Below are 133,815 nucleotides of genomic sequence, written 5' to 3'. Positions count from 1 at the left end.
CAATGAGATAAACGATAATAGTACGCTAAAGTTAGCCATGGCGTTGTTGTTATGAATTGATGCTATGAATACAATTTAATTTAATTAAAATCAGGTTTTTTTTGTTGTTGCATATTTTGAACATTTAAAATCATGTAATAGCTGCTGAGCTATCATTAGGGTTGGGTATCGTTTGGGGGGGGGGGGGGGGGGGTGGTGGCTGGCTCTCCCTTAGATAGGGTGAGAAGCTCAGTCATCCGAGTGGAGCTCGGAGTAGAGCTGGTGTCCCTTAGTGGGAAAGGAGCCAGTTGAGGTGGTTCGGGCATCTGGTAAGGATGCCTCCTGGGCGCCTCCCTAGGGAGGCGGTCCAGGCACGTCCAGCTGGGAGGAGGCCTCGGGGAAGACCCAGGACTAGGTGGAGGGATTACATCTCCAACCTGGCCTGGGAACGCCTCGGGATCCCCCGGTTGAAGCTGGTTGATGTGGCTCGGGAAAGGGAAGTTTGGGGTCCCCTACTGGAGCTGCTGCCCCCGCGACCCGATACAGGATAAACGGCTGAAGATGGATGGATGGATGGATGGAGGGATGGAAAAAGGAGCACAAACAACATTGGCAACATTAAAGAACGGCTTGTTTATTGCTAAGGCCATGTGGTCTTAACAATAACTTAAAATGCACCACAAGGCTGGCAAGTTTAGGTGAACTATCAGGATGTGTTTCTCCAACGTCGGCAGCTGTCTGCAGACTGTTAACGTCCCGGTGTTAGAATCCTCTACAGGGAAATACAGTCACACTTTACACCACTCAAGTCATGTTAACCGGAGCTAACGGTAATGTAGCGTCCCATGCAGCGATGCCAGGCACCAAAACAAGGCACCAAAATGTCCGTTCTTATTCTGTGTCGTGACTACCATTTACGTCGGAACCGGCGCTCGATTGGCCCCGCGTTTTGGGACCCAACCCAAGCTATCTCAGTGAAACACTAGTTTCTAAGGTCCACAAACAAACAAAAACTTGCCAAATGGCCCATTACCTATCTTTTTCCAGTATTTTCTCAGAGAGATCAACTTTGGTCACATGATAATAATAATAATAATAATAATAATAATAATAATATAATAATAACAGCTGGGGTGCAGTATGGGGGAGATTTACACCAATGTCTATGTTCACAGATGTTCTTATTGTATGTGAGGACAACGGAGATGATAAGGAGCAATTGGACGTATCATCAATTGCATTGAATGCAGCAATTGAACAAGACCTTGAGATGCAGTTGAAAGCTTCAGGAAAAAAACCTAGTAATTAGACCTGAGTTAAGATTTTAACAGGTAATTACAAATCCAAAGTAGTACCTTTGACCATACCCGCGTTTCTCCACTAGATGGGGCTCTTGAACCATTTTTGCTTGGAAGCCATGGGAGACAGACAAAGACAGACAAAGACAGACAGCTCTCAGCTACAGAAAGACAGACACGCAGACAGCGAGCACATTGAGATTTTCATATAAATAGACTTGCACATTATCAACCTAATACGTACATTGAAATTGAGTCTGGAAATTAACTTTTTCATGATCGCCTTTTTCTATACAGCATAACTAAAAACATTGGCTGTGAACATTGAAGGATGGTGACCTGTGGCAGGGTTATGAATGCTCAGTGGAAGAATGACAAGTATCTGATACACCCGTCTGGATTATTCTTTTCACGAGATTATTACTCCTTTTATTCATATTCCTCAGTCAGTTCTTTTATATGGAGATGTCATGAGTCAGTCTACTGCAGAAGAGGTGCTTCATGAATTTATAGTGCAATAATTTAGGCAAGGCAAGGCAAGGCAAGGCAGCTTTATTTGTATAGCACATTTCAGCAACAGGGCAATTCAAAGTGCTTTACACAAAATCATTAAAACAGATAAAACACAAGTACAAACAGTTAAAAGTCATAAGCATTAAAAATCAATAAGACACATGAATAGACAGTTAAAAACAAAATAGAAACATTAGGACACATAAAACACAAGAATAAAAGTTACAGTGCATAATTTAGGAGCACATTTGCCACTTTCAAAAGTGGGGTGCAGGTATTACCTGGTCCCGCCAACCCCCCCCCAGCAGCTGTGGCGGGGACATTATGTAACAGAGGGCCAGGGGCCCCCCCAGATGACATGGGCATGGCTAACATCTGTTCCAGGCCAGCTCAGTGTTCAATTTCTTCAGGTCTTAGTGTCAACGGTCAAATGCATACAAACACTATAAACACTCTATAAAAGCCAACCTTTTGAAGCAAGCATGCTACTGTACCCTTAACAGTTAACAGACGAATAGAAACCCCTTCATCCACTGTCTGAAAACCTGTTTTTTGTGCAAAAATCTTAACGTGTAAAGTAACTAAAGCTGTCAGATGAATGCAGTGGAGTAAAAAGTCAAATGTTTCTCTGAAATTTAGCAGAGTAGAAAGTGGCATAGAAAGTACCTCAAAGTACAAGTACCTCAAATTTGTACTTAACCCTCATGTTGTCCTCGGGTCAAATTGACTCACTTTCCTATATCATTATCCATCAACATCCATTCCTTTAATTTTAGTTGAAATAATTCCTAATTTCTGCTTTTCTAACTGAAACATTAGGTATAATTTCCTATAAATTAGGTTCATTGACCATAAATTCCTAAATTAACTGTAAAACTAAAGTTAATAAGTTAGTATTACGCAGTGTTAAACGTCAAACAAAGCCTCAAAAGTGTTTAAAAAAGGGATAAAAACGTGACAAAAACGTTAATTAAAAGCCTCAACAAAAGTGTTAATTTTCATATTTGATTTAAGTACAGTATTTGAGTAAGTTTTACATGAGTAATTGTACTACGTTCTATTCCTCCGCTGTAGGAGTTCTACTCCTGGACAAGGAGCGATTCCGTCTGAGCGAGACAGTTAATTGTTGACCTTTGAATCAACGGTTCCAAGAAAAACGTCAATCAAGGTCCATTTACTGGCTTGTGCTGGAGCTTTCAATTGTATCACACCGTCATCGGCAGATGGAGTTTGCTTTGTTGCCATGGAGATGTAGATTTCCATTTTTAAGGACTTTTCGTTCATGGTGGCTCAATAGTTTAGCTTGGCAGATCATTACTGACCACTATGGAAACAGCAGACGACATGATCTCCACTCAAGTTCCACTTGCTCACTTGTTCTGGAGCTTTCAACCATATCTCATAAAAGCAAAGGGCGAGACGTCCTAGAAGTACTCCCAATACCTAAATACCTAAAGGTCTGACCAGCTACAGTTCCATGACAACTGAGCATCACTGAAGCAATGTGATACAAGCAAAAGCTAAAAAAAAAGAAAAAAAAGAAAAAGCGGGGCACCCTGGTATCTCACCTGGTTGAGAATGCGCCCCATGTACCAAGGCTCAGTCCTTACTGCAGTTCAATTCCAAGTCTCCCCCCCCCCCTTCCTGTCTGCCCCTATCAATCAAAGGCAAAAAAGCCAAAAATTATTTTTAAAAAAAAATAGAAAGGGACCTTGAGTGGGGATTATTAAAAAAAATAAAAAAATTTCGATCTATTTTAACTTTTAAAGACACGAGCCCCTTTTACACGCCTTATCTCATCACGCCTGGATTATTGCAATAGCCTTTTACCTGTTTAACTCAAAAACTATTGATCGGACATCCAGACTGTCCGAACTCAGCGCCAGCTTTTAACCAGAACAAAGAATTGATACATACTCCTGTTTTAGCTTCATTGCACTGGCCCCAGTATGTTTTAGAATTGACTTTAAAATTCATTGATCACTTTAAAGCTCTTCATGGCCTTTCGCTTGTTATATCTCTGCTACCTTTAGTACCATATACACCACACGACTGAGATCCGCGGCAGAGGTCTGCTATCTGTTCCAGAGTCTGAAGAAACTAAAGGGACAGAGCGTTGCTGCAGGGCCCGAGGCTACTGGAACAGCCTGCCCGAGGAAATCAGGTCAGCTGAGTCAGTGAACTCTTTAAGTCGCTTCTTAAACATACTTTTATAGGAGAGCCTTGATCTTATTGACTTTCAGTTACCCCTCTTATTTTCATTGTATTTTAAAATTTCTTTTGTAACGTATTTCAGTCTTTTAATGTTCTTATGCTTTTGTATTGTGTACTTGTTAAAGCACTTTGTAACTTGTTTTTGAAAAGTGCTTTACAAATAAAGATATTATTATTATATCAATAAGTACTTTTATTATTAATTGAGGACACTGAAAAAATATTACAACTACTACTAGAGCTGCAAAGATTGATCAATTAGATTTTATAAATCGCCGACAATCTGTTTTTATGGAAAATAAATGAAAAGAAATGTGACTCCAGCTTGTTAAATGTGAATATCTTCTAGTTTCTTCACTCCTCTGTGACAATAAACTGAATATCTTTGAGTTGCGGACAATACAAGACATCTGAGGACGTCATCTTGGGTATTTATCGACAGATGAATCAAGTACAAATGTTGAAGTACTTGTACTTTTCGAGCCACTTTCTACTGCTACTCCACTACATGTCAGAGAGAAATATTGTACTTTTTACTCCGCTACATTCATCTGACAGCTGTAGTTTCTCTGCACATTAAGATTCCTGCACACAAAACACATGTAGTTCATAAAATAGGTTTTATTATAAATCAAACTACCCAACAATATAACAGCTGATATGACTAGCAGACTAAACACACACCTTTCTAGAATGTGAGGATTCTTCTGCCTTGAGTACTCATACTTTTAATAATTGAAATACATTTCTCTAATGATACATTTTCAATGCAGGACTTGTGACGGAGTATTTTTACAGTGTGGTATTAGATTTTTACTTAAGGATCTGAATACTTCTTCCACCACTGGTATTAGTGATGTTAGCTGCACTAACCATATTTCTGTGTTATTAAGGGATCAAAGAACTGTATGTGCCTGCAGTTTTTTTCAGATCTAGCATTTTTTAGTTAACTGTTTTGGTTTTCAACTCGACTGTTTTTATTTACTCCACCCTTGTCATTATCTAACTAAAACTGTAAAATTCCCCTATAAATCTCTACAGTAGACAAAAAGAAAAAGTTACAAATTAGTAAAAAAATAAACAGCAAAAAACGATATTTTTTCTAGGGGTTGGGAGACCAAAACCTAAACAACGGACTAGCCCAAAGTGAGTATTTTCATTCCCCTTTGCACCGGGAAAACGTACAGTATCTGTGTCTTTTTTCAATGACGAAACAAAATATTTTGCTCAAAAACATCTGGAAAATTTAAAACCCAACTCCGACTACATGACCAGAGTCAAAACAAAACCCTGATTTTAAAGAAAAGAAAAAAACCCGGGTTTGAAAGTACTCTCAAACGTGTCCATCTACGAACCCAAAAGCGTTCCCCCCTGGGCTTCTACTGTTTTGGCCCCCGTTTTGCAGGTTTCCCCTGCTACAAAAATACTAAGATCAACAGAGAAATTGAGTGGATTGGCCACACAGAGGGGGGCGTCTGAGGGGGCGCCGAAAGCAAATGTTTACCAAACAAAACAGGGAAGCATCTATAAGCAGGGTGTTTTTTTAAATGGTTAAATACCCCCCCGTCAAATTTTTTTTAACGTTTTAGAGTTTGTGGTGAGGAGATCCCAGTCTCGCGGGTTACGGGACTTGTTGCATTGCCGCCTCCCCCACAGCGCTGCAAAGGAGGGGCTGGGAGTCCACACGGATTTTGGGGGGAGAAAAAGTGCTCGGTTTATTGGATTTCTTAAAAAAAAAAGGTTTCCCATTCCGATCCGTATCGGAAAGCCCCCGTAGCCGAAAAGGGGCTCGGTTCGGGGAGTAATGGAGTAAGGCCCGATCCGTACCACAAAACTTTAAAATAGGAAACTATTAGGGGGCTCCGTTGTCGGACACATTTTTTTGCCCCCTTTTAAAAAATTTTCGTGCTGTTTTTTGAGGGGAAGGAAGAAAAATTTAACCTAACGCCTCCTTAAAAAAAAGCTAGATTAGCGCACATGCGGGAGTTTGGCATACTTTTCCCTGGGTTCCCACCGTTTTGACGGCAACATGAACATTGCAAAGAAGCAATTTTAAGGGGTGGCACAGTTGCAAATTTTAAACAGCCTCAACTTTAATTAACCTTTGAAAACGGTCCGTAAAGAGCCCCAACGAATAAACGGGGGAAAAGGACAAAGCAAACAAAAATCTGGAAACTGCCTTCCAGCAACGAGATAATTCCCCAAAGACAGCCAAAAAGCAACAACGATAACCCACAAATTTTGGGGAGTTTATTGTACGGGTTACCAACCCCTGTCTGTTGTCGAAAATGTGGGATGGTCGCCGCTTTATGGAGCATTTAAACCCAAAGGGTACGGTTTTCCAGGTTGTAATATATTTCCGAACTGCGCAACCCAAATTATACGAGACAGTTAGGGAACACATTCGTGTATGCTTGGGCAAAGACGGGGCATGCAGTCAGCTTTACCACGGACATTTGGCGCTCCGACGTGTGCCCCATGTTTTTGCTAATTTTAACGCCCACTGGGTGGACAGAGAGTCAACACTTCCCCCTCGAAGTGCGGTGCTGCACCCACCGGTTCCGAGGGTCCCCATACTGGCACATTAACTGCCGAAGCAATTGAGGGGATGCTATTAAAAGTGGAAATCCAAGTCCAACGTTCATGTTGTTTTACATTTTTATACTGTTCTTTTTTAAAAATATAGGGCTTCCATTTGCTGTATTAATTCATGTTTTAAAAAGTGTTAAACCTGAGCCGGGCCTTACCACAATGTAATAATATCACAGTCGCTGTGCGCATGATTTTTTTTTTTTTTTTTTTTAAACACACTGGTATGGGTACTCGGTATGGGCCGATCCCCACAGCACAAGTATCGGAATCGGTATCGGGAGGTAAAAAATGGTATCGGAACATCTCTATTTAAAAACCCAATCACAATTGTCTTGGGGGGGCTAGGCTCCAGACGGAGCCAGGGTTGCCGCTGCTAAATAGTCTCAGGAAGGGAGTTTTTTGGTGGAAGCGGTGTACGTTTTAGTCAACAGAAACCTCCGATAGGACAGATAGTCCCCCTAGCTGTCTGGATTCACCCTGCAGAGATCTGAGGACCAGGTAACCATAGTCCTCAGATTGGACAGATAGTCTAGCTAGCTGTCTGGATTTACCCTGCAGAGATCTGAGGACCAGGTAACCATAGTCCTCAGATGGACAGATAGTCTAGCTAGCTGTCTGGATTCACCCTGCAGAGATCTGAGGACCAGGTAACCAGTCCTCAGAAATCAGCCGCAGGTTAGAGCGCCAACACAGAGACAGAGGACGGGGACATCTGGCGGAATTTCCGGCTGCACCTGAACATGCTGGAAATGTAACGTCGTTGATATAGAATAGAATTGAAAAGAATTGATTATCGTTGCTTTCGGGCGGGAACCTCGGATCTCCATATTTTTTCATAAATCAATGCTATGGGTCCCTGTTGTCTGTCTGTGGGTTTTTACAGATATTTTAACAGTGACAATGCGATTTTGTCTGACTTTATCTGATTTAAAAAGCTTAAAATGTTTTTAACCCTTGGGTTGTCTTCCCGTCAACCATGAAAAAAAATGTTTTGTACACTTTTTTCATCATTATTAATCACCTTTTCTGAAATTTTTGTCACTTTTCCAATGTTGTGGGCGCATTTTTTGATATTTTTAATGTAAAATTTTTTCACGGCAAATTTTTTGTGACAAAAAAAAAGACCATGCAGGTTAAATTAGTTCTTTTATTTTGAAAAAAAGGGGTGGGCAGTAGGTTTTTACCTGAACAAACCCTTTTAAAATTAAAAAGTTTCATTATTTGGTTTTTTATACAGATTTGGGATGCAACATGTTCAATGAGGGGAAATTGTTTTTGTGGTTTGTTGTTATAAAGTTAAAAACAAAAATAAATCGCTTTGTTAGGAAAATAGAGCTGGTTCCCGGTGAGCTGAATAGGGAGGAAAATGAACGGGTCATCAGAACATCAAGGAGCTGTGATACCCGGATGTGAAACTAAGCAAATAAAAAAATACCCTCGTTAATAAGTGCCCAAAAAGGGCCCGACCCCGTTCCCAAACAAAATTTAAAAAAATAGGAATTATTAAAGGGGTTAGCCCCTTTGCCCGGGGACACAGTTTTCCGCACTTTTAAAATAGTTGCGCTGCTTTTTTTGGGGGGGCAAAAAGGGGAAAAAGAAGTTGAACCAAACGCCCCCTTTAAAAAAACCAAAGCTAGATTAGCGCTTTCATGTGGGCATTTGGAATACTTCCCGGGTTGTTCCCCCCGGGTTTAAGACGGCAACATGAAACATATGCAAAGAAGAAATTTTCAAGGGGTGGCACGGGGGTTGCAAATTTAACCCCTTTTAAATTTAAATTTAAACCATTTGAAGCCGGCGTCACGCTAAAGAGCACAAGGGAATTTTTACAAAAATTTTTACGGGGGAAAAAAGGACGAACGCAAAGAAAAAACTCGGGGGAAACCTGCCTTCCAGCAACGAGAAAATTTCCCCCCAAAGAAAAGCCAAAAAGCCCCCCAACGGTTTAACCCCACAAAGTTTGGGGGGTTTTTGGGTACGGATTCCCAAAACCCCCTGTCTGGTCGAAAATGGGGATGTCGGGTTTAGGGGAGCATTTGAACCCAAAGGAGGGTTTTTTTCCGGGTTTGAAATATATTTCAAAAAACTGCGAAAACCCAAATATACGGGGACAGTTAGGGAAAACCAATTGCGTGTTGTTGGGCAAAGCGGGCATGCATTAGCTTTCCCCACGGACATTTGGCCCCCGAAGGGGGTCCCCCGTTTTTGGCTAATTTTAAAAGCCCCCAACTGGGTGGACAGAGAGTCAAACTTACCCCTCGAAGTCCCGGTGCTGCACGCCCCCCGATTTCCGAGGGTCCCCAAAACGGGCACATTAATTTGCCCGAAGAAAATTGGGGGATGCTTTTAAAGGGGGAAAACCCCAAGTCCAACTTTTAGGTTTTTTACTTTTTATCCTGTTCTTTTAAATATTTGGTTTCCTTTGCGGTTTTTAAAATTCATTTTTAAAAAGTTTTTTAAACCGGGGCCAGGCCTTCCAAAAATTTGAAATAAACCCCACAGTCATGCATGTGCAGCATGATCTTTTTTTTTTTTTTTTTAAAAAAACGGGAAGGGGTATGGGTTTATCGGGATACCCACAGCACAAGTATGGAATCGGATGGGAAAGGAAAAAAAGGGTTTTATGGAACATCATTTAAAACCCAACCCCCAATTGTCTTGGGGGGGGGCTGGTTCCAAGAAACCACGGGCCGCTGCTAAAAGTCTCGGGAAAGGAAAGGGTTGTTTTGGGGGAACCCCGGTGTCGTTTTAGTAAACAAAAAACTCCGATGGGAAAGATAGTCCAAAACGTCGGGATTCCCCATCCCAGAGATTGAGGCCCAGGAACCCAAATGGGCCCCCGAGGGCCCAAAATAGTCTAGCTAGGGTCGGTTTTTACCCTGCAGAGATCTGAGGACCAGGTAACCATAGCCCTCAGATTGGACAGTAGTCTAGCTAGCTGTCTGGATTCACCCTGCAGAGATCTGAGGACCAGGTAACCAGTCCTCGGGAACAGCCGCGGGGTAGAGCGCCAACACAGAGACAGAGGACGGGGACATCTGGCGGAATTTCCGGCTGCACCTGAACATGCTGGAAATGAAAGTCGTTGATATAGAATAGAATTGAAAAAAATTGATTATCGTTGCTTTGGGGGGGAAACCCTCGGATCCATATTTTTTAAATAAATCAATGCTAGGGGTCCTGTGGTCTGTCTGGGGGTTTTTACAGATATTTTACCGTGACAATGCGATTTTGTTGACTTTATCTGATTTAAAAAGCTTAAAATGTTTTTAACCCTTGGGTTGTCTTCCCGTTTAACCAGAAAAAAACGTTTTGTACACTTTTTCATCATTTTTAATCACCTTTTATTTAAATTTTTGTCCCCTTTTCAATGTTTGGGCGCAATTTTTGATATTTTTAATGTAACGTTATTTCGCGGCAATTTTTTTGACAAAAAATACCAATGCAGGTTAAATTAGCTTTTTCATTTCCTGAAAAACAAGGGTGTGGGACATGTGAGTTTTCAAACCCGACAGCAACGTTTAGAATTTTTAAATTACATTTCTTCGGTTTCTACCGATCTGGAGCAAACATGGGTTCAATGAGGGATGTGTGTGGTGTGTGTTGTTGTTATAAAGTTCGTCAAAATAATCGTCTTCGATTAGGATAGAGCTGGTTTCAGGTGAGCGAATTGTAGTGAAAATGAACGGATATCCAGTAACTAAGGAGCCGTGATATCCTGGATGCTAAAAACAAAAGTCAAAAAAAAAAAATACCCCGTTAAAAAAGTGTCCAAAAAATGGATTATTTTTTTTAAAAACCCCAAAATTGAATGCAGGTTGCAACACTCGACTTTCATTTAAAATTGCATTATTTTTTAAAAAAAAAAAAAAAAAAAAAAATCAAGATTGTTTGGGGCGGAGTGTAAAAGAAAAAATCCAGGGTTGAGTCTGGAGAGAACGCGGCCTAAACTTTACAAATAAATCAGGGTTTTAAAAAGTGACACTTACCACAGTTGCTTTCAACTAATAACGAAAAAAATACAATACAAAGGGGTATGGGCCCCTAACTGGGCTTGCACACAAGAAGATAAATTACAAAAAAGAACTCCAGAAATTCAAGGATTGTAATAAAACCCAGAGTTTATATCTTGCACCCCATACCAATGAGGTTTTGATTGTGTTCTGCAATATCTCTTATTGCTGTAAGGTACAAGACACTTTTCCCCCTTTAAAAGGAAAAAGGGTTTGGATAAACGGGAAAACGAACTCAACAAAAAAAAAACTAAAAAAAAAACCAGACAAAACATTTTTTTTCTTTGTTTTTTTCAATTCAAGCACACCGATCTCTCTAAAAATAAGTTAACATTAAAAAGTAAATTTAACACTTAAAGCTAGGTAATCGAGTGTTTGGGGAGGAGGATGTGTGAAACATACTGTCAGCATTTGCCAAAAGGGGACAGGGGTAAATCCAACGCAAGTATTGGTTTGATTATCTACAAATGAAGTACAATATCAGTTAAAAGCAAAACCAAAAACAGCCTGCAGTTAAAGTGTGTCCTGAATGCTATGGTTACTGCTGATTTGCTGTATTTAAGGGGGGACTTTTTTGGGGGGCGAAAAAGGGCCTGTTATACTGAAATTCAGGGATAGGAATCATACAAAATGTGATTTTTTTTTTTTATTCTTTTTTTTTTTTATAACCCTGCCCCTGACCTGATTTCCGTGAAAGGATCTGTACTGCTGGTGTCACGGCCTGTCACAATGTTTATCAAACATTTGAATGAACTATTGGAAATGTCATGGATTTATCTTACAAAAATAATTTTGAAATTTGTGTGCTTTTTGTCTCCTCTGAGTGAACATTTTGTGCCACACAACAGCAATTATTTGGTAATGTGTCGAGGAAGGGTTTTGGGAAAACGGCAGCAAACAGATTATGATACATCTGCATGTAACAAAAGAACCGTCTCTGGTTTAAGGCAGGAGGCTGTGCTGTATCTGTGGTGGCTTCCGATACCATAGCAACAACCCCTTTTGACGTTATGTGTTGTTATGGGAACTATTTTAGAGGACCTGTCACAGTGTATTAGGCATGGTTATAGGTAAAGTTTGGGAAACTAGTTCACATCTTCTTAAAAAAACGATTGCTGGCCCTGAGGAGAATCCAAATAACTGCTTTTTCACTTCCTGTTTCCTTTCGTATTTTTGAAGCTGCTGAGTCTGCTGGACGCAGGATTGTAGATTGTTTCAAACCGACGAATGTCTTCATCCTCTCTAACTATAACGGGGCGTTTTCTGAGAGGACAATACCGATTTCAGTGCAACATACCACATTGCAGAGCAAGCAGCTACCACAACAACATAGCTACCACCGACATTTGCAAATAGAACTACCATGAAGGTACATCAGATTATACGAGTACAAGAGTTGTTACAATCCTACTTAATATACTCAGCACCGCCTTGCATCGCTACGCACATCACTCACTGATAATTACCACGACAATTACAGAAACCCATCGCCAACTTCTCTTCTCCAATGCTCAGAAACACACAGACACAAGTTGTGACCTACTGAGATGACTACCTGTCTGAAAGTGTAAGTCAGAAACGCGCGTCGGGCTGACAGCGCATTTCAGAGAGAACCATTATCGAGACATTCAGCCCCAAAGTGACTCATCTGCTTTGCTGCAAATGGGCGACAGTCCCTACACCTTGCAACATAGCTCAACACATAAAAAGAATTTTGGAATTGTTTCAAGGTTTTCCTTCTCCCTCCAAAGTCTTCTGAGATCTCAGGAGACAGCAAACAGAACAATGTTGGAACCTTCCGCCACTCTGGAGGGAGGCTGTCACATGTAGAGATGTTCTGCCTAAACACTAGTACCGGTATCGGGAAGTACTGGAGTCTATGCACCGATCCGATACCATGTAATAAAGCCCTGAAGAAAATCTACTTTAAAGTAGTTTTATTTGATGTTCTTTTTTCTGTTATAAGTGACTGTCAAACTGGATAATAATACAATATATGACCCACTGGTATCGGATCAGTACTCCGTATCGGCCAATACGCAAGTATCCGAATCGGTATCAGGAATAACAAAAAAACGGTATCGGACCATCTCTAGTGCCAAGAGACCCTACCAGCAAAGTGGTAACCGGCTTTTGGAAAAGGTTATGCAAGTGAACCAAACAACTGTATTAAAAATACCAAATTACAAGTACCAGAGTTCATGTTCCCTGAACTTAGACATTTCTTCCCCTTGACTCTGGGACTTTTGCTATCCGTCCCCTTACGTGCTTCGATAGGTCTTGATAATGTCTTTGATTTGCCGTCTGCAGATGGGACAGCAAGCGTTGGACATCTTCTTAAGTTTGAGTCCGCAGCTGTAGCACAGACACATGTGTCCACAAGCGTAGATGACCGTGTCCACCGTGTTCTCGTAACAGATGGAGCACTCGTCGGACCAGGGCCGGCGGCCTGCTGGGAACGTGGGGGACTTGGGGAGGCTGACTGGCGAATTTGGGGTTGTTCCTGTGGCAGAGTTGAAATAAAATGTTAAATAAGGGAAGAGGAAAGTAGCCAGATACATTTAAAATTGATATGTTATACTTTTATTTTAACACAGCTAGATGCAAATGTTATGAAGAGGTGAGCGCAAGGAGAAGAAGTTCTGTTAAAAATCAGTTAGACAGTGTGTTTTCTTTTGTTTTCATTTTAAAAACAACCATATCTAACCTAGTGGAGATAAACCAACAATCAAAATCAATCGCAATACATTTTGTGCTTGTTGATGTCTGTTTTCTCTGTTTGTAGAAACAATCGACCAATCACAGCTTTGCATTAACATCCATCCTACATAGTTAGTTAGCCACCTTGTAATTTAAAAGACAGCGTTGTCATTTTGTTAATTTGTTTTGTCTTTGGACTGTTAATGCATTTCTGTTGAATAGTAAGTTTAGTAAGTAAAAAAGAACAAGAAAAAAATCATTTTAGTTAGCCACCTGACTATTCCAGTACAAAACAGCAACAAGAAATGTTTAAAAAAGGCTGCCAGGCATGGAGGATAATGACACAGCTGTCAACTTACAGAATTAACAACTTTTAACGCAAAATATGTCTTTGTTTTGCTAGTAGTAAACGGCTCCTAGCAACAGTTACTTCAGCTAACTGCAGCTTTTAGGACACGTTAGCTACGTCCCTTGCGACAAGCATTAAATCAGTCATCAGCAAGTGACATATTCATCCCGGCAACAGTACATTTAAGATACAAAATACCTCCCTTCATCCAGGGTTTCCTCCAACAAAGTTGTTAGGCCCTGTAGCAAGTGTCTTTTTTGACGACATCCCGGCTAGGGCCAGTCACAGACTCATGGCATCTGATGTAAAGCCTGCAGGTTTTTGTGGTAACAGAATCGTGGACGGAATCGCAAAATTGAGATTTAGTTTTCTAAATCTCAATGTAGAAAAAGCTATAAGACATATTCCATATGGCCCTACATTAAGTCAGTGCTAAAAGATAACTGGAGTTGTGAAAATATGACTACCTTAAAGTTCTAACTGAGCTGCCCCAATGTAACTGTAGTTTAAAAAATGTCTTGAAATACAAAATCATTACCAGTGGTTTAGACCACTTAGGCCTGGAGGCTACCAGGCTGGCAATGCACTGGGGGTAACAACAAGTAAGTAGTAGCTGGATAGAGGGAACCTAAATGGAAATTCAGTCTGAAAAATCAACCATGTGTAGAAAGTTTTGTGTCAGATTTATGTCTTGCACTAATCTAAAAGATTAATTTACATAACAGTGCTATGTGACATAATAACATGGGCCAAACATCTCCCTACATCCTGCTGCAGCAGAGGGGGGACAGGACGGTGGCCATTGTTCCTAACTACTGCAGGATGACATCTGGGCATTATCCCATAGTGGTTTAAAAGTCCCATGTGGGTGATTGATTCTCCACTTCTGTAGTAGTAGCTCCCTGTGTGGGTGAACCTACCCCTGCTGAGCTGCAGTAAGCGGCGGAGCACAGGCCTCCGTTCACCGCCGGGTCAGAGCTGCCACTGCCCAGGGCGCTCGGAGTTTGTGGAGAGGAGGAGGGCGAGCTGGGGTTGGACGTGGCCGCGGATCCCCGACATGAGTGGAACCTAATCGGAACAGATAAAGGCAGGGATTAGAGGTTTCATTTAATTAGAACTCCAATTTCTTCAGAAACCCAGTGTTTCCCATACATGGGCGCCTCACCTCCTTTTAAATGTGTGCACATATTCATCACTTAAGATCTCTTCGCTCATTCTTTTTTTTTTTTTTTTTTTAGGAAAATTTATTCCAAAGCTGAGTCCTCCGTTTGTTCCACATTCTATCTTGGCATGATGGCCAGGGAAACAATTGGGAATTCCAAGAAGAAGTTTTGGGAACACAAGTTGAAATGCCAATAATGTCTAGAGAGACCCGCCATGCTGTTACAGGCTGCCACATGATTGACATGACACACTGCATTCATTTTCATAACACAAGTTCTACTCCTCAATAATAATAATAATAATATGTGTATTTGTGAAAGGGTTCGACCAGACTGCAGCTCCAAGGACATTTGTAGCCTCTTTTCTCATTGTTTTGGTTGCAAACAAACGTATGTAAATAATTCCTAATGTTGCTCTGTCTGTCGGATGCGTACAAAGGGAACTTTTTGGTAACATATTGACCATAGCAGCTTTACATTTGCAATAATCTGTCAGTTGCTGTGTTTCCCGCCTGTTCATTTGCCAAAAAGTGGCAGAAAACGGCAGCTTTAAAATGTCAATTTTAACCCAAAGAGCACTATCAACAGAGATATGCAATATGTGGTGCTTCATAAAATATAATAAAAATACACCAGTAAGTGTTTTCCCGCAGGCGATGTCTATGTCATTTCTTTTGGTATGCTCTGTGTGATTTTAAATAACTTTAATGGTTTACCATCACAGGTAGGGCAGAGGCACAAAATACCCAACAAATTAAGATGCAAATGAGCTGTCTTGCAGAGCAAGCATGTAATCACCAACAAAGAATTCCCATCAAATGCTTTGCTGCTTCTCAGCGTAAATGCAGATTACTTTAATTACCTTCCCGGAAGCTTGCTGTCAAAAAACAGCACACTAACTGCACCAGAAATGAGCCTATAATAGGACTTTATTTCTTTCACTCCACCGTGGTGAATCTTACTGAGGAACATACCATGGGGTCTGTTCTCCTGGACAGCTGACAGGACAAACTAAAAGTGAAACCAGAGTCATCAGAGTCACCGGCAACACGGTGACATCATGATGGAAGCCACACACTAACCAATGTCCCGGCAGTCAGACGGCATCGCTGTGCTGCCATCTGCACCAGCAGTCTGATCAGTCCAACTTCTGTCTAGGGCCGAGTCAATGACGGGCCGCTGGAATTTAGAGGAAATGTCCCTAACTGCCAGCTCATAAACAGTAGTAGTGCTTTAGTTATCATGTCACTGCTGCTCATGACTACTGTATATCAGGAGCTGTTTGCATTCCGGGGTTGCCCTGGTGCTGCTGGCGCCTCAAAGTGTGTATGATTATGATTTGCATTGTATGTAAATTGTGTAACACAATGTAACAGTGGAATCACAAACTTTATCCATGCAGTATGCGTGTCATGCTCTACTCTTATCCTTGTATAGATACAAGACAGGCCACACCTATAAGCACGCTGGGTAGAAGTAAAGGAAACAACAATGATGGACTGCTACTTCATCACGAGCCAACCCACAATGTACAGTAGTCTCTAATCTGCCTGGCATTCAAAATGCGTTCCAAACTATGGTTAAATTTGATAAGCGAAGGCAAACCTGACCTATTTTTGGCCCGACTCAAAAGGTAAACAACAGTGCATTACAGTCTGAGTTGTACTTTCATTGCTCTAGCCACCAAATATATCAGTTGTATTTAAACTGTACTCGCCAAAGTAATTGCTGAGATCTTGAAAAGCGGCAACCTCACTAAAAGTAAGTTCAACGGCAGTTGACAGTTAATAGCCAGATTATCTTAACCACTTTTGTGGTAAAGACCCCATAGTGATGCTAATAATACCTTGTTGCACAGGAAAACAGTCTGCTATGAAAGCATCTTAATAGAAATTAAGAAGGGTCTTTGCAAGCCTAAAAGAAATGATCGGTTACTCTACAGAGGCTCTTTTGATAAGAAGCTGTTACCAACTTAAGTCACATCAAATACATTAGAAATACAAAGAGTTTTAAATTGCATGTGGACTTTATTTTAGTCAATGAGTATTTGTTTGTGGGCTATGCATTGACTCAGCCTTGTTTTCACTGCATGCTGCAGGCCTGGAAACTGAAGTAGTGTGGATGCGGCTGAAACGTAATCTAAGACTTAGTAGTGTAGAGGTAGCCTAACGCCAGCAACACACCATGAATAGCTGTGAAGTGCAGATTGGCTGTTCAGACCGGACTGCGGCCGGGCGCGGCCGCTCCACGCCTGATTGTTAGCTGGTGTGGCCGTACAGATTGAATAACATGGACGTTGAAATGAAAACACTGCCTCACAGCTTCGCGCCGCTTCAGTGTGCAATGCGTGCAGTCCATCCGTATTTGCGATTCTCAGAAAAGTTACAAAAAAGGTTGGACACATGCCCCCAAATTCCGCAGAGGAAATATGGTCAAATGATCTGAAAAACATTTTTTAGCACACTGAGGCCTTACACATGCACTGTAAAATGATCTCAAAGCATCCAGAAACCCCAGCACTAAGTGCCTGTGTACAAAGACTGTGGCATTATCAGTAAATCACTGTGCCACCTCCACAAGGTGTTACTAGATTCCCCATGTTTCACCTTTCATGGGATTACTCAAGCCTGATCACCCTGAAGCCCTGTAAGCATGAGTGCTTCCCCCGTAGAATTGAACGACCCCCCCGCCCCAGCTCTCCCTGTTAATCCCCCTGGCAGGCGGGCAGCTGAGGCCGGCTCTGTGGTGCCCAGCCCTGATCCCGCCTGTTCACCACTAGATTAAACCGACCTGTGTGAACAGCTGGGAGCGGCGGGCTGCCACATCTCTGCCACTCACTACTTCAGCCATCCGTCCTCTTTCTTTAAAGCATGGGAGGCATGCAGGGCATGTGGTGAGGGAGGTGGGTGGGGATGAGGAGACGGGGTTCGGGGGCTTAGTGTACAAATGTGTTTATAAGGATCACCCGTGACAGCCTTCAGGCTTGTGTGTGTCACAGGTTTTGGTCAATACAACCTGAGGGGAGGGGAAGGGGTTCAGACTTTAACATGGAATGGAAAGAAAAGAAAGAGAAGAATGAAATGAGCCTCGCAAATAGTTTAAATTGTAAATTGGTGAAACACAAAGTGTTTTAAAATGGTTGGCTGTTAAATTAATTGCAGATAAATCTCCTGTTTCAAAGTGCTATTGGGACAACTATGCACTTAGGCTCAGCTTTCTTGTGCGTGTTCAGATCAGATGAGGAAAGCAGCTCTGAGGCTAGTAGTTTAAGGTTATGGCTTGCCCTGCGGTGTAAAATGTTAAAAGTTTCTTTTTGTCTGGTGGAGATTTTATCTTCAGAGACAGAAGAGCTGTTTTGGTGGGAGGACACAGTCGTACATCCCTGAGTTGTTTACCACTTTAATAGGTGTAGTGAGGAGAGTGTGTGCTTCTATACATATGTATAAACTACGTTACACATAGGCATGCATGCAGTATGCCAAGAAAGATAGAGGCACACAGAGGAAGAGAAAGCGTTTTAGAAAAAGATAATGAGGAGCAACTAGTTTTTCATTCTAAACTTTTCATCCTGAATTTAGCCTGGAGCAGTAGACAATACCAACGCCTCCCAAACCACTGCACTGCTAAATAATAACCAGCAATATCATAAAAAAAAACATTGCCCAGGAGAGCCAAATAAAAATAACCTTTGTACAAAAATGACTGATTTAGCTGATATGCAAATAAATAATCATAGCTCACGGTTTCATCATTGCAGCTCACGTGGAAAACAAGTTTTTGAAACCAAACCTACACCCTTGCCTGGACAGAGAAAGTTATTAGCTTAGTACACAGCGCTGTATGATCCTGCCATAGTAAGTAGCCTTGAGCCAGGTGAGCCAGTTTGTGTGTATATGCAAGGGCGTAGGTTTTGTTTTGGTGGGGGGGGGGGAAGACACATTTTAACCGGAAGCTCTGGGGGTCGCTCAGTCCGTAGGGAGTTGGATCGGGAACAAGAGGGTCACTGGTTCAGGTCCCCATACGGACCAAAAGTATGGTGGTGGATTGGTGGCTGGAGAGGTGCCAGTTCACCTCCTGGGCACTGCTAAGGTGCTCTTGAGCAAGGCACCAAACCTCCAACTAACAGGGGCACCTTTCCATTGGCTGCTAATTACGTTGCATTGGCAGCTCATTACCCGTACTTTGCCTTGTAATTAAAAACATAAATTATGTGTCTAGCTAAAATAAGATACAGAACCTGTTCTGTTAGGCCTTTAGTATTCTGTCATACAAAGCTACTCCGTTAGGCAACTTCTGACAACAATAAAAAAATAAAAAAAAGTATATATGAGCATATTTTTTGAGGGGGACAAATCTACCTCTTCTAAATATCAGGGGGGGGGGGCAAATCTACACCTATATGTATATGTATATATATCGGCCTATGTGAATGCCAGTACAGGTGTGTGTGTTTGTAGCGGTACGTGTGTGATAACTGCGGGGATAGAAACAAAAGGGGGAGCACAAACAATGACCCAAATGATAATTAAATCAAAGAGATTTAACCGAGAAGAGAGGACACCAGCAGAGATGACGGAGGAGGAGGAAAGGGGAGCGTGGCAGCTGCAGTGTATGAGGATGTAGGTGGTGAGGAGCTTACTTGTGCATGAGCGCGCTGACATTTTAATGGAATCTATAATACATGCAAAGTGGGTCACTGGATGGGTGTCCTGTTTCCACGACACAAGGTCCTTTCAATATCTCTCGAGCAAAGTTCAACTGTCAGCCGCTCTGTTTTCAGTAGTCTTACTATGATCACACTAATAAGGGATATTTGGATAATAGAGAAAAATACCGTGTGGCGTGCACTCTGTGAGTTAGTGAATCCCCTGGGTTATACCCACAACCACACACCAACACACACACACAACACCACAACACACACACACACACACACACACACACACACACACACACACACACACACACCACACACACACACACACACACAACACACAACACACACACACACACACAGTATACAGTGGGTCGAAAGGTTGGGCACCCCAGGTAAAATGTGTAAAGAAGCCAAGAAAAGATGGAAAATCTCCAAAGGCATCAAATGACAGATTAGACATTCGTATAATATATCACAAAAAGTTAGATTTTATTTCCATCATTTACACTTTCAAAATAACAGAAAACAAAAAAATGGTGTCTGCAAAGTTTGGGCACCCTGCAGAGTTTCTAGCATGCACCGCCCCCTTTGGAAAGCTGAGACCTGACAGTGTCATGGATTGTTCTCAATCAATTCTCAATTGACCTCGCCCCAACCATCAGCACCATGGCTTCTTCTAAGCAGTTGTCTGGAAAACTGAAACTGAAAATAGTTGACGCTCAGAAGCAAGAGAAGGCTATAAGAATGTAATTAAGAAATGGCCATCATTAGGAACAGTGGAAGTTAAAGCAAGATTTGGAAGACCAAGAAAGATATCAGACAGAACAGCTCGCAGGGTTGTGAGAAAAGCAAGTCCAAACCCACGTTTGACTGCACGATCCATCCAGAAAGACCTGGAGACACTGGAGTTGTGCTACACCATTCCACTATAAAAAGATACTAGTACAGATATGGTCTTCATGGAAGAGTCGTCAGAAGAAAACCTCTTCTACGTTCTAACCACAAAAATCAGTGTTTGAAGAATTTAATGAAAAGAACCTCTATCCAACGGGGGGGGGAGAACAATCATGCTTTGGGGTTGTATTGCGGCCAGTGGCACAGGGAACATTTTACAAGTAGAAGGAAAAATGAATTCAATAAAAATTTCAGCAAATTTTGGACGCTAACTTGATGCCATCTGTGAAAAGGCTGAAGTTAAAGAGAGGCTGGCTTCTACAAATGGATAATGATCCTAAACACACCTCAAAATCCACGGAGGATTACATCAAGAGTCGTAAACTGAAGGTTTTGTCATGGCCTTCACAATCTCCTGAGCTCAACATAATTGAAAATCTATGGATAGACCTTAAAAGAGCAGTGCATGACAAACAGCCCAGAAATCTCAAAGAACTGGAAGACTTTTGGAAGGAAGAATGGATGAAGATACCTCAAACAAGAATTGAAAGACTCTTGGCTGGCTACAAGAAGAGTTTCCAAGCTGTGATACTTGCCAAAGGGGGCAGTACAAGGTATTAACTCTGCAGGGTGCCCAAACTTTTGCAGACACCATTTTTTTGTTTTGCTATTATTTTGAAAGTGTACATGATGGAAATAAAATCTAACTTTTTGTGACATATTATTCAAATGTCTAATCGGTCATTTGATGCCTTTTGGAGATTTTTCCATCTTTCCTTGGCTTCTTTATGCACATTAATAAAAAAAAATGTACCTGGGGTGCCCAAACCTAGAAAACATTTCTTCAAATAGATTTAAAGTAGAAAGACAGAAAATTCAATTCAAAATGAAGTAATGATTACTTTAACTAACGCAGTATGGATTTCATCCACCATTATCACCCTGGCCGAGCACCCTTGGCTGACCGGAGCTTCCCTAAAGCATGTGTTGGAGTATGCCAGTTCCTATTAGAAAAGTCCATTACTTGATGCTTTGTTTGAAGTGAGAGCCTCTGTGATGACTGCTTTATCGTGCCATGCTGAGAGCAGAAGCCCACTGGGAGAGCCAAGCTTTCAAGTTTAACATCCCTCGCTCGGAGAAGAAGGCATGGCTCGAATTCAGCTTAAATGACACTTAAATTGCTCTCCAGTCAACAGAAAGCAATAGATCAAGAGCTGCACCAGCGAGATAAGAGTTGCTTCCTAATTCAAAGCAGCTGGGAAGTGAAGATGATCCACACCTCAGTGGGAATTCCAAGATGTGCTCGGATAAGGAGATGTGCCCCTGACCTGTTTCATTGTTCTGCTATTCCTGTGTTGTTGTGCTGCCAAGGCTCTCTGGTTTCAGTAATGATTGTTAGAAATGCACACAGAAAAAGCAGGTGGTCTGTGTGCGCAGCTGCCAAGCCAAAATGTGATTTAACAGTAAAGTGATCTCTGTGTGTGATAACAGGATCTAGCTTACTGTACCATCAAAACATTTTGCATTTTGCAAAGGAAAAACATGTCAGCTTTGTTTCTTTGAAAGGAAAGAGGAGATTGATCACTGATGCCATCTCCACTACAAAGCTACACTGTAAAAAAATAATACTTGATTTTTTTTTGTAATATTCTAGCAGCTGTGGTGCCAAAACAATACTTTAAAATAAGGGGAAAACTTTATTGTAAAAAAGACATAATTAAAATATAGTTTACAGTTCTAATCCTGTGTATTCTTTTGGCTTCTCAATGTTTAATAAAGTATATTTACATCTGTTAAAGCTCATTTTCTCTATTCACTATGTATTCACAGTATCAAAATTTAATTTAATTTTTTACGTGAAAAGAAATAAATTTTCTTTGGAAAAAAATGAAAAAGTATGGTTTACAGGTTTTTCATGTTCTTTTACAATAGACACGTTCATCATTCGTCTATTGTATTTTTTGTGTTTGGGAAAAAAATAGGTAAAATCATTTTGAAAACTAAAATTACAGTTGGATTGCAGTTTGTTTTTACAGTATCCTGTAGCTCACGGTCATTTGTGTGAACATGGCTGTCATGGTCACTCTGCTATCAGTGGATGTAAAGTGAGTCAGACTAACATTAGAGGGCAACATTAGCCCATAGTGAACATGGTGAATCCCCTTGTGTAACACGCAGTGAGCCACGTTTCACATCCTTTCACAAAGGGTTGGCTGGATTGAGTTTGTACGACCAAAAAAAATGGAGAAAGTCCCCAATTTTTCTTGAGGGGTACTGGGAGGCCATGTAATGGTCTGTAGTTATATTGGGCTTTTCTAGTCTTAACGACTACTCAAAGGGCTTTAACTTAGTACATAGTGGTACTGTGTCTTGCCCAAGGACACTTCGACGTGGGACTTCTGGGCCAGGGATTGAACCACCAACCTGACCCCTCTTACAACCTGAGCCACAGCCCCCCAGTGGTTATTAGGTTGATAGTTAGTAGTTTACTTTTTCTTTTACTTTTGTGTTTATATATATTATTCCGTTAAAAACAAAAAAATTGTATAGGGAGGTGGTGACGGCAAGTGGGGGGGGGGGTCAGACAGGGAGATGATGTGCTCATGTTGAGTTTTAAGTTTTTAATATTATTACTCACAATTTGCACCACTGTACATACTGTATTGTTATTTATTTTGTATTTTCATAGCCTGTACATACTTGTAGTAATAAACACTGATATAGACACATCTATGTATTTATATATCATTTCATACCTTGCACTGTATATAACATATGTTATTAAAACACTTCTGGTTAGACGCCAACTACATTCCGTGGCTCTGTACTTGTTACATGTGCAATGACAATAACGTTGAATCTAATCTCATTTTGTGTGTGTATGTGTGTTAATCTCTTTGACAAGAGAAAGGTTTAAGCCTCGTCCTCAGAGTGTCTCTCTTTCTCATTCTTGCATGTCTAGATAAAGCTAAGGTTGTTCCTCTTTAACCTCTTTTAAACCTCTGCTTCCTTTTCCCGCTGCTGCCCCTGAAGGAAAGCAGCATCTATATTTAAAGATGCCTGTTCCTCCACAGACAAACACTTGTGACACCTCTGAAAGGCCGGTGCTGTTTGGGCTGTTATGCCTCTTAAGAGCTGCATTAATAGAAGACAGCATCCGTCGCTGCATGCGCCAGTTTGCATTACACAGCTGACACAGATTGCCCTGTTGGTGTCATCTCTTTGCTATCACTGGGTGAATATATACAATAATAGCTTGTTGGTAATAATAAGGATTTTAAGAATGTCACACATGAACGGGTGTAAATGTTTTGTGCGGTCTTTTAAATAGGATTTCACCAACTTTATTAGGGCTGCAGCTACAATTGTTTCCATCGTTGTTTATTCTATTGATTGTTTTCTCGAATAATCCAGTAGTTCTCTGGTCTATAAAATGTCAAACAAATTTGGATCCAAAGCCAAAGAGGACATCCTCATGTCTTGTTTTGTCCAAAACTCAAAGATATTCACTTCACTGTCACAGAGGAGAGAAAAAACTACGACAAATGCTGGAATCAGAGAATTTTGACTGAAAATGTTGCAGAAATGACCCAAACCGATTAATCGATTACAAAAACAGTTGGCGATTCATTTAATAGCCGACAACCAGTGGTGGAAGAAGTATTTAGATCCTTTGCTTAATTAAAAATACTAATACCACACTGTAAAAATAGTCTGTTAAAAGTAAAAGTCCTGCATTGAAAATGTTACTTAAGGTATCATCTGGAATCAAAGTATCATCTGGAAAATGTATTAAAACGTATTAAAAGTGAAAGTACTCAATGCAGAACTGGAAACAATCCAAACAGTTGTGTGTCAAATGGTCTAATAATTTCAGCTGGACTTCTATAATGTTGGGTAGTTTCATTTAGAATAAAACATCAGATTTTATGAACTACATGTGTTTTGTGTGCAGAAATCTTAATGTGTAAAGTAACTAAAACCGTTTCTCTCTGAAATGTAGAAGTAGAAAGTGTCGTGAAAAGAAAAAACTCAAGTACAGTACCTCAGAATTAGTACTTAAGTACAGTACTTGAGTAAAGGTACTTAATTACATTCCACCACTGTTGACAATGAATTAGATAATCAATTCCTCTTTGCAGCTCTAGCCTTTAATAGACAGATGTGGGATCACATTGCATTCAGAAAGGCATCCATGAAGACAAGGCACTAGACAAGGGAAGGCACCGTGTCTGGCAGGGCCAATGAAGTGTCTCGGCACACCACTGACAGGCAAAGTGTCCACCCGCTGAGACGTGTTGTTGTCCCTGCTGTGTGCAGGTCAAAGCCCTCCCTCCCGCTGCAGTCTCTCTCCACCGCTGCTCGCTCGCTTCCTGTTTTTCATCTTCCTGGCACAAGGCGGACCATCGTCTCTTCTTGCTGATCCTAGGAAATGTGCGAAGAAGCTTCCTGGCTCAAGACACCTGCGGTAAATATTGTGACAAACAAAAAAGGGCTCTCCTCACTCTTGACCCCCCCCCCCATCGGTGCGGGTCGTGACCGCGGCTGTAATTTCCAAACGGGGAGACGTGGTTTGCCTCCATTGGCATCCTGTCAGAGTGATCAACATTTAGCACCCAGGGAGTGAGTGAATCGAGCCCAGAGCTCAGAGGTCTCAGCAGCGGTGCGGCCAGCCAAATGAAGATCAATATCGTGATCGGTAAGTTCCCAACCCGGGACACATGGCGGGGCTGGAAGGACGCTTGTTTCCACCATCAACTGGGGTCGTTCCCAAGGTTAAGCATGCGGTCTCTTCCAGGAGGTAGACTCAACGTTGTTAACGCGTCAGGAAATAATCAAGTTGCCAGTGTAATTAATCTGTCAGACGGTCATCATACATACTGATATTCTTTTGTCTTCACTTTACTTAAACTGCTATTTAGCATTCACATGCACCATATTTCACTGGACAGCTTAGACAGGAAAGGGGATAACAGCATGCAGCAAAGGGCCGCAGGTCGGAGTCGAACCCACGGCTGCTGTGTTGAGGACGGTGCCCTCTCAACATGGGGCGGGCGCACACTCTACCAGGTGATCTGCCCAGGCGCCCTGATACACGGACATTTGTGTTAATAGTAATTGTCAACTATTCTCACTTTTCCTATGAAGACACATTCTACATGATTAACAACAGTTTTCACCATGTTGTCATTTCTTTCTGTTTATACACCTGTCTTAACTTATGGTGGGAGGGGGGGTGTGTGTTAGGGTAACACGTTTAATATCCATAGCCTGCCGGTGTAGCTGGGTTTGTGTCTGAGTAAAGGCCGTTTTATGGTTGTGCGTAGGATCGACGGCGTACCCCCGGAGACCCCTTTGTGTCTACACCGGACCCCACGCCATAGCCTGACGTCAGACACGCTCCCAACTCATTTCCTGGTCATCTCTTCTTTCAGGGGGGACACTTTATTTCTCTATGACTCTAGAGTCGCACCTAAGTAGGGTTTACTGGTCAGAAGTCTTCTGTGACTCTTGGGGAGCTTTCTAAAGTCTGATGATGTCATCAGGGGTTATGTCAGCTCGGGCTTGGAAACTACAGCTCTATAACAGAAAGTAAAGTCTGACACTGATATCAATATTTGGGAGTTAAAAAAAAGAAATTGAATAAAAAAAAATATATATATATGTTACTTGATTAGTTGTTCTGTAAATGCAACCAGGTGACTGAGTGGAACATTTTACAACTAATTAAACTTGAATTTTGTCTAACAGTCCTAAAACCTAGTCAGGCCTTTCTGTACTGTCATTTCTTGTTACTTTGGATGTTGGATCGGCCACCATATGAATAGATATGTCAACCTGGCTGATTTATCTGTCCAGCCTGATAAACCGGGTGCATGGAGTTTAAAGGATGCTGGCATTTACCAGGCCGATATATAAGGGACAAAAAGTCAGGATATGTCCGCATCTACTGTTTTGATTTCCACCATTTTTCCCTGTCGCTCACACATATATGAAAAAAATGAAATCAAATTAATCAATTGTCAACTATTACATTTTTAAATGAATCGCCACTTCTTTTGACAATCAAGTAAATCAGTTTGAGTCATTTTTATGTTAAAAAAACAAATTCCAGCTTCTTCGTGTGATTATTTTCTAGTTTATTCTCTCCTCGGTGAAAGGAAACTGAATATCTTTGAGTTGTAGACAAAACAAGACATTTGAGGATGACATGTTGGAAAAAACTGAGTGAAACGTTTCACAATTTATGACATTTTATGGACCAAACCACTAGTAAACAATTAATCAAAGCAGTTGCAGCCCTAAAGCCCCTAGTATGTAATGTACCGTCATGTGCTGCTAACTTACCCAGGATCCTCAGCTGAGTCACAGCCCCATGTAGACCAAAGAACATCCAGAGTGGGCGGGAGTTGTCCACACACACCTGCATGCCCACGTTGGTGCCGTTGTGGCTGAGGAGCACCTCCCCCTCCGGGTTGACCAAGAAGCCCAGGATGTCGCTGCTCTGGAGAGGCGTTGGCACCCGACACACCGCCCAGAACTCCTTCCTGTCCACCAGAGCCTCGGGGTTGTAGGGCAGGTCGCTGGGACACAGCACAGCCGGGTCGCAGGACGTCACGCCGTAGGACAGCGAGCCCGAGCGCGCCGGGCTGGACTTGGTGACCTTGATGAAGACGGTCTCCCCGGTGCGCAGGGGCCGGTTGGTGAAGACCAGGGTGCGTTCCTCTCGCGCGTGCTCGGATCGCGCCACCGTCTGCTCGTCCAGCGTCTTGATGTGGGCGCCGCGCAGCTGGTGGAAGTGCAGGTCGCTCTCCAGGGCCGACGGCAGCAGAGAGGACTGCTGCGAGTTGAGGGAGTTCTGGGGAATGGGGCAGGTGGAGGACGGGGAGGCAGAAGCCAGGTGGAGGGTGTGGCGGTGGGAGTGATTGTGGGCGTGGCGTCCCTCCTCCTGCTGCCGGTTGAGGTCACACAGGCTGACGGACAGGCGCGAGTCGTCGGCTTCGCGGCGGAGAGAGGACGAGCGCCCCGTGGTGAAGGAGCGCGGGCGGAGGCAGTCGGGAGGAACAATCTCACTGTCTGGATAGAGAGGGGAGAGAAGAGGGATGAGACGGAGAGAGAACAGCGGTTAATAGCGGTCTTACTGTGTTTTGCCTTGATTAGCAATTTGCCGGAGGCGTGTGGAGATGAAGCGTGCAGTCAGCTGAATCCCTACAATTCTGAGAAGAGCTGAATCTGCAGCCAGTCTGACAACAGGAAAATGATAAAAAAGAGAGAGAGATTTATCTTCAGTTGCACAAGTTGAATGCATATGTAGGGTAGCTCTAATTACTCAGTGCTGCCGCAAATGAGAGTGTCAGGAAGTGTGTTTAAAGATAACGGAAATGAAAGTAAAGTCGGTCGCTCCTACATCTGCACAGAGCTGAATCATCTACAGTAGCTTTGTACAAGAAAACACTGCATGGTGTCAATTAGCAAAGAACAAATCACTTTCCTGAAACATGAAGTAATACATGCGTGTGTGTGAGTGTATGGGTGTGTGTTAGCTGCCTTCCTTGCAAATTCGTAGCACAGTATCACCCCACCACGTTGCATAGCTGTTTATGAAACAAATCAAGTAAAAGAGATGATTTATTTCAGGGGTGCAACATTGTCACCTTAAATAGAAATACTGCCATTTTGATTTTTTTTTTTTTTTTGTGCTTTGAACTGATGTCCCCCTTACATATGTAGCAGGAATTACAATTATCGGGTGAGTTTTCCCCTATTTTCTAATGCCGAAATCAAGTGTTAATCCACATTTCATGATCTTCATGAAAATGATCTTTGTCACCTGTTTCTCAGATGAGTTTTCATCCCTACATTTTATTAAATTGTCTTATATAGTTTATTCATAGCTTTTGTAGTTCAAGGAGATGAAGCATGAGTTTGCTGTAGATTGCTGCTGACCATTTTAGGGCCGATGTATGGTAAGTGGCACCAGCTTTTTAACCCCCCCCCCCCCCATTGCAACTGCATTGCTTGCCCTGTCTGTTTAACGCCCCTGTTCTTACAGCAAAAGTACACACACACACACACACACCACACACACACACACAGCTCTGATAAGCTGCCCTCAGGTTGCTCAGTCTCATCCTACGCCTCGACATGGCTGCTCAAAATAACACCTCTAAATGTGTGTTCCCTCTGTGTCCCGCCTCCCGCCTCCCGGCCTGGTGGCAGGGGTAAAATTAGCCTGCTGTTCGGTTCTGAGAAACCCTCCACTCAGTCTAATTATTTTTATTTATTTTATTTTTTTGGGGGGGGGGATGTGTCTGCACATGTGTATGTAGACAGAGGAAACAAGAGACAAAGATATCACCACACAAGAGGTTATGACGAAACTAAGAGTCCCTCCTCAGTCAAAGCAAGAGGTAAAGATCAACAATTGAGAGAAACAAGGGGAACGGGAGGAGGGGGGAGGATGGAGGAAAAGGACCAGCCGCTCACCGTTTCTGGAGAGTCTCTCGAGTCCGAACAGGACCTGAGAGCCTGATTTCAGATAAAGCTCTAAGTCTAACTGTAAACCGTAGCAGTGAAAACAGAGCAGCCGCACCTCTCATGGTGCCCTCCCACAGCTGAAAGGGACACAAGCCAAAAAGAAGATAGATTTGTGACAGCCCTGAAGAAAGCAGACGTTATACTGGCTGAGACAGGAACAGTTTGACCCAGCCCTACAGACAATCCTGTCAGAATCAAACACCCAAGTCTCTTAAGCCCCGTTCTGACCTGGTATAAAAATCTGATCTGAGTGATCGGATCACAAGTGGCCAGCTCTAACAATGGTGTAAACTAGGGGTGCAAAATACATCAACTCAATATTATTTTTGCAATATCAACATTGAAACAGTACCAAAAAGTGTTCAATATTCGGTTTATTTTGTGGAGAGATGCGGTGGTGGCTGTGTGTGTTGATTCATTGAGAATCATATTTCATTGGCCAGTTGCCTTGTCACATGTGCACGCTGTGATAGAGACAACGAAAGAAGCGAGTCGCAAAAGAACAGAAAGACAGTGTGTGTGGAGTGAAAGGAAAGAAGAAAGTAAGAACATGAGTGTGGCTCATGGAAATAATGAAATTATGGAGATTGAAGAGAAAATGTAAGTAGCCAAAAGTAATGCCTCCTCGCCAACGTGGAAGAAAAAATGTCTCTCAAGCTAACGGACTACGGAAAACGTGCCATATGGGGGAAAGAGGCAATACAACCAAACTTTTTTCTCACCTCAAAAACCACCACCACAAGACACTGTACGATGAGTGGACAGTAGGGCTCTAACGATATTCAATATAGTGTAATGATAGTGGATGGTTGCTAGCTGGATGGGGGCTGACTGTGGATGTGTCCTTGGGGCTGTAATGATAGTGGATGGTTGCTAGCTGGCTGGGGGATGACTGTGGATGTGTCCTTGGGGCTGTAATGATAGTGGATGGTTGCTAGCTGGCTGGGGGCTGACTGTGGATGTGTCCTTGGGGCTGTAATGATAGTGGATGGTTGCTAGCTGGCTGGGGGCTGACTGTGGATGTGTCCCCGGGGCTGTAATGATAGTGGATGGTTGCTAGCTGGCTGGGGGTGACTGTGGATGTGTCCTTGGGGCTGTAATGATAGTGGATGGTTGCTAGCTGGCTGGGGGCTGACTGTGGATGTGTCCTTGGGGCTGTAATGATAGTGGATGGTTGCTAGCTGGCTGGGGGATGACTGTGGATGTGTCCTTGGGGCTGTAATGATAGTGGATGGTTGCTAGCTGGTTGGGGGCTGACTGAGGATGTGTCCCCAGGGCTGTTGTCAGCTCTCATCCTGACTGATCCTTACAGCGCCGGGAAACTGAGGCAGACAGACAGGGGTGTGCTAGCTAGCTAAATTACCATTAGATTAGTTGTCGTCTATCTCTACAGTCGTCTATCTATACAGTTAACATTAATGATGAATTCATGGGTTAACCCGGAGTTGTTAACCATGGTCAAAACAATCATACTAAAAATAACTGAGCGTGCTAAACAATGTTGTAATCTTAGGTTTCCCACCAATAATTTACAAATTTAAATACATATAGTACATTCAAGATCCAGGTAATATAATGGCTCCTTGACAATCAGAGCTGTTAACTTTCCCATTGACTTTTAGACCTGCTCTCGCTGCCCCCCTGCTGGCTTCTTGCCTTGTGTGTGCTGACATTGTTGTTTAAAATGTTAACTTTGGTTCTGTCTTTAAAGATTTACAACCTAATCTACTGGCTAATCTACTGGCAGAGAGCTAGAGGTTATTAAAGGAGGCCTCACCTACAAGAAGGGAGATGCTCACACACCAGCTCCGCAAAGTATCCTTGGACAGTAGATCCAGCTTCTCTCCCAAACAACAAAGGTGCAGTCCAGGCTTGTTTCTTAAGGACGGAAAAGCAACTAAGCAGAGAGCCAGACTGGAAAGTCGCATTAGCTACCCAGATCCACGAAATTGTCAAACGAGGCGCAGCCATTAAACTCACCAACAAAATCATGGACGAGTTGAACGGACCAGTGTGGTACGTGAGCCACCTGGTGGCACCAAACACCCTCACGCACCTCCAGCCTTAGACAACATTTTTTATTTTCATGTAGAGCGGAAAAGTGAGATTGGATCACAAAATTCTGATACCTGTACAGACAATACCGTGACTTGGATACCAGTTCCTGAGCGATTACGACAACATTACGATTTTTAGCTCTTTTAGTTCCTACTCCTTGAGCCCCGTCTTTATGGTGACATGGAGTTTTTCCTGTATGTCTCTACGATGTATAATGTTAGACAGCCAATCACAGACATTATCAGGTCTTAGTGGAACCATGCTGCATGGTTATTGGCTAACTGGTGCCAATTAGGTACTCGTGTGGTATTGAAATTTGGTATTAAATGATGAGGCATTTTTCAATACCCCATACTAAGAAGGTAATTCGGTCTGTGCCTTAAAAAAACACAATCGGGAGGGTGTTTGGTATAGGGAGGCTGTGCTACCTGGAAGGAGCTTTGATTAGGCAATGGTTATTATTAAGGTTGGGTTAAGTGCCTTGAAGTCAACACTGGGGGCTTAAAACACCACTGAGAAATTGGGAGCCAGCCCTACTCAGGATGCATTAGGAGATACATTCTACTGCCAGGTGGGAACACACATACGCAGAACTGTCCACTTGCGATCAGATTACTCAGGACAGATGTTAAAACCAGGTAAGAACTCTTCCTTAGAATATACAGTACAGCCCAAAAGTTTGGACACACCTTCTCATTCAATGCGTTCTCTGTATTTTCATAACTATTTACATTGTAGATTCTCACTGAAGGCATCAAAACTATGAATAAACATATATGGAATTATGTACTTAACAAAAAGTGTGAAATAACTCTTAAACATGTCTTATATTTATTATTTATTTATAGTTTCTTCAAAGTAGCCCTCCTTTGCTTTTTTGATAGTGCTACAAACCCTTGGTGTGCTCTCAATGAGCTTCATGAGGTAGTCACCTGGAATGGTTTTTACCATTTCTGTGTGTCTTATCAAGGTTAATTAGTGGAAGTTCTTACCTTATTAAGGGAGTTGGGACCATCAGTCGTGTTGTGCGGAAGTCAGGTTGATACACAGCCAACAGCCCTATTGGACAATATGTGTTCATTCATAGTTTTGATGCCTTCAGGGAAAATCTACAATGTAAATAGTCATGAAAATACAGAGAACGCATTGAATGAGAAGGTGGTTCCAAACCTTTGGCCTGTACTGTACGTGCCTTAGTTAACAAAGACAGCGGCTGGCATCACGTATTCTGCTGCAAATGTGTAAACTGAAGTGGAGATGACAACGATCTTCTCAAGGTCGGACCCCCCTTTCCAGTGACATGTCTGGTTTTCTGCATCATCACTGAAATGGTGTGTGATGAATCCCTTGCACGCTGTAAAGCTGTGATTGGTAGCCATTGCCGCCCGCTCAAAGTCATGTCAGGCGTCAATTAATGTTAGCTGCTAACCCAGAGCTTTACATTGCTCTGTGATTATCCTAATTGATTTTTCAGAGAGGAAATCAAATGGAGAGGACACAGGGCAGCTCCCAGAGACTGCTTATCAACCATTAAACACCTCTCTGCTCAGAAGTGTGCGGCAGTTAACTGTGTGTCCCAGAGGCCAGCTGACGATGACTAGCATGCCAGCTCGGATTTCATCTTCTATTTCCTCTGCTATCGATGGCCTCGCAGCCTCCATGAAAACCCACGCCACAACTAAGAGCAGTGTTGGAATTTAACAAAGTACAAATACTTTGTTACTGTACTGGAATTGTTGTGCTTTTGTAAATACAGAGTGTGGTCATACTTTTACACTGATACATATCCCCTAAGCATCTGTTACACTGGAAGAAAGCAGGTTCGGCCAATCACTGCTCCTAGTTTGCAAGTTAATGCACGCGCCATTGCAATTGGTGACCTAATGCCGGTTTGTTGCCAAGCGCCAACACCATCGGCCAAAACTAAAGAAGAAGAGGAGGAAGCGTAATAACAGATAGCGTCATGGAAGCACCTACTGCCAACGCAACTGACGATGAGCACCCACGACAGCGGTGAGCGGGGTGGTGATGATGAAGATCACGTTACAAACCTGGAGCCATATTTGTAAGAAATGTTTTCCTACTTTGGAGTAAAAGATTGTTCCTCACAAAATAATGAAAAAAAAGGTTTTCTTTTTGTTGTCAGACTTTGAAATTATTCTTTAAGGTGTGGAATTGCTGAATATTATATAATGCAGCTTATAATCAAAGCTTGTTATTTTACTTTTACTGCTTATATAAAAGTACATTTAGTATGAGAACATTACTTCTACCAAAGGGATTTTTGGGTACTTACTCTCAAGTACTGCCTTTTATGTACTTTATACTAGACGGGTTAGGGTTATACTAGACGGAACAGACTGACGTACGGCTGTTGGATTGTAATTGAACAGGTCAATCTGCCATGTAGTCCATTTCCTGATCATATTCCATTTCTTCGGACAGAGAGCCATTTGCTGAACGGAGGCCTTTAAGGAAGTCAAGTCAAAATGAAACCCTAGTGGGGCCCAGGCTCTCTGGTGACTAGGGAAGGCCTCTCCTGTGGTGATGGGCAGAGGAGCAGGCATGCTAACTGCTCAACCACAAAGTGATTGTGATGCCCGAGCCAGCGTCCGCCCACTTGCTCCCAGTTATTGGGGGGGATTTGAATGACATCACCAAATGAAATTGTATGTGTGTCTCTTTCAAAGCTGGCCGTTTCTCTGCTGCCCATCATCCAGCTCCATCCTAAATTGGATTACAATGGGACAGACTTTGTTGCAAGACCTCCGGGACACGCGGGAGTACCGGAGCTGCTGAGAGGATGATGACATGTCTCGGGGGATAACAGCAGATGGAAGAGAGAGCTAGAGAGGAGAGGTAAAACCACGGTGGGAGGGAGGGATGGCTGCCTGTGACAATGCTGGATTTATGTTGAAAGGAGTCGGGCCCAGGCTTCCAAACAGGCGCAAATCATCTCTCTCTCTCTCTCTCTCTGTGTGTCACTCCTGCTCTAACTCAACCGCAGAATGTGTGAACACAAACTCATACACACACACAGTAAATTGATTCCTTTCAAAAAACATGTCTTTTATCAGCCACTTTCAAAGAACTCCTCAGAGGGGTTTATGTTCCTTTTTATATCCTCTCCCTTTTTCCTATCACTTGCTCACTTTTCAAAGAGTAGTCATTTCAAACCCATATTGGATCACCATTTATTCTTCTTTTTTCTTCATCAAAGGCTGGTGAGATGGAGGAAGTGTGTGTGCTGTTAATGCTTGTTGTTAGCATGGAGGACAGAAAGAGGAATGATTGACTGTAGATCATTTACCATGCATCTGAAAAGCTTGTGTGTGTATTTGTGTGTGTGTGTGTGTGTGTGTGTGAGTGTGTTTGTGCACTCATGTGTGTATCCGTATCCGTTTGTGACCTCACCAGCTGCTGCCCGCTAATCATGGTGCACCTGCGTTTTTAGCTAAATACAATCCCTTTGTCCTATTGGTCCCTTTTAAATCCACCACTCACAGATGATCTCTACCATTGGCCAAGGCCAGAATTCTTTTTTTTTTTACTTTGAAAGCAGCATTAAACAGTGTGTGTGTGTGTGTGTGTTGTGGTGTGTGTGTGTGTGTGTGTGTGTGTGTTTGTGTGTGTGTTCACTTCTCACTCATGTAGGAGGACATTGTAATGGGGCCATGGACGATGCAGCTGCTGACACTGAGTCTGAAGGGTGGGGGTGGTAATTCATCACCTGATTCGTGAATTGTAAACCAAATCTAGCACTAGTCGGATTGTGAATTCATTGAATTCACGCAGGGGAGCATGAGAGTTATGGGTCAGCTCTTTCAATGGACTTATTCAAAATTAAAAAAAAACAAAAAAAAAAACATTTGGATTGCCTGGCTTCTCCCTGGGAGTGTTTTTGATTAGAATAATTACGCACCTGTTGGGCTAATCCATCGCGAACACATGGGAGGGAGAAATGGCAGCGTGTCTATTTTAGCCCCGCACAGGCATTGGCTTTCACTGTAAATGTTTTTGATTAAGGGAATAGCCACAAAGCAGGTTAGCTAATGCTGTGCATGGGGAGGGGGATGGAGGCAGAGGCTGGCTTAGTGGCTTTGCTAGCCTGAGCACAGGGAACGTGCAAGGGGTTTGAGCCAGTGTGTGTGTGTGTGTGTGTGTGTGTGTGGGGGGGGGGGGGGATAGTGAGAGAGAGATTTACTCTGTTTCATGCACACAATCTCTATCTCACAAGGCTTATCTTTATCCACAGTCTCTGGAGGGTTTCATCTGATGTCAGAAAAGGTGAAAATAGAGATCTGGATGGAGGAAGATAAATTGAAAAAGGAGATGGCAGAAGAAACAAGAAAAGGAGAAGAAACAGAGATGAGAGGAGGTGTAAAGGGAAGGCTTTGAGTATAAGAAGGCTAGAGATAGATATCCAGAGAAATGTTGCACTTCCCAGATAGAACACAGAGTCAGGGAGACAGCACAGGGTCTTTGAGGGAGAAAGATGCAGCGTATAGCTCTATGACCGAACCCGGGATTAAGAAATGCAAACTGACCGACCAAGCAAGTGAGGGGCCGAGGTATGAAACTGCAAGGAGAGAGGATATTAGAAAAGAGAGATGGAGTCAGTGGGGTCTTTGTACTAGATGTTTGGGATGTTCTTTATGGCCTGGCGCTGGCCCAATCCTGTCCTTGATCGGCCTGGGCAGCTTTGAACCCAGGGCTTTTGGAAAGAGCAGCCGGCTCCTGGGGCGACACATGGCCATAACAAAGAGCCAGGCAAAATGCCCGTCAAGTCACAAAAGCCCTGTCCCTTAGGTCATGGGCAGAATTTAGTATGCGCCGCCCAGTCTCTGCCAATCAGCATGCCAGGACCTTAGCGTTAATAACCCCCATCATTAGGTTCTTACATTAAAGCCCTCCCTGTTTTATCCCGGTGCTCATGCACAGGGGAAGACTGATATGAGGTTAATTATGTATTACTGGGAGAAGACGGACACCCTCCACACATGCACGGCCACCCCTTTGTTAGGGTTCAAACCCTATGTTTGTCTGTTTTAGTTATTAGGGCCCGAGCACCGAAGAAAAAGCACATTTTACAGATTTCCTCCTACACCGTAGCTCCAATTGCCACCAAATATTTACTTAATCATCAATGGATCAAGCTTATTACAAGTTGTATAAAGCAAGTCTATATCTCAATTACTTTTCAAGTTATTGACCAATCAAACAGGACATAAATGAACATCATCATCATAAAACTCACAAGGTGTGTTCAGATAAGTGCCCCAGATATACCCAGACAGTTTTATATACATACATCACTAGGGGGCGCTACAAGCACAAGATAGGTGAGTGGCATTACACACATTTTACTATAAATCACATAATCATTGTCCAATCATCACAAATTTCTCAGGATATGTCCTCATAAGTACCTGAACCACGCCCTGAAAGTTCCATCCAAATTGAACACCAGGGGGCGCTAGAAATGCAGACAAACTGCATGTGATATAGCGCAAATCAGGCTATAAATGACTAAATGTTTGTCCAATCAACACAAAACTTCCAGGAAATATCTACACAATGACCTCACACATATAATGCAAGTCATATTCAAATTAACCACTAGGGGGGGCTTTAAATGCACAATAACTGGATGTGGAATGAGACAAATCAAGGTTTGAGCTTGGAATTGCAGCTTGCGGCTTTGTGCCGTGAGCTGGACTGAGCTACATATCACACTGAACTGAAAATAAATGTTTTTGACAAATCAGTTGGAGGCATTTTAAACAAAGTGCACTGTTAGTCCAATTGTTACAAAGCTTGGAGGATATGTTTTAGAATAAAACGCTGGATCACATGTGTGAAATTCCTTTGAAGTCGCTATTGAGAAAAAAGGTTTGAATCCACGAATTGTCCCTTCTATATTTATCATTATATTCATTGAAAAGGTCACAATGAGAGTTCTCACTAAAACAATGTTAGTGAGCAGAGGAACATCAAAGTATATTAAAGTTCTGATAAATAAAATGTATACAAATTCATTCAAGATTTGATACTTAAAGTCCTTTGAACAAAAACGAAATAACAAAAAAAGGATCAAGAGTGTTGCCAACAGGGACAAAAACCGAATAACCAAGCCTGAATGCCTGTGACCTTAGATCCCTCAGGCGGCACTGCATTCTAGACGGCATCATCATGTAAAGGATGTTACCACGATGGCTCAGGAACACTTCAGAGAACCATTGTCAGTTAACACAGTTTGTCGCTGCATCTACAAGTGAAAGCCATGCAAAGCCACATATCAACCACACCTAGAAACGCTGCTGGCTTCTCTGGGCCCGAGCTCATCTGAGATAAACTGATGCAAAGTGGAAAAGTCCACGTCACCAATTGTTTTTGGAAATCACGGACCCCGTGTCCTGCGTGTAGCTTGTCAATGACACATTATTACTGAGAAGTAAACTGGTGGCAGTAGCTCAGTCCATAGGGAGTTGGGTTGGGAACCAGAGGGTCACTGGTTCAAATCCCCGTATAGACCCAAGTTGGGAGCGTGAATTGGTGGCTGGAGAGATGCCAGTTCACCTCCTGGGCACTGCCAGGTGCCCTTGAGCAAGGCACCGTACCCCCCGACCGCTCAGGGCGCTGGTTTAGCTGGCAGCCCACTCACTCTGACATCTCTCCATGTATAGGTGTGTGTGTATTTCAGGCCTGTGTGTAAGTACTAACAAAAAGTGTGTACACAGAGTGTAGTGCAGTAATTTCCCCATTGGGGACTAATAAACAAATTATCTTATCTTAAAAAGTACTTTTAACAAACTTCATTGTATTTGTATAACTATTTCATATTATTATGTATGTATATATTGGTATTGTAACTGAAATTTCCCCCAATCGAATTGATCAATATCAATTAGACTAGGGAAATTTCAGTTACAAATGAAATGTAATCAAATCGGGACCTTGTGAATTGAAATCAAAACAATTCAGGACAATTATTGGAGATTTCCATCCCTAGCGGTGAATATGAAAGCTGTTGCTGTGACAACCACAGAAAATTGTCACTCAATATTGGAGCCTTTTGCATCTTTCAGTCCATTCTTTTGGTTCTAAGGCCCACATTTTTACGGTTCTGGTTTAGTCCCACCGCTCTGAGATAAGCTCGGATAAATCCACAGTGCACTAGAACAGACCACCAAATAGCAGACAGACAGACAGACAGACAGACAGACAGACGGTAAACACCGTGGAGCATTTGTCAGTTAGAGAGCCAAATATTTCTCTCAGGAGCCGGTGGAGATTAAACCACGGCTAAAAGGAGAGAGTAAATATTGGACTTACATTTGTTGGGTGGCTAAACAACCGACTGCAAATGAATGCTAACGTTGCTCTGTAACTGATGTGGAAATAGGCAACTAGTTGCAAACACATTAGCCATATCTGCTTCAAAGTTCAGTATACTGTATGTCAATGTTGTATTAAAAGCTTGCTGTGCTGCCTCAGAGGCAGAAACCCCCATTACTATTATTTTTAAAATATAATCTCAGACATGCCAACTTGGGTTTCACTTTCATGCCTATGGCAATCCTTTCTATGAGTAATATTAGCATCACGCGCACCAATGTAATTGCTGAGATTTTGTACAACAGCCATATCAGGCAGGTTCTAAACAAGAGTTGAGCTACATCATCCAGTTTAGGCCTGCAACTAATGAATATTTTCATTAAAAATTAGAATTTGTAATTTCTTGAAGAATTGATTATGACATGTTAAATTATGTAGTTAAAGAATACCAATTTCTCAGAGGCTATGGCAATGTCTTCTATTTGCTTCTTTTTTTTCCAGACTAAGTCTAAAAATGGTCACATTTGAGAAGCTGGAACCAGAAAATGTCGCAAAATGATTTGATAAAAAAAAAGTAATTTCCGCTTTATTTTCTGTCGGTTGACTTACCGTAGCAACTCTAACCTTTTTTGGAGGTAAAAGAACTCAAGTGAGCATGACCCAAATGTCCTAATTATCAGGAAGTTGAACCAGGGATTCGGCCTGTAAACAACAGAGGGTTTAGGTATATTTACGGTTTTCTTTTCCAAAATTGTTGGTTTAAAACCTGGAGGACCATCTGCTTTCTCATTTTACCTGACCAATCACACTTCCTTTTATTGATGTTGCAGTGTTCAAATATTATAGGATTTGAAGGTGGCCGAAACTAAGAAAATATGACCCCAGTTATAACAAAGTGGAATTATCTTTAACATAGGAACATTATCCCAGCACATGACTAACATGGCTGCGTTACTTTTGAATCATATATGTTATCAGGCGTGGTCATCCACTTGCTTGAACTGTGTATATATATATATATATATATATATATATATATATATATATATATATATATATATAATATAAAAATGAAGTTTCACATTAAACTGGACCTACAATAACATGTGGGGTGGCCTGAAGCCTTTATACATATATTTTAGTGCATAGAATACTAAGCTATTAAAAAAATAATTGTTGGCATGATTTTATGGTTATGGTTTTAATGTTAAACATCCAGTACATGTGGCACAGTGAATCCTAAAGCCCAGTTCAGACCAAAGACTTACTACGAGACAAGTGTAAACTTGAAACTACGTCAGTCTGCAGCGTTGTGAAACCTGCCAATTAGAAAAGACAAGATGGTTTATCATTTCCATAGCTTTGTACTTCCGTCCTGAGTTCCAATTTCCAGGCCTTTTGTAGTTGAATATATAATTTGTTTCATCTAAATATGAATGTGGGTAACATTAGTGATAGTGAGATGCTTGTTACAGTTACATTTCTAGTGATGAATCGGCAAAACCACTTCTTTTTTTTTTTCACCGAGTCATGGCATTGTCCTAGGCGCTCCCTCTCTAGCTCGTTCCACCGTGCGTGCCTGTGGCTGCAAGTTGAGCCTCTGTTAACAATTTGTAACAGAAATCAAATGGATTTGGGATCATTTTATTGTTGAGGACTTTACAGGATGACTTTGCTATTGGAGTTGAAGTCCCTTACGCTCTAGTCTCACATTGCCAGACCTTTCTCCACAGTGCTGGGGAGGAGGGTCTGGCCAGTCCACACAGCATTCCTGGATGGGAGAAAAACATGCTCTGGTTTATTGGCGTTTTTGTAAACCAGTCAGAGTTGTCTTGGGTGGTGCTAAGCTCCAGACGGAGCCACGGTGCCTCCTTCAGAGGGCAAGTGGGATTCAACAGCTGGATGTTTCAGAGGATTTTCACTGAACATCACACTGTGAACTATCGGTAAAATTACTTCTTTTGAGCACGGGAGAGACACAGAGTTGAGCAAAAACAGGAAACTCTACATCAATCTGGACAAGTTACCTCTAGTTTACCTCCATTACAAAGTTATCTGTTGGATCTCTCCCTACTGATAAAGTTCTAAATGGAATTATTTCACTAATGTCTTCTGATCTGTTTCTTTGAAGAGGAATTTAGTGAACTGGAGTATCCAGCCAAGGTACAGTAATTTCAAATTCTAAATGCCAAATCATACAAATCCAGTTTATTCTTCTTGGCCTTTTGAGCTCTCTGACCAACATCCAGCACAAATGAAATGTAGCAACCTTTCAGCCAAGAAAAACAGCGTTGCTTTGCTTGATGCATAGAGGTCTTCACAGCACTAAACTACGTTCCCTAAATGAGTACAAAAAAAGGTCAGATGTACACCATCTTTTCTGCTTTGTGTATTTTCATTAGAGGGTGTGTGTGGAGCATCAGGATTTGGTGAGTACTGCTATTAACTGGGAGGCTGAGGCCTGCCAAGTCAAACACCAGTGCCAGTCAAGAGCGCCAATAATCAAATCACCATTTCACTGAAAGTAATCGGTTTCTCCCAGAAGTATGGGAGCCCTGGTCTGCCTCTCTCTCTGAGCTGGATAACACAACAAACGTTCTTAATAGACTTCTGTCATTCCAGATGACTTCATGTTAGTGGAGTCCTAGGAGTGGAGCCAGAGCATCGTACGGAGAGAGCCAAAGCACAGCCAGTTGCAAAAAGTGCAAAATCACGAGTATTTGAGAAGTTCTGAGCTATTTAATTTTTCTAAACTTTTCCTGAACAACATACTTTGTATTGTATCCTTAGAAAACCTGCTATATTTTTTAATTATATAATTCTAGAATCCAGTAACATTTAAAGTGTTTGTTTTCCTCAACACTTTGGGACTTTCATAATTAGAGTTAGGTTTAAAATTTCTCTCATCTCGTCCCTTGCTAAGTTCTTCTAATTGTCCTTAGATATTCAGCAAGTATTTCATGGTAATTAGTCTCTGTGTAGCCGTGGGCTAAAGAAAATGACGTGGGAAGGGAAAGGCAAACCAAATTATACCACCGATGAAGGTTGTGCTAATCCACTCACACACTATCCTGTTCTCTCAACCCACTTCTATACACTTACTTTGTACCAACACGCTAAGGCATCACATTTACACGTGAGCCAACATCAGACCAACTGGTTTAATCCAAATTTCCTATGTTATTATTATTTATGTCATGAATAGTAATGAAGCCTGAGAGGGTTTGTAAAAAAGGGACTGTACCCTACTTATTATAATTATTGTTAAAGGGTAAAAACCTTGACCCTATTTTTCTATGTTTTTGTGTGACTGATTGGTCCAGTATTAAGTGAGACGCCTGCAGTCGGCAGCGGGGAAGCAACCTAAAGTTAATGGGCAATTGCGCACCTTCCAATTTACATCCACAAAACATGTTTTTTTTTTGCAACTATCAGACTCAGATTATGATTCTAAGAGTCTGACAACATTATGGCAAGGATCCCTACAGAGAGACATTTTGTCAAAGACTCATTTCCTTTTAGTTTTACATGAAACAGTATCAGTGAAATCACTATTGCCAAACTCACCAGACTCCATTCAAATAAACAGTATATTTATCATTGTAAAAAACCCTTCATTCAAAGTCGACAGAAACTATGTAAAACTATCAAAATCTGTCTTGGTTCATCTTTTCACTGTTCTAACAGTCACCACTCTGGTCTGGTTGAAATAAACCCTTAATTCACCCATGTACATGTGGAAATATGCTGGCTCTATACAAGCTAAAATTAGTGATTATTGAATATTGGCAATGGCAATCGGAGATGTTTAACAAAAAGGATCTTTCTCTTTACCAAAAACATCCATCTCCGTTAAGATCCTTTCCATAATGTTGTCAGACAACAAATCAAGAGTTACAATCTGAGCATGTCAGTGACAAAAACAGCACTTTTAGTGGACGGAAATTAACGATGCGCATTTGCCACTTCATGGCTGCCGGTTACAGCGTTCTTGCTCAATATGGGACCAATTTCAAAGATTTTTGTTTACAGTGGTCCCTTAGACACACCATCATTACCTTTTAAACGGGAATGCTGCTTGATGGGTCCTGCATTTCATTTAAAACAAATTGTGCCTGGTCACCACTTCCTACACTTGTGACATCAGTAGGGGAAACCTCTGAACACATGCAAGTGGAAGATGCTCTAGGGCCAGACCAGCTGGTAAGCTACATGAGAACTCATGGCGGATGTCATTTCTATCAGAGATGGCATTCTTCCCTTATGCCTTGCCAACGCTGACATGTTGTGAGAGGTTCAAACAGGGCGACCCTGCCTCGCGAGCGGACGCTGTCAGAGATAAGCTAGCTCTTTTCAGACACGTCTTTGGAAAGACAAAGAGTCGGCTCCTGCCGCGCCTTCATCCATCAAGCCTTCACACGTTGTGTTACTCTCGCTGAAGCGCTTCAGTTTCCAGGGTTGGTTTTACCTTTCACCTAGCCCACATCTGACGTCTTTACACAAAAGCATATTACTACAATTAACGCGGATTTATCCTGCAAAATGAACGCATGCATGACAGAAAGGAGGAAGTTGTTGTATCATATATACAGAGATACCTCAAAGAAAGAGCCCACTGCTTTAGTTATAGTTAGTTTTGAAAGTATTTTCAGAGTGTGTTCACTAGTTTTAGTTTCCTTTCAGTTTTACAGTAATTTGTTTTTGTCAGGGCCAGGTATAATCCGGTATCTCGGAAGTGTGTAGTGACACATTCATACAAAACACAGGGTTGGACAATAGCCATGATGTTTATTCTTTGCACTACTTAGATGTCTGATGTGAAGCAGTTAGGACACAGCATCCTCATGTCCAATGTCTTCAGTTTCTGTGGTTCAACGTAACAATGAGTTGACAAACCCTATAACCCTACTATTCAAATATTCTAGTTACAGAAAACATTGTCGCTCCCTAAAAATGCAATGGGAAATCTATCACATGTCAAGAGCATCAGTGTAATTAAATCCATCACCCGAGGACAATCGTTCGTAACGCTGCAGACGTCAGAAGCTCTTCAGTGTTTCCACCCCGTAGTGTACATGCAGTTTTCCTGATAGACTACAGACATAGCTTCTCTTCCAGGACACCACGTTTTCTATGAACTAAATTAACTGCCTTGCTACTTTGAGGTGACAGCGAGATTGGCAAAGCCCCTTCTCTGCATCCGCCTGGTTGAAAGGTGTTAGCAGCCTTGAGGCTTTGCAATCAGATTTTATTCTCTCGTCCTCCAGGGAAGTCCCACACAGGGCCCCTCTTGATTAAAGCTCCACTGTGACTGACTCATACAATCTGAGTCCTGCTAGCTTCACAAACAGCTGGAATTACTCAGTAAATCAGCCTTCTTCCCGATGTCAAGTAAAGTTCTGCCGTGTGCATGTGTGTGTGTGCATGTGTGTGTACATAACGAGAGTGACAGCTAACCTTAGGAACTGGGACGCGGCTATATATTAAACAACTTTTTCAGGCTTGTTGGATTTCAAGCCTGTGGGGACAGCTTCAGTCTGGCCTAAAGATTATCCTGCCAAAGCGCCGCAATATTGTATTTGCCCAAGTCAAGGCCAGGTGCAGTCAATCACCTGCTACCTCAGGCACCTAAGCAGAGACGCGTGTGTGTGTGTGTGTGGTGTGTGTGTGTGTGTGTGTGGTGTGTGTGTGTGTGTGTGTGTGTGTGTGTGTGTGTGTGTGTGTGTGAGAGAGACGGAAAGGTGTGTCACAAGTTTGTAGGGTAACCATACAGATTTTGGTCTTTTTTTAATCTGTAATCTAATCTGTTGATAGTTGGAGCAGACGATGCAGGAACCTTTTCTGCGTGAACAGACAACAGAGTTTTATCTTATCTCATCTTTTCTTTGCGGCAGAATCATACGGATTGTGTTCAAGTACACTCTCCTACATGCATGTGTTTATGCAGTCACTGTGGATGCCCCATCTTTTTTTCCCTGTCTCGGCTTGGTTAGCAGGTTGAAGGGTGGGAGGAGGAAACTCTGACAGCATTGCTGTCATCGTGCTCACAGGCTTGTTCCTGTCATGTATGATGTATCCCCCTGTTGAATCCTGTGGGCTGGATTTATCACATTATCCCGCTCTTATTCCAATCTTTCTACATCAAAGCCGTTCCAAATGTCTTCCAGGGTAAACCTTCCCTCAGTTGCTGACCAGAGGATTCATCGAAACATGCAGAGCAAAGACGCTGCTATAAAGACATGCGAAGATAGTTTAAAAACATTAAAGCAGCTATAATCTACATATTAATATTAACCCTCTGAGGTCTAAGGGCCTTTTTAGATCTTCTTGAATTCTCCTTTTAAGAATATTTGCATATAACCTGATCCCCGTGTGTTTCACATCAACATGTTCAGAACAGTCTTTCTGTAAAGTGATGCCCAGAGCAAAGTATAAAGAGATAATTGGGCCCTAATGCAAACATATTTTTTTCAAATCTCTTGTGAAAACAAAATTGTTTTGGTGCTTGAAATGAGTTTTCTAAAGTCTTGGGTTCAGATAAATAGTATAAGTAAAATAGAAAATAAATGTCTAAAATGAATTTTTTTATATTTTTGGAGTAGGAGTGTTATCAAACATTGCTTGGACTCGCCGGTGCGTCTTTTGTCCTCAGACGGTTAACAATGGAGCCCATCACTGATTACCTGATTTCAAATGCTCATTATTAACATAATCCACAATCCACCTGCACTAATCAGTATTTTAAAATGGGTCAAATGCCTATGTGCAACGTACTACGGATCACTGGCAGAGACAAAATTAAAGAGGATTAAAACCTGACTGCAGTGTTTTAGAGCGTTTTAGCGTCTTTAACTTTGTTGTTTCGGTTCACTCTTACTCTTACAGCAGGCAGCTGTTCTCAGTGAAAAAGCTCAGATGAACCCATTGTACTAAATATCCAGCAGCAAACAGACAGAGTTAACGAGGGACCGCTAAACGTGAAGCATTTTATCGCCCGAAGAGCGTGATGTTTTCTTTAAGACGAAGGTGGAGAACCAAACAGAGCAAAAAAATCAAGTATTGGACACAAACAACGCCAAACGAATGGTCATGTTGCTCAGAGTCTGCTGGATGTGTGAATAGGCTGTACACAGTGTTGTGTTTACAGCTTGCCTCTGCTTATGGTTTATAGTTTTCACCTTACGTAATGTAGGACGCCATGGGGGTTGGTCGGACAATTATCAGTCTATTTATACACCTGTGCACCTGCATGGCGGAGGCTATAGAGAGGGGGTGAGTTTGGGTATTTGCACTTTCAAATGTATTGCAGTTTCATCACGTTTTTCCAAAACTATTCAATTTTTGCAGTATTTTTCAGGCAACTGGATTTTGTTTCCTAATGTTTTTTACGACTGTCAAATAGACAAATCTTTGATAGCATATCTCGGAGAGGATCCGCGCGTCATACAAGTGATTGTTCTCTTGGCGGCTCATGGAGGTTGCAAAGAAGTTGCTACAATTAGTCCACAGAGGCAAAAAAAAATCTGTTTAATAAAGTTAAGGGTGTTTAAAGAGGCCGTTCTAGCCCAAAAATAACCCTCCTTGGCTGAGCTGTAGTTCTGTGCTTCCTTCTGGTGATAGCTTGCGCGGGTGTAGTTTAAGTAGAAAGAAAATAGTTCCTACATGAAACTGCTCACAACCAGGTCAGATGATTATCTTGTGCATGCACCCAAAGCCGAGTGCCATCTAGTTCCATTATATTAGAGAGAGGGCAGACATGTCTACGGCCGATATCGCTAAACACTGGGGAGCTCACACCAAAACTAACTAGATTGATGGATAACACGACACGTAACAGGGACAAAATATGTATTTTTGATTTTGGGGGTAAACCGTCTCTTTAAAAGGTGTTCCCGGACCCATATATGGCCACGTACGTGACATCAACTCGTTCTCACTTCTGCCTGGTCCCTGGCTCTCAGAGTCACATGCTAATACAGATTCTGGCATATAGGACTGCTGGGATTGGTTCAAGTCGCAGGAAACTTCGGTTATTGGTCAAATTTGCGAAAAAGTACTGGTGATTGGTCAAAATTGCGAGTTGCACCAAATCACGGTGATTGGTTGAATTTGCGTGAATTGGGGAGATCGCGACATCGTGAAATCCTAGAGGGATTCCCTCTTTAAAACCATTGTGATAAGACGTATTTACAAAATGCAGTCATAAAATGAATTGCTTTTATTGCATAAGAAGCACTAGGCTTCAAACATGTTGTTAGCAACTGTCTTTAACCAAGCCCTAAATTCAGATTTTTGCTAAATTTGCACTTCCCCCATAGTTGAAGAATAAGATCTGTTTGATGTTTGTGGTACAATCCAAAGAGATTTGAGTCAACTATATGAATGCTGATGGGTTGGTAGTCTTTATATTCCTTGTACAGGGAATTGTATTTGAACTAGTGAAATAAAGAACACCATAGAAACTAAAATAAATCAATAAAAATATTGTAACGTGCTGAGCGCTTCAATGAGCATTAGAGGTAGCGTTACATGGAAGTAGGAAAATTAAGAACATAATGCACACTACTACTAATACTTTGATATTGAAATTTTAGACTTTTTTAAACTAGGTGGAAACCCTGATCAAGCAATATGAAGACCTGTAGATTCATTTATATAGGCAATAGGCAGTGGAAGCTGCTTTTGAAGGTGAAGTGTGCATGTTTGTGTGCTGAATGGAGACACTAAAGATACAACCAGAGGGTCCCCTACTAATTTACATTATGAAAGGCCGACATACACATGCTGTACAAAATCTTTTGAGCTAGAAACTTAAACCACCACAGAGTTTAATTCAATCTTTATGTAGCAAGGATTATAGTATTTTCAAGGTGGCACAATGGATATTATCACTCACCACTGAGAACCGCTGAAATGGACAGAACATAAATGTTTTTGATCCTACAGGGGAAATGTGGTCATCACATCAGCAAAAAATAGAGGTGTAGGCTGGGGAGAGAACTGAGGATTTTGATTGAAGGTGTGATAAAAGATCGACGTGCAAGTAAAATGGGGTTTAAAGATCCTGTCCCGAAACATATACAAATGTAACAAATCATTTTTCAGCAGCTAAATGTGTTCTAAGAGGTCTACTTAGGTATTGGAAGATTAGAAGCAATTGCAAATAATAAAGAAAATGCTGCATCTTTACCACTTCCCAAGCTGTGGGATTAATTGAGAATCTGAGGCTGATATAAAAAAAAAATTAAAAAAAAACAGCTCCTCAAATGCCAGATAAAATAAGGAGTGAAAGCGAGGGAAAGGCCTCAGATGTGGAAGCCCAAGGGCTTATCCAAGGATAGGGAAATGAAGCGTTGCACACAGAAACATGATGCACAGAGCAAACACAATTGGCCATTCAGCTTCACAATGGGCCGTGTCTAGTCTGGCCGATGCATTTCTATCTCGACCTTCAGTAGTGTTCCACCCCTCTGAACAGGCCCCTGTTTGTGGGGGCAGATGTCAGCCAGTTGGCCCCCTGAGGAACACGAGCACTACTCTGTAGGCAGCCCTGCATATGGCCTGACTGTAAAAAGACAGTAGAAATGACTTAAGTATGGCTAGGGAGAAGGCCGGCTTTTGACTGAGCTTGTGCTTGGAGCAGTGTTTCATCGGGGTCAGACGTCTCTCTGAAAGATGCATTACGGAGATGGCAATCAGATGGTAAGCACGACTAGCGGGCCCCTGCTATTTGAGATTGGAACCGTTTTCTGCATATCCTATTATATGATGGGGTTTTTTTTGTATCTGCACACAGTAATGTATTACGAAAGACTTAAATATGGACACAGGACGTTAAGTTATGAACCATAAGGGCGCCTAGGTTGCTCACCTAGTAGCGCGCGCCCATGTATACAGGTTTACTTTACAGGTTTACTTCTGTGCAGCCGCGGTGGGTTTGACTCCGACCTGTGGGCCTTTGCTGCATGTCATTCCCCATCTATCTCCCCTTTTATGACTTCGGCTGTCCTATAGAATGAAGGCTTAAAAATGTCCTAAATATTAAAAAATTATGAACCATAAGTGTGGCTTTTATTAGGGGTGGGAATCACAAGAATCACAATACAATATAATTGTGAATTTAAACCTTATATTCTGCTATATGGAAATGTATTACTTTTTTCCCCACTTCAAATTAAATCCAAAAAGGAAAACGGTTTTCATCTAATCAGATAATTTACTCGGTTGTCCCCTTGTTGTGTGTGTACGTTCAACGAAAAGTCAGATTGGACAGATAGTCAGCTAGCTGTCTGGATTTACCCTGCAGAGATCTGGGACCAGGTAACCATAGTCCTCAGATTGGACAGATAGTCTAGCTAGCTGTCTGGATTTACCCTGCAGGATCTGAGGACCAGGTACCATAGCCCTTTGATTGGACAGATGTCTAGCTAGCTGTCTGGATTTACCCAGCAGAGACCTGAGACCAGGGAACCATAGTCCTCTGATTGGACAGATAGTCTAGCTAGCTGTCTGGATTTACCCACAGAGATCTAGGCCATTTAACCATATCCTCTGATTGGACAGATAGTCTAGCTAGCTGTCTGGATTACCCTGCAGAGATCTGAGGACCAGGTAGCCATAGTCCTCAGATTGGACAGAAGTCTACTAGCTGTCTGGATTTACCCTCAGAGACCTAGGACCAGGGAACCTATCCTAAATTTGGGCAGATAGTCTAGCTAGCTGTCTGGATTACCCTGCAGAGATCTGAGGAGCAGGAAATCATAGTTAACAAAGAAGAGGGAGGAAATAGAAAATGAAAACCGTAAAAAATCTCTAAATTAGAACTTCATGGATTATTTATTCCCAAATTTCCCCTCATGCACGCGACGCCATCCCTGCTGACATCACCCCCAAAAAATTCAACTGCACCATCTAGTGGACTAAAAAAAAAAAAAACAGTTGCTTTTATCATTCTAGTTCCAAAAAGTTAAATTCTAACTTGCAATTTCAATAATAAAAGATGCTTGGCTTCTCTGTATCAATACAGTACTGCCACGGAAAATATCGTGATGCTATGCTGATGATGTGCCCTCTCATACTTAACACCCTAAACATCCACCCCCGCCACCCTGAAGATATGCATACAAAGTACACACAGTACACAAATCCAATCAAAAGGGCTATCTATGGGACATGGGGGCTATTTTTACAGCAGCAGCAGAGGGGATGACAATCTCCAGGGAAAAGAAATGTGTCTATACATTCTCTCACATCAAAGCATCGCCCATACTATCCTGGGCTCTGCCTTTGTGATATGCATGCTAAGCCACCCAGCATACCTTGATAATAACCCCCCCCCCCACCCTCCTATCCCTCTCTGCTTTTGTGTAAACATGAGGGCCAGATATTGGTCAGATATAGATAGCCTTTGATCAGTGTTATTCCATTGCTTCATGGAAAGCTTTACTGTACACAAAAACAGGAAGGGTAACCTCTCAAAAGAAAACCTGCTTAGTCACCTGCAGAAATGAACACTTTAACTGCATTAAAGAATCCCCCCCCTAAACTGAATAAAGAATAGCGGTTTCACTGTGAAGGCACAACAGAGAAAGAGAGAGAGAGTGGACAAGTGATTCAGTAGACAGAAAAAACACATGAGAGCTTATAACTGTATATTACTGCAGCTTTTACTACTGTTGGGCATCAATGTTGGATTTTGAGCTCAGGGTACTCGATCATTTAAAACTTTTTGTATTTTAGAAGAATACCGAAAGCAGCAGAAATGCATAACTGAGTACACTTTAAAAAGGTCCCCTAGTACTGCATCTGAAGTCTCTTTTATATAGACCTTAGTGGTCCCTAATACTGTATCTGAAGTCTCTTTTATATAGACCTTAGTGGTCCTAATACTGTATGTGAAGTCTCTTTTATATAGACCTTACTGGCCCCCTAATACTGTATCTGAAGTCTCTTTATATAGACCTTAGTGGTCCCCTAATACTGTATCTGAAGTCTCTTTATATAGACCTTAGTGGTCCCCTAATACTGTATCTGAAGTCTCTTTTATATAGACCTTAGTGGTCCCCGGATACTGTATCTGAAGTCTCTTTTTTATAGACCTTAGTGGTCCTAATACTGTATCTGAAGTCTCTTTTATATAGACCTTAGTGGTCCCCGGATACTGTATCTGAAGTCTCTTTTATATAGACCTTAGCGGTCCCCTAATACTGTATCTGAAGTCTCTTTTATATAGACCTTAGTGGTCCCCTAATACTGTATCTGAAGTCTCTTTTATATAGACCTTAGTGGTCCCCTAATACTGTATCTGAAGTCTCTTTTATATAGACCTGAGTGGTCCTAATACTGTATCTGACGTCTCTTTATATAGACCAGGGGTCTCAAACTCAACTTACTTGGGGGCCGCTGGAAGTAGAGTCTGGGTTGGGCTGGGCCGCATCAAGTATTCCAAAAAAAACCTCTATTTCCTCCAAAAAGGGCGCGGAACTGCCGGTGCTTTAAGCCCCTAGATCTGATATGGATGGTGCATTTCACAACAACAGACATCACACTGTCAAACCTCAGGCATTTGCCACAAAGGGTACTTAGCTAGCTTGACACCGTTACGCCGCTGTCACGAGACTACTACGGTAGCCCATAAGTGACAAGCGCAATGACAAAAGTTTCAGAACGCGCGGGCCGCACTAACACTTACTTTGATGTCAAGTAGGGGCCACAAATATCATCCCGCGGGCCGCAATGGCCCCCGGGCCGCGAGTTTGAGACCCATGATATAGACCTTAGTGGTCCCCGGATACTGTATCTGAAGTCTGTTTTATATAGACCTTAGTGGTCCTAATACTTTATCTGAAGTCTCTTTTATATAGACCTTAGTGGTCCCCGGATACTGTATCTGAAGTCTCTTTTATATAGACCTGAGTGGTCCTAATACTGTATCTGAAGTCTCTTTATATAGACCTTAGTGGTCCCCTAATACTGTATCTGAAGTCTCTTTTATATAGACCTTAGTGGTCCCCGGATACTGTATCTGAAGTCTCTTTTATATAGACCTTAGTGGTCCCCGGATACTGTATCTGAAGTCTCTTTTATATAGACCTTAGTGGTCCTAAAACTGCATCTGAAGTCTCTTTTATATAGACCTTAGTGGTCCCCTAATACTGTATCTGAAGTCTCTTTTATATAGACCTTAGTGGTCCCCGGATACTGTATCTGAAGTCTCTTTTATATAGACCTTAGTGGTCCCCTAATACTGTATCTGAAGTCTCTTTTATATAGACCTTAGTGGTCCCCGGATACTGTATCTGAAGTCTCTTTTATATAGACCTTAGTGGTCCCCGGATACTGTATCTGAAGTCTCTCTTATATAGACCTTAAGCTATCCACAGCCTCACACAAGTCAACAGAGGGGAAAGTTGCTGATGGAGATAGTGATACAGTTAACACGTAATGGTTGCCAAGACAATAGTCCAGAACACAACCTTAGCATATTCTTTTATATATCCTGTTATATATACTATTCTGGTAAACCCATTTTCCTATTTTGGTTTATATTAGGGGAGAGCCGGGACAGTTGAAACACTTTTTAATTAAACGTAATTTACAAAGCGGTCGAATCACACTGAAAGCTGATATTTTGTAACCAGCAACCTACACCTGTCATCTGTCAAATACAGTTGCATGTTCAGCTTTGAACAAACCGTTCAGGAGTTATTACAGCAAAAGTGGACGTGCATAATGTTTCATCCGTCCCTCCTGGACGGGACGAAGAACAGCATGCGGGGACGAATGAACATGCAGTTTAAGCCATATAATCTTCCAACAACTTTAATATTTTACTGTATATCATGGATGGTACTTCCAAAAGGTGTTATTATAGTTAGATTGGTGCAGGACTATGCGTCTTTGTGAATGTCTGTTAACAACTAATTCCCGTCATCCTGAAGCGCGTATGAAGCGGTTATTGAAATATCATGCACTGTGGATGATTGTGCTATTTTTATAGCTAGAACAGTAAGTTTTTCTATTTATATCATGTTTCTATTGTAGAAAATGTAATTTCACTAGGTTTTTACATGGGTTAGACTAATGGACATCCAAATAACGCGCCCCAACCCGTCAGTCTCCATAGGATAACATGGGAAAACTCAACCCCCCCTACCTGGTGGGCTGAAATATATTTTCATCTTTCTAAAACTGCTATTCCATGTCTCACCACCATACATAATTGTACGAACACAGACATTTGTGCATTTACTTAAAATGCATGGAGTTCCAGCCAGGTCGGGGACAGTTGAAACAGCTGTTTCATCCGTCCCGACATAGACATATGCCATTATAGCCTGTTTTGCTTTTTATGTAAACAAGCATGAAATATGAAAGTCTGGGATTGTGGAGAACACTAACTGGTCTACTAAATAAGCATGTAGTCAAACCTTTAAATGAAAAACCCTGGTTAATAATCGAAAAAATGTGACCGCTAATGAAGTTTACTTTTGACCATCAAAACGCGTTTATCGGCTGTAACTCCGTGATGAAAGGAAATAACAGGGAGATATTTGGCTGATAGGTGGAGGTTAACATGATCTATGTTCAGACCTAAGGAAGTCTGTCTATCATCATCGCACTCGGAGAAAACTGGAATGTTTCATCCGTCCCGCGTTTCAATCGTCCCGGCTCTCCCCTACTTAGTTAATTAAAAGATTCTAAATTATCATTTATGTTTAGGGCCCCCAAGGGTCTGGGTTCCCGGGGCGGTTTTGCCTGGTTGGTAATTCCGCTCTGCGTTTTATTCGTCTTACCTAGCAGCTGCACACCACGGGTCAGACCGTAAACATCAATGAGGGCCCAGAGGGGCTCGGCTGTGCGCACTCCACTGAAGAACAGCATGGGACTGGACTCGTTAATGCGGTAGAAGACTCGGCCTTTCTTGTCAACCCAGAAGGCGATAACGCTGCCCTCGTTGGCAAACTCCTCGGGGAGGGCCTTGGCCCAGAAGCCGCTCTGGGACACCAGGTCGGGGCAGGCGTACTTGGGCAGGCTGTCGGGGTTTATCCTGGAGGGGTCTTTAGCAGTGAAGCCCAGACGTAGAGCCCCGCTCCAGCAACACTGCTTTTTAGTAATCTGGGGAGAAGAGAACCATATGTGCTTCATTGGTTTTATTAAGAAATATGAATTATTTCCTAGAAATTTGATGGAAATAGTGCAAACAGCCATTTGACATGTGGCTGTAGATCCCCCCCAACTCTTAACTTCTCCTTTATAAGCCTAACGACATAAGCCCTATTCGAACGGGACAAGAATTACCAGGGGGCCTTGCTGTTGTTGTTTAGAAATTACCACCCCCACTACCACCAATTTCTTATTTGACATAGGCCTGTTCAGTAAGTTTTATGGGTTCATAGTGTTTTGCTATGGTTCTGCCTGTGATGTGGGGGAGGGGTGGGTTAGTTCAGCTGCTCACCAGCTTAATCAGGTTGATACATGCATTAATACATGCAGGTTTGCCTCATTAGGTCCTTTCTGTGGGGAGGGACTGGGGCAATCTGAAGGTGTAGAGCAATTACATTTTTATAATATTTGTGGTGCCTATTGTAGAGGGTGCATGTATTTGTATAAATAGTGATGTTGGCAGTATCTGATCTAATTGTAATGAGGTTTTAAGAAACTTAGTGTTATTGTAGCATGCTCAGGTTAGCTCACCCTTTAATCCCCTGTGCAGGTGGTATGGTCCAATTAGAGGGGACTGGGTTAAAAAGGCATCAGAAGCAGAAAGGAGGGGTGTCACTGCCCGACGTGAGTCTGGTCAGAGGTGAGTCACGCATGCAACAAGTAGCCTCCAAGATGCTAACGAGAGACTTCTGGAATGTCAATACTGTAAAAATTGACCTAGATAGCTACGTTTCTGAAATGATTTCCATCTTCTGTTATTGTTTGTAATTAGAAAAGTTTATGATTTTATGGATTTCACTAATTTCAGTATGACGTTAGGCCGTACCGTTCACATCTGAGCATGCAGGACTCACATCTGCACTGGACTCACATCAGGGAGTGACAGGGGGCTTGGCAGCTTGCTTTGACGTTGCCGTTTTGTTTGCTGTTATTTTTCCTCAGTTTAATTTTTTTTTTGGGGGGGTTTGAGTGTGTTTTGATGCAGTTTTGTCAAGAAATACACACCTTGTGCATTTAAAAGCCTCCTCTCCAGTCTCCCATCGTGACAGTCCCCCACATGTGATGTCAAGGATCTGACGAAACTTTCATTTAGAATTGCCAATGCAGCCAATACAACCCCGAATCCCTGAGATGCAGATTCATACCGGACTACTAATTTTTTCACACAACCTCTGTGTTTGGCGAAATATGGTCGGTCATTTGCAGTGGAATTTTTTTTTCGACTACTTACAAACATGCTAGATTCACACAGGATTAAAATCCCAGACAACCTCCTGTATTATGACAAATTAGAAGACGTCTCCAGGAAATCTGTAAAATAGATCTGTTTACATGGTTTTCATTCATATGCAGACAGCGTAGTTGTTAACCCAATAGGGGTAAGACCCGAAAAGCATTTAGCTTCTTTTGACTCCCTTTTTCGGTTTTATAGTGAAATACTTTTGTGTCTTTTATTTGACATTTTTTTGTTTATTCTTTTGTACTTCATTGAGGAACTCAAACTTAGATAAAAGCAGTACAACAGTATGACCGTTTAAAAGCTCCCTAGACTTTTTAGGAGTGCTCCATTCAGACATACCTTGAGGCGGACTTGCTCATACAGCGCTAGGGGCCGGTTGCTGAAGGTGATGGCGTTGCAGAAACTGGCCTGCCTCTTGACTGTCCTCTGGACTACGTCCATGACGATTTGGGATCCCTTGGCGTTTGGATGGAAGAGGAGTGGGCTGATGTGGAGGGGCCCGCCAACGCTGCCACACTGGATAGGCAGGCACCTCTTGGGTTTGTGGTGGCATCGGTGGGATGTGGACGGGAACGGACCACCGAGGGAGTCTGAGGCAGAGGGAGGCAAAAAGGAGAGCAGAGCACAGAGAGAATTGAGCTTTACTGTGAAAAAAATGTCCTAATTAGGAGCAGGAGCTTAGGGTTAGTAATGTAATTAGAGTCTGATGCTTCTGTTTAAACTGTAATGAAAAACTCTGCATCACTATTATTACCACATAATCTAAGATTTCAGAGCCCTTGTTTTGGGGTTCTTTGTTGATTATGTTGATTATTTGTGAGCAGGAGAGTAATAAACTAATCAGGCATAATCACATTTGGGCCCTGCAGGATGAAAGGCAAATGTCCGTGCAGGTCTAGATTGCAACACATGTACAAGACAGAACATTGTGCTCCTCAGTTAGTCACATAGTGAACTGCTCCCAGACCGACAGCCAGTTGGGATAAGGGGGTCCATGTTGACTGGGAGCATCTGTCAAGTCTTTAGTAGAAGCCATGCGCTGGCTGGCAGAATAACGGAGTTTCAACATATTACATGCCACATACGTATTAGGTAAGTAAGTAATGTTTTATTTCTATAGCACCTTTCAAACCCTAGGTTACAAAAATAGTTTACAAAAGATAAAAAAGGTAAAAAAGAACAACAGTATGCCACAAACACTTCACCACAACTATTTAGAGGCATCAAAATAGAGCACATGGTTCGAGCAGAGACACAATAACAAAAGAGATCGGTTTAAGTGATTTTCTTTTTAAAGGTCACATGACATGGTGCTCTTTGGCTTATAAGCCTTAGTGTTCCCTTAATACTGCATCTGAAGTCTCTTTTACATAGACCTTAGTGGTCTCCTAATACTGTATCTGAAGTTTCTGTTATATAGACCTTAGTGGTCCCCTTCTACTGTATCTGAAGTCTCTTTTATATAGACCTTAGTGGTCCCCTAATACTGTATCTGAAGTCTCTTTTATATAGACCTTAGTGGTCTCCTAATACTGTATCTGAAGTGTCTTTTATATAGACCTTAGTGGTCCCTAATACTGTATCTGAAGTTTCTGTTATATAGACCTTAGTGGTCCCCTTCTACTGTATCTGAAGCCTCTTTTATATAGACCTTAGTGGTCCCTAATACTGTATCTGAAGTCTCTTTCCCAAAAGTTAGCCCTGGTGCAGAATTCCAGCCACTAGAGCCAGTCTCACAATGAGCTTTCCTTAGTATTTGTCATTTCTTAGTCGGCTTTGCTCGTTTAAAAGCCATGATGTCCCTCTCTCTCATGGGGGGGGGGCAAATTCTCTGGGCGGGTAAAGCAGTAAAGGGGAGGTACCCTTGCCCCTTATGAGGTCATAAGGGGCAAGATTCCAGATTGGCATTGAAAATTGACATTTTCATGCCATGGGACCTTTAATGAATATAGTAGCAATTCTCTGATTCCAGCTTCTTAAATGTGAATATTTTCTAGTCTCTCCACTTCTCTGAGACAGTAAACTGAATATGAAAAACGGCAAGTTTTGAAGACAATTTGGACGGTGCAACAAGACCGGCCTGCTTGGTTTTTTTGGTGAATGATTGTAAATATTTACAATGGATGGATGTTTAAGGCATTTCCTCTCTAACTGGGACGTTTTGGGACTGATTGGTGGGATTGCTATGGACGAAGTACACACGAGATACACTGGTGAGAGATAATGAGGTGTAACTATGTATCAGCTAATTGAAGTAGCTCACGTTACTGTATTGTGTCAACAGTTAACAGCAGTTCCTTCCCGAGACTATTTAGCAGAGCCACCGTCGCTGCGTCCGGAGCTCAGCGCCGCCCGAGAGGATTGTGGTTGGTTTAAAGACCTGCAAACAACCATGGCATTTTATTCCTCCTATCCCAGAATGTGTGGTTTAGCCAGACCTTACTCCGCAGCGCTATAGAGAGATTTGACAATGCAAGACTAATGGAGACCTGATCTCTGGTGAAAATTAGTGAAAATCAGATTTTAATTTAAGAAAGTTTTGCGACATCTGGTTATCAATCACGGCCAGACACTTGAGCATAGTAGTTAAATTGGAGAGGTCTATTATTCGGGTAAATTCAAACTGAGATCAATACATGTTTCTTGTATAACCAGCCAAATCGTTTCGTCTTGCATTGGCTCCACTGACCTGATAATCAGCTGCATGGCCAGTGAATGGGTCTGAATGGAGTCTGGCTGAAGGGGTTTGGCCACACCACCTAAGGAGCTACTACAAAATCCGTGTGCTGGAGCAATTTCACAGATTTTCCAGAGTTGGTAACTGCCAAATTAAAATAGCTAAATCAGTATTCTGAAAGTGAGTTGAAGCTTTTGGCTGTGACAGAGAATGCTAAAATAATTCCACAAATGTTATACATTTTCATTTTGGGATATGAAATGATTTCCAGACGTTTCAGTATTTGTGTTTTGAACATTCCAGTATTTTGTGAAGGGCATTCAGTTTCGTTGTGCCCACTTTCTCTCAACGTGTCGGGCCTAATTTGACATCAGTTAGCGATCCCCATTTCTCACCTGCATATTTTATATTCAGCAGGTTATTACAACCAGGCCATAGCAACTGGGCTTGTTGAGAGTCCCATTGCTGTCTCTACAGCTGTGTTGCATTATAGACAAATCCAGCTACTGTCAGTGGAGAAATTGTCAGTCTCTTATTTGATTATTTTCTCCCTGTATGATCTGGCTAGAAAGAAACCCAAAGTCTTCAAATGGAAGAAACTGATACAGCAGCATAAACATAAGCAAAACCCGAAGTTTACCCTGATGTATCAGTTACTTGACTTTCTTTTTCTCCAATCAAACTCCGGTCAGCTATGCTGGACACATTTCAACACCAGAGGAATAAGAGACATAAACATATAACAACATATTAGAGTTCTTCTAAAATACCAATATTGGAAATGCTTCCAATAATGCCTATTTCATTGTAGAGGTGATAATGTAAAAAAACAAAACACATTCTCCAGTCTAAATAATGTTTTTCTTTTGAATAAAAAAAACCCGGAAATAATCCAGCAACCCCCTTGAGGGTTGGGACCCCCAGGCTGAGAACCACAATTTTTAGAGAACACTTAATACGTTCCTACCTATGTCAGGTGCTCACTCATATAGATGGCTAAAATGGAAAGTGCCAAAGTAAAATGATAGTTGATAATCACTTAGTGGTGCTTTGGACTCACACTGTTAGGGATGATGATATGAGGAAAGTATGCGATATATTGAAATGTAATAGACATCAAGGCAGAAACTAGTGCTCTACAACGTCCCAGTTAGTGATGGCGTTGCATAGTCTGTCCACCAGAGGACGCTCTACAACGTCCCAGTTAGTGATGGCGTTGCATAGTCTGTCCACCAGAGGACGCTCTACAACGTCCCAGTTAGTGATGGCGTTGCATAGTCTGTCCACCAGAGGACGCTCTACAACGTCCCAGTTAGTGATGGTGTTGCATAGTCTGTCCACCAGAGGACGCTCTACAACGTCCCTGTTAGTGATGGCGTTGCATGGTCTGTCCACCAGAGGACGCTCTACAACGTCCCTGTTAGTGATGGTGTTGCATAGTCTGTCCACCAGAGGATGCTCTACAACGTCCCTGTTAGTGATGGCGTTGCATGGTCTGTCCACCAGAGGACGCTCTACAACGTCCCTGTTAGTGATGGCGTTGCATGGTCTGTCCACCAGAGGACGCTCTACAACGCTGTTGGCAACACTGTATTTTTGGTTGTTAATGTGTTTTTGTTCAGAGGACTTTAAAGTTTCATATCTTAAAGTTTGTATTTTTATACATTTTATTTATCAGAGCTTTAATATATTTTGATGTTCCTCTTTTATGTTGTGGCAATAAAATGAATTATATTATTTTAGTGAGAACTTATAATTACAGATAACTAATGTTAGGGAAATCTGTTTGGTTACACGTTTCTGGATTTAAAAAAAAATATCCATCTATATATATATATATATATATATATATATATATATATATATATATATATATATATATATATATATTATCAGAATAAAAAATATATAATTCGTATCGGTATCGGCCTTAAAAATCCTTTATTAGTCGGGCTCTATTATGGACAAATTGAACATTATAGTAAATATAGAAGGCTCCACTAAGAAAAGATCTGTTTTGTGTCTCTTGTGCCAATGTGTATATTGCGGCGGTTGACATTGCGAGGTGTAACCCTAAACTCTATACCCACTGTCATTATCACACAGGACAAACCGATGAAAGCTAACACGGCGGCAGATGTCCTGTGGAGTCCTGATAAGCAGCTAGTCCTTAAAAACCTGCACGCTTTGTGTTCTCTCTCGCTCTTTGTCTCCGTCCACTCCCTCTCATCTGTGTTTAAGTAGCAATGACCCTTCCAGTTTTATCCGCCTGTACGCGTGGCTACTGTTCAATCTGGCCCGACCTAAGAGCACTGTGGAGGCCTTTTGTCTTAGGCAGAGCCACGGGAGAACAGTTGTTGAATGTGGTGCACATGGTCCTGGGCAGACTGAGTTGAATGCATTACCGGGCTCTAAAGAGGCACAGCTGCTGTTGGGGGAAACGGGCTACGTGTGAATTCATGTTCCTTAGCAACCCCCTCGTATCTAAAGGTCTTGATCAGTGCACTCACTCACTCCGCGGCTATCAGCTAGGACACAACAGATGCTTTTTGTTTACTCAGACACAACAGAATGATATTTATAGTCTCAGATTGTAGCTTTCCTGAAACTAAGCTTGTGTGCGCTTTTCTGCGAGACCATTCAAACAACAGGGGAATCTCAGTTGACAGAGTCAAGCTAACATCTTACTTTATTTGTATCGTTCTGGTAGATAGATCTCTATTAATCCGCCATTCTTTCACCAAATATCTTCACTACAACAAATCCTCCAGACCTTTGCAGGTGTTTGTACTTGCAGATATACTGAGCAGCTACACCGGATAAAATGGGAGTTCAAGTGTCTTCAAATGCTTTCCTGACATTTGGAGTCTTCCTGTTATTCAAATGAACGTGCACGAAAGAGGAAGAGTATGGTTTCTATGCTTGAAATACATTTCATTACAATAAAAATGTCATGTCCAGCTGCAGCAGTGTTCTGCAAAAAGCTCACATAAACCAGTTGTACTCTACCATTCATTCAACCTTTACTTAAACGGAAAGAATTATTGAGGGGCGACCCTCCTTTGCAATGTCAGAGTCAAATTACCAAAACAACAACAAAACAAAACAGGCAAGAATACACTATCACAGATGGAAAGACAATTAAACTTCTGAAATGGACAAATGATTTGATTAATAGATTAGACTTATACGGAGGCAAAAGTTAGCACAGTTATGTAAAGCAAAACTATATATTTCTAAATACTCTAAAAGGCACAAGTGAGTTATTTTAATGGAGTGCTGTAATTTGTAGGTGGTTGAGAGCAAAACTGAACTAAAGAGAGATTGTTGAAGCTACATGAATCTATTGAATGTTAATGTTGCTGAATGCGTAATTAGGCAACTGTTTGCTAACACATTTGCCACAACATATGTAAAGTTAAATCAATTAATATTGCTGTAGCTCACTTCCTCTAGTGTTGGTCAATCAATAAATTTTAACAAAGAATGGTTCACATTAGAAAGGATCCTTTTTCCATTTGTATCTTCTATGTCGATGCACTCCCCTACAAAATCACCACGGTAGTCAAGAATGATTTATTATTTACAAATAGAGCTATTTATGTCATCTTTTAAAAATTACTTTTTCTTTTTCCATATTGCAATATATAATCGCAGGGGAAAAAAATATCGCAATGTCAGATTTTTTCAAATATCAGGCAGACCTAGTGGGTTACCATCTAGCCAACCTCATATAACCTGTAGCAAAACACCAACACCAACATCAGCCCAATGGTGTTAACCTGAGGGCCGTAGTCTGTCTGTGACACAAAAACCCAAGTCAAGATTTACTTTATCTATTCTGAGCTACATAATATTTGTATGGATGAGAAAACTATGTATTGCAACAAGCAGTTCTACTGTTTAAGATTCTGTTTGTACTCTTAAACCCATGTTGCACTTTTAAGTTATTAGACATTTCCATTCGCATGAACTGGGGTGGACGCTCCATATCCAAGCGCCATCTTGAAATAGATTAGCCAGTCAGGGACATACAGGACATGCTGCTCTGCCTTTGAAGTTTTCTGACAGCTGCTTCTTAAAAACCTGTTTGTACACACAGCTTTATGCGGGTTATATGAGTAAAACCTGTTCTACCAGCTTCACAGAAGCCATTTTGCCAAAAGGTCATGGATGTCTTATTATGAACAAACACGGCGAAAGCTTGTATTCCTCTGTCCCAGAGCGTAGAGGTCTTTATCCTATTTAGAACAACAAAATACAGGCTTGCGTGTGGCTAACACCTGTCATACTCCAGTGGACATCTCTGCAGAGCGATAAACTAATCTCTTACCATTTCATTTGGCTGACGCCGGATAGAGAGGTGAGCCGTGTGTGTATGTGTGTGTGTTTTATCTAGAGAATTGTGTAGTTACTCACCAACCATCAACTACGTGGTTTACCATGCAAATACAGTTTTAAAGATGGGAGAAAACTATTCAAATATTTGCTCAGGGTTTGGTTAGCAAATGACTTCCTGGTTGAGGGGAACAACTGCAAAAGCTATTCGTGGTACGATAAGGTAACAGTTAAGCAGAATTATGTGGAATTATATTATGATCAAAGCTTGGTATTTTTGAAATGTTTAACGAGGTCTGGGATTGAATGCACTGGAACATTTGCAGGTTGTGGGGAGTTGAGCATAATGAATTAACTGTGTTACAACATCCAGATTCTATTGAAAGTCAAACTTGCTCTGTTGACTAGTACTTGAAGATATCATTAACCCAGATCGCGTCCATATTTTTTATTTTATTTAACCTTTATTTAACCAGGAAGTCCCTTGAGATTGAAATCTCTTTTTCGAGGGAGACCTGATATGTAACCATGAATGCTAATTTTAGCACCATGGAAATAGGATGAGTCTCGAGCATTCAGTCACAACAGCAGCATAGCTTATGAAGCACAGGTAGCCCACATAACAACCCACTCTCTGTACTTGTTGCTATGTAGAGGCCAGCTTAACATCCTCCGCTGAGACATTAGAGAAAACACACACACACACACACACACACACTCGCACACACACACACAAACACAGCCTGTGTGGGTCTACGATAGCCTCTTAGCGGAAACATCTAAGCAATTTTGGGACTATGCAAGCATGCAGCCTAGTGTTGTGTGTAACCAAGCTGACTTCCGGGCCTGAAAAGTGGAGCCAATGCAGAAGTGCCTTGAACTTTGAATTCTATCTCATTACCAGGAGAGCGCGTCTCAATATATACACACTAATATAGACACACTAAAATATACATATTCTAAACAGAAACAGTGTAGAGAGATGAGAGCAATGAAGAGACCAATAAAAATTATTTAAATGTGGAACATAGTGCAAAGGGTACTGGGACAAATAGTATTATGTTATTATATTACAATATGAACAGTATGAACTTTATGAACAGTTGTTAAATAGGAAATGAGAATGATGAATAAGTAACTAATAAGTGAGATATGAGAATGAGAATGATGAATAATACTAAATAAGTGGAGTAATAAGTGGAACCAGTGAACAGGTGCTGTAGAGACAGTGTTGCTGGGTTATTGACCAGAATTGAACCTGACACTGTGGGTCAGTAGTCAGCTGTTCTTCAGAGTGATGGCTTGTGGGTAGAAACTTTTCCTGAATCTGTTAGTTTTGGCGAACAGTGCTCTGTGGCGCCTACCAGAGGGGAGAAGCTGGAACAGGTTGTGTCCGGGGTGAGATGGGTCTGCAGTGATGGTTCCTGCCCGCTTCCTGACTCTGGAGGAGTATAAGTCATGGACGGAGGGCAGGTTGGCACCGATGATCTTTTTTTCAGTCCTAACTGTCCGTTGTACTCTGCTCCTGTCCTTTTTGGTGACAAATCCAAACCAGACAGTGATGAACGTGCAGAGGACAGACTGGACGATGGCTGTGTAGTAGCGGACCAGCAGCTCCTTAGGCAGGTTGAGCTTCCTGAGCTGGCGCAGGAAATACATCCTTTGTTGGGCCTTCTTGATGATGGTGTCTGTGTTGGGCTCCCACTTCAGGTCCTGGGATATAGTGGATCCCAGAAACCTGAAGGATTCCACAGCAGACACAGGGCTGTTGAGTATGGTGATGGGGGGGAAGAGTGGGGGGTCTCTTCCTGAAGTCCACGATCATCTCCACAGTTTTGAGCATGTTAAGCACAAGGTTGTTCTGACTGCACCAGAGAGCCAGCTGATCAACCTCCCGTCTGTAGGCCGACTCATCACCGTCCCACCAAGCTAGTCACTTAAGAGAAAGTCTGCTGATTTTCAACCAGCTTTGTGCTGCCGTACGTGCTGACGAATGGCACCAGTACCAGGAGGTCCGTGTTTACCTGTCAGTAAAACTCTGCTGGATGATTTTAACATTTAGCTTAGCGCAGCACCATTTAAACCATACACAACATGTGCCCAGCTCTGCGCTTTTGTCCAAATTTGGTCACTTCTGGCTCCAAAATACCAAGATGACAAGGGCCAGCTTCTGGCTTCAAAACGGCAGCCCACAAACCAATGGGTGCTGGCACCGATGCTACTGTACGTCCATTATTTTTCCGGGTCTATGGGTAGAACATAAAATAACAAAGCTTTGTACATATGTAGCCATTTCTGTCAATTATTAATGTACTATTGTAGATCCGTCATTAAAACAGTATGTTCAAAAGTATGTGTCAACTATGCTCAAAACATTAACTTTGTTCTCTTGGAATAATAATCATTAACATCTCCTAACGACAAGAGCATGCATTTCGTCTTTTGTAAACAATACCAGTGTAAAATGGCCCTCCTAAGTTCTTTATGTGATGTTGTTCTCCGTAGAGCCGTTGACGGTTTCATTTACAACACCGCCAACCAGCCCGGAGGCCAATACCAAACATCTTAATGATGTTTACATAGCAGTGTCTGGATGATGTATTCAGTCCCACTGACTCATGACAAAATGCCATTCCAGCCTGATGCAATACCGACTTTGAAATGAATCACACTAATAGCGATGATTAATCACACACACATTATCATTTAGGTTTAGATGCATGAAGCTCAGGCAAGATGGCTTTATGTACTCAATACCTCACAGCTTACATATGGGGCCCTTTACAGTGTAGTTGACATGGTATTGCATTTCCCGTCTTCCTGATCTCCAGAGTTCCTTGCATGTACATGTGTGAAAGATGCTACACAGCTAGGCTGAGTGTGTAGAACCCAAGAGGCTGTGTGTGACTCAAAGACAGGGAGACTACCACTGTGGCAGTGGTAGTAACTGGAGCTGCTGTTCGACCTGTTGACAGGTACCAGGAACTCATAACTCATCACTCATTATGTTGGTGGTAACCAAAGGGATTGACGTGCTGCTAGGCAACATCATGACAAATGTATTGCTTCAGTGTCGATGCGTTGACAGATGATTTGTGGCCATGGTAATGTTGCATAGCGGGGGGTCGGTCAGAGCGGCATCGGGTTATCCTGTATTTTAAAACTCTTTATTCTACATTAGCTGCTACTTTTTGGCTGCTTTTATTTGCCTTAGGATAGCCTACATATACTGTTGCTCTGTTACTGATACCAGTATTGGAAAAGCCACTGATACTGCCTAAAATTCTGGTATCAGCGAGTACAGCAAGTGTATGCCCCGATCCAATAGCAGGTAATTTAAAGTGCCCATATTATGAAAAAAAATGTAAGTAAAAAACAACAACACTTTTTCTGTGATTTGGGGTGTTATTTTGAGTCTCTGGTTCTTCCACACACATACACACTTGGGGAAAAACCATCAATGGTGTTTTGAGTGAGATCAGGTTTCTGAATGTCCTCGGTCTTCAGTCTCTGGGTGAGCTGGTCAGAATCTCCACGGCTAGCCGAGACGAGGTGGCTAACCATAGAATGCTACTTAATTCTCAATGGCAAAACACACACTAGTTGACCATAATCTCCAAAAGAACTACTTCCTGTCCCTGTTCCGCAGGTAATGCACAAGTGCGCCTTGTTTAGAAGAAAAGTTAAATCTAGCTGATGGGATCTTACCGAGCTACTGAGCATGTGCGACTCCCAACAAAGATAGGGTAGAAGTGAGATGTCTCACTCTGTAGCTAAAACGGAGACCTAACACACAGGGTAAAAACAGGATCTGCAGCATTGTGCAGCGCAACAAAAATATGGTGTTTTTGGAAAATTAAACCATGGAAACCTATTCTGGTACAACCTCAAAATAATGAACCTGAAAGCAGAATATGGGCGCTTTAAAACTAGTTTTATTTATATTATTTTTCCGTTTCCGCTAGATAATAAAAGAAAGTTCTATGGCATTCATTCTCTGTATATATGTGTTCATGTTTTACTGAAGGATTACCAGAGCCCAGACATACAACGCTAATAGCAATCATAACACAATATAAAGTCAAGTAAGGTTAGTAGTATACAGCTATTAAGAAAATAAATATATGTACAGTACATATACAGTATATTCTTTTTTCATGTAATGATATTGAATTGGTACTCGATATCGGCTAAAAACTTACATTGTGCCAGTTGAAAATTAAAGCTGAGCTGCCATTTAGTTTTGTCTTTGTTCATTTATCCTGGTATGGTCTTCATGCTGCAAATATTATCTGTTGTTGCGCAGCAGGTTTTCAAAGGCTTTTTCATGATCTCGTAGAGGTCTACTTTCTGCCCAGGATGATGAAATGTTTGCCTCGAGCAGACATAAGTAGTTTAGAGATGTAACGATGTGAAAATTTAACCTCCCGGTGACCAAAATTATCACAGTTTTCAGTATTATCGTGGTATTTTTAAAAGTGTGTTCAATATGTTCAGAAACCACTGATAGGCCTACACAAGCTAGTATAGAAATAGTTTCATAAAGTGTAACACTGTTTATTATATAACAAAAATATAGGCAATAGGCTTGTAAAACACCCTACCCATTGTAGGGGGTCAGGTAAGAACTCAAATCAGAGATGTCTGACTTTAAGATCAGGAAGATTTATTTACAACTCCAACATGAAGTTAACTACAATGTTGTATTGGACGTTACATGTGCAGTTGGATGTGGTTCTGAAATATTACCAAATAATGCACATTCAGAAGCATCTGACTTACTATGAACATTATTTACCAAAACTAAATGTTATAGTCACCAATATATAACAAGAAGCAATACTAAGAATTACATTCATTTCTCTGTAATAATTAACATTATGTAACATGTTGCTCAGTAACACAAACGGAGAATAAGCCACATCTATTACAGCAACCATATCCATAACGGAGCAAACAGTGTAATACACCTTTAATAGCAAAGCATGTGGCTCCACAGGCTGGTCTGTTAACTGGAGATTCTCTAACATTCTAATACAATCAATCAACACGCAGCTGCACAAGTAATATTCAAGGCGATAATATACAGTATATCGCTCTCTCACCAAGTAAATGTCATGTCATAACACGGGCTAAACTTCCACATCGTAGCAGAATGCTTATTGAAGATAACGAGGCAGTAAAACCCATGACAGTTTAGCAAGCTACAGAATACTTTTAACTTATGTTCTGGGCTACACACATCACTTCAAAAAAGAACAGAAAACAAAAAAGAAAAGAAAAAAAAGAGTATCTATCTAGTTAGTCTATATCGACAACCTTCCACTTCTGGAATTGCTCCGTTGCCGCTGAAATGTCTGCCCAGATGTCACTCTTTTCAGCCGGATGTCCTTCACCTTCCTCTGTCTCTGTGTTGGCGTTCTGATCTCCGGTGGATTCATGAGGACTATGGTTACCTGGTCCTCAGATCTCTGCAGGGTGAATCCAGACAGCTAGCTAGACTATCTGTCCAATCTGAGGACTATGGTTACCTGGTCCTCAGATCTCTGCAGGGTGAATCCAGACAGCTAGCTAGACTATCTGTCCAATCTGAGGTTTCTGTTGACGACTAAAACTACTTTTGAACATACACATGTTCCACCAAAACAACTTCCTTCCTGAGACTATTCTGCAGCAGCTCTGTGCAGAACGTCGCACCGCCCATGATGATTGTGATTGGTTTAAAGAAATGCCAAAAAAACATTTTCTCCCATCCCACAATGCTGTGTTGACTAGCCAGACCCTCCCCGCACGATTTTGGGTTTTCCCCCTAGAGGCCACGTGCTATCAATATTTACAGGCGATGACTGGCAGTGAAAGGTGAGACGAGGGATGTGAATTCTGGGGACGTCACCCCCTAGACCGCCGTCCCAGCGTTACCCCATTTCTCCCCGGCGATTACCAAAAAGCAATCAAAGTAATAAAAACCCAAGGCGCGCAGGTGGAAAAAAGCAAGCAAGGGGTTTTTTGGAGGGAGAAGGGTGGGGAGAGGGGGAATAAAAAGGTGGGTATCGACGGGGAAAAAGAAAGACGTTTTTGAATGGGGGAATCTTTTGGGGCGCTCCTCGAAGGGACGTCATAAGGAGAAGATGAAAGGGCCCCCACGACGGTAATTAAGCCGGAATAAGTTGCTTTTTCTTTGTCCTTTTCCTTTTCGGGTGTGTTAGTTTTTAAGCTTTTCTGTTGGACTAGCCGCAGCGCTGGGGGAGGGTTGGGACGCAAGGGCAATTATTAAGTTTGATAAAAAATCGTTTTAAATTTCTTTTTGAAAAATGTAAAATCTCTGATTCCTTTTAAAATGACACATTGTTTGCAAACTGAAAATCTTTGCAACGTCGACAAAAGAAGACATTAGAGGGACGTCGTCCTGGGCTTTGGAAACACGGATCGATAACGACTAATGGAGTTGCAGCCCCAGTGCACTCATGTGTATGTGGGGGAAGCTACCATCCCCTGTGTGTGGATGCAGGTGACAGACGTGTCGCCCCAGAGCACACTGCAGGAGTAGGAAGGAAGACACCGACACATTCTTAACCCTGACCTGGATGTTTCGGTTACTCCATGACTGACCTGACTATAAAGTCTCTTGCACTTGCTCTCATGCACCCAAACTGAAAGGCAGAAAAAAAGAGAAAGAAGACAAGGGGAGTGTCTGGTGGTCTGCATGCTGTATTAGATATTCTTTGCCTTTGTTAGACATTTCATAATCTGAGGCATCCCATGACATTACTGTGAGCCGTCTGATTCTTGGAAGTAAGGAAAACATTACTTTGTAGGGCTGGGACGAGAGGATTTTATCTATCTCCATACATGGGTGCAGATTCTATTTGTATTGTGATTATCATTTATTGCGATTCAATAGCTGAACTTGAATTGAACTTATTTCCTTAAATGCTTTTAAATCCAGATTGAGAGAACCTGAAATGACCTGTTTACATTGTAAATGTTTTTAACTATCTGCGTTGTATAACTTTTATAAATGTAATTGATTGTGTTTATGCCTGCCTCTTCCCTTGAAAAAGAGGTTTTTAACCTCAACGGGACTTTCCTGGTTAAATAAAGGTTACATAAAGGTATTGCTTATTTTCTTTTCCTTTTTTAACAAAAACATGATTTGAATACATCATGAGACATTTCTAAAAACTGATTGTTCATCACACGTCAGTCGGTCTGACATTTATTTACTTTGTACAGAAGAACATAACATGAATATTCTGCTTTCGCTCGGTTTTTCTGGATGTAGTCAGCGGTACCGTGGAAACCAGAAATATTTAGGTGAATCATTGGTAAAAAAATTAAATAAATAAAACATATTGATTCTATGGAAAAGAATCCATTTTAAAAACGTCTCCTCACGTACAAAGCACTGAATATCCCCGCCCCTCCATACCTCTCCGACCTCCCCACCCGCCACACTCCCACCCGCCTCTTCAGGTCACCGATGCCAACACCCTCAAGACCATCGCAACTAAGCTCCGGACCCAGGAGACAGAGCCTTCTCAGCTGCTGCACCCACCCTCTGGAACACCCTCCCCGACCATATCAAACACTCAAGCACCCTAGCATCCTTCAAAGCAAAGCTTCTTCCAACTTGCTTTTTCCTGTTAAGACTTTCCCAGTTTCCCCCTCTTTTTCTTTGCCCCTTTTCTCCAGCTTTACCTGTTCTTATCCATGCACCTGTGTGTCCTCCTATGTGTCCTTTTCTTTTTTTGTCATGTCTACATACCTTTTACTTCTTTGTAAACAAAAACTGTAAAGCGTCTGTGAGTGTTTAGAAAAGCGCAATAAAAAATAAATGTATTATTAGATAGATAGATTTTATCATTAGACTCCTGGTCCATACAACAAATAAAAATACAGATACACAAGACAGACACCAATTAAACAAGACAGCTTTACCAGTAATCAATCAGATGTGAAATGACAAGAAGAATTCAGGCGACCAATACATTTCTACATCAGATTCCTCAGTAAAGCTGAGACTGTAATAACTCCTGCTTGACAGAACAATTCACTTTCAAACTGATCACGATACGTAAGATTACCGATATTATGACCCGCCCTTATTACTTTGTTATATGGCATTCTCTTCAGCTCAGACACTGGCTCACTTTCAGTCAATCGAGAGCACAGAAGTGGAGCTCCCACGTACTCGGCAGACTCAATTATGCAACCAGCTCAGCAAACAGTGTTTGGATGTGCTCTGGTGTGAAACACCAGAGAACAGCCTGCAGACATGCAACTTTAGAAAGCCTAAGCTGCTCTTCAGTAAGTCACACCTTTTCTCATACATGCTAAGAGCACATCATTAGAACAGTGGCAGTTTTCTGGATCACTGATTTCACTTTTAGTTCTTTACCAGCTGAAGAAGGAAGAAACCAATCACTGCGAGGGCTTTAATGTGATTCTTAAATGTTGCTCTTTCTTCTCAGTTGCAGAAAGAGGCAGCAGATGCAACCAAATGCTTTTTATATCAAATGTTTCTTTTATCTACGGCTGTGGGTCACCATGGCAACACCTTCCCTTTCCATCCTCTTGTAAAGCCAACTTTTCTAACTGTAAACTAGCAGCGATCATCACATAGCTTTATTGACTATAGATTTCTATTTGGTCCATTGGGGCAAATAGCAGCCCAGTGTCTATGAATAGGCAGCCATAGTAATGACTGACAGGCTGTTACGTTGGATGTCGTCATCTGCAGTAGTCACATGACTCTGCAGGAACACATCAGGCCAGTTTGAGTCGGTCTGGTAGTCAGATGACTCAGTAGCTTCTTAAAGAAAGTTTTAGTTAGGGTTGCAGGTTTAACGGGCATGCTACTTTTATGTTACAATTAAGGAAGTTTGAATTATGGATTCCAATAAATTACTCGTTTAGGCTAATAATCAATTTTTGAATCACTATATTGTTGCAAATTACTGATGCATTGCCAAATAAGTGACGTAATAGGCGAGACTAAGTACAGAAAGCTAGTATTGTAAAATATGTTGCAATAATGATAATTAGCACCCTGTAGGGATGTCACCAGAACCGATACTTCCAGTACCTTCCGGTTCTAAAATGACAAAACACAGACGACGCCCGTGTTAGGGTTAGGGCCTCTTCCGGACCTGATGGGGGCGGTATACGCTTCAGAGTGTTCCAGCACTAGCAACTAACTAACACCTTATTGTAGGCTAATGGTGAAACGTTAGTTATTAGCATTCCTAACGTGCATGGATGTGTATGTGTGCAAAGTCACTGAGTGAATTAGGAGTGTATAAGGGATTTTTCATCAGAATCATTGTCATTTCTGGGGACAGTCTTCTACATAGCAGGGCAGGGTACAGTGAAAGACAAACAACAACAACCATTCAGGCTCGCCATAGCAGGAGAAATGAAAACATCAATTAACAAGTCCAGGGAGGCAGTACAAAGATTTAATATAGATGCAACAGCTACGTCATGGCCGTCTGGCCCGTAAAAGAATATAGAGAGGACCTAATACCGAATACCCAATAAAGGAATGGCAGTCAATTGCTGTGGCAAACTATAAAACATGATGGTAGAAGTGTTTATTTACTTTACAAGGTGATTTTTGATAGAAGCCAGTGCATCAGAACTGTGTGGCAAGGAAGCAGCTCACGTCTATGATTAAATTGGTATTAGCAGACACTGAAACCAGGGGAAATGCGGCCCATGTACAATGCGTCATGCTCTACAGAAGTGGATTATGCACACTGGTACATCAGCAGCTCAGATTCAACAGACACACTGGAAATGCCGAAGAGCTTTGCTATAAACTGGAAAACAGACGCGTTTAATGGTAATACTTAACAGGAAATGACTTAGGTTGTATGGTATTTGAATTAGTATGAGGGGTTTGACCCTGATCCTGGAGAAAAAGGTGCTATAGCTTCCTCTAATGCCGTCTTATTCTGTCCCTCTTTAACTAATTGGATGAATGTTGGGGCTTTAATTAGAACGATCAGGTGGTCAAACCAGAAGAGGGCGTAGGAACAGCTCTACATAGTTTACTATATATATATATTATATATATATTATATATATATATACACCACACACACACACACACACACACACCACACTTATACAAGTACATACTTTTTCATATTATTTATGGTCACAGGTGATTATAACTTTATTATGGTTACCTACTTTTGCATTATTACGTTAATTACATATTCAATTTAATTTTAACGTCACTTACTGCAATATTGTTTTTTTTTGTACTATGGCAACCGCACTTTACAATACCTTTATGTGACGCCACTTTACTTCCGTCTACCTTCTGCTCATTGTCTATTGTTTGCCTGTTTTTCTTGTGCGTTTACTTGTTTGTTTTTTGCTTTTATTGTAGAGAATGCTACTGTAACAAGGGAATTTCCCCGCTGTGGGATGAACAAAGTATTATCTAACCTATCTATCTATACACATACATACATACATACATACACACACTTTTTTCACAGCTGCCTCAAACCTTTGCACAGTTCTGTAATATATCATGTGTAGTAGAGCTGGGACCATATGCTTTTGTCCACGATATTCACGATATTTCACGATACTTTGACGATTCGATCTGTATTGTATTTCATACATCCTTTGGTATTCAGTATTTTAACACCCGAAGACCCCAAAACCTACTCTACCCTATTTTATGACCAAATTAAACTACTAAATACCTTGTTTCCCTCGTTATCATGCTGCTTTCTGGTACCCTAGAGGACAACGCAAGCACGGCTGCACGCACACGGTCTCTTTATTAATGAGGGGAAACCAGAGCACCGCGAAGAGCAGAAGGAAACCCCGCAACTTTCCATCCTTCACTGAAACTGACATCCCCGCCTCCCTTAGCCCACACGATACAAACACTTTCCAACAGTCCACACGGGACATCCGTCTCCGGTTGAGACATCTAGTTTGTTGCGTCGCATTCATCACAAGTGAGCACAGCTGCGCGTCTCGCGACCCCGCACTCTAATTAGGCTACCGGAGTGACGTAACTGTGACCAAAGCGCAGCCTATAGTGACAATATGCTACCTGGTAACAGCCAGTGCCGTGAGCTAGCAACACAGGCTACTCGTCTATGAATTACACATTTCAAGCCCTCTTTAGAACCAAATGACCAAAGCTGGGTGTAAAGCCACACACAATACAGCGTACATTTTAATAAAGAACCAAAACATACTGCCAACAATATTTGTTTCTTACCGTAAAAGGCATTCCGCGTTATCTGTCCACCCATTGCTTTATCCCTGTGTAGCCCGCTGCTTATCCCCTTTATGGCTTATTCAGATGCTGTCGTTGCACAGCCCGGCGCTCGTGACATGATTGCACGTTCGCGTCCAGCTTATAGATCGCTTCTTTTTCTTCCGAATAGATGCAAACACTGGAGACAGACCCACACCTCCTTCTCGTGAGCGCAGGCACACATCCGTGAAGGCAACTCCCCCCCCCCCCCCCACCATTCACTGAGCGCTCCCTCCGCCTCGTGTCCCCCTCACTCACTCACACTCTCTTGCATAAAAGGTGGAGACTGGCTGGGCGCTTTTTAAACGCTGTCACTTTCCGCACGGAGCTGCCTCCACGAGAAGCCCTGACTGCAGACCCGCAGACACGTGGAGGGGCGGGGTTAAACGTTTAACCCCCCCCCTCAACGTTTAACCCCTTTAAACTCCCGCATTTTACCCTGTCATTTCATCAATACAGAGTGAATTAGCAGTATGCACCCCACGCTTCGGAAAAGCCCTTTTAGTCAATAAATAATGGAAATAAGTGTGACTTTTATAGTTGTTAGTTTTCAAAAACATTTTAAAAAAAGCTTGTTATGTCTTTTAATGTTTCTGCAAAAAGTTTAGCAGGCTGAGGTTCGGATTGGAAGGCTAACTCCCTTCTTTTAAAGCTAGCCTCAAGTAATCGAAAGTGGGAAAATTTTTTCCATTGAAGGACAATGTTCCAGTCGTTATGTGCATGACGGTCTCTGAAACGTCTGCACCAGGAGATGAAGAGGGGCTCAGATCCACAACACCCAGCACATCTTGTCTTGCCCCCCAGGGATAGCGCGGTTAGCGCGACCAGTGCAGGGGCTAGCCCCCCATGACTCGGTGTGGATGATAGCCTGTAGATCTGTCTTTATTGATCTGTCTTTAGTGTAGATCTGTCTTTAGTGTAGATCGTCTTTAGTGTAGATATGTCTTCAGTGGGAGATAGGGCTTCAGTGTAGATATGTCTTCAGTGTAGATATGTCTTCAGTTTTAGATAGTCTTTAGTGTGATATGTCTTCAGTGTAGAATGTTTTTCAGGAATGAGCCCACAACTCAACCAGTGGTCTCCTTCTTAAGCGAGTTTTATTGTGTAAGACCGCCAGAGGATAACGGGGGTGAAGGCGATCGCCGTTATATGAGATATATGGATTAAAATAATTTTTTTGTGTTACCCTGTTTGTTTTTCTTTTTTGGCTGAACAAAGGAAATCCCCGCTGGGGATGAATAAAATATTAATCTAAATTTTTGTTGTTGTTTTATGTTTTTAGTTATTAAACTTATTTTCAAAATTAGGTTTATATTAAATTATTTTATTTTTTATAATTTTATTAAATTTAAAAGAAAATATTAATTATTTTAGGTAAATAAAAATTTTTCCCCTTTCTTTTTTCTGTATGGGGAAAAGGGGGTCAGACGTTTTTTTTGGAAAAAAGAAAAGGAAGGTTTTTCAATTGTTTTGAGAAAAACATTAAATATTTACTTTTTTCATTTAAAATTGGAGTATTTAAGTTTGTGAAAAGGCAAATTGATTTATAATTAGTAAAACCCAAAAAGATTAATTCATTAGTTTAAACTGCATTTCCCCAAACACATAAGGTTTTATCCCATATTAAAATGAGTTGGGGTAGTGGCCGGTTTGGGGAACCAGGTTAAAACTTTTTGGGACCCCGCCCTCACGTTCGGGGGTCGCAGCGGGGTACATGGAGCAGAAATATTGGGAGGGGGAAAATTTGGAAGGGCAAATTAAACGGGTTGACCCCCACCCAAACCCGTGGTTGGGGGTTGCGTCAGGGGACGGGCCCCCCTGAGTGAGCTATTTATGGAGCACGCGGCCCCGTAGAGAAGTGACCAGGATGAACTAAATATGAGGCTTGTGCTGCAAAGATGTAGTGAGCTATTTTACATTCACTGTGTAGGGTTAGGCAGGGGTTAAAGTGGGGTTAAAGTGGGGTGGGGGAAACCTAGGATCCTATAAGATCAAATTTGATTTTAACACTAATAATAATGTATACTTTATTAATCCTTCAAAAGATGCCTAGTGCGGTGTTTTTTTTTAATTTAGTTTTTGTCATTTGTTTTAACAAGTTTTTTTCCCAATATGTTTTTTTTCTCCAATTTGTTTGTCACTTTTAAAATAGAATTTTTTGTTTTTGTCGATTTTTTTTCCTGCGTCTTTGTAGCTTTTTTCAACTTGTGTCACTTTTTTCAATAGAGTGTAAATTACAATTATTACACACAGGTATGGGTACACTGAGTACCTATACATGCACTAAATGGAGAAATGTCAGTGGGGGGGGGGGGGGCTGCCCATGGAAAGGCAACCCATTTGGTGCCTTGCTCAAGAGCACCTTGGCAGTGCCCTGGCATCTCTCCAGCTACTAGTCCACCACCATACTTTGGTCCGTACGGGGACTTGAACCAGCGACCCTCCGGTTCCCGACCTAACTCCCTAGTGACTGCAACTGCCACCCCCCCGGCTCCATTAATAAAGTCTCTATCCACTACACAGTAGGGCAGCTCAATTAATCGCAATTTTATCAAAATCGCAGTATGGACTAGTGCAATATCCAAATCGCAGAGGGGCGCAATATTTGTTAAAGGCAAAAATATGTGTCAAACCATTCTGAGTGAAGTATTGCGGTGCTGCAGAGACGTCCCGGCCTACAGATCCTATCCTAGGCCTACATGACTAAATAAAAAAATCTTTGTGGGGCCACCTCTAGCTCAGCCGGTAAGGGCCGTTACAGAGTCAACGCATCCGGCCGCCATTATGCGTGGATGCGTAGCAAAATGTGTCGTCCCAGTTTTTGTTACGCATGCAATACTATGCGTTGTCAGTGGGGGGTGAAATTGCAAGTATTGTACATCATTTCAAGTATATGTTATGTTATTTACAGAAGAAAGTGGTTTTGAAATAGCATTGATTAAAAGTTGACATATTCCAGTCTGTGATTATCCATCAACATGCAGTCTTTCAATTTTAGTCTAAATAATTCCTGATTTCTCCTTTTCTAACTCAAATATCAGGTATAATTTCCTATAAATGAGGTTTATTGACCATAAATTCCCAAATAACTGTAAAACTAAAGTTAATAAGTTAGTGTTACAAAGTGTTGAAAACGTCAAAAAAGTGACAAACATTCAAAAAAAAGCATCAAAAGTGTTGAAAAAAGGGACAAAAGGTAAGAAAAAAAAGCTTTCCATTTTGACGGGAAGACAACACGAGGGTTGAAAGATACAAAAGGTACGCGACTGTCTCGCTATTTTTACAGAGGTGGGAACTCACCACGGACAGTTCATAGTCTATAGTCACGACGTTCTCCTTCTGGGATGGCTCCATTGCCGCCTAAAATTACGCTGGATGTGCGTTTTTTTGGCCAGATGTCCGTCCCCTTCCTCTGTCTCTGTGTTGGCGTTCAAACCTCCGGTGGATCCCTGAGGACTATGGTTACCTGGTCCTCAGATCTCTGCAGGGTGAATCCAGACCGCTAGCTAGACTATCTGTCCAATCTGAGGACTATGGTTACCTGGTCCTCAGATCTCTGCAGGGTAAATCCAGACAGCTAGCTAGACTATCTGTCCAATCTGAGGACTATGGTTACCTGGTCCTCAGATCTCTGCAGGGTAAATCCAGACAGCTAGCTAGACTATCTGTCCAATCTGAGGACTATGGCTACCTGGTCCTCAGATCTCTGCAGGGTAAATCCAGACAGCTAGCGGGACTATCTGTCCAATCTGAGGACTATGGTTACCTGGTCCTCAGATCTCTGCAGGGTGAATCCAGACAGCTAGCTAGACTATCTGTCCAATCTGAGGACTATGGTTACCTGGTCCTCAGATCTCTGCAGGGTAAATCCAGACAGCTAGCTAGACTATCTGTCCAATCTGAGGACTATGGTTACCTGGTCCTCAGATCTCTGCAGGGTGAATCCAGACAGCTAGCTAGACTATCTGTCCAATCTGAGGACTATGGTTACCTGGTCCTCAGATCTCTGCAGGGTGAATCCAGACAGCTAGCTAGACTATCTGTCCAATCAGAGTTTTCTGTTGACGACTAAAACTTATTTTTAATGTACACATGTTCCACCAACAACAAGTTGCTTCCCGAGGCTATTTTGCCGCAGCGTTGGGAATGGATATTAACAGTGATGTGTGAAACTGCCAGTTAAAATAATTTCCTTGTTAATCAAAGGTTCCGGAAGACTGTTTTGGATCGTTCCGGACCACTTCAGTTATCCCCGCCCCCCCCTTGGTTTAGGTCAATACAAGCAGTGTAATGAATACATTAAAGAGATTATAGTGTATAGTGTAGAGTTCCACATGAGACTTTGTTCTTTCAAAAATAAATGAGATACAAGCTCAGGCTAAGTATGGATCCAGGACCTGAGGGAGTAAGAGTGGTCACATTCTTTGCTCTCAGCACTCACTCTTTCACCTTGCGTGCTTCCTTGTGTGCCTCAGGCCCCTGGCAGACAGACTGGGTGAGCCCTCAGGAGTCAGGCCTCTGACTTGAGCTGTCATCACATGTGGCGGTGACCTCATGGCCCTCAATCTCAGACACCACGGTGTTTACTTTGGGCCCAAAGCTCAGATAATGGCACTGGGAAGGACTGCGTGAGGTTCATCATAAGATGAATGGAATATGAACATAGGTAAAACTACACTGGGTGAAAGTAGTGTTGAGACCTTTAGTGGTGTTCATATTTTTGGTATTCACCCAGTGTTTGCAGGTCTAGTGGACTCACAACATTATTGGAGTTTTAACATTAAAGCCATAATTTATGTAAAAACTTGACATTTGCAGTTTACCACTGTTAGATCAAATTTGTCAATAAAAATGCTATTTGGCAGTTAACCCTTGTGTTGTCATCGGGTCAAATTTACCTGTTTCAAAGTGTTTTATATCCAAAACATGGATTACCATGGATGATTCCATACAACATTCTTCAGGTAATATTAATGATTACTTTCATTGGATTTTTTTGGGGTGTTTAATTTAATTTTATAGCAATTGAATTCTTTTTTTTTTTGTGGTTTCAAAACTGTATCTGGACTGAACTTTGACATATACCCATCTGTGATCCACTCAACATCATCTGATCATAACTATTAGTCAAAATAATTAATTCTTTCTGCCTTTTTAAATAAAAACGTATGTATAAATTTGATAGAAATGAGGTTTGTTGACCATCAATTCCAAGAATAAGTGTAAAACCTATTTTTAAACCAGCTCAGCCTTTTAAAAAAAACGTCGTAAGCATGGAAAAAATGACAAATAAATTAAGAAAAAAGGCAAAAACATTGAAAAAAAAAAAGAGTTAATTTTCTATTTTGACGTAGAAGGACAAGTTCATGGTTAATAGGAAGACAACACAAGGGTTAAAAAAAATCCAGAACACTATGGGCACCTGAAACCAGTCGGCCCATGTGCTCACTATACAGGTTGCGTAGGCCTTTGTAAATTATGCAAGGAGGCTTGCCCCCCCTTGTGTGTCAGTAGTGTGTCCTCAATGTTTACAACTTCAACAAGAGAATGGTGCGCATCAAAAAAAAGCACAAACTGAGAGGTAAACTTGTGTTCCCTTCTCCAAGTGTGATGTCAGCAAATAACAGTAAATATATATATACACATACAGCATATGTACACACACATATATATTATATATATATACACACACACACACACACACACACACACACACATATACATATATATACACATACAGTGTATGTACACACACATATATGTATTATAAATATATATACACACACATATATATACACATTTATATAAACACATACACGCATATAGTATACACACACACACGCACACACACACACACACACACACACACACACATATATATATATAAACATATACATAGGTGTATAGCAGACCAAGGTAGGACTCCCATACACAACATGATTCACACTACAGCTGCAAAGATAAATTGATTAGTTGTGGACAAAACAAGTCAGTTGAGGACGTCATCTTGGGCTTTTTAGGAAACACTGATCAAACATTTTTCACCATTTTCTGACATTTTACAGACCGGACAACTAATCGATGAAATAAGAGGAATCAACAATAGAAATAATTGCCAGTTCAGGAGCTTTTGTTCCAGCTTGTGAGAAGGTAAAAAATAAAAGATCCCATGTGATGTTGTAACCATGGAGTCCCAGCATCACCGGCAGCCCACAGCTTTGGTTCCTTATTTTGCAGCTTTGGACGGTCTGTACTGCCTGAAGGGGCGGCTGCCATCTTCACACAACGTGAGCCAAGAAGGCTGTTAGAACACTGAGCACGGTCCCACAGGCCAGAACTCCACGAGTGTTAGGGAATAGTTTTCACAAATATGCTGATTCTCTCCGGCAGAGAGTTGGTTGAGAAGATCGATAGCGCACTCTCATATCTTGGAGATATACTGTATTATACTCAACAGATACAGATATGGGAGAGGTTTTAATCTATTAGTCGAACTTTGCACCGTTGGACCTTTACTCCGAGCAACAATAGCAGAACCCCACCTACCACTAACATATTCCATTCAAACTAAAAATTCCCATGTTCAAAAAGGAGTAGTAAGAAGTTGATAAACAACTTATCAGGTCCGACCCCTTCCTCTACTTTATCCTTTAGTAAATACAACATCTTATGGATCACTTATTACACATCATCCCAAAAATGGGTTTAAAAATTTTTGGGGTTGTAGGGATTTTTTCACCCGCAGAATTGGCACAGAAAGAAAAGTTTAGGGGTTTTCATTTCCCATTTCCCCGGGAAAAGGGGTTAAAGGCTTTTTTTTTTTATTGTAAAAAATTTTGGATTACCTTTTTGGAATAAAAACCTTTTTACTCGGCCCCCGGGAAAATTTTCCTCTTTCTCTTTTTTTGGGGGGGGGTTTGCCCCCGAGCCCCAATCTTATAGTGTCCGTGAAAGGGGGGGGGCCAAAAAAAAAAAAAAAGGGGGAAAAAAAACAGGAAAAAAAAAAAAAAAAAGGGTTTTTTTTTTTGGAAAAAAAAACCCCCCTTTTTTTTTTTAAAAAAAATTTTTTCCCCCAAAAAAAACCCCCCCCCCCCCCCCTTTTTTTTTTTTTTGGGGGTTTAAAAAGGGGGATTTTTTAAAAAAAAAATTTTTTTTTTAAAAAAAAAACCAAAAGGGGGGGGGGCCAATCCCCCGTTTAAAAAACCCCCTTTTTAAAGGGGGAAAAAAAAGGGGGGTTTTTTTTTTTTTTCCGGCCCCCCCAGGGGGGGGCCCCCCCCCCCCCCCAACCCCCCCCAAATGTTCCCCCCCCCAAAATTTTTTTTTTTAAAAACCCCCCCCCCCCCCCCCCCCCCCCCCCCCCCCCCCCCCCCCCCCCCCCCCCCCAAGGGGGTTTCCCCCCCCTGGGAAAAAGGGGGGGCCTTTTGGGCCCCCGGGGGGGGGGGAAAAAAAAAACCCCCCCAAAAAAAAAAAAAAGGGGGGGGGGTTTTTTTCCCCCCCCCCCGGGGGAAAAAAAAAAAGGGGGGGGCCCCTTTGGGGAAATTTTGGGGAAAAGGGGGGAAAAAATTTTTTTTTTTTAAAAAAAAAAGGGGGTTTTTTTTTTTTTGGGGGGCCCCAAAACCCCCCCGGGTTTTCCCCCCAAAGAAAAAGGGGGTTGGGGGGGGCCCCCAAAAAAACAAAAAAAAAGGGGGTTTAAAAAGGGGGGAAAGGGAAAAACCCCTAACCCCCAAAAAAAAAAGGGGAAAAAAGGACCACCTGGGTTTTTCCCTTTTTTTTAAAATTTTTTTCCCCCCCCCCCTTTAAAAAGGGGGGGTTTTGGGGGGTTTTTTTGGGGGAAAAAAAAAAGGGGGCCCAAGGGGTTTTAAAAAAAAGGGGGGGGGAAAAATTTTCTTTTTGGGCCCCCCAAAAAATTTCCCCCCCCAAAAAGGGGTTTTTTTTAAAAAAAAAGAAAGGGGGGGGAAAACCCAAAAACCCCCCAAAACCCCCCCAAAAAAAAAGGGCCCAAAAGGGGTTTAAAAAAAAAAGGGGGGGGGGGCCCCCCAAAGGAAAAAAAACCCAAAAAAAACCCCCAATTTAAAAAAAAAAATAAAAAAAAAAAAAAAAAAAGGGGAAGGAACGGTATATAAAAAAAAAAAAAAGGGGGGAAAAAATTTTTAAAAAATTTGGTCTTTAAAAAGGGGAAAGGTTTTAAAAAAAAGGGGAAAAAAAAAAAAAAAAAAAAAAAAATTTAAAAAAAATTTTTTTAAAAAATTTTAAAAAGGGACCCCAAAATTTTTTAAAAAAAAACTTCAAAACAGTATTGGGGGAAACCCCCAAAAGGTCTAAAAAAAAGGGGATTTCGGGTTAAAAGGTTTTAGGGGACCCATTTGGGTCTTCCCCAAAAAGAGATTTAAGATACATTTATTGGGGGGACCCCCAAAGGTCTAAAAAAAAAGGGGGATTTCCCGGGCCAGATCGGGGGACACTAAGGTATATATAAAAGGGGACTTCAGAACAGTTTTGGGGGGGACCACTGGGGGTTCTATAAAAAAAGGGGACTTCGATCCGTTGGGGGGCCCATAAGGCTTATTTAAAGAGACCAGATAAAAGTATTGGGGCCCACAAAAGGTCTTTTAAAAAAAAGAAAATTCAGAACAGTTTTAGGGGCCCACTAAGGTTATTTTAAAAAAGGGGCCCTTCACATACGTTTTTAAAGGACCCCTGGGGGGTCTTATAAAAGAATTCGATCCCGGTTCAGGGGCCCCACTAACCCCCCCTTTTAAAAAGGGGCCCTTCAGTTACGGGTTTTAAAGGGGCCCCCAAATGGGGGTCTTTTAAAAAGAGATTTTCAAAATACAGTAGGGGGGGACCACTGGGGGGGTTTTAAAAAAAAAGGGGGGACTCAGTACAGTATTAAAAGGGGCCCTAAGGTTTATTAAAAGGTTTTTTCAGATCCCCAGTATTGGGGGGAACCAAAAGGTCTATTAAAAGGGGAACTTTTCAGATACAGTTTTAGGGGACCAAAAGGGTCAAATATAAAAAGGGATTTTTAGTACATTTATTGGGGGAAACCACAAGGCTATTAAAAGGGGGACTTCAGTTTTTTAACAGTATTAGGGCCCCACAAAGGTTATATAAAAGGGGGCTTCCCCCCCCCAAGTATAGGGACCACTAGGGTCTATTTTAAAAGAAAATTGGGGGCGGGTTTTGGGGGGAACCAAATAAGGTCTATAAAAAAAGGGCATTTTCAGATACAGTTTTAAAGGGGCCCCTAAGGTTTCTAAAATTAAAAAGGGGACTTCAGATAAAAGAAAGGGGGGAACCAAAGGGGCTATATAAAAAGGTTTCGGGATGCGGGTTTTTAGGACAAAAAGGTTATATAAAAAGGACTTCAGTTTACGGGATTGGGGGGGACCACTAAGGTCTATATAAAAGAGACTTCAGATACAGTATTAGGGACACTAAGGTCTATATAAAGAAACCCTATTGCGAAAAACTTAAAAAAGTATTTAGGGATATGATGAAACTAGGAGAGAAAGGAATAATGAGTGTAAATACTGCATAATTTGTAGATGCTCGTTTATGTTTATTGCCCAGTAAATCCTACAGGTAATAATATTTACACGTCCTCATCACTTTTATTGATTATGACCATGTAACCATAACAAATACTCGTGCCAGCCTGGGATGTTGATCCAAATAAAATCAGGACCACAACCTCCAGGTTTGGTTTGCTAAATGAGAGTCTGTAGACACACACACATGGTGTGCACATTTGGGGTGAAGACAGTTGGTGGAAAGCGCCCCTGGCACAATTTGAGGCTAATCACATTTGGCTTCATGTATCACCTCTGCAGACATATGTAGAAAATCTGGATTTGGGACTTTGAAGAAGCCTCTTTGACGCCAGCCAATGCAAGATCGCAATTTTTTTATGGATTATCAAAATAGTCGGCGATTCCTTCAATAGTCAACTGATTGATTTGTCCTTGCAGCGTTAGAGTCAAGAGATAATGTTCTGGTTCTAAATGACTCTCATTCTGACAAAAAGCTTTAATAAAAGTAACACCAACAAGTCATCCACTGGTAGGAAACATATATTCAAACCAACTTCTCGGTTTTCCTGCTTAACTTTTGTACCAATGTTGGTACCGTTGAACAAAATTCGGTAACTAATGGGAACTTATTTTGAGCTCCATGCACTAAATGTTTTTGTCACGTTTTTTAAAACTTTTTTCTCTACCTTTTTATTTGACTTCTTTCCAATGTTATATCTTTCTTTGTGCAGGTTTTTTTCAAAGTTTTTGATGCCTTTTTGTTGATATTTTTTTGTATATATTTAACATCACTAGCAATCAATGATCAATAAAAAATGTGTATTTAAAAACAGAAAATGTCACACTTCATAACGTGTCCATATACACGGTATATGGACTGGGTCCAGATTGACATTCCATCCAGTCCGGTTGCGGACCTTGGTCTGGACTTTATAGGGTAACTACTGATTTTTTTCAACCTGGACCTTATTTTCCTATGTTTTGTGTCTACGTGACTGATGGGAACAACAATTTTTGACATTGGTCCTGTTAATAGGACAATTGTCTGTCACTACAGTGCTGTTTTGCCGCTGATAGATTCAGATTCACTTAGACACAAAAACAGGAAAATCGAGGCCAGGTTGAACAAAACTGTAATTACCCTTTAAGAAGCACTGCACTAAGGTATAGCAGGGTTTGTTTTCACGCAGGGACACTGCAAGATGAGTGGTGGCTGGACGCTGGCCAGACACGTTTCAGGAACAAACATCAGACGGGGTTTTACCGTCGCCACGTCATGTAACCTTGCAGATGCAAGAGGAGAGGAAAGGCCTGAAGTACAGTGCACTTCCTTGCCCACGCTCAGGCGGTACTTGAATGCATTGCTAGAACATCCTTCCTTTGTACAGTACCTTTTACTTCCTGTTTTAATAATGCAGCCAGCACTCTGTTGGCCTTAACCTTTAAACATGAAAGCCTCCTTTGACCAGCAGCCATGCAACATGATTGAGGTGCATCTCTGAGAGTCTGTACATACAATTGCATTACATAACATACCCAGATAATACGGTGGGACTCGTGGTTCGCTGCGGGTCAACTGGTATCAGACGAGACCAAGCATAGAACAGATGCTATCTGCTCTGTTTACGTTTGAAATGCCCTTGCTGAACATTAATACTTAAGATTTCTGACAATGCATTTAGAATTTAAAGGGAATAAATACTCTATATATTTGAAGAATACAAGAATCATATCAATGGGCCAGCCGTGTATAGTTCATTGACATGCTTTTAACAATCAAAAGAGTAAAACATCTTTGACTGTATTGTTGCATTTAGTCGCATCTGAGCTTTAATTTTCTCAAAGGCAGAGCAGGATACCCAGGGCTCGGTTTACACCTATCACCATTTCTAGCCACTGGGGGGCCATAGGCAGGCTGGGGGACCGCATGTTAATGTTAATAAAACCTCATAAAGTGACATTTTCATGCCATGGGACCATTAAGGAATTTGGTAGACTGACAGCTGGAAGATAGTGGTGTGGTCCAGGGCTGATCGAGAGCTCTATAAAGGCAGAGGTGCTCGCCTGCTAAGGAGAGGGAATTTGTGCTGATTCAAACACGTGCTTAGGAAAGATTTGAGTGTTTAGTTCTACAGAGAGAAGACGTCTGCCTGCTTACACAACACAGCCCCATAGGTCATTTGTAGTGATGTCAAGATGAAGTATGTATATATATATATTGTAGCGTTTGTGCTTGATGGCATTTAAAAAAAGTTGGAATTCTTTTTTTAAAATTGTAACATTTTGTTAAAATATTACAGACAACTGTCACTTTGATACTATAGAGAAAACGTAATAATGTCAACAGTGTTCTGCAACCTCTTTTCTCTGATTTCTGACGACTTTATAGACTTGTTATATGTATGTGCAGTATATATATATATATACAATATATACATATACACATTTACTGTATAAATACATACACTTTACATACATATACATACACACATATATGCACACACATATACAGTATACATACATACTGTATATATACATATACACACATATGTATACATAAACACACACATACAGTATTATACATATACACACATATCTATACATATACACAGTATATGAACATATACAGTACATATATATACACTGTACATACATATACAGAAAATGTAATGTAACCTCCTTCTCATTCTTTATTTTCATGACTATTTACATTGTAGATTGTCACTAAAGGTATCAAAACTATGAATGAACACATGTGGAACTATGTACTTACTTAGTTTCTTCAAAGTAGCCCCCCTTTGCTTTTTTGATAGTGCTGCGAACCCTTGGTGTTCTCTCAATGAGCTTCATGAGGTGGTCACCTGGAATGGTTTTCACTTCACAGGTGGGCCTTGTCAGGGTTAATTAGTGGAAATTCTTTCCTTATTAATAGAGTTGGGACCATCAGTCGTGTTGTGCAGAAGTCAGGTTGACACACAGCCGACAGCACTATTGGACAACTGTTATTCCTATTATGACAAGAACCAATCAGCGAGTGGCCATCATTACTTTAAGAAATGAAGGTCAGTCGGTCCGGAAAATTGTGAAAACTTTGAATGTATCCACAAGTGCAGTCAATAAAAACCATCAAGCGCTACAACAGAACTGGCTCACATGAGGACTGCTCTAGAAAGAAAAACCAAGGCTGAATCCCATTTCTCTGTCTTCCCCCTTGGCCCTTACCCCCCCCTTGGGCCCTTAAACCAAGGGGTGGGGGTGGGGTGAAACATACCCCATGATGGGCCCATTTGGGTTCTCACCATTCCCAATGCCTCTCTTCTGTTGTTGTGGGGGTTTTTGGGCCCACAGGTCTATTTTTATATAGTTTATATTTATGTTTTTTTTATTTTCCTTTGGTGGGAAAGGGGCAGATGTTTCTTATCTTTTAGTACTTAGTTCTTTTGAAAACCTATTGAAACAGTACATGTATCATACAATACACCATGTATACATGGTGTCCCTCCTTCACCAGTAAACATTGTGTTTTATTTTTTTTTAGTTATCATTTTTTAAATTTCTTTTGTTTTCAAAAAACATTTTTTAAAAAAAATTGTCTTTTTTGCCGTAAATTAAACAGACCAAAAATACATAAAGTATTTCAGAACCATTATAACATTAGCCCCATCCAAACTGTCACACACAAAAAAGGCACTCATTTTTAAAAACTAAAAAAAAAAAAACAACCCAAAAAAAAAATTTAAACTACAGCTGGTCCGACCTCGATGCATGGGGCCAGTCCCCCCCCCCCCCACATTTCTAGTGTCCCATATCAAAACCACAAAAATATACAAGTGCAGAACGGATTTTTAAAAATGTTTCAATAACAAGCCCCAAGGAATATAAATGTTAAAACATACATTTAATTAGGAAACCTCTGCTTTTTCCCCGCCCCAAAGGGGCCATTCTGTGCCCCCTTTTCCTCCGGTGTAAACGGGGGTTTGAAGCAATAGCATGTATCAAAACCGTTAACTTAATATATATAAAGCGCCACTTTTCCCAAACCTTGAGTGGTTTGGGGGGGGAACCCTTTTTCCGCGTACAAACTTCTTTGGGGTCTTTTACTCATTACCTTTAGGGGGTTTTTAATTGGATTTTTTTATATGGGGGGGGTGGGGGCCCCCCTAGGGGTCTGGGGGTATCCCCCCCAAAAATCTTTTAAAAATAACCATTTCCTGGCCTTCTGAGGTTTTTTGAAAAAAAAGGGGGGGGGGAAAAACATCTTTCAATTGTAAAAATGTAGGGTTTGAGCCTTTGCATTGTTGTATATCAAAATTTAGGGGATTCAGCTTTACTTATTCCATTTTAAATTTTTATGAAAAAACTGCCCAACAACGTCCAAACCTAATAACCAATGAAGGACAGTACAATGCACCAGCTAAAGATTTTGGGGCTGGGTGAACGTCCGGGGTCCCCGGGGTTTGGGGCCGGGGCCCAAGTTAAAATTAAGGGTTTAGGGCACTAACCACGAATTCTAAAAAAGAAACCCTGAGTTAATAGATTTTATCCTTAACCCTTTTTGCCAAGGCCTTTAAGTTTGGGGCCCCCATCCTCTGTGCCCACTTCTGTATTTACCTTTTTTTAAAAAAAGACTATTTTTCATTTTATAAAAAGTTTAATGAATTTTTCGTTACTTTAAGATGCCCAGTTAAGGGAACCAATTGGCCCAAAATTCGTTCGTATTTATGTAAGATCCCCCTGATGTTTTTTTCAAATTTTTTCTCTTTTTACAACTTTTTCACATTAAAATATAAATCCCCCTCTTTCCGAGTGTGAGTTGTATACGTCTCTGACATGTTTTTGCTCCGCGATTGGTAGTATCCCTCAACCGCGCACAGATAGGGCCCTTTGGGTCTCTGGCCCTGACAATTTTTAAAGGGGGCTGTACGCGCCATTATCGAAGACTAACGGGCAATTGCACGCCCCCCCCGAACAGTCCCCTAAAATGAACTGAATTGCTACGCTACCAGCCGCGCTGGGCCCCTATTTTTACAGAGAGTGGCACAAGCAGCCCCCTGGTACTCAAGCCAACCCAAGCCGGGAATGCACCTGGGATGGCTCGTGAAAAAAAGGTTCTCATTTTGCGACAATTCGAAAATACAGACAGGGAGCGCTCTTGAACCCCCTCACAGTCTCTGAAAGCACAACTAGTCTATCACAAGTGGCTCAACAGGTAGATCTATAGATAAACTCATCTTTCAGAAATTTGACCGACCGGGTTGACACTTCAGCGTGAGAAATCGGGGGTGTGGCGTGTGAGCGTGTGAAACCAGTCAAATGCGTGTGTCTCACGGCCAATGGGTGAGAGTTGGCAGCCCTGATATATTCAATCTATGCGATGTATACAATCCATTCAAGGCAGAGAAATGCGGGACTGTTGTGCAAATCAACGTTAGCATTAGCGATTAACGTTAGCATTGCAAGCTAGTGATTTTTTAAAAGTTTCAGTTAGGAACGTGGTTGCAAGTATATATGCACAAGACTGCATAGACCACAAAACAAGTCTGTTGTAACTTTTAAATCAATTGTTTAAGCCAAAAGTACTTACATTTATGTGTCTCTCTAGTCGATGCGGCAGCCATTGTTGCTTGTGTGTTTACAAGGGATGTCGCGTCCACACTCGGTTTCTAGGACCATACACCCCTCGGTCTATCCCCTATAGTTTTTTCACTTTTATGGACAAACCCCCCCCCCCCCCCCTCCAAATATGTTGATGTCCTAGTTTCCTCCCCTGTCTTGTGTGTTCCTGTGAATGTCTGTTCTGTTTCCTGTTTTATTTTGACAGTCTGGGTTTTCTGTTGTGTCTAGTTTTACTTCCTGTGTGTTTTCCCGCCCTTGTGATTGTCAGATCATTGTAGTGTTTTGGGGTGTTTGGTGGGTTTGTTGGTCTCTGGTTCCTGTCATTGTGCTCAGCGTTTTTCTCTTCTTTCTCATTTGGACGTTTTGGGATTTTTGTGTTGTCTTGGACTCTTTTGTTAAATGAATCCTCTCATTCGACATTCTGCTGCCTGCCTGCCTGCCTATCTCTGCTTTTTGGGTACTCACATTCCCCGGGAACTCCAGCAACGTGGGACTGCTGGGGATTGGTTGAAGTCATGGGAAACTCTGGTTATTGGTCAAAATTGCGAGTTGCACCAAAGTCATGGGGATTGGTTGAATTTGCGTGAATTGAAGTGACCGCGACATCGCAAAATCCTAGAGGGACGGCATTATTCTTGTAATCATTAAAAATGAAAAAAATGAAAATGATTATAGAGTGATTGTCTGTGCCAGACATTTAATTTCTTTAGTCTGCAGGATATTTGGCTGGGACATCTCTACAGCACGACAACACTTAATTTGGACATTGCACTAGTCCGTATTGCGATAAAATTGCAATTAATTGTGCAGCTCTACTGTCCTAGTTACTGGCATACGATGTCCTCACACCCACAGGCCTCCATCTACAGCTCAAAAGATGAGTTTCTCACTATTCTATCTGTGCCATCATTGCTGACATGCCTTTGCACACAAACTAAAGGCAGTTTCATGGTTTCTTAAATGGACTCAAGCCTCCAGACATCATGTGGCTGTGGATCTGGCATGGTGGCTGACGATGAACCAATCCCCACATCTTCATTGCCACATGTCCCCAGCATGCTTCGGTCTTTGACAGCAGCTGCACACCAGACCTCTGACCAAGGTTTCCACGACAACTCATGCAGGAAAGGAATTACGTATGGCTAACAGGGTTGCGTATGAGAGCACACAGAGGACAAACACATACAGAACACCGTACCATTCATGGACATGGGGTCCATAAACAGTACCCACACAACACACCAGAGATGCCAAAAGTACTCACTTCCCGTACTCAAGTAGAAGTAGAGATAATTATGTTAAAAAAAGACTCAAAAAAAGACTAAAAGTAGAAGTACTGACTTAACGTCTTTACTCAAGTAAAACTAACAAAGTACAGGCTTGGAAATTTAATTAAAGTATAAAAGTAAAAGTAGCCTTGCGAATGACAAAGCTCCCGGGACCAGACAGATGTTACTAGAGTGCACGCTGAGAAACTTCATTGGACATTGAAAAAAGACTCTTTATTCTTTATTCTTTATATGCCATTGCCCAAATTTTAAATGGCTGTCTGCCAGTAGGCCTAAAACTTAGAGCTTATTTCTTGCGACAGAGACTGGGACTCCAGGTTAATAAGATTCTGACCGAGTAGCAAGATATGAATTCAAGTGTTATGTTGTGAGAAGTCTGTGTATGTTCCCATCCAATTAGATTCAATTTGGTATTGACAATGCAAAAATAAGAACTAACTTCAGTGAAATTATTAAAAATTTATTGAGGACTAGATTAGGACTGGATTTAAAGCTGATTCTGGTTTCCGACCTCGGCCAAGGTGTGTCTGTTAACACACGAACAGAGACAAGTTCTCTCTGATGTTGCTTTATTACAATCAAGCATCAGTATGAACAGGGGGGGGGGGCGGTTATACTATGGCTGTGTGTGTGGTAATAAAATAAATAAATAACATTGTAAAGTCTACCATACACAATGCATAGGAATCATATATGCTAGTAAACAATAACAATAAACCAACTATTAATTACATTATCTTAATGAGCAAGGACGTTCAACAATCGCTATTATATCGAATCAACAGCCAGGTGTAACCTAGGTAACATGTGAAGAACACAGACAGGCTAACTTTAAATGTATCAGACCAATACAACAACAGGCTTAAATGAACTGACTACATTAGTTCTATGACTTACAGTTCTCAAAGACGCACACAATCTCAGCTGATTATCCTCCGGACAGCTAGTCTCTTTTTCTTTTCTCTCACTTTTTTCTCCGTGAGCCCTGCGCGCCCGCTCGCGTTGTGAGGCGCGTGTCCGTGCTACTCTCCTATGCACTCACAATCTTACCTGATAGACGACATTTAGAACAGAACTAAAGTAACGAGCCAATTTTGTAAAATGTAAGGAGTAGAAAGTACCGATATTTGTGTTAAAATGTAAGGAGTAAAAGTAAAAAGTCTCCAAAAAAATAAATAGTAAAGTAAAAATATCTGAAAAATCTACTTGAGTGCAGTAACAAAGTATTTGTACTTTGTTACTTCCCATCTCTGCAACACACACACAACAAAAAACAGTAAAGTGGGGTAATATCACAGCAAGGTGTGAGCTGTGCACATGTTTACGCATCCAAATAACATCCTGCCAGCAGAATGGGGCGTACTGCCCCTTTTTAAGTGATATGTGTGGAGAAGAAAGGGAATCTGGCAGCAGATGCTGAGTGGCGAGCTCGTCAGCAGAGTGGGTCTTCTCCAATTGGTATTGTCTGAAAGTGCTGCTTGTTGCGTGTGTGCATCAAAACCCCCCATTCTATGGTGCCCCATCACAAGGGTGAAGGGAGCAGGGGATTGGCCGGGGAATCGGCAGGATTACATTCACTTTATCGCACCATTGTGACGAAAAGAGAGTTAAGCCAGAAGGCAAAAAACGAGATCCGGCTGAAATGGGTTTCCTCAGGAGGGTGGCTGGCGTCTCCCTTAGAGATAGGGTGAGACGCTCAATCATCCTTGAGGAGCTCGGAGTAGAGCCGCAGTCCCTTAGTGTGGAAAGTGTGGAAAGTGCCACCCAGGATTAGGTGGAGGGATTTTATCTCCAACCATGGCCTGGGAACGCCTCAGGATCCCCCAGTCAGAGTTGACTAATGTGGCTCGGAAAAGGGAAGTTTGGGGTCCCCTGCTGGAGCTGCTGCCCCCGCAACCCGACACCGGATAAGCGATTGACGACGGAGGGATGGACATACCTGCTGGTTTACCCGATTCGATTTCTGCTTCGGGATATTTCAGTTGCAAAACCAATTTAACTTGGATATTAACCCCCAAGTTGTCCTCGGGTCAAATTGATTTGAAATTTGAAATTCTACCCAGCTGTAATTCCCCAAAATAACATGATTGATTCCACACAACGCTCTTTGGCAAGTACAAATCTCTACTTTCATTCATTTTGGGGCGTCTTATTCAATTTTATAGCATTTGGAAACAAACTGAAGTGTTTTTGACATAGTAAAAGTTGACATATTCCAGTCTGTGATTATCCATCAACATACTTTCCTTCAATTTTAGTCTAAACAATTCCTAATTTCTGCTTTTCTAACGCAAACATTAATGTAGAATTTCCTAAAAATTAGGTTTATTGACCATAAATATACAAAATAACTGTAAAACTAGATTTAATAAGTTAGTGTTACGTAGTGTTGAAAACATAAAAAAAGTGACAAAGTTTCAAAAAAGGGACAAAAACAAAAGAAAAAGTTACAAAAATTGATAAAAAATCGTCAACAAAGAGAGTGTTGATTTTCAATTTTGACGGGAAGACAACACAAGAGACTACAATTGTACAATGTTCCCTCTAACCTGGTGCAATTAGCATCAATTTATTTTAATAGTTTACATTACGAATTGACCACCAAGCAGTTACATAAAGGCAATTTTTATCTAACACTTCACACAGCAGTCACTCTACAGTCAGTGAGTATTAAGTGACATTCAATTTGGATATCTGGAAGTGAGAGTCCAATAATGGACCCCTTTTAATATGGCCATGCCAGTTTTTCCCTAACCTTAATCTTTGGAGCATTATTTAACCCTCTTCAAGTTAGCATGACATAGTTGGTATACAGGAATTCCTTACAATGTGACTGAGATGGATTCTGGATTTTATGAATCGATGCTGGATCATTCCAATGCAAATGGATTTGAATCGGAAAGTAGGTTTTTCAAACCCATGACCTATCCACAAACAGGCCAAGATGGAGAGAGAGAAGGGAGCGGAGGAGAAACTCCAGGGGACTGTGACACCCTCTACATTTTTTTTAAAAGTGACTTTTTATCATTGCATAATCTGATGAAAAGAAAATGAGAAACATGGAAAAAGGTGGAAAGGGGAGCGACAGCGGGAGGGGGCATTTGCACAGCACTGGAATAATGACCGTCTTCTGCTTTCATGAATCCAGCCTTATTGCAAATCCCTTGCTGTCTATTCTGAGACATGCCCTCAGCAGGTATTCCAAATAACTGCACTCTTAGTTATTAGCAAAGGTGAAAGTTAGTTTGAGGGCATGGGACGCCTGGTGTAATGTAGTACCTTTCATCGGAGTTGGAGCAGATGAAGTGGGGAGGTGATAATTAGATCTGTCACTCTGCTTTAATATCTCTCGGGCCGCGCTCGGCCCTGGGCTGGATTGTTGCAAAGAAATACCCCATTGTCTCAGCCGCTCAGGAACTGAAAATACAGTTTCCATGTCTAATACGCGCTCGCAAAATGTGCTGGTGAGGAGTGATGGGACTCAGTGGGGTAACACTGGATATGAAAGGATTTGAATCATCAGTGGAGCTAGTAATTGAAAAAGGTCTGTATGCTGCCTGTTGTATACACAGTACAGTACTATAATTTATCTCCATTATAAAACTATGGCAGCAATACAGTGGCTCTGCAATGCATCAAGAAGTTATTAAAACCAAAAATGTCCGCCTCACGGCAACACGCAATGAAGGAACATTCAGGGGATCACCAAAGTCAGTAGGATTCATTCTAGGACTAGAGCTTTAGGGGTGCTTGGGACCCTTTTTATTGTATTTAAAAAAGAAATGGTCTTCTACTGTGCTAACTGTGCATTTTAATTAATTTTAGACCATCGTGATAGGGGAAACACTGAATTTTGAGCCACAGGGCCATTACTACAGTCGTAAGGTGGTATTACAAATGAAATCGGATATTTCTTTATAGAAAAAAACAGATATTCCCAAAATGCAGTATCAATAAGTTTGGAAAATTAGAGATTTATGTGATTTTGACCAATGGCTTTTTCAGAATGATCTCGGACTCTAGATTCTGGGGTTAATTTCACTGATAATTTCAATGCTGTGACATTCCTAGAGCAGAACTCCTTAGCATATGGATGATAGATTAAAACTGACTTATTTGTATTTTTTTTGCAATTATTTTTTAGGGGTCTAATAAAAAACAAATGTTGCCCCTGGTAGGATTCATCCTTTGGGGACCAGGAATGTCTCTCTCCATAGCCACACACCATGGTTAAAAGCGTGTCACAAAAAATAATAATAACAAGATTTCATGAGGAAACTCATAGTTTCCTGTAGCTATCCCCTCTCTTACGGGCAGGAGGACGTGTGGTTGTAATTCCTCTCACAACAGATCACTGCAACTTTTAAATTGCAATTCCGATCATGATGAGGTGTTTATTGTTCATTACATTAGATTAATATGGGACAGCTGCTGCTTGGGGAAACATATGAATGTGTTTGCATGGATTTTTGGCGCCATCAATCAGTGGCCCTGCTGGTTTAGTGGTTTCCAAACTGTGCCCTCTGTGAATCAGCACACTGCATCATTCTTGACACACTGGCTCATGTCACAGTTGGCAAAAGGATACCGGAGCTTTGTTTCATCCATTTACGTGACCCTCACTTTATCTTTTCATCACGTTTATCACATTTTCTGTCTTCCTTGAGGACCTGCTGAGCTAAGCGAGATCAGAAGAAAAAGGCACTTCCTGAAAGTGTTGTGATTGTCCCACAGAACTGGCACACTTCAGGATGAAAATCCCCTCAATCACTGCTTTATTTGCACTAAAACAATGGGCTTTTTTAATTAGACACAGGAGAGGCCACCAAAGATATTACCAGGGGCTAATCTGTTCCTTGTCTCATTTGGGACCATAAAAGAGATAAGCAGTCGTTTTTAGGGCATCTTTTCCTCTTGTTCCCACAGCACAGACCTGAGTATCAGTTTCTCTTACAGCATGAAAAACACATGGACATGTCTTATGCTTTGCTCTGAGCCTGAAAGATAAGGACGTAGGAAAAGGAGTCACAGGATTCAGCTGAGATCGGGTTACTTCAGGATACCAGAATCATAAGTCATGAGGCGCAGGCTTGATCATTCAGCATGCTGTACGATATGTGCTCTGCAGTATTTCTACAGGGTTGGGGAACATGATTGGAAAGGGACAATAGTGACTTGTTGTACAACAATTGTGGTTAATTACCTCTAATGCAATAATGGTACAGCATATGAAAAGTTGCTGCTTTTTAATCCCTGATAGATATTTCAAAAGGATCAAGAGAGATTGTGAAGTTGTAGAGACGCTCACAATAGTCTGGTGCAACGGAAATACAAGTTTAAAACCGGCATACAGTCATTTCCACGCAAAGCTTGGCATTTACCAATAGGGCCTTGAGCGGAGGCTACGATCAAATCTCCCATCAAGTTTCAACTCATGTACACAAAGTCAGTGTGGACTTGCGGTGCAGCATATAATCAGGCGGAGTCACATTTAACAAGAGAAATCTTCAGTCGATCCCTTATCGGCAATGGCAGATCTGGCTCTTTAAGAAGACCTCTATGTGCCCCGGGACTGCAGGGATCTTTTCATGGAGACAGATGAGTGTCTATTAAGTCCTTTTCGTCTCCCAAGGCATATCCTTTTAGAATTATGCCACAGTTTGGAACGTCAGCTAAGGAGCGAAACCTGACGCCCGAATGCTTTACCTGTGACGGTGCAGTGATTGGTCTGGTATCTCACAGCCAACCATTAGCAGAACTATGCCAGCAGTGATGGCAGCCATCAAGTCCCTGACTCATCAGTACATCCAATTTCCACACAAGGATGCTCAGCATACCGTAATTATGAGATAATCTTATGAGATTGTGTGTCTGAAGGAGATGACAAAAGTACTCACTTCCCATATGAAAGTAGAAGTACAGATAATTGTGTTAAAAATACTCTGGTAAAAGTAGAAAGTACCGATTTAACTTCTTTACTTAAGTAAAGGTAACGTACTGGCTTGGAAATGTACTAACATTAGAAAAGTAAAAGTAGCCTTGCTAATGACAACCGTTTTACATGCAAAGCTACCTGGACCATACACATTACTAGAGTGCAGGCTGTTTAATGTCAGAGGACATGAAGAAAAGGCTCTTTATAAACCATTGGCTTCATTTTCAATGGATGTCTGCCAATAGGCCTAAAACATCCCATATATGATTATTGTGACAGAGACTGGGACTCCAGGTTAATACAATTCTGACTGAGTAGCAAGATATGAATTCAATTGTGATTCTGTGAGAAGTCTGTGTATATTCCCATCCAATGAGATTGAATTCGGTATTTAATGATGCAAACAATAATAATGGTAACTCCAGTGGAATTATTTGAAACTTGTTAGTGAGGACTAGATAAGGACTGTATTAAAGCTGATTCTGGTTTCCAACTATGCCCCAGGTGTGTCTGTTAAAACACAGACACAGACCACTTCAACAGTACAGTACAAACATGGACGTGGGTAGCTCTGCTATGGCTGTATGTGTGTGTGTGTGTGTGTGTGTGTGTGTGTGTGTGTGTGTGGTTCTGCAAAGAAATAATAACATTTTAAAGACTACCATACATAACACATAGTAATCATATTTATGCTAGCAGATAATAACAAACCCACTATTATTGACATTATCTAAATGCAGAGTAACCACTTCAGCATGTAAATAATGCACCTAAAATACAAACTTAAGCAAAGGGCTTCAACAATCGCCGTTATATTGAATCAAAAGCCAGGTGCATCACTTGTTAAAACTATCCCGCCAAAAACGTTCAGGTAGTTTGTGGTGCCATGACTTAACATTTTGGGTTAAAAAAGGTTAAAGGTTATCCAGTCACGGAATACCTGGTAACCACACTGGAAGACCCTGCAACAGAGCAGGAGCCCAGGCACACAGTGCACACATACGCACACGGGCGAGGGTGGAGCACTGCGTTAGATTGCTTAAAGTTCCTATGGCATGACAATTTCACTTTGAGGTTTTATAACATTAATGTGCGTTCCCCCAGCCCGCCTTTGGTCCCCAGGTGGCTAGAAATGGTGCTAGGTGTAAACTGAGCTCTGGGTATCCTGCTCAGAAAGCTCAGATGGGCCGATTTGGAATCATGCCAGGTCTTGAAGGTTACCTCCCCTTTCTCTCCTTTGCCCGCCCAGAGAATTTGGCCACCCCATGAGAGAGAGACATCTTGGCTTTCAAACAAGCAACGTGCCAGTTGGTCAAGGCCACACCTCCATCCTCCATCTTGCCCCCCCCTCCTCAAAAGCTACAGACTCACAAATGACACATACTAACGAAAGCTCATTGTGGGACTGGCTCTAGTGGCTGTAATTCTGCACCAAGGCTGAATTTTGGGAAATAGACTTCAGATACAGTATTAGGGAACCACTAAGGTCAAAACAAAAGAGACTTCGGGTACAGTATTAGGGGACCACTAAGGTCTATATAAAAGAGACTTCAGATACAGTATTATGGGACCATTAAGGTCTATATAAAAGAGACTTCAGATACAGTATTAGGGGACCACTAAGGTCTATGTAAAAGAGACTTCAGATACATTATTAGGAGACCACTAAGGTCTATATAAAAGAGACTTCAGATACAGTATTAGGGGACCACCAAGGTCTATATAAAAGAGACTTCAGATACAGTATTAGAGGACCACTAAGGTCTATATAAAAGAGACTTCTGATACAGTATTAGGGAACCACTAAGGTCTAATAAAAGAGACTTCAGATACAGTATTAGGAGACCACTAAGGTCTATATAAAAGAGACTTCAGATACAGTATTATGGGACCACTAAGTCTATATAAAAGAGACTTCAGATACAGTATTAGGAGACCACTAAGGTCTATATAAAAGAGACTTCAGATACAGTATTAGAGGACCACTAAGGTCTATATAAAAGAGACTTCAGATACAGTATTAGGGACCACTAAGGTCTATATAAAAGAGACTTCAGATACAGTATTATGGGACCACTAAGGTCTATATAAAAGAGACTTCAGATACAGTATTAGGGGACCACTAAGGTCTATGTAAAAGAGACTTCAGATACATTATTAGGAGACCACTAAGGTCTATATAAAAGCATCCAAAGAGCACCATGTCATGAGACCTTCAAAGCAACACTAGGGAACTTGTCCCGTTTCTGTGCCCCCACAGGTTGAAGTGGAGTTGTCCCATTATGTCTCCTTGGAACTACAGATCGACTTCCCGATCTGGCAAACTTGCACAGTACGGTTATAGCCGATAGAGAGCCGCAAAGCAAATGCAGAAGTGCCGTTTACCCTGTTACAAGTCTATTAACCACTGAAACAATTTTGGAGACATTATTTCAAGTTCCTTAAGTTATTATTTTAAGGGACCTACTATACACTCCAGAAAAATTCTACAACATTGTTTTAGCCTGTAGGGTTCATTGCACAGGAAAACAGGATGCCATTAAATGTAGTGATGGAGCCAGATGACACGATGCCCAGAGAGCAGTGTCCAACACAGCCCCAACTGGGGCTACACCATGGAGACAGGCTCTCATTCATCCCTTTTAAAAGGAAGTGTTATGTTAGGAAACAATACTCAATACAGGAAACAAGACAATGCACAATATTTATTATTTCAGATTTTCGTTTATCTCTTTTAAAGGTGTCATTGATGGCCACAAGTGTTTTGCCACTAACCAACATATTTCGGGTTGTTTTTCTAGCACCTCTGCTGTCAGGATACAGCGTTGTGGTTCTTAAAAGTTTACCTTTATCCTTCTCGGACACCTTCACCACTTATGCCTGAAATGGACGCTGAACAAATAAGTGAGGCAAGACACTCCTCGGTCGGAGTTAACTTAAGGCTAGGGTCCAGCCTTTTAGTGGCAAGTTTCAGGTTTGACCATTTTTTTCACCTACAAATAATTGCAATATAATATAATAATCTGTATATTACTGTTAAGACTATAGCCTACATATGTCAAGGATGTATAGATTAAATATTCAAACCTCAGCTGGAGTCTGATTTACTATGGCAAATTGACCACAGCAGTGGTATCTTTCTATACCGCATTCTTTCTATAGCCTTTAAACTATTTACTCCAAAACGCCTGCTTAAAACGCCTATAAAAAGCTCTGTTATTCTAAGCATAATTATCCTTATCTCCTGAGGTTTTTCTGAATAGTAAGAATGTCAACGTCTACCAAAACTTCAATATCAAAGCCTCTGTAGCACATATAAACATGAAATAAAATACATTATAAAGGTAAGAATCACAAAAATGCTCCCTTAGCACTAACATTTTTCAAAAAATTCAGTTGGGTAAGAAAAAATATATAAATCAATTTATAAAATATAACAAATAACATTTTAAACATGCCAACACACTGAACAAGGCATCTTGTTACGAGAGAGGTGGGGAATGTCCTGAGGTGGAAGAGGGAACAGTCTCAGTCTCTGAGCTCCATGGCTCACATCTCTCTTCTTTAGCAAAGGATGTGGTACATGAAGCACTTGGTGCAGAGGAAGGTTACACTGCCTGCATCCCATCAGAGTTGACCCAGGACACACGTTGGTGCCGCAGTGCTTCAGAGAACACTCCCTGCAAGTCCTCCTCTTGTTGTTGATCTGGACCAGGTCATGCTCAGCAGATGCTCCTGTCAGATCCTCCAGCCAGTCCTTGTAGCCTCCCCTCCTTGGCTCTTCCCGCAGACCTGGCCGCCACAAAGGCATTGTACCACGCCACTGTAACAAAGCGGATCAGGGGAATCCAACTGTTTAATTAAAACAAAGTATCGCAAAGGCCCATAGCGGGTGTTAACGCAATGTGATTCTGACCAGTGCTCTGAATGTCAAAGTAAAGAAATTCAATGAAGCGTGGGTAAACGGCGGGAGTAACTATGACTCTCTCAGTCGGTGGAGTAACATTGTGATTGCAACATTCGGTTGGGCCCCACCTCCTTGTGGTGTCCGCGGTGACATCCTCCGGGACGGCTAAGTGGGCCCGTAATTTCCCTTAGGAAGTCTAGTAGCTTGGTATGTGACCATAATACTGGAAGGCCTTTCTCATGCTCCCCCCTGCCCGCTCCAACGTTCCCTCTCTCGAGGGAGCGAAGGTCGGATATGCGCCACAAGGGCATCACCAAGCGTTCTTCTTTTCCCCCCTGACCGGCCCAACGTGCCTCTGGCACGACAGATGGCTCTGGGGTTGCGGGGAGTGTGGCAGGGGTGTTGTCCTCAGTATTATATACTTGTTGCAATACATGTTGCAATCTTCCCAATAACATTACTCTGAGGGTGTACCTCCCATTTGCTAGTGATGCCAGACCTAGTTTGTCCGGAATGAAGGCAACAAAACACTGTCTGCCAACTGTGAGAAGAACTCTGTTTCATAAAAAGAAAGCACCAAATGGAGTGTGATTCCTTCATTGGGATAATGAATTAATTCACAAGTTTGATGCGGCAAAAAGGTTCCCACGGTTTGTGGCAGTGGAACTTGGGATGCTTTGGCGCGAGCAGACAGGCCCGGTCTGCCCGAAATTGCTTTCCTCGGCCGCAGCTGCTGCCTTGTACTTCAAATCCTTTCATGTGGCGAAGAGATTGTCCTTTAGCTGCAACAACTGTGAGATGTCATTTGGTTTACTAAGATCAGCTGCCGTACATATTCCTAATTGCATCTGAGATGAAGGTTATGGCCCCCTTTCCCTGCAAATATTGCACCAAACAATTCTGCTCACAGGGAGGTGTGAATACCCACATGAGACAGAAACACCCTGCCATGTTCCTCAAAGACTCGGCGCATTCTTGCCACAAACAATAGCTGATCGAGACAGCACTGTCCCCAGTGGCCCATTATTGGGTAGAAGTGGAACACCCAATGGTGAGTTGCCCGAAACGGCAATTATTTGGTTAAACCCCCTCAAACTCAGCATGTCCCGCTGAGACCTAAGACCGGTTTAAGGAGAAGATTGCAGCCAATTTCAGATTGACCTGGTGGATTTGTCTGAATATTTTGCAGTCCCTAGTGTGCAACATCTGTTGACCTGTATCGAGGAGTTTTCTAAAAATGCCTGGCTCAGGTGTCTTAAAAAAATAAATGGGCCCAGTTGTCACAAATTTCTTTAAAGAAATACTGAGTGAAGGACGAATACCTCAGAAAGGTTCAAAGATTGGTTACTCAATATACATCTTCACTGGGCAGCAGGCTGAGGGTAGCGGACGCCAACAGAATCAACAAACTGATCCGCAAGGCCAGTGACATCGTGGGGGTGGATCTGGACTCTCTGTTGGGTGTGTCAGAGAAGAGGACGCTGTCCAAACTACATGCCATCTTGGACAATGTCTCGCACCCACTTCATGGCTTGCTGCTCAAACAGAGGAGTACTTTCAGTGACAGACTCATTCTCCCAAAATGCACCACAGAGCGCCACAGGAAGTCATTCCTGCCTATGGCCATCAAACTTTATAACTCCTCCCTCTGAGTATCTGACACACACACACTTGAAGAGGTTGAAACTGAAAAAAACACTGGCTTGTAATGTGTGCAAACTCAACTGCTACTATTATTGTTATTATTATTATCATTATTATTATTACTTTTCACCATTGCAACACCTTAATTATGTAAATTATGTAAAAACTGTATCATAATATTCCTTTAACTATGTAAATATCCACATTCTTTCTATTTCTTTATTTCTTTATTTATATTTCTACTATTTGTGCAACTGCAGCACAGAGTTTCCCTTTGGAGATCAATAAAGTATTTCTGATTCTGATTCGGATTAAGAAACAGCACTGGAGGTTGGACCCAAAAGCAGATGAAGACACAAAATATATGATAAAGTGATTTAGTTTGTGAAACTATAAGAGGGGTGTGCGTTGAGAAGATTCAGTGGTGAGTGGTGGGTGCAGTGCGCTCTCCAGAGCGTGCCCAGTGTCCTGGTGATTATGACCAAGTGGTGAGGGATCTTCCAGAGTCCAACAAACAATTTGAGGGTGAATCCAATCCTAGTAATCAGCACTGAGTGAGCGGGGGAGCGGGCAGGCACGCTGCAACAAGAGAGAACACATGAGAAACACAGATTTCCAAAGGGAGCCAGGATTGCCACTGTACCGCTCTAGTAGACTGTGTATATACATATATAATGCAGAATGTATAATTAATCCCGCCATTGCACATGTCAATATGAGCGACAACAATATTACGAATGAGGTTTTCTTTTCCGGGGGTGTCGGGTGCGATGTTACGTTTAAAGGCCAATTTGCCGAAATACTTGGATTCGTCCCAGACAAGCCCTTTGAAATACTACCCGTCCATTTTAAAAAGCTTAGTGTCGCTCCACATCTTGTCAGCATACATGTCGGCAGATAAAACATTTATCTATAGCGACATTGTAGATTATCAGATAGTCGGCGATAGCCACGTACCACTTCTCAGATGCATAAATATCTCTGATGAGAGACTATTAGTGATATACAAATAGAATTACGCGACGATCGGAGTCGCCTTATCCCGTTGTCATACGGAAAAGTCATTGTCAAACTACATTTTAGACCTGTAAAGAGGCATCAAAATGATGCGTTCAGCGGTGACAATGGTCAATATATGGCCTATTATATGAATCAGGCCGGCGGCAAATTACCCGGATGCATTGGAGCAAACACGATATGGAAATGGACTAGGTGGCATATTTAAGAACTTATTCTGGATGACTGTCCCCCTTAGGCGCCCTACAGTGGTGTGAAAAAGTGTTTGCCCCCTTCCTCATTTCCTGTTCCTTTGCATGTTTGTCACACTTAAGTGTTTCGGAACATCAAACCAATTTAAACAATAGTCAAGGACAACACAAGTAAACACAAAATGCAATTTGTAAATGAAGGTGTTTATTATTAAAGGTGAAAAAAAATCCAAACCATCATGGCCCTGTGTGAAAAAGTGATTGTCCCCCTTGTTAAAACATACTATAACTGTGGTTGTCCACACCTGAGTTCAATTTCTCTAGCCACACCCAGGCCTGATTATTGCCACACCTGTTCACAATCAAGGCATCACTTAAATAGGAGCTGCTTGACACAGTAAGGTCCACCAGAAGATCCTTAAAAGCTACACATCATGCCGAGACCCAAAGAAATTCAGGAACAATTGAGAAAGAAAATAATTGAGATCTATCAGTCTGGAAAGGGTTATAAAGCCATTTCCAAAGCTTTGGGAATCCAGCAAACCACAGTGAGAGACATTATCCACAAATGGCGAAGACATGGAACAGTGGTGAACCTTCCCATGAGTGGACGGCCGCCCAAAATTACCCCAAGAGCGCAGCGACGACTCATCCAAGAGGTCACAAAAGACCCCACAACAACGTCCAAAGAACTGCAGGCCTCACTTGCCTCAGTTAAGGTCAGCATTCATGCCTCCACCATCAGGAAAAGACTGGGCAAAAATGGCCTGCATGGCAGAGTTCCAAGGAGAAAACCACTGCTGAGCAAAAAGAACATCAAAGCTCGTCTCAATTTCTCCACAACACATCTTGATGATCCCCAAGACTTTTGGGACAACATTCTGTGGACCGATGAGACAAAAGTGGAACTCTTTGGAAGGTGTGTGTCCAAGTATATCTGGCGTAGAAGGAACACTGCAATTCATAAAAAGAACATTATACCAACAGTAAAATATGGTGGTGGTAATGTGATGGTCTGGGGCTGTTTTGCTGCTTCAGGACCTGGAAGACTTGCCGTGATAAAAGAAACTATGAATTCTGCTGTCTACCAAGAGATCCTGAAGGAGAATGTCCGACCATCTGTTCGTGTGCTCAAGCTGAAACGAACTTGGGTTCTGCAGCAGGACAATGATCCTAAACACACCAGCAAGTCCACCACCGAATGGCTGAAGAAGAACAAAATGAAGACTTTGGAGTGGCCTAAAGTCCTGACCTGAATCCTATTGAGATGTTGTGGAATGACCTTAAAAAGGCTGTTCATGCTCGAAAACCCTCTAATGTAACTGAATTAGGACAATTCTGCAAAGATGAGTGGGCCAAAATTCCTCCAGGATGCTGTAAAAGCCTCATTGCACGTTATCGCAAACCGTTGGTTGCAGTTGTTGCTGCTAAGGGTGGCCCAACCAGTTATTAGGTTTGGGGGGCAATCACTTTTTCACACTGGGCCATGATGGTTTGGATTTTTTTCACCTTTAATAATAAACACCTTCATTTACAAATTACATTTTGTGTTTACTTGTGTTGTCCTTGACTATTGTTTAAATTGGTTTGATGTTCCGAAACACTTAAGTGTGACAAACATGCAAAGAAAAAGGAAATGAGGAAGGGGGCAAACACTTTTTCACACCACTGTACATATTAAAGGCGTAAAAACACAGGCAAAAAACACAAAGTTACCAAAAAGAAGACCGCGTCCAGAAGTCGCAGAATACCGGCCAGACATTCTCTGAGTTTTGCAAAACGACATTTTCTAGATCAAGTTATTTTTTAAGTAAAATCAATCATTCATAATCAGTCTGAAGAGTGTGTGAAAACTGAGCTGAATCTAAGTACTGTGCCATACACACAGACATCTATTAAAAAATCAACTTATACAGAAATTCCGCCAGTGTCGGCACTGACGGATACAGGACCAATTGAGTTTTTCATATCTGCTTCTGGTGAAGAGTACATGGATTTTACCTGTATTTACGCATGCGGATAACAAACCCTGATGGCACAGTACTAGCTAATGCAGCTGATGTGGGTTTTATAAATTACCCAGGGTGTAGCCATTTTCCCAAGAAGACATAATGCTGGGTGACAGATTAATCACACAGTCTTCAAATACATATCCATATTGCGGATATCGTCCTTTTCAGCCCCACTTTCAAAGGGGTCAATAACACGAGAGGATTATCAGCTGCTTGAATCAACAGGCCAACATTTAAAGGACCGGTCTTTGGCCATAACACGATCAGATTTTGGTGGTGGATACACACTGTTTTGTTTCAATTTGGAGCCCGATGGGGGTTGCTCAGGAAATCTGTCACTGATTAAGACCTGCAATGTGAGACGGGAAGCGCGTTTCAGGAACCCTCTACCACGTACAGTAACACCATTTGATTTGTTGTTCTGTGTTTGATTCTGTAGTCGGAATATCTAACCGAAGACCAGTGCATTTAGATCACTATTAAGGATGAATACACAAAATACACAAATACATGAAAGAGAGTGATTAGGGAGACAAATCTTCTAGGAGTCAGGCCATGTGATCAACTACCGAAAGCAGTAATCTACCAGCTATGGTTGTGGTAGATAAACACCCTAGTGATATGCCTGGGGAACTCTGGCTGGCCATATACATCACTGAAAACAAACATGGACATTTCTTTGACAGCTTCAGGAATTGCCCTACCAGTTGTCCGCAGCCAATGAACCACTTCCTCTTAAAACACTGCGTGGAGATTTATCATTCTGACATCCAGGTGCAAAATAACTATTCTACAACTTGTGGCCAACACTGTGTATTCTTATGTAATATTAAAAAAAAATGTATCTAACGACAAAATGGTCTGTCATTTTGTTGACAAAATGCACCCTGGGACATGCCACAATCAGACGTTTCGGTGTGTACAACGTGCATGTGCCTTGTACAGATAGAGAGATTCTTGTGTAATGGTGCTTTTAAAATTAGTTTTAAAATCAAATACCAAAATGTTGTAAATTTTTACATTCGGTCCTGGCTTATGTGCATTCACATTGTATCATCATTTTCCCTTACTCAGATCCATTTCATGTGTCATTGATACATTCAATAGTGTAAACACAAAAGAAAAACATCAAATATGATAATTTGTTTAAAATACAAAATAGAAAATAGTGTAAAAAAATACAGTGTCACAGTTTTTACATTCAATACTGTCTTATAGGCATTTTACATAAAAATAAATTTTCCCTTAATGGCAGATACAGTTCATATGTCATTGATGCATTTGATATGGTAAAAGTGTAAAATAGAAAATATTTAAAAAGGAAAAATAAAAGCATCAAATATGAAAATTAAAAACACCAAATCGTAAGTTTAAGTTTTTAAAAATAGATTCCATCCCATAGGTCTTGAGCGCGCTGAAACATTATTATACGTTGTAACACTTTTCACTAAATCGTACAAGTGGCTGCCTGATACATTCTTATTGCCTAAGACAATTTTACTTTGACTTGTCCTTGGCATCTGATTATTATTACGGGCTGAAGAGGCCATAATGTATTCAGCGTTTTTCTTATTCCTGTTGGGCATGTGTTTCAACACTTCTGAAATGGTCATATCGCCCTCTACGAGCACTTCTTTTGGATCTTCCTTTGAATTATCATCTGGTAAGGATAATGTGATTACAGCTTTTTCTTGTTCATCCTGTTTTACCTTGGCTAGGTATCGCTGTAGAATGCTTGAATATCTTTTGGCTTTTTCATATACAGTACATTAACGTTGTTGCTCTTTCCATAAAGAGCAGGTCTAGACCGTATTCTGATGTTATTTACAGAAACCCAACAGTTCCCAACAAGAACGAGCACTAGGACACAGAGGCAAGGAAAAACTTCCTTTGAGAGGCAGAAACCTGGTTGGGGGTGAGAGAGAGAGAGAGAGAAAATTGTAGCAGTGGGTGTCGAGCAGGAACATGGAGGCAGCAGGTGACTCCAACCACAGATCCAGAGCCAGAAACACCTGCAGGAAGCAATAGGAGGAGAGAGGAGAGGGGTGAGAGAGCACAAGACTACAGGAAAGGGAAGAAGTTGAGTTAGTAACATGCATTATGGGATGAGGTTGCATACAGATAGAGAGGAGTAAGAGAGAGGTGCTCAGTGCATCATGGGAAGTCCCCCAGCAGTCTAGGCCTGTAGCAGCATAACTAGGGGATGGTTCAGGGCTCTCCTGAGCCAGCCCTAACTATAAGCTTTATCAAAAAGGAAAGTCTTAAGCCTACTCTTAAATGTGGAGACGGTGTCTGCCTCCTGAACCCAAACTGGAACCTGGTTCCACAGGAGAGGAGCCTGATAGCTGAACGCTCCAGCTCCCATTCTACTTTTAGAGACTCTAAGAACCACAAGTACCCCTGCATTCTGGGAGTGCAGTGCTCTAGTGGGGTAGTAAGGTACTATGAGCTCTTTAAGACAAGATGGTGCGTGACCATGAAGAGCTTTGTAGGTGACGAAGAAGAATCCCAAAGCATTGTGAAATATCCTCAAAATCATTGAGGATTAGTTGTGGGTGTCCGATAGGATAATCTCTCAATGCTTGAACAGTTGGGTAGAAACTTGTAAAGTCATAGTATTAGTAAAAGTATAGTACTTTTGATCATTTGTCACCTTGTTGTACAGTTTCAACGCGTTCGTTCGCCCTCCAAATAGGGCCTCTTGTGGGTTTATACGACTTGGTTTAACATATGTGCTCATGAATGCTTTAATGCTCAGATTATTGCGTAATTCCAGATGCCACGCACATTCCCACATGACCCCAACCTTTAGACCGTGTATTGTTTCTAACACAGACATCCTGTCGTTGAATTCCGTGTAGTTTGCCATAGGTTACATACTGGGAGGACACCAGCGTTTGGACGGGCTGTGTGCGGGATTGTCTATAAAACATATTTTACTTTGTTTTCAACACACCACAATGACCTTATTTCTTTTCCTTTGTAGGCGGTTTAATTGCTGCAAGCTGGAGCACCCCACACCTTTTAAAAAAAAAAAAAAGATAAATAAACTAATGTGGAAATTGCGGCAAGATGCAAGAGACAATTTCTCACTTTGAGCACACGAAAAGCGTGGCTCGTTTATTCAACAGGAGAAAACCACTGAATACAGAATAAGGTGCTACGCTTAATGCCAACCTCATAACGTCCCACGTCATCACGCCTTCACAACATTTAAAGGGGCCGTGTTCCCTGAACGGTTATTAACTGTGGTGACTCAAAGGCAGTGAATTACATGTGTAATTAAATGTGTGTGGAACAACACTTATCAACAAGGTGAATTATGTATGTCACAGTCACTACACACGTCCCCCCAGAATTCACCATATCAGAAGAAGAATTAAACAGTCAATAGGTAGGTGGGCGTAGTAACCGCCCACAACGGCTGCGCCGCTGCGGAGGCTTGGGGGGCCCAACCACAGCTGGCGCCTCGTCATGACACGGGTGTAGGGCGTCCACAGTGAGAGGCTCGGGAGGGGGCGGGATTTGGGGCAGGGGCAGAGCCGGTGGCCGACCACGCCGTGGGGGTTTGGCCAGGTCAACAGGCCTGGCCATGTCCAAGTGAGCAGGTTTGAGGCGGTCAATGGAAAGTCGCTCTGGTTTCCCGCCCCTGTCCACTACAAAATATTTGTCACCCGACTCCAAAACTCGAAATGGGCCCTCGTAGGGCGGGCATAGCGGTCCCCTGTGGGCCTCCTGGCGGACAAAAACATAGTCAGCTGTCTGAAGCCCGGCGGGGATGTGTGACTGAGGAAGTCCGTGACAGGAAGTGGGGACAGGCACAAAAAGCCTGGCATTGTCCAGTAAAGTAGACCGCTGGAGAGTGGCAGACCAGGGAACCGTGGCAGTAGGGACAAAATCTCCTGGAACCTGCAGCGGCTGTCCATAAACCAGCTCCGCTGAAGAGGACTGGAGGTCCTCCTTTGGCGCAGTCCTGATGCCCAGCATCACCCATGGGAGCTTGTCAACCCAGTTGCTGTCTTTAAGGCTGGCCCGCAGGGCAGCCTTCATTGACCTATGAAAACGTTCACAGAGTCCGTTAGCCTGCGGGTGGTATGCGGTCGTGCGGTGGAGCTTCACTCCAAGGCTCCGTGCGACGGCATTCCACAGCTCTGATGTGAATTGTGCTCCCCGGTCAGAGGAAATGTCTGATGGAGTGCCAAAACGGGCAACCCAAGTGCCGATAAATGCCCGTGTCATCTCAACAGCCGTCACTGACGTCAGTGGTACAGCCTCAGGCCAGCGGGTGGTCCTGTCAACCATGGTAAACAGGTATGTGAAACCGTTAGAGGGGGGCAGGGGACCAACCAGATCAACATTCACATGGTCAAAACGTCTCTCTGGAACGGGGAACCACTCTAACGGGGCTTTAGTGTGACGGTTCACTTTGGCCCGTTGGCAATCAACACAGGTGTGGGCCCAGTCCCTAACGTCCTTCTTGAGGCCGCGCCAAACAAACTTTGCTGCAACCAGTTTTTGTGACGCTTTCGAACCTGGGTGGGAGAGACCATGAATGGCATCAAAAACGTTACGTCTCCATCCTGTGGGGACGAGTGGCCGAGGACGGCCTGTGGAGACGTCACACAGGAGTGTGGTGCCGGCATCGCCAAAAACCACATTCTCAACTTTCAGCCCAGTAGTCGAGGTCCTAAGGAGTTCCACGTCCGGGTCTGTGGTCTGATCCATTGCCATGTGATTGTAATCCAAACCAAGATGGACTGCCCCTGCTACAGCCCATGACAGGCAGTCCGCCACGTGGTTGTTCTTACCGGCAACGTGCTGCAAGTCCGTAGTGAACTCCGAAATGTAGGACAGATGACGTTGCTGGCGGGCGGACCACGGCTCAGCTACCTTGGCCATGGCAAAAGTCAGCGGCTTGTGGTCCACAAAAGCAGTGAAGTGTCGGCCTTCCAGTAGGGAACGAAAATGTCTGACAGCGAGGTAGAGACCCAACAGCTCTCGATCGAAAGTGCTGTACTTCCGCTCACTGGGGCGTAACTGACGGCTAAAGAAAGCCAGCGGCTGCCAGGCCCCACCCACCCACTGCTCGTAGACAGCCCCGACAGCGTAGTCAGAGGCATCTGAGGTGATGGCGATGGGGGCTGTGGGAGAAGGGTGAGCCAACAGGGTGGCGTTCGCTAGGGCTTCCTTAGTGGCAGCGAACGCCTTGTCCCTGCTCTCAGTCCAGTCCACAGCCTGCTTGGGTTTACCTTTCAAGGCCTCATGCAAGGGTTGCATGAGCTGAGCGGCGCGAGGAATGAAGCGATGGTAAAAATTCACCATTCCCAGGAACTCCTGCAGGGCTTTGACAGTGAGGGGGCGTGGGAACTGTGCAACCGCCTCCACTTTTGAAGGGAGGGGGACTGCCCCGCTCTCAGTGACTCTGTGTCCTAGGAAGTCAATGGTGGAGAGACCAAACTGGCACTTGGCGGGGTTGATAATTAGTCCATGTTGGCTAAGCCGCTCAAACAGGGTGCAAAGGTGTGCCAGGTGTTGAGATTTTGACGTGCTCGCCACCAGGATGTCATCCAAGTACACAAAAAGAAAAGGCAGGTCCCGCAAAACTGAGTCCATGAGGCGTTGAAAAGACTGAGCTGCATTTTTCAGTCCGAATGGCATGCGCAGGAACTCGAACAGACCAAACGGTGTGATCACTGCTGTTTTGGGAACGTCCAGTGGGTGTACTGGCACCTGATGATATCCCCTGACGAGGTCCACTTTGGAAAAGATCACCTTACCCGCCAGGTGTGCAGAGAAATCCTGTATGTTCGGGACTGGGTAGCGGTCAGGTGTTGTAGCCTCATTAAGCCGTCGGTAGTCGCCGCACGGGCGCCAGCCGCCGCCAGGTTTAGGGGCGATGTGGAGGGGTGACGCCCACGGGCTGTTGGAACGGCGGACTATACCCAGGCGTTCCATATTTGCAAACTCAGCCTTTGCAACGGCAAGCTTGGTGGGGTTGAGGCGCCGAGCACGGGCGTAGACGGGCGGACCCGTAGTGGCGATATGATGCTCCACACCATGCTTCATGGTAGATGCAGAGAAAGTGGGCTGCGTGAGGGCTGGGAAACCGGCAAGCAGACGGTGGAAGTCATCCGAAACTGAGAGCATGCTAGACAGTCTTACAGAATCCCCCCCGCCGAGTATGCACGTATAAGAGCAAAACGTGACAGCATTAATCAAACGGCGGTTCTTTACATCCACTAACAGTCCATGTGCACACAAAAAATCGGCGCCGAGGAGGGGAATGGCGACCTTGGCTGTAACAAAATCCCAGCCAAACCGCTGTCCTCCGAAACACAATTCAACGTACCTCGTTCCATATGTGCGGATGGGGCTACCGTTTGCAGCTTCCAGTGGGGGGCCGTGGCCACCGGTCAACATGTCCAAACGGGATGCAGGCAGGACGCTCCTCTGTGCCCCCGTGTCGCACAGAAAACGTCGTCCGGAGATGCTGTCACAGATGAAAAGCAGCCTGCCGCAGCGGCCGACGCTCATGGCCACTACTGAGCGCCGGCCCTGGCGTTTCCCGACCCGCCAAAACTGCATGGCGAACGGCATTTGCTAGCCTTGGGTCCGAACTTTGCATGGTAAAAACACAAGCCTGAAGACCTTTGGGGACCTGAAGACTGCCCCTGGCGAGAAGTGGTTGCAGCGACGAGTGTGGAGTCGTCCAGTGTCACAGGAGTGATGCGCGCGGGAAAAGTCGCCGCCACACAATTTCCCTGACTCGCCAGGAAAAACTTATCCGCCTCCTCAGCCAGTCTCCGACAGTCAACGATTGTGGTGTTAGCTAGTGCAGCTCTAACTTGGGAAGGCAGCTGACGCAGGAAAAGCTGAACGAACAGAAAATCGGGTCTGTGCTCACCCAAAAGGTCCAGCATGCGGTCCATTAGCTCAGACGGTTTGCTGTCACCCAGTCCTTGAAGAGAGAAAAGCCTACTGGCTCTCTCAGCGTCCGACAGTTCAAATGTTTTCAACAGGTGAGCCTTGAGTGCTGCATACTTCCCAGTTGCCGGAGGGTGTTTTAGCAAGTTCACCACCCGGGATGCTGTTGAACTTCCGAGGGCAGACACGACATAGTAGTACTTTGTTGTATCCGCGGTGATCTCCCGCAACGCAAACTGTGCTTCTGTCTGGGCAAACCATGCAGACGCCGATGATTCCCAGAATTCGGGGAGTTTGAGGGTGACAGCGTTTGCGGTCATGATCGTGACGTGTCTCTGGATCCGTCCAGCAGACTAAAGTCGGGGTCACCAGTGTGGAAATTGCGGCAAGATGCAAGAGACAATTTCTCACTTTGAGCACACGAAAAGCGTGGCTCGTTTATTCAACAGGAGAAAACCACTGAATACAGAATAAGGTGCTACGCTTAATGCCAACCTCATAACGTCCCACGTCATCACGCCTTCACAACATTTAAAGGGGCCGTGTTCCCTGAACGGTTATTAACTGTGGTGACTCAAAGGCAGTGAATTACATGTGTAATTAAATGTGTGTGGAACAACACTTATCAACAAGGTGAATTATGTATGTCACAGTCACTACACTAAATTAAATATCTCAGCTATATCACAACATCGTGGCATACCAGGAATCAAGACATGCTGAGAATATTTGTATAATTTTATTGACCTTGTTGAATAGTGGAACCAACATCCACACAGCCATTGCTTCTTTTCTCTGTAGAGTTATCTGTTTAGACTATTTCATCACATGCAGCAAAAAACAAAACAAAACATTTGTTTCCATTCATGAATGAATAAATGAATTAACTTAGAATAGGCTTTAAACAGAATATTAGCTGTGGGTTTTTTACTCACCCATGACTGGTAACTCTTCTTCTGCATCTCCAAAAAGAATTCAACAAGAAAAAACACAATAGCACGTGGTAACTCAACCTATTCAGACTAGCTAGCAGGCTAACTGAAATGAGAGGTAGAAAGTGAGAATTTAACAAGAAAAAATGCAATTGTACGTGGTAACTCAACCAATTCTGCCAAGGCCCTCATGGCACCCATGAATTTCCTGTGTTAGTGCCAACCCATTTCAAGTTTTATTAACAATGATAACACCTTGAACTCATGCTTTAAATCAACTGCAGGTGAGCCAATTACTAGTGACCAACACAAGAGAATGACCCTGCACAAAAGAGAGGGTGGAGTTGGGAAATGACACTATTTTTGGCATGTAGTTTAAGTTTTACATGGCAATTAAAGGTTTCTCTCTTAAAGCCTGAACAAGCCTTATTCATCTGAAAAATGTGCTTCCATCCATAATGTCATTGCATTACATCATCAGTGTAGCAATGAAAGGAGAGGTGTTTCTGAATGATAAACCCAAGTAAAGCCCATATAATAAACATTATGCAAGATTTACCCAAGAACAGCACAAGCTTACAAACACATTTAACTGTTTCCTCAAATTCAACCCAGTGTTGAGTTTTGTAAATAGTCAGCAAGAATGGCATGATCAACAAAATGAACACATTCTAAAAAAGCAGATTATGTAATATGATCACCCAACATAATTGATCATACACGCTCAGGGTTTTCACTGCCATTAAAAGCTTTAGGTGCAGCACCCAAGCGGTTTTGGGCAGCAACATTTTAGTCACAGATATGTTGATAACTGTCCAAAATTATGTGAAAAAGAGACTTAAAACTACCACAATTGGACACAAACTGACTAAAAAGGGACGCCAAATGACTACGAAGACCTAAAACAACCCTAAAGGAAACACAAATGAGCAAAAAGAGACACAAAACACTTTCCTGAGGAATGACGCCTCAATGCCTAGCCAAATACACGCACCAAAGTCTTCCACGAACACTGATACTGTTTTCAGAAAAGGTGAGTAGTTACGGCAGCATCAACAATGTTAGAGATGGGAAGAACAAAACAATAATAGATGCCAGAGAGTCTGTTTTCTTGCGTCCTCGTGGCATTTCATCTTATTTAACGAAAGTCATAAGACACATGAGGTTATCTTCTTTCCATTTCCTGCAGCTCTTTATAAAAGAAACAAAGATGCATCAGAGCGATGGGTGAACTTTGGGTCAGAACTCAAGTCAGTGGGGCGCCCTCTGGCTCACCCAGTAAGAGTGTTCGCCCCATGTTGGCTGAGTCCTGCAGGGGCCTGGGTTCGAGTCCGACCTGAGGCCGTTTGCTTGATAATCCCGACAGCACCGGAGGGAAGAAGACCTCATATTCTGCTCATTAACAGGATCATAATTGTATTTAGAGGTTGTACCAGAATAGGTTTACATGGTTTAATTTAAAAAAAATACTATATATTTGTTGTATTGCACATTGTTGCAGCTCCTCCTTTGAGCTCTCTACTTTAGCTGCAGAGTGAGACATCTCACTTCTGTATCTAGGTAAGGACTACTAGCCAGTCAGAAGCAGAGTATGACGGCGTGCCCTGACAGTACCTAGGTAAGGACTACTAGCCAGTCAGAAGCAGAGTATGACGGCGTGCCCTGACAGTACCTAGGTAAGGAAGGACTACTAGCCAGTCAGAAGCAGAGTCTTAGGGCGTGCCCTGACAGTACCTAGGTAAGGACTACTAGCCAGTCAGAAGCAGAGTCTTAGGGCGTGCCTTGACAGTACCTAGGTAAGGACTACTAGCCAGTCAGAAGCAGAGTATGAGGGCATGCCCTGACAGTACCTAGGTAAGGACTACTAGCCAGTCAGAAGCAGAGTATGAGGGCGTGCCACGCTAGCAGCTAGGCGATCATTATAACGTGTATTACTAAGGGACGTCACGTTGGTCTCTGAAGTAAAGACTGGACAACAACAGAGCTGTTTGGAGCAGTTTGTGAACAGTGTTTTCTGTTGGAGAGGGTAAGTCCCTTTGGGGGGGACTTTGGGCTTTTTCACTTTGCAAACCTATAACATGTGCAAAAAGATATCTAACACAATAAAGGAAAGGGAAAATGCAGAAAAAGCATAACATGAGCTCTTTAATGTAATGCCAATGAACCCGAGTACGTTTTTCTCCCATCCCGGAGTGTTATATGAACAACGCTTTACTTAATAAGTCAGCATAGGCAGGGATATGTAGACCAGAAAGGGGGAAGTCCCAAGCCTCCCACCTGACAAATCCTAGGCTGTGTGTCGGTGTTTGAGAATTGACTGGCAGTTTATCTGTCCTTGTTGAATTTGGTATGTCTCTGGGCCGCACGACAGCAAACATTACTGCATTAGAGCAAATGGAAGCATTTCAAACAATTTCAAAGAACTTGAGCTCATCCCGCTCTGTAGCCGAGGGAGCTAGGGGGGCTAAAGAAGTTAAGGCCTGGCAGAGAGACTTCACATAGTGGGTTGAACTTGCCAACAGTGAGTCAGATATCAGTCACAGCACACGATCCAAGTAAAGAGATTGAGAAAAAGTTGTCAATTAAAATAAAACTTTTATTGGAGGTTAATCCTGTATGAGAGCCATCTGAACAGAGGCCAAATCAGTGATCAGGGTTTGACAAAACGTGTTTTCTTTGACTCATTTTTATATATACAGTATATGTTCTATAATTTTCACATATACTAATGTATGTATGCTAGTTGTATATTTTTATTCTCTACTTGGTGCCATGGAATTTTTATTTCCATCCATCCATCAATGGTGGGTAAGTAAAGGGAACGAGGCTTTACACACTGAAAGGATGTTTATAGAGCTAGATTAAAAATTAATATAAAAAAAGAAATAAATATATAAAAAATATATAAAATATGCTTAAGAATAAAAAATATGCTTAAGCATATTGCCTGGACACCTTCTGTAGAAAATGTTTGTAGATGCAGTGGCTCCCTTTAAAGTTGCCTGCAGTATTATTCCCAGTGGACAATTTAAAGGCAGATGTAAAGACCGTAATTGTCCCACTTTGTCCCGGAAAGCTTGAGGAGCTTGGCCATGTAAACAACTGTGGACACGATTGGCGTAGTTTTGAAAACTTAGGAGGGTCTGGATAGTCCAATCAGCATTCTGGGATGGGACAAAAACATGCTCTGCTTTACTGGCAGTCTTTAAACCTATCACAATTGTAGTACTAAGCAACGTTGCCAATGTAAAACCTTGGGAAGGAACTTGTTTTGGTGAAAAATGTCACTGCCCAATGTGAGTCGAGTGCAGATTTTAGTCGCGCATGCTCAGATTTAAATGGTTTACGGCATAACGTGTTATGCTGAAATTTGTGAAATCCATAAAATCAAAAACCTTTCTTATTACAAACAATAACAGACGGTGGAAATAATTTCAAAAACGTTGTAGCTAGCTATGATTGTTTGATAGCAAACGTTAGCTCAAAACACCATTCAACTGCCAGCCTTTGTTGTGTTTGAGTGCTAGCTTGTAGCTAAGCTAGCAGTCATTTCCAAAATGCTGGATGCTAACTTGTAACCAGCAGTAATCCAACTTGGTTAAGTTGGTCCACTTTTGCTGGATTGACATTACAGAAGTCTCTCGTTAGCATCTTATATGCTACTTGTCGCAAAGTGATGCATCGGCGACTCAAATCTGCACTCGACTTACATTGTGAAGCGACACGTACGTACAAAAGTTATTTCAGTTGTACAACAGAAAACTCAGATTGTTGCTCTGTGTTTGGATGTGTGGATTATCTGGATGCTTACAACAAAGGGTCCAGGTCTGTCCTATTCAAATAGCATGTGTATGTCTCGAACAGCTACAGGAGAGTTACTCTTTAGAGGTGTGACAAGATCCCGTCCCATGATGTCTCGCAATATTAAAATGTGATGAGACTTCTTGACAAGGTAAAAATGGGTCACAAGTGGAGAGCAGAAGCCAGTAGATGGAGTCTGGCCTGGTTGGTCTTATAATACATCTGGCTTTGAAGTCAATGGTAACATGTAACTGCATGAGCTTGACTTTGTTTTGCGAGATGTTGACTTGAAAATGGAGAAAAAAATAACTTCAAAATTTAAATGAAAAGTTCAAAAAACATGTACCGGGACAAACACATTTGCAAGATATTGACTTTCTTTTGCGAGATCTCAATGTTTTACTTGCGAGATCTTGAATTTGACATGGCGGGGGGAAAAAACAAAATATATACAGAGATCTCGACTTTCATGAAGGACAAAATAAAAAAATAAATTAAAAAAAAGAATCTCAACTTTAAAACTTAAGATTTTAAGTTTGCAGTCCCCAGTAGACAACTTTGTTTTTTCTTCTTTTTTTTTCTCCATGAAAGTTGAAAGCTCGAGGTTTAGTTTGTCCCCAGTACATGTTTTTACCCCCTTCATGTCACCTCCGGGGCTCCGTACAGCAGTGTATCATGCTCGAAGGAAAAAAAATGGGTCAGTCTCTGTGAACACGTTCATTGGTGAGAGTAGTACTTTGATTATGGTTTGCACTAGAAAAGTAAGACTTAAAAAGCTTAATTCTTTTTTAGTGATTTGTGTATTTTTTTTTTCTTCAAAAAGGAGGAGGAAGAGACTAAAGTAGCTCAGTTACAAGGTGACACACAGCTTTAATTAGAAGTTAGAGGTTAGTTATACAGGAGAGAAGACAGTCTAAAGATTGGGAAAACCTTTCACAGTGCTGTTTTTTTGTTCTGTAACTTTCAATTAGATCAAAGACTAAAAAGTAAATTTGCCAAGGTGGGAGGGCCAGTCAAGTAAGCCGGACCCCCCGTCAAGTTACAGCAATAATGTAAGCGACAGCGATGTGGAATATGACAGAAGTGCTGAGTTGGCTCTTAATCACCCTGGGACTAAAAAGATGATCTATGCACATACTTCGCTCTCCTAACAGAGAGCATGGGAAAAGTCCCAGAGGACACCGCTGGACTTCAGCAGAAAGCCCACACCTTTTAACTTTACTGAATAATTCCCCACAGCAGGTGTTGGGGATGTTGAGCACTTCCCGAGGTTTACAGCTGGGACCTGGGATATGCAAGTAGGTTACCTCCAGCCGCTCCTCCCTTCCTCTCTCTCTGACTCATGCACACTCAATCATACCCAATCTCTCTCGCACCCACTCTCATCCTATCACTCCACTATAAAACCCTTGTAACTGTCCCACGGCCACTCTACCAGTGACAGATGGTAAACTCCCCAAATAAAAATGTAATCCTTTCCTCACATGGGCCGTAGCTGATCCGAGATTATCCCATCAGAAACACTACCGCAGGCCAAAGGGGACATCCCTCTGTGTGTGTGTGTGTGTGTGTGAGAGAATGGCTGCCTATGTGGTTTGAGTGACAGAGATGATGAGAGGTAAATCATTCCCAAATCATATGAGTACTTATTCATTACGTCATCATTTGTGGAATAAAGATCCCATCTATCAGCACGCAGGAGCGATTCTGTCTCTCTATCACTCACACACACACACACACACACACACACACACACAAACGCCAATAACACTAAAAATGTATTCAAGTGATTTAGTTGTTTTAGTTCCCTGATATTGGCGCCTATTTGGCGTCTCTGTATAGCAACCAGAATACAATTATGGCCTTTTTTACAATCACAGGCCTTGTTAATGTTGTGCATGCACAAACAAAAAGATGGGAGCATGTGCTTTTCACACAAAGACAGGTTTAACTGGTCTCACGTGGGATATGAGGAGAGAGATGAAGTGGAATAACAGCCGCCTCACCCACTCAAATTTGTAAGGGTTATTACATGAATGCAGTGTTTTAACCAGGTTTGTTTTAACCTGATTCATGTCAGTTGTTTTGTATTTTTCTCTCATCTTAAATATGCTGGTTATTGATAAGCTGCATACATGTCCATGAGCATTTCCTTTATTTGTATATTGTACGTATATAATATTTATCATTCAATTACTGTTTTAGGCTCGCTCTACCTAAAACATGTGATAATAATAATTTACTTTGGAGAATTAATGACCTGGGAGAGTTTGATTTCCTGCTGACCTCCTGCGTAATCACGCAAGAAGAGAGATGATGAAGAAGAAGAAGAGTCAATTCACCATGTTACCAACTACTGTTTAAAATGAGTTTAAAGGGGTGTAATACTTTGATTACTGCGTAACGTCTTCTTCATATTACAAGCCTGTAGAAGGTTACACATTAAAGGATGATTCCGGTTTATTACAATGTGGGTGTTGATGATTTTAGCCATCATTCCTTTTGATTACAGTAACAATAACAGTAACCCTAACCCCTAAGCCTAACACGAATAACTTCCCTCTGTGGCAACAAAACACATAACACGGGCTGTCAGACATCCCGATAGGTTAGACTGGGCTAACAACACTTTTAGTGCCAGCCAACTAACTCAGAAAGACATGCAATAAGCAGAAAGGAAAAACTTACTAGCCTAGCATAAATGATGCTACAGTACACAAAACCCATCATGTTGCTACTTTTGTTATGAATATGTACAGTGGTGTGAAAAAGTGTTTGCCCCCTTCCTCATTTCCTGTTCCTTTGCATGTTTGTCACACTTAAGTGTTTTGGAACATCAAACCAATTTAAACAATAGTCAAGGACAACACAAGTAAACACAAAATGCAATTTGTAAATGAAGGGGTTTATTATTAAAGGTGAAAAAAAATCCAAACCATCATGGCCCAGTGTGAAAAAGTGATTGCCCCCCAAACCTAATAACTGGTTGGGCCACCCTTAGCAGCAACAACTGCAACCAAGCGTTTGCGATAACGTGCAATGAGGCTTTTACAGCGTCCTGGAGGAATTTTGGCCCACTCATCTTTGCAGAATTGTCCTAATTCAGTTACATTAGAGGGTTTTCGAGCATGAACGGCCTTTTTAAGGTCATACCACAACATCTCAATAGGATTCAGGTCAGGACTTTGGCTAGGCCACTCCAAAGTCTTCATTTGTTTTTCTTCAGCCATTCGGTGGTGGACTTGCTGGTGTGTTTAGGATCATTGTCCTGCTGCAGAACCCAGTTCGTTTCAGCTTGAGTACACAACAGATAGTCGGACATTCTCCTTCAGGATCTCTTGGTAGACAGCAGAATTCATAGTTCCTTTTATCACGGCAATCTTCCAGTCCTGAAGCAGCAAAACAGCCCCAGACCATCACACTACCACCACCATATTTTACTGTTGGTATAATGTTCTTTTTATGAAATGCAGTGTTCCTTCTACGCCAGATATACTTGGACACACACCTTCCAAAGAGTTCCACTTTTGTCTCATCGGTCCACAGAATGTTGTCCCAAAAGTCTTGGGGATATCAGAGAAATTGAGACGAGCTTTGATGTTCTTTTGCTCAGCAGTGGTTTCTCCTTGGAACCTCAGGCCATTTTTGCCCAGTCTTTTCCTGATGGTGGAGGCATGAACGCTGACCTTAACTGAGGCAGTGAGGCCTGCAGTCTTTGGACGTTGTTGTGGGGTCTTTTGTGACCTCTTGGATGAGTCGTCGCTGCGCTCTTGGGGTAATTTTGGGCGGCGGCCTCTCCTGGGAAGGTTCACCACTGTTCCATGTCTTCGCCATTGTGGATAAGGCTCTCACTGTGGTTCGCTGGATTCCCAAAGCTTTGGAAATGGCTTTATAACCTTTCCAGACTGATAGATCTCAATTACTTTCTTTCTCAATTGTTCCTGAATTTCTTTGGGTTTTGGCATGATGTGTAGCTTTTAAGGATCTTCTGGTGGACCTTACTGTGTCAAGCAGCTCCTATTTAAGTGATGCCTTGATTGTGAACAGGTGTGGCAATAATCAGGCCTGGGTGTGGCTAGAGAAATTGAACTCAGGTGTGGACAACCACAGTTATAGTATGTTTTAAAAAGGGGGGGCAATCACTTTTTCACACAGGGCCATGATGGTTTGGATTTTTTTTCACCTTTAATAAAAACACCTTATTTACAAATTGCATTTTGTGTTTACTTGTGTTGTCCTAGACTATTGTTTAAATTGGTTTGATGTTCCGAAACACTTAAGTGTGACAAACATGAAAGGAACAGGAAATGAGGAAGGAGGCAAACACTTTTTCACACCACTGTAACTGTCTAGTCCTTTTTCAGAGGACCTAACAAAAGCACCACACTTATTCCTTACTGTCTTATTCATACAATTACAGACATGTTAAATGACAGTTTTTATAAATAGCTCAATCATTTGCGACATAAATTGGAGGGATACTTCATTGCTGAAGTCCAACAACACAGAAAAAACAGCCTATTCAAATAATAATGTTTGAACAACACATCTGTGCTCCTCACTATTAGGCTTTGGAGTTGCTCTTAGACAGTTTAAGAAACAATGTTTGGATTTAATTGTGATGATGGACGACCTCTGCAGGCAGGTAAAACTGGCTGCTGAAAATCAGCCAATCAGGAGCAGCACTGCGCTCTGCTACTCGCCGAAGAAGACAGCTTAAGTTTCTGTTTCTGGAAAGTTTGGAAGAGAGCTGACGTCGAAAGACTGTGCAGATACGTATATATAGAAAGATAAAATAATTCAAACCCATCCTTTATTACAATAAAACACCTAAAAGGAACATCTTGTCTGCATCTAAGTCGATGCCCCCTGGTGGCCACACCTTTTAAAGACCAGCAAGATCATACAGTCCTTACCAATCACCAAAACATTAATATTAAAAACATGAGTTTTTACCAAATCTAGCAGGGGTTGTTGCGGACCATTGTTGAAGAAATGATGCTCTAATGTAATACAATCCCCCATTTTTTTCCCCAGCAAAATGTCTTCTTTGGGTAAATAATTTGATTGCTGAGATTGGAAGATGGCTATATCACAACAACGCCATTTTGTCAGGATTTAGAGAAATGGCGGGTCCAAAAAGCAATGTTGAGTTAAAAAAATTACATATGAAAAGGGTTACAAACAGAAGAATCCTGAAGTAAGCAGGCAAAAACAGTTGAATCCAAGAGACCAGGAATCAAAATAAACTGGACCACCGAGACAAAGGGGTAGACATCCACACGCACTGATCTGAGATCAGACAAAGACAACACAGAGACTAAATACACAAGCTAACGAGGGTGGAACAAGGGACAGGTGACACACTTGAGATGTTAGTCGTGCATGCTCAGATGTAAACGGTTTACGACAGAACTGAAATACTGAATTTGTGAAATCCATGAAATAATAATCTTTTGTCATTACTGTTACGAGCTGGCCCGTTGTAATGATGGGCGTAACATAAAAAGGATGAAGGTGGAGGAACTAATACAAAAAGGGAGACGAGGTTACGAAAAAAAGAAAGGATTTTAATTAACACAATAGCAAAATACCAAACACAAAGAGAGCAGAGGGGTGCTGCCTATATAAACAAAAATTTTCCAAACAAAACTAAAAGAGCACAGCACCCATTAGCTTGCCAAATTATAACACATGTAGAATATAACCAAAAACAAAGACTTTAAGCACAACAGGCTCTAACTAGTAACTCTTACAGGTTTTAACAACAGCATTTTAACACAGCAGCTTTTTAACAACAGTGTAGCTACCCGGACCACATGGCGGACTGATCTTTACATTCAGCCGCCCAGACGGATGAATCCAAGAGTACTTTTGAACTCTCACTGGGCTGATTGAAGGAAGTTGATTGGTAGGATCCCCAGCAGCCGCACCAATCAACATCAAGGCCTGGAACCGGGAAGTGGGCGGAGCCGTCACGCAGGCCAATCCTCTCCGGGCAACCACACAGACAAATTTGAATACACAAACACTAGCAGCCTAAACTAACCTAGAAGACCAGGGGCCGTAACAATTACGAACAATAACAGAAGATGGGAATCAATTCAAAAATGTTTTAGCTGTCTGATTGCTAAAGTTAGCTCAAAACGCCATTCCACTGAAAGCCTTTGTTGTGTTTGAGTGCTAGCTTGTAGCTAAGGTTGCAGTCATTTCAAAAACGTTTTAGCTATCTATGATGATTGATTGATTGCTAACGTCAGCTCAAAACGCTATTCAACTGACAGCCTTTGTTGTGTTTGATGCTAACTTGTAGCCAGCAGTAACAACTTTATTAAGTAGGTCCATTTTTACAGAAGTCTCTTGTTAGCATCTTGTATGCTACTTGTCGCAAAGTGAAGCACGCGCGACTCAAATCTGCACTCGCCTTACATTGGGCAGTGACACAGACAATCACAAAGGTGGGAAAAAACAAGGCAGGGAGTAAAACAAGACATGAAATGGGAGAAAACGCACTACAAAATAAACAGGAAACTGTAGCATAAAACATACACAGGATGAAAACGCATGTCGTGGCAAACAACAACAATTTCAGTTGAATTGATGTAAGAGCACCCAGATCATCGCCAATAATCCCTAAATGAACAGAACAGCTGTGTGCATCCACAGCTATGGCTAGTGTGGTAACTCAGTTGATAATTGAATGTTTACAACAGACAGAAAACTGACAGTAATAATTTTACTTTAAGTTTTCTCTTGAGTTTGGCTAATCTATTGCCAATGTTGACAACCCAAGTTTTGAAAACTGGAGTTAGTTATCCTTTACTAGTTGATAAGCCTCATCAGATTTTAGCTAACGTGACTATAACGCTGCAAGCTGAAATGTGGTTTTGCATTCATTCATTGCATAATGGAGTTTGCACAAATACAAACTGAATTAAACTTTGACTAAACCTTCACCAGCCAAACATTGAGTCTTTGTGCTAAATTTAAACTTACAATGATAACAATCAGGAAATTTAGCTGCTAAGAGCTAAGCTAAAGAGTGAGTTAAGCTAACACGTTTAGCTAAAACCGTGCATCAAGCCATACTGTGTTTTTCAGCAGTTGACAGTGTGCAGGCCCAGGGATCCAAAACCAAACCCTCACAGGAATTTGTAACTTAATTGCATTTGCAAACCATGGAGAATCTTCATCTGTCGGTGATGTTTTTACAGTATTACACTCATGTTTTCCCTTTTAAAATGATCACACGATAGTCATATTTTACCGTTTTTCCAGCATGCAACAACATCCAAAATGAATTTTAAATGAGGTGTCATTCACCCTTTCTAATCCAAAAATAATCACCTTCCTGTAACAATGTTTTAAATGCTAGCATGCAACAAAACGCAAAGCATCCCATCCTGACTAATGTCAGACGTCATGTTGCCAACATTTACATCCACATGTCTGACTTCCAGTCCAACTTGTTTTTTTTCATAATTGTGCAATCTAAATCATTTGTGTGGTTGTTATGTTTCTTTTGATCTGGTGCCATATAGAAAAGCTATTTGTATGGTGGTCTGGTCGGAAAGAAAAACACTTTTTACTCCTTTTTTTATTTTTTTCATTCCAACATTAGGTCACATTAGGACAAGGTCCTGGCTTTTCCAAGTCAGTTCATTTTCCAACCACAATGGCTCCACCCTGCGGAGCGGCTAACCACAAAATGCCTCTGTGTTCAATATCATTTGATCCTCGTTGAGTAACACGATTTCCTCCCACACTGGTACCCGTTTCTTTTGTTGTAATTTTATTTACCAGAACATAGACCATATAGGCATATCAAAGAAAAAAATAAAGGCATTGATTTTGACACAAGACTGAAAAAATATGGATACAATTTGAGACAAAAATGCATTTTAGCTCTTTTTGTTTACAAACAAACCAATATTAAACAAATTGGAACAAATTTGCAGACACATTTGTGGTTAGTGTAAAGACAACAAAACCACTATGGGCAAATCTGCTATTATTAATATTTTATGTTGGCTCACATGACAAACCCACAGAAAATGGTCATGCAACTATGTACTTCCCCTCAGCTCATTTTATTCACAGGTTTGGTTTTCTGGCCCACACCTTTAGTGATGTGTTTCTTTCTTAACACTCTTAACAGTGTATTTCAGCAACAGACAGACAACCGTGAACATGACGGAGCATGTAGATGGTTACATGGTTACTTTGATTTCCTAACATATTTGAAATGAGACACAAGCAATAATCCAGGTGTCGATTTAAAATGTATCGTGCAAAAATAACTCAACCTGGGGCGTTCCTCTGGGAGCTGTGCTTGTTAAACCTTACCTTTTATAAAAAGGTATATAATGCCAAATTCCTGATTTCCAATGATAATTCTTTTTATCATAGCTTCACTATGCAGTTCCAGTTCCATTTACAAGAAAACTAAGAATAGGACCTTTGTGGCTCCATTCCCACAAAAACATCACCACTGCACCTGGAGCCCAGAATGCTGAAAATGGGTCCTTGGAAAACCGTAATACAATAGACCCATATACAGTTCCTTGCATCTATTCTGAGGATTCCATGATTCACCAAGTTTTTACAGAACACTGAATGTATAAAAGGCACATGCTCATGATTCAAGCGGAGATTAATGATTCCTGTTCTTCCCTTATAAAATCTGTGAAGCGGCTGAGTACACAAGGTGCCAAAGTACCATTAAAACCTGACATATGTCGGTATCTGTAAAAGCAGGCAATACTCCCATCTTTATAGGGGGAAATCAATACATTTGTCCTCTCGCTTAACAGTTACAAGGCTTGTGATTAACCAAGTGCCATAATTCTGTCCTGGATACCATAGTGTAAGGGCAGGAAGACAAATATTGTCATTAAAGCAAGACACTACAGCAACCATAACATTGAATGAATACATTTATCACAATTTCTCACTACTAGGAATAAAAAATGCATCATTTTATCAATTTCGTAAAGTATTTCTGTCAGTACATGACGTGAATAGGCCAGGATTTAACAAGTTGTTACAAAACAATACATCAATGTTGCCAAGGCACTCTAAAGCTATTTCAAAATGCATTAATAACAATTGTGTGATAGCTCCTTGCCGTTTGCGTCTTATATAAGTATGACACATCGTCTAACCTGATAAGCTCATCTAGCCAGGCGACTGTCTGGGTTGGAAAACTCATGTTTACAAAGTGCGAACGCTGCATTACAGTGCCCAAGGAGATCGAATCCTCCCAGGAGTGACGTGCCTGTATCACCTCTCTGTATTTGTGTTTCTTATATAGGCAGGTGTTAAGAATGTTCGACAACACCTCGGGCAGGACTGTCGGTGCCATGTTGCATAAGCGAGGTCAAAAATAAAGAGAAAATAGAGAGCTGAAATGTTTTCTGTAGATGTCCTGGGGGTATATTATTAGTGCCTTTTGTACTTATGACTTTACAACACTGTACAGAGCTTGAAACATAACCTAAGCTTTTATAATTACAAAACAAATATAATTTAATTTAATGACCACTCCCCGGAGAGGAAGTGCGCTTAGTTCTGATTAGGCTTTTTTTTTTTTATAGCACATATGACTAACAGTTTCCTACTACATCCAAAGTCATTCATTTTACCAGACGTTTGTTTGTAGTTTCTTCAAGGAATAATACCAAACAAAGACCTCAGTTTTCCTTATTTCAAATTCCAGCAAACAAAGCTGAAATATGGCGTTTGTGTATGTATGTAGTTAATAAGCCTTGCAGACCATACTTCAGCAAATTAATCTTTGGGTCTCTTGAATTGATGTTTTTCTACTACATTGTTAGCATGCAGTTGGTAATTTACACATCCAGCTAACACAAAACAACACAGACATTCATTTAGAAAATAGTATGGAGAAATAACAAAAGTAAGCTTAGCCTGGAATGACTACTACTGTAAGTGAAACAGTTACTGAAAGGTATGTAAGCCTACCTGACCGATAAGACTGACTGATGTGCATCGTTGTTTCCAAAGGTCTCCGTTTGTGCCCGTCCAGACTACAAGCAAGAGTTTTAAACCAAAATGGGGGCAGCAGTGTTTCCAAATGTCTCTTTATCAGGGGCTTAGAGTAGTATGGCCTTGAGGCATGAACGTAGCAAAAGATATTTATTTTAAGACCAAAATTTAGTAGTGTAGATGTAGCCTAAGTGGAATATTCACTCTCCTTTTAGCTCTCTTTTGGTCTCCACCAACTTCGAAGGCAATATCTGTCTCTTTAGCTGCTAAAGTCTCCACTATGTTCACCAGCTAGCTAAGCGAACATCCTAACGCTGGAGTTATGTGTGTATTTGTGGCTCATCCAGTTTGTGTGTGATGGATCTATCTGTTGTTGTTGAGTAGGAGGCTTGACATTGTCGATCTTTGTGGTAGATTCCTTAGATGTTGTGAATTGTTGTCGGCTGCGGGAGGCGAGTAAGGCGGGGACGAACGCTGCCTGCCCGGCTAAGGGTACTAGCACACAGATCGACAATTCCAAGCCTCGTACTCACTAACTCTGCACCAACAGGTAGATCGATCACACATAAAATGGATGAGCTACAAATACACACGGAACTGAACACACTTGTCAATAGCAGCTAACAGCTAATAACGGCACTGAAGGCTAGCTGTTGCCTCGCGCTGTCTTTTGGGAATTCAGTTTTAGCAGGAAAATGGAAAAGAAGGCTAAACAGTGTGCAGATTGTGTGTGTGTGTGTGTGTGTGGGAAGTGAAGAGTGGACTCTTATTCAGAGTTGTTCACAAGGGAAGAAGCTTGGACTAACGTAACTAGGAGAATGTAGCGGATATACAAAACATGGAAGAGCTTTTGAGTTTGATGGTCGTCCTTATTTATTCGAACCCGAGAATACAGACAAAGAACTTGTCTCTGGCGGGAATTCTCCTTTAAATATAAGGATGACATGCAATACATTTACAATACTCATGCTACTGACACATTGTCCACAGTCTCAGTCTTGCGAAATAGATACAGGAAGGGGGGGAAATGCTGAGTGAAATACACGGCCTCTGGCAGGCGATTAGCCACAGTCTATATCTGGAGTCAGACTAGCTAGTTGCTAACTTCATCTGGCTGCTTTGGTGCTAGGCAGCTAGCACGCAGTCGCCTAATGCCATGTTCACATTGACTAGTTGGTCAGCAGACCATCATGATGGTTGCATCTAAAGACAGTCCAAAGTTAACATTGATATCATCAATTTCGCTTCTTTAAAGAGGTGCTGAGCAAATGTATATATTACAAATACAAATATTGATAACTGCCGCTTTAAGCTAATTTTCATGCTAACATCCCATTTCTTTTAACATTTCAAAAAGTCCACATTCAGCCCTGTCTCTATAGTAACTGAGGTACAGTGGTGTGAAAAAGTGTTTGCCCCCTTCTTCATTTCCTGTTCCTTTGCATGTTTGTCACACTTAAGTGTTTCGGAACATCAAACCAATTTAAACAATAGTCAAGGACAACACAAGTAAACACAAAATACAATTTGTAAATGAAGGTGTTTATTATTAAAGGTAAAAAAAAATCCAAACCATCATGGCCCTGTGTGAAAAAGTGATTGCCCCCTAAACCTAATAACTGGTTGGGCCACCCTTAGCAGCAACAACTGCAACCAAGCGTTTGCGATAACGTGCAATGAGGCTTTTACAGCGTCCTGGAGGAATTTGGCCCACTCATCTTTGCAGAATTGTCCTAATTCAGTTACATTAGAGGGTTTTCGAGCATGAACGGCCTTTTTAAGGTCATACCACAACATCTCAATAGGATTCAGGTCAGGACTTTGGCTAGGCCACTCCAAAGTCTTCATTTTGTTTTTCTTCAGCCATTCGGTGGTGGACTTGCTGGTGTGTTTAGGATCATTGTCCTGCTGCAGAACCCAAGTTCGTTTCAGCTTGATTACACGAACAGATGGTCGGATATTCTCTTTCAGGATCTCTTGGTAGACAGCAGAATTCATAGTTCCTTTTATCACGGCAAGTCTTCCAGGTCCTGAAGCAGCAAAACAGCCCCAGACCATCACATTACCACCACCATATTTTACTGTTGGTATAATGTTCTTTTTATGAAATGCAGTGTTCCTTCTACGCCAGATATACTTGGACACACACCTTCCAAAGAGTTCCACTTTTGTCTCATCGGTCCACAGAATGTTGTCCCAAAAGTCTTGGGGATCATCAAGATGTGTTGTGGAGAAATTGAGACAAGCTTTGATGTTCTTTTTGCTTAGCAGTGGTTTTCTCCTTGGAACTCTGCCATGCAGGCCATTTTTGCCCAGTCTTTTCCTGATGGTGGAGGCATGAACGCTGACCTTAACTGAGGCAGGCGAGGCCTGCAGTTCTTTGGACGTTGTTGTGGGGTCTTTTGTGACCTCTTGGATGAGTCGTCGCTGCGCTCTTGGGGTAATTTTGGGCGGCCGGCCACTCCTGGGAAGGTTCACCACTGTTCCATGTCTTTGCCGTTTGTGGATAATGGCTTTTAACAAGGGGGGCAATCACTTTTTCACACAGGGCCATGATGGTTTGGATTTTTTTTCACCTTTTAATAATAAACACCTTCATTTACAAATTGCATTTTGTGTTTACTTGTGTTGTCCTTGACTATTGTTTAAATTGGTTTGATGTTCCAAAACACTTAAGTGTGACAAACATGCAAAGGAACAGGAAATGAGGAAGGGGGCAAACACTTTTTCACACCACTGTATACGTGGAAACGGAGTAGTGATAAGGGAAATAGGTTAAAGGCAGTTTATGTATGTTTGTCATCCACATCATGCAGACGGGAAATTGTATCAGTTTTCACCACTCACTGATGCATCTTTTTTAATACACTGGATGCATCACGCGAGCGTGTCAGCTGCATGGCGTGTCTGTTTTTATTTTGGCTACCATGGTAACAGGTTAGAGCTTACACAATGCCTGCGTGACACGCACGTCTCTCGCTCAGCTCGAGCTGCGCCGAATACGCGTGAATTCTAGAAATAGAACCAATGCTTATTTCTCACGCCAGCTTGTTGGAAGCATTTCCAGGCCAAATAGAATATTAATAACAACAAATAATAATAATAATAATAATAATAATAATAATAATAATAATAATGTATACTTTATTAGTCCCGCAAGTGGAAATTACAATGTACACACATTACACACAGGCCTGAATTACACACACATGCTCAGTACCTATACATGCACTAAATGGAGAGGAGAGATGTCAGAGCGAGTGAATAGGAAAAGATGTTTAAATGTCATTTTGACACAAATTCATATTATTAACTGACACATTGATGTTTGAAAGTCTCTAGGTTTTGACCTTAATGACATACATAACAATTGATTTTCAAATATTGCACCTGTCGTAAAGAACTAAGTATTCTGTAACCTATTTTGTCGTCAATACTGCCAACGTTTTCTTGCTTTAATCAAATGAGTAGCCTATATATTCATATTTACCCATTTTTCAGAGTTTGAATCTGTGGGCGCTATGTTCCGAGTGCCCTCCCTGTACGTCACCTAGCAGCAGCGCCGTGGCAGACACGTTTCTGGTGTGTAGGACATAGAAAGATCTACGCAGCTGACGCGCAACACAGCCAGTCTCTGTGTGTGGTGTGTGTGTGTGTGTGTGTGTGGTGTGTGTGTGTGTGTGTGTGTGGGGTGTGTGAGGTAACAGCATGCCCTTGTGGTGCCCTCGCAGTAGTATCATGCAGTGGAATGAACTGAGCTGGTGTCAGTTTGCACTAATGAAAAAGCGATGATGTACAGCTCAGGCTGGCTGTTTAACGCTGCTCCCCTGTCTCTGTCTAAATGGGCTGTGTCACAACTCAATGAAGCAAACTATGCCAGCCTATAAAACACTTCTCAGAAACGCATTTTCTGTCCTGTCCTAGGTGCTGTGTGAGGCTCAGGATAAAAAGGAGCTACACAACTTTGACCTCTTTATGTTACGACCAATTCCATGCACTCCAGAGCATCAACAGTGGATGGTTTTCTCTAGTGTCCTTGAGGAAGACATGAAATTAACTTTATTTTCCTGGTTGGATTAATGTTCAAAAAATAACTACATACTTATGTTTATGTATCAATGCATTCATAAAAAAAACTTATGCACAACAATTCATACGATATCCTACAAAATTACCGCAACATTTGACATTCAACCCTTGTGTTGTCTTCCCGTCGAAATTGAAAAATCAACACTTTCGTTGTCGCTTTTATCAGTGTTTTTAACTTTTTCTTACGTTTTTGTCCCTTTTTTAAACACTTATGTCCATGTTTGTCATTTTTTTGACATTTAAGACTACGTAACACTAATTTATTAACTTCAGTTTTTTGGGGGGAATTTATGGTCCTTGAACCTCATTTATAGGAAATTATACCTAATATTTGAGTTAGAAAAGCAGAAATTAGGAATTATTTAAACTAAAATTAAAGGAATGTATGTTGATGGGTAACAGACTGGAATATGTCAACTTTTACTCAATACTATTTCAAAAGCACTTGCTATAGAAATGCTATAAAATTGAATAAGACGCCCCAAATGAATGAAAGTAGAGATTTGAACTTGCCAAAGAGCGTTGTGTGGAATCAATCATGTTGTGTTAAAAGAAGACTGATATAGGAAAATTTGACCCGAGGAAAACATGAGGGTTAAGTTTATCCGTCCTTACAGTTTATGTTGCCAAGAGAAAGTGACTGTGAGCCGGGTACATGGCAGAGAGAGGTGACGATCGTTTCAGTGTCTGTTGCAGTTGAGTTTAGCTGACAAAAAAAAACTGTCCTGCAAACAGTTAAAGGGAGAAACCCGGACAATTTTTACCTGAATCTTGATTACTAGAAGTAACAGAGCACTGTCAATAGGCATGTTCTAAAGACTACCTTTGTGCCTTTTCACCCTCATGTTGTCGTTGGGTCACATTTGACCAGTTTTCAGTTTTTATTTTAATCACAAAAAAAGGGCCTTCGAAATAGGCTCTGAAAATGTCAACATTAGAAATATCAACTAACTTTGGAAAAATCAAAAAAGCACCCACAACATTGAGAAAGTGACAAAATGTCGGAAAAAGTGATAACAGCGTTGAAAAAAAATGAGGAAAACATTTGTTTTTTCATGGTTGACGGGAAGACAGCACAAGGGACTCAGACAAGAAGAAACCTTGGCGTTTCTCAATACCAAGTCGCAAAGAACGGACTTGTGTTCTTGGGAGACCGTACTTGCTAGCTGTACCTGGAAGACTGAACTCGCAAATTCAGAAGCACACAAAAACGCTGTTGACAGTTTTGAGACGAAGCGTTCTCCCTGTATGCGCAACACCCCCAGCAAAGGGGCGCTTTACTTTGATGTGTGTATTCAACATAAACATGGACGTCACCTTCACACCGCCTTGTTGTTTGTTACGTTTTCATTTAAAGTGCTATTAAGTATCACGGGGCAATAACTTTATAAATAACGACACAACGGCGGGAAAAAAATCCTTGTAACATTGTTCGGGATTCAATTTTAATTGAAAGCAGAACAGAAACGTTAAAATAGGTATTACAATTATAGATGGACTGGGTAAAGTTAGTCACTGCCGTCGGTATACGTTACCGAGAAGCAGAAGAGGAGCCCGAGAGGGAGGAGAGCCAGGATGAGGAGGACAGATATATATAACAGCGGTAAAAATTGTTTAAAATATCTTACAATTGTGGACCTGGCTTTGCTGCAGGGGTCTGTCTAAATGTGGGGGGGCCAGAGGGGTCTGTAAGCTGACAGACTGACCGGCTCGCGAGAGTCATCGAAGGCTTTTTTAATTCACCATCAATTTTCGTTGAACTGCCTATACTCAAAATCTTCACAGCTGATTTCTCGCCTTAAAACATCTTAAAAATGAATTTATTGATTTAATAATAGACGTAAATTGTGAAAATATGTGTACCGGAAAACATAAGCGCTTTACACCCGAATTGAATGCTGGGATACCTGCCCGGCCAAGTTCACACAAGTCACCATCCGATGTATCCTCGGTAAAACGGGCGTGTCGAGATCACATCCGGGGATTTTAACTGTTCTTGGCAAAATGCTAACTTGTGTATTGGGTCAGTACTTTGGCCACCAAACATGACGTTTCACAAGAAACACAAGGACACAAGTCCATAGAAGAACACATATTGAGAAACGCCCCTTGTAAATTCAAAGTTTGTTCTGTCCCCTACTGTACCTCTTTTTCCATCGACCGCCTCACCAAAAACCCTCAAGAGTCGAAGAAAACTTGAAGTTTATTTCCCCTTCAAAAATAGGTAAGTGAGCACTGTAGTGGTAGAGCGGGAACGGACAGCTGGAGCTTTGAAATTTTCATGCCATGGGACCTTTAACTAGCAATTTATGAGTTTTTTTTCAACATTAACATGAGTTCCCCCAGCCTGCCTGTGGTCCCCCAGTTAGAAATGGTGCAGCATGTTTCCTCGGATCAGGGAGGCGCCAAAAATCAGGGTAGCAGCTGTCCATGGTCCCGCTACATGTCCTGCGATGCCATGTTACATCCTGCTACGCTCTGCGGTGCCCAGCTACGTCCTGCTGTGCCTTGGAACGCCCACAGTGCCCTGCTATGCTACAAAGAACTACTACAAACAAACTCTTCATTCTAATCCCAACCGGTCGTCAGACACCGCCTCCCAAGAGCCTGGGTCTGACCGAGGTTTCTGCCTAAAAGGAAGTTTTTCCTCGCCACTGTCGCACTGTTGCTTGCTCTGGAGGAAAAAACTGGAACTGTTGGGTCCTTGTGGATTCTGGAGTGTGGTCTAGACCTGCTCTATCTGTGAAGTGTCTTGAGATAACTCTTGTTGTGATTTGATACTATAAATAAAATTGAATTGAATTGAATTGATGGGTGTAAACCGCCACCCTGACCTCCTCCCCACATGGATCTTTGCACTCTTCTACAGCGGCAGTCATTGCTGCGCATAAAGTACGTGACATACATTTGAATTACAGTGGATTGCTTTTCATAGCTATGTACCAATGGCTCATGACAACAGCCTGCCCACTTAGCAGGGACAATTAAATGTGCTGTCTCAGTTTGCAGGTTTTCCACATGTATTACTTTACTCAGGCAGAGCTTTCGTCTCTAAAAAAGATGGAGAAATGGACTGGAACTAAACTGATGTTTACCCATGAGGAATTGCCTCTTTATCTTGCTTGGTAGTACATTTGCATTCCCTATGTTTGCCTCTGTCTTGGTCTAGCACTCTGTTTTTCCAGGGAGACACACACTAACACACAGACACAAACACTACCTCACAACATGTCTTCCCCATCCCTTTGTGTTTCGGTGTTGCTTGTCTGTCTGCGTGTACTCCGTGTGAACATGCTACTGCTCGTACTTTCAGATGATGATGTTCATGTCCGCGGCTGCGACTGAACACCGCTGTTCCATTGCACTTTGTGCTGCGGCGTCCCAGATGATTTTCCTTTGGTGCTGGCAAAAACCTTGTTGGGGGGTGCCAAAAACTTTCTCTATCCAGGAAAAAACCCTGGTATTATTACATAAGACAGAGGAAAAAGGTGTGTGTGTGTGTGTGTGTGTGTGTGTGTGTGTGTGGTGGGAAGTTACAAGCTGCAAATCATCGCTGAGGGTGCAAACCTTGCACCACCAAAACCATTGCTTTTATTGAGCTTTTTTTTTCAGACAAAGTCAGGCAAAAATCATCTTGTCATTGTTTAACTATCTGTAAAAACAAAGACAGACATAAAAAAACGCCCACATAAGTCTTTTGTTCAACCTGCTGTTACAACTTATATTTACGTCTATAGTGACGCTGCCCTCTAGTGGCCATAGTAGTTGTGACAGGAGCAAAGCAGGGAGTACGGTGACAAAGTATTAGAGCGCCACATTTTCACATAAGAATGTAGGTTGGGGTGGTAGATGGGTCGAAAAAAGACAGGACTTTCACCCTGGAGACTGGTGGTTTGAG

At 41.9% G+C, this 133,815-nt stretch overlaps 1 protein-coding gene and 1 long non-coding RNA gene across 2 annotated transcripts; one reads left to right on the top strand and one right to left on the bottom strand.

Moving 5' to 3' along the window:
* Positions 1–12,351: 12,351 nt before the first annotated feature.
* LOC116695634 (E3 ubiquitin-protein ligase NEURL1-like) lies at positions 12,352–73,265 on the bottom strand. Its single transcript, XM_032526047.1, is given in 7 exon segments — positions 12,352–13,112; positions 14,575–14,700; positions 14,703–14,726; positions 26,721–27,449; positions 53,102–53,423; positions 55,051–55,301; positions 72,981–73,265. Coding segments are annotated over 7 exon segments (1,728 nt in total). The 5' UTR covers positions 73,015–73,265; the 3' UTR covers positions 12,352–12,870.
* LOC116695676 (uncharacterized) lies at positions 21,041–24,012 on the top strand. Its single transcript, XR_004333531.1, has 3 exons — positions 21,041–21,053; positions 21,837–21,840; positions 23,956–24,012. It is a non-coding gene; the product is annotated as an uncharacterized LOC116695676 (long non-coding RNA).
* Positions 73,266–133,815: the final 60,550 nt, after the last annotated feature.

This window comes from Etheostoma spectabile, chromosome 2 (genome assembly GCF_008692095.1).
Source record: "Etheostoma spectabile isolate EspeVRDwgs_2016 chromosome 2, UIUC_Espe_1.0, whole genome shotgun sequence".
NCBI classification, from domain to species: domain Eukaryota; kingdom Metazoa; phylum Chordata; class Actinopteri; order Perciformes; family Percidae; genus Etheostoma; species Etheostoma spectabile.
This window is presented reverse-complemented; position numbering and strand designations above follow the sequence as displayed.